Source organism: Garra rufa, chromosome 5 (assembly GCF_049309525.1).
Source record: "Garra rufa chromosome 5, GarRuf1.0, whole genome shotgun sequence".
In the NCBI taxonomy this organism is placed as follows: Eukaryota; Metazoa; Chordata; class Actinopteri; order Cypriniformes; family Cyprinidae; genus Garra; species Garra rufa.
Window position 1 is genome coordinate 39,817,388 of NC_133365.1, and position 115,730 is coordinate 39,933,117.

The 115,730-nt window shown below is 36.0% G+C and overlaps 9 protein-coding genes across 14 annotated transcripts in view; 5 read left to right on the forward strand and 4 right to left on the reverse strand.

Moving 5' to 3' along the window:
- Positions 1–431: 431 nt before the first annotated feature.
- LOC141335052 (uncharacterized) lies at positions 432–9,085 on the forward strand. Its single transcript, XM_073840330.1, has 11 exons — positions 432–566; positions 919–986; positions 1,058–1,188; positions 1,272–1,352; positions 4,975–5,091; positions 5,527–5,658; positions 5,762–5,890; positions 7,484–7,535; positions 7,681–7,707; positions 7,821–7,847; positions 7,941–9,085. The coding sequence occupies exons 2-11, from the start codon at positions 962–964 to the stop codon at positions 8,498–8,500; spliced, it is 1,281 nt and encodes a 426-aa protein (XP_073696431.1). The 5' UTR covers positions 432–566; positions 919–961; the 3' UTR covers positions 8,501–9,085.
- Positions 9,086–10,250: 1,165 nt separating this feature from the next.
- tp53 (tumor protein p53) lies at positions 10,251–22,930 on the reverse strand. Of its 3 annotated transcripts, none has more exons than XM_073840332.1 (11): positions 22,861–22,930; positions 21,953–22,021; positions 21,712–21,757; positions 21,450–21,623; positions 16,538–16,721; positions 16,308–16,420; positions 16,063–16,172; positions 15,830–15,969; positions 15,646–15,740; positions 12,344–12,447; positions 10,251–11,222 (listed from the first exon to the last, which is right to left on the reverse strand). In XM_073840332.1, the coding sequence occupies exons 2-11, from the start codon at positions 21,997–21,999 to the stop codon at positions 11,126–11,128; spliced, it is 1,110 nt and encodes a 369-aa protein (XP_073696433.1). In that variant the 5' UTR covers positions 22,000–22,021; positions 22,861–22,930; the 3' UTR covers positions 10,251–11,125. The 3 variants fall into 3 exon arrangements, with proteins under 3 accessions (XP_073696433.1, XP_073696432.1, XP_073696434.1); XM_073840331.1 differs by having other exon boundaries at positions 22,720–22,861; XM_073840333.1 differs by lacking the exons at positions 21,450–21,623; positions 21,712–21,757; positions 21,953–22,021; positions 22,861–22,930 and adding an exon at positions 19,279–19,472.
- Positions 22,931–30,468: 7,538 nt separating this feature from the next.
- On the reverse strand, positions 30,469–39,638 carry gps2 (G protein pathway suppressor 2). 2 transcript variants are annotated; one of them, XM_073840987.1, is made up of 12 exons: positions 39,500–39,638; positions 38,650–38,767; positions 38,400–38,509; positions 38,197–38,309; positions 34,460–34,539; positions 34,269–34,348; positions 33,925–34,099; positions 33,750–33,833; positions 32,290–32,366; positions 32,062–32,157; positions 31,803–31,886; positions 30,469–31,567 (listed from the first exon to the last, which is right to left on the reverse strand). In XM_073840987.1, exons 2-12 carry the CDS (start codon positions 38,741–38,743, stop codon positions 31,475–31,477), a joined length of 1,086 nt encoding a protein of 361 aa, XP_073697088.1. In that variant the 5' UTR covers positions 38,744–38,767; positions 39,500–39,638; the 3' UTR covers positions 30,469–31,474. The 2 variants fall into 2 exon arrangements, with proteins under 2 accessions (XP_073697088.1, XP_073697087.1); XM_073840986.1 differs by having other exon boundaries at positions 39,096–39,632.
- Positions 39,639–41,165: 1,527 nt separating this feature from the next.
- Positions 41,166–43,280, reverse strand: gabarapa (GABA(A) receptor-associated protein a). Its single transcript, XM_073839792.1, has 4 exons — positions 43,075–43,280; positions 42,322–42,400; positions 42,124–42,242; positions 41,166–42,017 (listed from the first exon to the last, which is right to left on the reverse strand). The coding sequence occupies exons 1-4, from the start codon at positions 43,162–43,164 to the stop codon at positions 41,937–41,939; spliced, it is 369 nt and encodes a 122-aa protein (XP_073695893.1). The 5' UTR covers positions 43,165–43,280; the 3' UTR covers positions 41,166–41,936.
- A 3,466-nt stretch (positions 43,281–46,746) lies between these two features.
- Positions 46,747–61,595, reverse strand: ctdnep1a (CTD nuclear envelope phosphatase 1a). Its single transcript, XM_073840996.1, has 8 exons — positions 60,874–61,595; positions 59,519–59,585; positions 57,508–57,626; positions 55,067–55,138; positions 54,800–54,916; positions 54,524–54,635; positions 54,260–54,344; positions 46,747–47,666 (listed from the first exon to the last, which is right to left on the reverse strand). Exons 1-8 carry the CDS (start codon positions 60,976–60,978, stop codon positions 47,606–47,608), a joined length of 738 nt encoding a protein of 245 aa, XP_073697097.1. The 5' UTR covers positions 60,979–61,595; the 3' UTR covers positions 46,747–47,605.
- A 2,116-nt stretch (positions 61,596–63,711) lies between these two features.
- pdha1a (pyruvate dehydrogenase E1 subunit alpha 1a) lies at positions 63,712–77,719 on the forward strand. 3 transcript variants are annotated; one of them, XM_073840337.1, is made up of 12 exons: positions 63,716–63,846; positions 65,428–65,448; positions 70,225–70,293; positions 70,730–70,903; positions 71,435–71,561; positions 71,666–71,757; positions 73,745–73,837; positions 74,025–74,180; positions 74,265–74,336; positions 74,551–74,618; positions 76,225–76,333; positions 76,450–77,719. In XM_073840337.1, exons 1-12 carry the CDS (start codon positions 63,790–63,792, stop codon positions 76,612–76,614), a joined length of 1,203 nt encoding a protein of 400 aa, XP_073696438.1. In that variant the 5' UTR covers positions 63,716–63,789; the 3' UTR covers positions 76,615–77,719. The 3 variants fall into 3 exon arrangements, with proteins under 3 accessions (XP_073696439.1, XP_073696438.1, XP_073696441.1); XM_073840338.1 differs by lacking the exon at positions 65,428–65,448 and having other exon boundaries at positions 63,712–63,846; XM_073840340.1 differs by lacking the exons at positions 63,716–63,846; positions 65,428–65,448 and adding an exon at positions 68,149–68,648.
- A 2,146-nt stretch (positions 77,720–79,865) lies between these two features.
- On the forward strand, positions 79,866–100,716 carry rps6ka3a (ribosomal protein S6 kinase a, polypeptide 3a). Its single transcript, XM_073840341.1, has 22 exons — positions 79,866–80,182; positions 82,602–82,637; positions 87,576–87,692; positions 87,801–87,882; positions 87,990–88,070; positions 88,220–88,299; positions 89,066–89,172; positions 89,376–89,413; positions 89,551–89,693; positions 89,780–89,850; positions 89,925–90,013; positions 90,120–90,184; positions 91,755–91,857; positions 91,948–92,078; positions 92,161–92,286; positions 92,414–92,503; positions 92,598–92,756; positions 96,926–97,087; positions 98,051–98,127; positions 98,264–98,381; positions 98,475–98,615; positions 99,539–100,716. The coding sequence occupies exons 1-22, from the start codon at positions 80,120–80,122 to the stop codon at positions 99,659–99,661; spliced, it is 2,202 nt and encodes a 733-aa protein (XP_073696442.1). The 5' UTR covers positions 79,866–80,119; the 3' UTR covers positions 99,662–100,716.
- Positions 100,717–103,909: 3,193 nt separating this feature from the next.
- Positions 103,910–113,715, forward strand: eif1axa (eukaryotic translation initiation factor 1A X-linked a). Its single transcript, XM_073840199.1, has 7 exons — positions 103,910–104,043; positions 109,291–109,374; positions 109,711–109,814; positions 112,687–112,737; positions 112,825–112,906; positions 113,073–113,164; positions 113,345–113,715. The coding sequence occupies exons 1-7, from the start codon at positions 104,028–104,030 to the stop codon at positions 113,348–113,350; spliced, it is 435 nt and encodes a 144-aa protein (XP_073696300.1). The 5' UTR covers positions 103,910–104,027; the 3' UTR covers positions 113,351–113,715.
- A 1,865-nt stretch (positions 113,716–115,580) lies between these two features.
- Positions 115,581–115,730, forward strand: part of map7d2a (MAP7 domain containing 2a) — a 28,109-nt gene continuing 27,959 nt past the window's right edge. The window contains exon 1 of the mRNA XM_073840076.1: positions 115,581–115,623. Within this exon, the coding sequence (XP_073696177.1) occupies positions 115,581–115,623 (43 nt within the window). The remainder of the gene's footprint in view (positions 115,624–115,730) is intronic.

The window sequence follows — 115,730 nt, forward strand, 5'->3', positions numbered from 1 at the left end:
GAGTGTTGTTAATAATAGAAATAAATATTCATGATGTATTTTTATCAGTTTACATCATTATTTCAAATGAAACTGCAATTGCCTACAGGATGTGAACTGTTTCACTTAATTCATTTCTGGTTGTGGCTTAAATTGAACGTCATACATTGACAGAGATACTGGTTTTAGTTTTATTAATTTCATTTTTAGTTTTGAAATAGATCTGAAACCAGGGAAAAGCTTTATAAAATCTTTTGCTTTGTTTATTTCTTATTAAGTCAGTTTGATGAAATATTGAACTTAACGATTAGACCTTACAAAAGCTTTTCGGCCCACATACATTGATTACATAAGCTGACAATGGCAATGCCCTTATCACTGTTCTTCCCGTAGTTAACATAAGCTTACACGTGTTAATAGGTGAGATATCATGTGTCATTGACTCGGGTGGATTGAGGAGACAAAGTTCATTGTGTAGCCCACAGGGATTGACATAATACTGCAGGAGTGTATCTGGGTCCTTGTGCTCAGGTTCTCCCAGTGTGCAACACAAATCTCTGAGCTGGCCTGCTCCCACAATAGAGAAGGTGAGGGCTGTGAACTTTGCCAAATTTTATTTGATTTAAACATAATGTTTTAGTATTAAAAAAATATATATTTTTTAAGTTCACCTATATTTGGGATATATTTGTGTAAAATTTGAAATACCTAATCTGCCTTATCCTTTGTAGAAGTAATTAGTATTTTAGAAATTGTATTTGTTTACTTTAATTTAATTAATATATTTAAATTATAGTATATATTTATTTAAATAAATGTATTTATAATATAGTGATGTTATTAAATTATATTATAAATTGAATATATTAAATACATAATTAATAAGTACTTGGACTGTTTTAAATGTTGGATGAGCTGACAGTTTGTGTTTCGTATAAGGCTGAGACACTCAAAACAAAACTGGACCTTCAAACCAGCCAACATGAAGAGTATTTTGAAGGGCAAAAGTAAGTTTAAAGACACCATAAGTGAGTTTGACTGTTTAAACAGTAATTATAGATGCTTGTTTATATCACAGAATTTGAGGCGCCTGAAACTGGTTTGAGTAACCCTAGCGGAGCTGTACGCTGGAATATTCCTGATGAAAGTCTTCAGGCTCACAGCGCAGCTCCTATTTTGAGCAGTCAGACTCCTAGACAAACGCAAACGGTAGACAGAAATACAGAAGTTTTTATGTTTTTCTTAATTGATATATTACAAATGCATTACACGTTATCTATCTGTTATACAAGGACGTGAAGGATCACCGAAGCCTGCAGGAATGCGTTAAGTTTATCACTCAGTGGAAACAGCAGGTGGAACATGTCTGCAAGGTAATATGTAATTCTTTTTATATCCTAAACTGTATAGGTTTTTAAAAACTACTATCACCGCCCATTGGCACAAGGCTGCACCTAATCACAGAGCCAACAGTACGCAAATGTGTTATTTCGTTTATACACTGCCAGATACTTTGTCTATTAAAGTTTCTAATAAATTCACAGCAGAATTGTGCTGTGTTCCAGACAACTCGAAATTCAGATTTTTTCCTCCTCCTACTTGGAAATAACATTTGTTACGCTGCTTGAAGTCGGACATCCGACCTTGAACTCAGGGCAGAGCGATCAGCTAGACGTTTCATTTGACGTCATTGCTTCCAAGGAGCATCCACCTTATTTTTCCCGTAAGAGTGGGCGCAGTAATTTGGAAATCTGGCTTCCGGTGTCATTCGTTTCCAGATATTTTTAGCTGTACAAAACAGCTTGTTTTGCTGCTTAATATTGGATTTGGATTGAATTTGGATTTTTCTCAACTCCTACTTGGAAATAACATTGAAGCGGACATCCTACCTTGAATTTGGGGCAAAACGATCAACCCAGACCTCAGCTAGATGTGTTATTTGACGTCACTGGTTCCAACGAGTATCCACCATATTTTTCCCACCATTTGGAAATGTAATGAGTCTGGCTTCCGGTGTCATTCATATCTAGATATTTTTAGCTGTACAAAACAACTCATTTTGCTGCTAAATATTGCAAACTAGTGTGTCTTACCACATTATTTTAATAAAATATATTAATTTTAATTATGAACACAGTGGCTTGTAGTGCAAACTGTTTTACTGTTTTAAGAGAATTATGCTGTGTTCTAGACATTGCAAAATTAGATTTTTTTTCCCACATCCTACTTGAAAATAATGCCTAGAATGCTACTTGAAGTTAGACATCCGACCATGATCTAGAGGCAGAGCAATCCCAACCCAACCCATCCCAAGCTCAGCTAGTTGTGTCATTTGACGTCACTGCTAAGGAGTATCCACCTTATATTTCTCGTAAGAGTGGGTGCGGTCATTTGGAAATTTAATGGGCTGGCTTCCGGTGTCATTTGCTTATAGCTGTTTTCAGCTGTAAAAAACAGCTCATTTTGCTGTTTGAAATTGCAAGCTGGTATGTCTTACCATATTATTTTAATGTATTATCTTAATTATGAATACACTGGTTTGTACAGCATTTTTTTATTCTTCCCGTTATTCCATACAGCGGCAAATGAACCAGAAGTCTTGCACATTGACAGAAAGCGGCTTACTTCCGTGTTTAAAAAAAGGTGGCTAGTTTATAAAACAATTCCCTAATTTATAGCTGTTTTCAAAATGATTGGAAGTACTTGATGTTATTTTTTTTCTGTTTTTGCCATAATTGACACAAAACAGGAATTGTTCTCGCTGTGTCATGGCGACATCATATGGTCAATACGTTAATGTGATATGTGATTGACTAGACTCACGATGTGTCAATCACGTTTACACACTGCCACCGAAACTTTTGTTCGTCATTAAAGAATTCAGATTGGGTTTTCACAGTTTGAGAGGTGTTTAAACTGAGCCACTGACATCCTGAAGTAAATTTTGAAAAGCTTGTGATAATACCACAGCTCCTTGAAAAAGATTTTTAGGATCATTGCACACCTAGCCTGAAATTTCTGTCCAAAATTTTTGCACGTAAAAAAAAAAAAAAATTATACGACCTCACGTTGTGTCAATCGATTTTACACACTGCCTCCGAAACATTCACCCGTCATAAAATTTTTTGGGATCAGGTTCAATTTTCTGCGTTTTTTTGCATCTGTAGCAAGCACTTTGATAGCAAAGGATGATGAATATGAAAAGAAAAAAAACGCATACAAAGATTTCAGACTCTTTTTCATATGTGTAAATGTTATTTCATAGTAAATGTTTCAAAAACTCATTGAATGATTCAATAACTCAATGATTCATAACGACTCATAAAGACTGATTTTGTTCTTGAATGAATTAGGGTGTTTAAATAATCGATGAATGAATGAATGATTTAATTATTTACTCAAAAAAAAAGTCATTTGTCATCATCAACTGAGCAACTATGAAACCTGTGAAACTATGAAAAACTATAAAAAATTCCCACCAAAAATTAGTCATAGAGATTTACAACATTTGTCAATGTTCTCTCAAAGTTATAAACAAATGTTCTTCCAGTCATAGATATATACGTAGATGCCTCATTAGCGACTGTTTCTATGGGCCGTTATACGTAAGCCATCCGCCATTTCACTGCGGTCTACTTGACGTCATTCACCCATAGATCTCATAGTAATCACTGAAAATTCGAAAAGCCACAGTCCTGCACAGCCGTTGGTCTGCGAACCTACAGTATGGTGAATGACGTCAAGTGGACCGTTCCAATATGGCGGACGCATCTACGTGCTTGGAGCGGTCCAATGCGGTATCTATGTATATATATCTATGCTTCCAGTAATATAAACATGATCTTTAGTCATGTTTTCAAAACTTTAGCACAAAAACATGATTTATAATTTTTTATTTTAACATTTTAATTTCTAAAATGTTTTAGTTATAGAATGTTCAAACATTCCCTAAAATAAAATGATCGTAATGTTTATATTACTTAATGGCAGCATTAACAGCATTTTTAGAGCATATTTTTTATCAGCTGGGAATGATGATAGCTTTTAATTTTTGGGAGAACTGTCCCTTTAATGTTATAAAGGTTGCCTGGCCATAGTCTTAAAGTGATAATAAAGTGATAGTAAATTTTAAAAATTTAAACAAAAATTAAAATGCAATTCATCGACTGGCCACTAGAGACTGGCAGCAAAAGGGAGTCAATTCCATAGACGCCCCATGTTGAAATGCCCAAATTTACAGCAGAAAAAAATATGTTTACAGCCTGGTACAAAAAGTGGTTTTGGTCTATATAGCTAATTTCGCCCTTCATGTCAGCTGTGAGGGGGGTGGATTTTTTTATAACTCATCCGTTTAAGTTATATTAAGCCTTAAAGTTCTGCATAATTAAGGGCGTGGCCACTTGAGTGACAGGGGGATTGCCGCTGCTGTCACCACTGCTGCGCTAGGCGGGTGTGGTTTCAGCAACCAGTTCCACCCACGTCCCGCCTCTTTGCCCATTTTCGATTATTCGTGAGTGACACGAGATGACATGATTCCAAGACGGCGACGGCAGAATCCCGCCCACTATGACCTTGAAATTTGCTCTTCAGAAACCTACGGGTGATGTCACGGATACTACGTCCATATTTTTTACAGTCTATGTGTGAGACACAGGCAGGGTTGCCAGTTTTATAACAAAACACGCACAATTGCTACTCAAAACTAGCCCAATAACATTTCAGTGGGGGCGGTAAAATTCACATTTTTTGGGGGGGGGGAAACAGTGAAGGGGACAAATTTCGCAGAAAAACAGCAGACTTGGCAACACTGGACACAGAGCCAATCTAGTATCCAGAATCTCAATGAGAAAGTGCATATGCAACATTGCTTAGGACTGTGGGATGCTGATACAGAGAGTAATGGATGTGTGTTTGTCTTCATATAATGTCTAAAATATCACTATAAATATTGTGTGTGTGTGTGTGTGTGTGTGTGTGTGTGTGTGTGTGTGTTAGCCTGGCTCCAGTGCAGATGAAGGCCAAAACATCGGTGTTCATGTAGATCCACGTAGTCTGGAGCAATGCCGCAAACTAATCCTTGAGTGGGCACAGGAGCTCAAGAGAGTTGACGATGTGAGTTGATGGATAAAAGATGCATATGTGTAAACAGACAACATTGGTTACAGCCTAACTATGTCTAACTGACAAGTTCATCATAAGATATTCAATAAAATATTTTGAATATAGAGAAAATATATAGTGCATGAAAGTGCATGAATGAGAACATATTAAATTTTAATATTTATATTTTATATTTATTTTTTAACATATTAAATTTTTTCAGATTCAACTGTTCCAAAGAATTTTTTAATTTGTGAATTCATTATTTTTGCATATAGTTATTATGCACACAAGAAAGATAAATGTTAAGATTTTGGAAATCTTATCTTGTTTTTTAACTATGAATTACTCATGGCACTGTAAAACTATTCACCAAACATTTGGAAGAAGAATAACATTATGCAATATTTTCATTAAGATCACCACTTTTTGTTTATCTTTTTGTAGTTGTATAGTGAGGGCACATGGCGACAAGAAAAAAATGTATCAGGAGACCAGAAAGAGAAGAAGCTGGATTCTGCCAAGCACATGGAGCAGAAGATCATGAAATGGGCTGAAGAGCTACAAACTGTGTCGGAGGTGAGGACATGGGGTTTGACTTGATGCATATATAATAATGTGCAAATTGTATGTACAGTATATTATGTGTGTATTTTTTTATTTTTTTTTTACCTGTGTACAGAGCTGTGGTGTGATGAGACAAGAATTAGCCCTTTTTCTGAAGCAGCTGGAACTGAAGAAGAAGAAAATCTTAACTCTGTTGCCTTTTTTGGAGTTTGTAACTTGGTCTCTATTGAAACAGGAAGGCCAGGTACATATTTTAGATAATAGGTCCACTTAAAAAAAAAGAAAAAAAAAAGATGGAGTCCATAGTTTACACCCATAAACTAAACAATCATTATCAAGAGATACTTTTATCACTGCTTATGTAAACAGTTTGGCACAGTTTACAGACAGGTACTATTATCTCCAAGTGTGTAATGTGTTTTTTAAGATAAAGATAAAGAGATTTAGTTTCAGCGTAATTAAAAATGCAGATTTTTATATATGTTTATTTATTTTTATTAAATTTGTTTTTTGAATACATTTAGCTAAACCATTTCTTATTACAGTTACAAATTAGAGATACAATTAGGGGTTTACAAAAAACTACAGTACAACAAATAAATAGAGGGTTTCACTTACATCACGGTTTGGTCAGTTACAGATACGTGGCCCTATTGGAAATACTCGGATGTAAGCAACAGCAAAGATTGCACTGTTAATTTACTATTGAATACATTGTTGTGCTAATTTATGTTAAACCATGGAAAAAAAGTGGAAGCTGCTAAATCATACATAGAGAAGGACTTAGTAATCAGGAAAGGGTGCATTATTTTGACAAACTCAGGGTGGTAAAGATACGTATGAGCAGTATTGAGTATTAACATATCAGCCTAGTATTTGACCTACCTGACCAGAAATTATAAAAACAAACAAGAATGTTGTCAAGATTCTTGCCCTGGAAATCGTGGTTCAATACATTTTGGCAGTCTGTAGTACCCCAAATGATTTTCCCGGTTCGAGCAATTGGTACAGCCCAAACATGACAATAATTGAACATTTTCAGCAGCAATAATCAGTGAAATATGCTGAGTTTCACTCGTTTCAGTGGCATTGTTTACATTCAGTGCCTCCAATAAGGGTGATTGATGACGCGTTGTAAAAATACTATATAAAAAATGCTACATACATTGTATATGTATATACAAGTAATCTAATGTATTAAAACACTGCACATTCCTCCCTGTGCAAATTAAATACATAAATCTTCTTTTAAACATCTTACTAAAAATGGATCTAGTCAAGAGCAGTGAGTGAGAGATTTGCTCATTTTAGTTGTTTGATTAACATGCTGCTGTCACTGTTCACTTCACATTCACTTCCAGAATAAACATTTCCGATAATTTACTCACCCCATGTAATCCAAGATGTCTTTCTTTCTAACGTTACAGTGTTAAATTACGTTTTTCGAGGTTTGAAACGGTTTGAAAGTCCAAACTGCAGTTTCAAATGGCTTTAAACGACCCCAGCCATGACTGCACGTGTGCGCGCCTCTCTGACAGCGCTCAGAAACAGTCTTTCAGGGAGCGCGCATTGATCTGATTGCGTTTTTGTTGGTATCATTTGAAAGCTAAGCTAACTTCAGCTTTCTCGTGCAAAATAACATAAAAACGGTCTAAATACCCCCCCCCCCCCCCTCCCACACACAAACAAGCCCCCCCTCGGAAGATGGCGTAATAATTTTCATAATTATATTTACAATAAGATACAATAAAAGCATATATTTTGTACAATATATAATTAAGTCATTAAATAATATAAGCAGTATACTTATGTCTATGTATTACATTTATTTTTCTAGGGTGATGTTCCTCAGCTATGGCTCCTCAGCAAACAACGTTCCTGGAAAATAGGTAAAACTTTTATTTGCATCCTTTAATGGACTAAAAAGGCGTTCTGGCAAATTAAAAATAAATTCCTTTTAGGAAAAAAAAGTGATAATTTAAACGATTTTCACAAGTTGTCATACAATTCAATGTGTACAATTTGCTTTGACAGAGACACCAAAGTACATTCCAAACTCAGGTACTGGTTTATGTATTTATCTTCTTCAGTGCACAGTTTAACGTGGAAAACAATAAAATGTAATTCCATTCATCATATCACTATGTAATAATGTTTATTACTGTTTTCCATAGTGTGGAGCTGGATCCTCAGTGCTTCAGGTATCACTGATTCAGCTGTTTATTGAAATTCATTTTGGCTTACGAAAGCTTTTAAATTTGACCTAAATTTGCACCTGTTTCGCACATGTTTAGTGGACATCACATTGGACCCCATGACAAACCACCCATGGCTGCTGCTCTCAGATGACAGGAGAAGGGTGCAGGAAGCTCTGAGTGAAACTGAAGTGTCGTTCAGTGAGCAGCGCTTTGACAGCTGGCCGTGCGTCTTGGGCTATGAAGGGCTCACTTCCGGTCGGTACTACTGGGAAGTTGATATTGCCAATGATGGCTACTGGCGTATCGGAGTGGCCACTGAATCCTCCCAAAGGCAAGGCCGGTGTCCCATGAACCCCTCTGAGGGCTTCTGGACAATATGGAGAAGCACACGGCAGTTTTTTGCATGCACCAAGCCAGAGACCGAGCTACCTCTGTCACTCATACCCAAAAAGCTGGGAATCTATGTGGACCATGAAGAAGGTCAAGTGTCTTTCTATAAAGTAGAGACACGCTCACATATCTTTACATTCACCGCAAATTTCCGTGAAAAGTTATATCCGCTTTTCGCACCTCTGGATGGGCGCACACTTATCACATTGTCTTCCACAGATGTCCAACCAGAAGAGCCCTTTCGTGGAAAAGTAGAATTCTTTTAACTTGACAAATAATAAGCTGACATTTTAAGGCTTAAATAAACAAATACAGCAGCAAATCTTTGAGACCTAAGCAGATTAGAAAGGTGAATAAAATAGTTGTCAGATCTAAAGGATGAGATCCAGTGGATACTGTGGAGATGTTTTGGCTCTGAGGATTCCCTCTTTATGGAAAATGATGAAATTTGGCACACATCCACCACTCTGGCATCAATGCGTACAAAGATTCAGAAATTTTAGTCCTTGCGGGCATGACTAACAACAGTTTGTGTAATTAATATTCTTTAAATCATTTTTGTGAGGTTTTCCTCTGTTCTGAATGATATTCTCCATTTCATCCAAATCAAAAATGCCTAAGAGGAGTACATTGAATGATTTTTAGTCAAAAGTTTACATACACCTTGCAGAATCTGCAAAATGTTCATTGTTTTACCAAAAAGAGAAAATGTGTTCTTTTGAATTTAGTACTGACCTGAATAAGATATTTCACATTAAAATATGTTTAAATATACTGTAGTCCACAAAAGAAAATAGCTGAATTTATAAAAAATGACCCCATTAAAAAGTTTACTTACTCTTGATTCCTAATACTGTGTTGTTACCTGAATGATCCACAGCTGTTTTTTTTTCATGATAAATTGTTTATTGTTCAGGGTAAATGTTTCCTTTTGAATCATCAGTGAGTCCATCAGTTGTCCACAGTGTGAAAAGATGGATCTCAAAATCATAGTCATTGTTTGAAAGGGTTCAAATTCATAAAATGGTAAAAAAAAAATAACCTGAAGGATTTGAACTGTTTAGGATAAACAAGGGACTCATTAACAGTGCTGGGGGTAACACATTACATAACCAGATTACTTTTCAATAACTAGTAAAGCAACACATTACTTTTTAATTTACAAGAAATATCTTTACTTTTCCATATAAATAATACCAGTTATTGATTGAAAGTTCTCCTGTCCCCATGTTCAGGAGTAAGATGTTACTTTAGTTCTAGAATAAATGTGAACATGCATTAATTAATCTCACTCACAAAAAAAAAAAAGAACAAAAACAAAAAACTGATTCAGTATTCCTAAAAATGAAAACAGTGAAACGCAACTCAGAATATGACACAAACCTGCAATAATTACATATGTTAATACAGATTTATTTTATTATAATCACATTTTATTAACCAGTGTCTTTACTTCTAACCTTTAATAATCCAATGCATCCATAGTAATAAGCAAAAATTACTCAAAATAAAACTAAAATGTGTTTTTCCTTTTTTATAATTGCTTCTTCATCTACTTTACAGACATGAATTTATTTTTCTTTTCAGACTGAGGCTTTTGGTGTGAAAGGGCTTTTACATTTGCCAAAAAAAGAATGTTTAATATTAAAAACAAACAACAATGTTAATTTGCTTAACATAGCACCATCTAGTGTGGAAAGAAAGTGTGTACACTTGGATGGGATTTGAAACCATCCTTTTAAATTTGTGGGTTTTGTGCATCCAGTATGCTTTTAGAAGCTTGGAGAGCCAAGTTTATGAAATTACTATACAAGGCAAACTGTGAAGTTACAGATTAATAGTTCTAACATTACACAATGTGGTTTTTTTATGTTAATGTTTATACAATGTAATTGTTTTATTATGAATCTTACTGTCCATGATGCAATTTATTATAACTTATCTTTATCACTGAAAACTGTAAAAAGTCACTGTGCCATAATGCTGGAACAATAAAAGAAATCAAGACACAATAAATGATTTTTAAAAAGAATGTATTTAAAAAAAATTCCTTAAACAAAAAACTTCCCCACCTACAAATAAATGCATGTGTATATATGTATAAAAGATAAATGTGTATACATTAACAAAACAGGAAAAAAACAGCATGAAAATATATATATATCAAGTTGGAACAGTAGAATAGTTTTATCAAGATTACCAGGAGAAACTCCAACATGCCCTGAGTTCTTGACATTTTCATTTGCTTAAGTATTTGAACGGAAATTAACCTAATGAAAGGGATTCCAAATACAGAGTGTTTTTTTTTGTTGTTGTTGTTGTTGTTATTTTTAATACAGTTATTTGGCTACTAACAATTCTGCAGTTTTTTTAAATCTGCAATGGACTTCTTTTATATTAAAATAAAAAACGGTGGTTACAAAACAGGTTACAAAATACTGGCATTAGTACATTTTCAACAAAGTGGCCAACCAGTAAGTCAGTGACGAATTTACAACTTTACCACAGTGTAGAAACTACATGTTGGGAGGCAAGTGGCCTGCACTGACCTACAACAGGAAAATCCCACACATAGATAAACCTCATTGCTGAACATTCATTTATCAGTTCTGCAAAATGGTAAGTCATCATTATTGCTCCAGTGCTGATAAAGCACTGCACACCTACAGCACCTAGCCGTCACTAGCCTCATTCATAAAGACTGCTTCTGAATCAGCTGACTTACAAAGGTCCCAGTGGAGTGAATAAGATGAAACATGACAAACAGGACTGAGGGATCATGGGTCTGCATATTACCAAATACTCCCTATGACGAGCCGATTTGGTCAAACAAAGGCAGTTAGAAAATATCCATTTCTTTTTTTTTTTTTTTTCTTCAGCGTCGCACCATCCTAATCAGAGTCGCTTTTTTCATCTTTAACCATTAGTTTTTTGCCTCTTTTGGGTTCAGGTGTTTGGCCTTCCTTCTCCTTCTTGCCCTTGGTAAGCCTAAAAAAACGAGTAAATAAATAAATGCAATGTAGTTCATATATACAGTCGAGCCCGAAATGATTAATACCCCCGGCAAATTCTGTGCTGGCCAGGAGAATAGTGAGGTAAAAAAGAATCCAAGGATCACCACCAAGGCCATCCTGATGAATCTGGGCTCTGCTGGTGGCAACATCTCAAGGCAGACAGTCCAGCGGACACTGCACACCGCTGGGTTCCACAGACACAGACCAAGGAGGACACCAATTCTCCAGATAAGGCACACAAAAGCCCGCTTGGCCTTTGCAAATGCTCATTTGGACTTCTAGTCTTCTGTTTTATGGTCAGATGAAACAAAAATTTAATTGTTTGGCCACAATGATGTAACCTTCATTTGGCGTAAAAAAGGAGAAGCTTTCAACCTTAAAAACACCGTCCCCACTACCAAACGTAGTGGTGGGAACCTAATGTTTTGGAGAGGGGGGGGGGGGGGGTTCAGCCGGTGGACCAGGGAAACTAATCACAGTAAACGGCACCATGAAAAAGGAGCAATACATCAAAATTCTCAACAACAACATCAGGGAGTCTGCAGAGAAACTTGGCCTTGGGCACCAGTGGACATTTCAGCATGACGACGACCCAAAACACACAGCAAAAATTGTGAAGAAATGGTTAGCAGACAAAAACATTAATGTTTTGCAGTGGCCCAGCCAGAGTCCTGACTTAAATCCAACTGAGAATCTGTGGAGGGAGCTAAAGATCAGGGTGATGGCAAGGAGACCCTCCAACGTGGAAGAGTTCGAGCTCATCACTAAAGATGAATGGGTAAAAATACCAGTGGAGACATGCAAAAAGCTAGTCATCAATTATAGGAAGCGTTTGATTGCTGTAATAGCCAAAAAAAGGCTTTTCTATTGATTATTGAGAAATATGATGAGTAAAAAAATGAGTAATATTTTTTCCACGCAATGATGCCTCTTGTACATCATCTTATTATCTTTTGGGAGAAGCCTGTGTCATTTCCAGTAAAATAAAAACTTGCTGGTTGAATAAAAGTAACTTTAAGTCAGAATTTGCCAGGAGTATGAATAATTTTGGCTTGACTGTAGGTATTATGTTACATATAGCATATCATTACTTACAATTTCTGCCGGTATCGGTCCACGTCAGATGGAGGCACCACGTCGCTCAATTCCAAACTGTCGTTAATCTTTTTCAACATTTCATATCTTTCCTTACCCCTCACCTTAAAAGAAAAAGCGAATCTTAAGTCATGCAAACACAAACTACACTTTTTGTTAAAGGTTTTCTTCAACCATATTTGTAGCACACATTACCTTTTAAAAAGCACAAGCTAGATTAGTGCACTAGGTAGGCATGGCACAGGACGTTTATTTTAGGGCTGTTAATTTAACGTGTTAATCTAGTTGATTAGTTATGAAAACAATAACACAATTAAGGCACCGCATTGACTCTATGCAACAGTTAAATAAATAGACGTTAACATTTTGTCATACTTTAGACACAATGTTGGCTGTTTTGTAAGTTTAAAGTTAGATAAGAATTCTGTGTCTCTCAAAGCAACATGTTTTGAACAAATCTGGTGAACCAATGATTCAATGGCCTATTCATGAAGCGAGCCATAGGCTCACTTCATGTGCACTTTTGGTCTTACGGACTTACAATGGTTGCCATGTAAATGTGTTTGTTAATTCCACAAGCCCGTAGCTACTTATTTAGACATTTATTGCCACTTAATGTCAGTTTTAGTTAATTTAGAGCATTATTTAATTACAAATTATTTAACTTTCCATGTTAATAAAAGAAAAAGATTACATTTTCATATGCAAATACATAAGAGGGATTTATTAATATTTCTAAAGCTACTTTTTGTAGCTACTAAAAAGCTACAAAGTCTGATTGACAATTTTCTCATTTAACACCATAATGGCATTAAATTATCTTTTGGGGTAATTTTAAGACAAATTTTGTGCGCGATTAATTTGCATTTAATAAGAATAATCGCCACATTGTGTAATTATGTATTATATTATGTATTATATATTTAAGAAATTTAATCGATTGACAGCCCTAGTTTGTTTATTTACAAAACACCTTTAGATTTAATTTAATTTATTTTATTAATTTTTAATTGTAGTTACAGTAACATTTTTTAACTAGTTAATTTGTCTCTCAGCGGCTTAATGCACAAATCCAATCTCTTGCCCATTTTAGATTTTCCGGTGTGCCCGTTTACATTCGCTTTAGACACGACTAGTATCTGCTATCTGTTTACATTAATTCTCACCCAAAATGGTTGTCAAAGACCGGAAAATAACGATTAATTACCCTTATTACAGGCTTGCTGCGATAGTCAGTGCTGACAGTGTTAAACCACAACACTGGTTCGACATTTGCCCACCACGGCATTGTTTTGAATTTTTTATAGTAAGTTCAGTTAGGGTGTACTCACACTAGGCAGTTTGAACCGTGCCCGAGTGCGTTTGACCACCAAAGTGTGGTTTGTTTGACTAGTGTGAGCACTAACCGTGCTGGAGCACGGAACAGGACACGTGACGTCACTCCATTGCGTTCAGCGAGAGCGCTGATCTTCCTGTTTATCCTGAAACCATCGCACCATAATGACGTAAGAGTGCTCCGGCACGAATGCTGAAACGCTATGTGAGGGCAGGCCAGAGGGGGAGTGGGAAGGGGGGACAATCATAATTGGGCCTGGTTCACGGCAACCGTGCCTAGTGTGAGTACACCCTTAGAAAACAAATACTATATTTAAAAACTAAACACGTGCTGAACAACCGTCACATTACAGACCAGCAGCGGGAGTCATATTTCACTTATCACGTGAGGAGAGGAAGTCAAGCTGACCAACAAGAGCAGGGTACTAAGCTTACATTTCTTTTTAGGAGCACTTGTGCTCCTAACTTAAATTTAGGAGCAGAGTCAAAATTTCAAGAACACCCAATCAATGACAAAAAAAATCTGGTCAAAAATTTGCCTTCCCATTATAAGGTGATATTTGACTCTTTAAAGTGATTTAATGGGGATTTTTTATTATTATATTTTTTTAAGGTTTTTAAAATTTCTAATTAAAACAACAGAATAACAGAAGAACAAGTAGAATAAGAATAAGTTATTAATCAAATGAAATCAGTATTAAAATTTATTTGTACAACAGAGGTGGCACAGAAGATCACAAAAGTGGCTTGTAAGGGTATTTTCATGTTCAATGAGGCTCAGATATGGCATGAGTGCAATTAAATTCATAAATTAATGTTTCCAATATAAAATTTTGAATACAGAAATAATACATGACTTAACTAAAAAGCTACTTTAAAAATTAAACTAAATCTGCCAGCAGGTGGCGGCAAGTGACTGATTTAATTACTGAATCATATGATTCATTTCATTTGTTCAAACAGCTCATTCATTTAGGAATAAAGCAAGTGATCGTCTTTATGAATGGGATATTAAATCGTTGACTCACTAGATTTGTTTAAAAATGCACGTTCATTCATAAATGAAACACTGTGTTTGAATGGAGATGCACAGCGGCTCAGTTGTGACTTGTTTCAGACCATTTTTTGACGAAATTGAGCAAAATCACAAGTCACAGCGCTATAGTCAGACAATGTTAGTCACATTTTATATTAACTTCATGTTTATTTAACTGTTGTATTAAATCAATATCTCATTTACAAACTCCCTTAAAAATCATTAAAAGCTGTCACTCATCTTAGTTCATTGCAATCTCACAAAGATTATATCATTATAATCCACAAAGTACTCTCTCTCTCTCTGCATATAGTTTTATGAAAGGATTTGTGAGATATGTCCGTGATACATTACTTAATATTGCAAAAACGCATAGAAACCTTTAAGGCTCCCCTTAGCGAATATGCAAATATGTTGATCAGGTCAGTCGCACATGGTGCTCCTAAATATTTCATAAACGCGTGCAGTTGTTTTCAGTCGCACTGTAGAGCCCTGAAGAGTGAGGTAAGATTTTAATCTTTATTTAGTGTTATTTACCATTTTGACAATTTTCCATTTTATGTTGATTCCTTTCTTAAATTCAAGCGCTCATGTTGTTATGAAACTATACGCATATTGAAATGTTTTGGGTAAGATCACATAACGTTAGAAACCTTTTGTGTGCCAGTGTAAACACAGCTAATAAAACCCACTATGACAGGGCTGGGCAACTTCGGTCCTTAAGGGCAACTGTGCTACAGAGTTTAGCTTTAACTCTGATCTAAAAGAGCCGCCTGTAGCTTTCTAGTGATCTTGAAGACCTTAATTAACTTGTTTAGGTGAGGTTGGATTAGGGCTGAAGCTAAACTCTGCAGGCCCTCCAGAACTGAATTATGATTTTTATTGAAATAATAGGAGGATGATAAAAAAGAACAAGATGGTGCATGATCACCTGCAGGGTATAGATCTCCTCATCACTGCCTGTGCCAAGTTTGGCCTTCTTACTCCCCTCAGGTCGAGGCGCAGATGAAGACTCTTTAGTCAAACCTGTCAGAACATAATCAAATTACTATGACACTTTGAAGTAATTAATGCTTTTATTCAGCAATTTATTTTGTGTATGCACACAAGCTTACTGCGTTTGGTGGTAGAGGGGGTCTTGCCCAAGGTTTTGGTCTCCTGCTCTTTCCTAAGGTTGCCTTCCTCAGATTTCCTGTCTCTGCCTGGGCACGCACACACACGCACCTCGAAAGACCTGCGGCCCAGCAACTGACCCCTGCAAGACAGAAATAAAAGCAGATTTGGTGATCCTTTGTGTTCACACACGAATGTGATTCATTAACGGAGGAATCAAACACGGACTACTTACTCTTGAGTCTCTAGAGTGATGATCGTCATGATGGGGCGGCGATTCATCCCGCCCATGCAACTACTGTTGCACATATAGTTATAGAGTACAGTAGTGCACTCAGCTCCGAGCTGCAAAAAAAAAAAAAAAAAAAAAAAACACACGAAATTGACATTACAAGCTGTGTTGCAGACAAACATGAGAATGAAAATGGTCAATTACTCTTGCTGTCTAATGTTATTACAGATCACAATACTGAGACTCACTTGAGGAGCTTCATAGGGAACCACCACACTGTGCCTGGCGGTCACATCATCCTGTCTGTAAAGAGCACGTGAGTTTCCTTCCACTCGGATCAGGTGAGCAGCAGGAGCCAATACTAAGAAGGACATATACAGACCTGTTAATTGCTTTCAGTGGAACTTGTACCTGTATAGTTATAATGTACATTCCTGTACAATGGTGCAAGACTGGATAAGAACGAGTGTGTCCATACCATCACCATCTGGGGTTCTCTCATGGTGAGGGCATCGACGAACAACCTCAGCCACATGCTCTGACTTCTTATAAATGGCTGTGGCTCTGATCACTGAGCCCTGGGGAGGGGCAACTTCCACCACCATTTGCACTGGACAAGTTTTCGCCAGTTGGCAAAAGAGCTTATTCAGGTCTGATGAGTACTAAAATCAGAGAAAAAGAAAAATTCTCTAAACTCAGTGTTTTAGGTTCATATAAATAAAAGCCACACATTGTTAAAAATAATATTACTACATCATAGTAATTAGTATTTGTAGTAATCACACAATTTAACAGAACATTTATAACATTTATTTTACAATCGCTGGGACTGCTACTAAAATAAGGAAAGGGTTAATCATTCTATTATGCTGATTTGCTGTTCAACAAACATATAACTAGGGTTGGGAATCGAAGATCGATTCCGATTCTGGAATAGGATACCTGAGATAAAGAATCGGATACTTGTTATAACATTCAAATTTCGATTCCTCGTTTCGATTCCTGGGTGCATTTTTTAATCTGGCAATCTGCCAGGACCTTACGTGGTAATGTAAACATCAGTCTACAAGATGGATCGCGGGAAGTGCTCAAAAGTGTGGCTACACTTCGTAAAAACCGAAGACAAAGCTACCGCTGCACGCAAACTTTATCTTAGAGATCTGCAAGGGACGGATTTTTTATTCCCACGCCCGCCTGCTCCAGCAGAAATGTATGTTATTTCGTCCCACTCTCGCTCGCATAAAAGTACCCTATAGCCCCACGGAAAGACAGGTATCTACTTCATCTCTATGCTATGGCTGCATGCATGAAACAAACTCTCGCTCTAATGTAAATGTAATGAAGACCAGAGAAATAGTAACGAACTCGCGCGAGCCTAATGTATTCATTCTTGTAAATCGAACTCGTACATTAGACACGCATAAGTCCGCTGTTGATTCACAAACTATTCATGATTTCGGGGCTCTGATCCATAGTATTTTTGCGTGAAATTTCTAAATATTTGCAGTGTTGTCAAAATAAATGTCTTGTGAGTGTCCTGCTCACCCATAGTGGTGGATCTGGTAAGAGTCAGTAGTGTTTATGCAAATATTAGCACCAGCATAAACAGATTTAGAATGTATTCACTGTATTTTTCATTTGTTTGTTTATTTATAATAAATACAAACAGTAGATATTCAGTCAGTCCAGTTAAAATGGACAGGTTTAGTGAGTGTTTTTTTGGCATCTCCCTGTTGAATGTTTGAGAGGTTCACTTACTTAAGAAAAAGTACTCTGAAGTTGTGAAGAATGTCTGAATTAAAGAATTCAGGAGTTTTAAATCTGTATGTGTGTATACACGTTAAAAAAGTTAGAACTGAGGAGAGAGTTTTCTTTTAAATTCAAAAGTATAGCTTTAATTTAAAGTTTGTTTGAATTTTGAGTTTTTTTATAACATGCAGTAGAAAAATAAAAAGGCAAAACAAATGTTTTGGTAATAAAGGTTTAAAAATAAACGCCTTTAGAGGAAATCTCTTTAGAGCAAAATTTACTCAAGAAGGAGGGGGGCACTGGTGTAAAAAAGGTTGAGAACCCCTGTAATAAACTAATATGTTGCAAGCAAGGCGTCACAAGCAACATATCCAAGCATCTGCAGTTGGTTCACCACATCAAAATAAAAGAAAATATTTTTTGTTTGTTATTTGAGCTAATGGCACTGAAAATAAACATGTTTGATATATTAATGTTTGACTATGTTGTTGTTGTTGTTTACTAATTGGAATTGAAACTGGGAATCGAAAAGAATCAGAATCAATAAGTGGAATCGGAATCGATAAAATTCAAATGATACCCAACCCTACATATAACATTTATTATGATTATTATCAATATTTAAAACAGTTGAGTATTTTTTTTTAGGATTATTTGATGGATAGAGATCCAAAGATCAGCATTTATGTGAAATAAAAAGCCTTTGTAACATTTTACACTATACCATTCTAAAGCCTGGATCAGTTTATTTTCTTTTACGGAAAGAACTTTCTATTCATCAATAAACCTGGAAAAAAAAAAAAAAAAAAAAACTCTACTCAGCTGTTTTCAGCATAATAATAATAATAATAAATGTTTTTTGAGCAGCAAATCAGAATATTAGAATAATTAATATGATTTGATTAATAATTAGTAACAATGCTAAAACTTGAGCTTTGCAATCACAGGAATAAATTACATTTTAAAATACATTCAAATAGAAAACAGTTGTTTTAAATAGTACAAATATTTCAAATTTGTACTGTTTTTGTTGTACTTTGGATCAAAAAAATGCAGGCTTGGTGAGCAGAAGAGACTTCTTAAAAAACATTAAAAATCTTACTGTTCAAAAACTTTTGACTGGTAGTGCATGTATTTGTACAATTGTAAAAAAACAAAACAAAACAAAAAAACATTTAATATGTGTTTGTCCTATTACACATAAAAAAAAATTATCCAGCTCAAAAAATAAAGGGAACACTTAACACAATGTACACAATAGTGTTCCCTTTATTTTTTTGAGCAGTATATAAGTATAATTAAACATGTTTTATCTAACCTACTACATAAAAAAAAAAATATTTCAAGCATTAAAAAGTCTCAAAAGCTTCACTACAAAAGCTCACGAATCATAGTTTTTAATTTGTATTTTAATTAGACCAATTATTATTATATAAATTTATCACATTTGAAATTGTATTTTCCTCTTACCATCAAAATCATGTGGAGTCCTGTCTGTAGTATTTCACACGATCTGAAACACACCTGCTTGACTATCCTGCACTACAACAACCTTAAACTCAATTCTCTTTTCTAAAACATTTTTTTTACAGGACACACTTCTCCCTCCAATGGTTAGACCAAAAATTTTTGGATGCTGAACGTCCCTGCTCTGAATCTTACAGACTGCAGTTTCTGTAGAACCGGACACTACCCATCCCCCCACTTCTCACTCTATCAGGACAAGTTCAGACATGTTCAACTGCACATACTGGCTTACTAATAAAGCACTGCTGCTCAATGAAATAATAACACAGGCCTAAAGACAAAAAAAAAAAAAAAAAACTAAAATTAACAAAGAGGTTTCACTGATTACAAGGCTAAATAAAATATAAGTATTTAGATGGCTAAACACAACATAGACTGACTAAACTAGATTTATGACTCACGACTAACATAAATGGCAATGTACACTGAGAGGTACGTGAAAGCTTATTTGACTGACAACACAGTCATCTTATCTTTTGTCAAGCAGCCATCTTAGAGTAATACCTCTTTCTACATACTGTATAGTCACAAGGTGTGTATTAAACTATGTTTACTAAAATACACAGACAAACTACATAAGCACATGAATACATGAATGTTAGCTGTGTGATCAATTATTTTCCTTTATTGTAAGTATCTACTAAATGCAGAAGTGTAAATGTAAGCCAGTCGCACAGCTATTTCTTTTTGCAACTACTCCAAACTAATATATGATAAATTTCTAGTAACTTTGAGTACTGTGAATCTACATACTTGGTTCTATCCATTCTCCTAACCGCTTATGTAGGGCTCTGACATTTAATAGTTTATAGACTAAATCTTATAGATGTTTTGCTAAAAAAAAAAAAAAAAGGATTTGAAAGGTCTGAACCCAAAACGTACAACAGATGAATGGGAGAAAGAGGTAGAGAGAAAAAAAAAGATTTGGTGAGGGGTGGGTGACAGTGGGGCGGCACTTTTTTTTTTTAACCCCAACGCTACCGGCAAGGTTTTTGGCGCTGCACATGAGAACATGCCCATTCATGTCTTCAGACAATGCAATAAGAAGCTGCCAAATTTTATTTCTTATTTGCCCACTACAGATGTTAGACTGATAAGCAGAATGATCACAACAGCTCCCTAAACTTGAGTAGCAATTACACGAAAGATGGGAATTTGGAAATATTATTCAGGAAAGGAACGAAGGAGGTGATGGAGAATGAATGAAGTCTTACGGTATCCTGGCAACATTCCGATTCAGCGCTCACCAGAAAGGAAAATGAGAGTCTCTACATGACCTCAGGTACTCGTGCTACTACATACTAATGTTAGTTCACTGTTCTCACTAACTTTTATCTATATGTTATTATTAACACTTACATATACACTTTTTTTTTTAACAGAATATGCGATAATCTAAAACTGCCTAACTGATTTTTCATTTATTTAGAATGCTACTGTATAGAGAGTTTTCACAATGCGTCATTAATCGGCCATATTGGCGACACTGAACGTAAACAATGCCACTGAACCATACAAAATGTAATATTTTGCTGATTATTGCTGCCGAAAATGGTACATTATTGTCATGTTTTGGGCTGTAGTAATCGGTCCGACCGAGAAAAACATTAGGATTACAATAGACTGCAAAAAGTTACAACAAATCAAGGAACTGTCTGAGGAACAAAACACGTTTGTGGTTGGCCAAACTGAACCAGGATTTCCAGGGCAAAAACCTTGACAAGATTTGTGTTTGTTCTTATCTTTTTTTGTTCAGGTAGGTGAAATATTAGGCCAATATCTTAATTAATACTGCTTGTTTACCACCTATTAACTTTAGTTTGTCAAAATATTGCGCCCTTTTAGGCTTACTAAGTCCTTCTCTATATGATTTAGCAGCTTCCACACGTGTAGACAGCAAAAACTAGCAGAACAATGCATTCAGTAGTACATTAACCATGCAATCCATGCTATTGTTCACATTTGAGTATCGCCAATATAGCTTTGCATCCGGGAAACCGAACTGCCCCTTTATAGTGCATGTATGTGAGATCGAGCACACTAAAACGTCACTTTTTATGCAAGTTGACTACTGTATGCATGGCTGCATGTGTGCGGATGTGTTTTTAACTTACAGTGCAGGTCACAGATTTGGCGGTGCCAGATTGCGGGAACCCAAGCTTGAAGCCATGATCTCCAGGATAATCAGTGGCAACAGGAACTGAGGCGGTCGGAGGAGAGGTGGACGGCTGAGGCTGTTCAGGCAGGACATTGTCGAAGATATTCGGGTCGAAGGAGCTTGGAAGATACTGCTCAAACACATAAGCGTCCAGCATTTAAAAACAATTATGAATATGAGTGGGTATGTGTGTATATGCACGTCTTTTTTTTAAATACCTCATCACTGATCAAGTCCCAGCAAGGGCCACCTTCTTGAGTAGATCTGAAACACAAATTGTGAGAGAGATCTAACTAATAAAGCACACACAATACACACAGCAGTTTACTGTTGCAGTTCAATGACCAACCAAAAATAAGTAAATTACAAAAATCTGACATAATATTGCTTGCACCCACACAAAAAAAAAAAAAAAGGATATGACCAACTCCGGGTCTCAGGAGAGTGTTGCAAACTTACATGAGGTTTCGCTCCCACAGGTCAGCGAATTCTTGACTTTCTGCCATGGTCTGTTTAAGATTCTCTAAACTACAGATATAACAAAACTTTCAGTCAGCTCAACACTTGAGGGAAAATATTAATGTAAATACAACACCTCACAATCGCTCGATATACATATTTTTGAACGGTTCAGCCGGCTCTTTGCAAAGTGCGATAAATTAAATTAAACATCCAAATCACGCGTGTACGTATTATCGCGAAGCGTTTTAAGTTCAGTTTTAATGAAGCTAAACAGCTCAGTGGAAACATTCACAAAAGCTATCTATGAAGTTTCGAAAACACCGCTTAGCTAACTAACGTTAGCTAAATTGCTTCACAAGCTAATCGCACATTTGTACATATCATAAAGTAAAGAAAAAGGATTTAGTAATTAAAGGCACATTTCTAAAAGTCACATAAACTTGTTATAGTAAAAACCTAGCTTTTTGAACATTTTCGACTGCTCGCTAGCTAGCTAGATAACTAGCCAGCTTCATTACGTTTCAACAACGTTTAAAGCGCCGTCGGGCCTCTGAGCATCCGCTCCTGTTAATTCATTAGTTTTATTCAAAATTTCAAACCAATTTTAATCGCATCGACATAAACTCGTAAAAATAACAGTGTCGGCACGCATAAAGTAATCTGGTACTGCAAATCTCGAATTCAATGCACGAAACTTTCGAACCAAACAAAATGATATTCTAACGTTAGCAAATTACGAATTAGCACAGTTGCCGCTCTGTTACCTTGCGATAATTTACTTCACCGACCTCCTCTCCCCAAACGCTTTTTTTTTTTTTTTTGTCGTTACTGAGTCTCGTCGAGATGAGCTCCGAGTGTGACTCACACAGGGGCCAAAACAACATAACAAAAATCGGTTTACAAACCCAAAGCAAAATCCACGCGTGGAGTTGAGGGGATTCCCCTACAGGAGGAGTCTGCTGACGTCAGGGTCACCTGACTGACTACCGGGTTCACATAGAGAATGAATTAAATGAAAATGATAAAAATAAATCAGGGGAAAATGAACAATTTTAATAGACAGCTAGACGTTCTGTTCTCATTTGCTTGAATTTTAAAATCTAATATGTTACCGAAAATCGGACGTTATTATAAAAGGAGCGAAATCTGCATAATAAGGAAGTTGCTTGAGATATACATAGTCCTTTTTCACACTGCGTTGAATTTAGTCGTACTAGCACAAAAAGAAAATCATTCCGAGCGCTTTTTTTATTTTTTATTTTTTTACATAATATTGGACTATAACATGACGTATTTTGCAAAGCGTATCTATCGATGCCAAAGAAATAAGATAAAGATAGAAAAGGCTATTGATTTTAATAGGTTTGAAACTGCGTGAGCTCGTCTCCAGGATATAGCATGGTAATCATCAAATCAAAACGATATAAATCTTACGGAGTTATAAATCACACAATTTTGCAGACATATATGTGTCTTGCAGGAACGTCACCAAATAATGAGCTCCAGAGGCCTACCAAAATAGTAACTGTTCATCCGCATCACAGCCACAGAATTTCAGTGATTGCTACTTTATGAATGATAAATTCACACTTGAAACTTCTGACCAGTCAGTTGAGTCCCCACATCACTTACGGTATGGAATATGAGGTATTTCATGATCGATACATCACTCAGACTGAAAGTGGTGTTATGATGAAAAAACATTTCAGAAATATTATTTAATGTCATATTCACTCACATTTATAATATTAAAATGTTCGGTTCACATTCTACAGTACGCATGAATTTGAGGGCATGTTATGAGAAACAAATGTTTGTACATATATAACGAAGTTAATGTTTAGAGGCAGTTTTTGGTCTACAACAGAAACATAAAGAATATGTCAACATTAACGCCAGTCTCTTGCATTTGCGATTTAATAACAGGAGGAAAAAATAAAAAATAAAACCATCAGAAGTTAAAAAGTTCGCTTAGACTTATACTTTCAAATGTATAATTGTTTCATATGAAACTACTAAATATACTCATGCACTTGGAGATAAAGCTGACAAATCAGTCGCAATGCAAATTACTATGTATTTGCTTAAAATAATCGAATATTTTCAATATTATGATTCATTCATAATGAATGTGATTTATTTCGAAATGTGTTAGTGGTATTAGTAATAATAATAATAAAAGGGTATAAAAGACAAAAGTAGAATCCAAACATATTTTTTATTGCATATTTAACATTTCCAAGTGCGGTGCAGTAGTATAAATCACATATTTCTATAACAACATTGTGTTTTAGAGAAATTAAGAAATTTAGTTTGTAGAATATGTAATAGACCCATTACAGTGTAAAAGACAATGAAACAGTATTGCTAACTGCACACTTAATAGCTGATACTTTATTATGAGCAATTAATTATAATGTCAAAGACTATTTTTGCCTTTACATGACCTGGAACGTCTTCCAAATGACATATCTAAGGTTTTACACAACATTGTGTTTTGTAATTATTTAAAATGTTTTCATAAAAAATTGAAAATTATGATAATCAATTTTATAAACCTAACTGTGGACAAACGCAGAAAAGAAAACACTAAAATTAGTGCCCTTTTTCAGATGATGTTTTAGAGAAAGGCAAACTATAGTGTGCACGTGTCTGTGAGTGTGAGAGAACATTCAAGAAACCCCCTAAAATCTTCGGCTAAAATTCGCCTACTTTTTGATGTTTTGGAATTTCTGTCTGTTAAGAGAAAATCGGATAATTATATAAAATTACTTTAATTAGTTTATAGTGTGTGCCCTTTAATTAAGAAAATATAAAATCGCCAGATTAACTCTTTACATTTATGTCATCTCAATAAGCACTTTGCACTTTTTCCAACCTTTCAACTCGATTTAATAGATAAAAGGTACTCATATATATATTTTTAAAGCAAATGAATTTTTTTCAGTGTAAATATGTTGTGTAATTTTATTTCTAGCATATATTCATTAACAGCTCTGACTTTGTTCAAAGTATATTTAGAAAAATTAATTCTAGCTTATCAGTATTATTACTTTAATAGAATCGATTTGTCCGAATTTTAAGTATTAAACATACAAAATCCGAAATCGGAATTCTTAATTTTCAGTGATGGTTACAATAAATTATAAACTCTACCCTTCACTAACAATTTCCCCAATTTTCTCTCCAAAAGTGTAATTCTGGCATGCAGTTAACATAATAGCACATCATTTACCAAAGAAAAGCGAGAATGAATTCATAATATAAGAAAGGAAGACTTAATCTCATAATATGTTTAAATCAAAAGAAAATAAGGAAATATCTAAAACAGCACTCTGCATATCTTCTGCAAACTCTCAAAATGGCTGACGGCAACATTGCACAACTCTAATTTTCTATAATGCATATAAAATCGTAAATGTAGTACAAGTCGAATAAACAATAGCTAAAAAGAATAATTCGGAGGCAATACTGAGATTCAACTTTGTTTTCCTTGTGCCTCATCACAGCTCCTATCAAGCACATGTCACTTAGCATGTAGCAACCAGGCACCTCTGGCCAAACCAAGAATAAAAATATAAAAAAAACACGACGAAATATCTCCGAAATCGTATAAATATCTGTAAAAGCGAACAATATTATATCAGATTTGCTGATAAATAAAGACAATTGTGCAGAGCTCAGGTCATCTACCTTGTACCCACCTGCTTGGAGCTTCAGTCCTATAACTCGGAATAAAGTTCTCAAATCCCGAATACGAAGTGGAAGGATACGCAGGGTCCATTTCGCAAATTAATCGCGATTAACGGAGCGCGAATATTGTTAATATTCATCAGTTGGAGACAGAAAGATGGCTACAGGACTTCAGGCAGTCAACTTGTCAAATAAGAAGCAAAAACGTCATGAAGGGGGGTCAAGGAACAACCAATAGTTTTTCGTACGCCGTTTTAAATGTATGGAAAGCGCGGATACCCTCGAAAATACCCGGGAATATATTTTGGCCCATAACATGAATGATACCAACTTGAAACATCCCCACAACTGAATCCAAACACTGACAAAATACGACATCGTGTAAAATGTAAAGACAAAAATGTATGTAACTCAGATACTGTCACTTACTTGATTTAAAGGAAGACAGAACTCGAAAAAAAACTCAAACAAACCAAAACCATCGGTACAGAGTGATGCAGTATGTTCCTGCCAGGAGTCAGTCCCATTCATTTGTTCCCACAGCACTTTCAGTTTGACGCATCTCGTTTAAAATAAAAAAACAGTTATTATAAGTAATACACCAAGAATTATACTTCTTGTGTTGTCGGTAAACGTATTTGTCTTGTTTTTCTAAAAAGAGCCCATCTTCATGACTCATGAGGGTTTCTCTGTCTCAGTCTCAGTCTCCCTCCCCTCTCTCTCTCTCTCTTGCTCTCATACCGGCTCGAACTGCATTGTCAACTTCCGCCCTGCTTTCTCACTAGTGGCTGGCTTGCATACAAAACTTCCCAACCATTTCAATGTCTTCTACATTCTGAATTTACATTTCCATTCGCAAAAAATGACGGCGAGCAAATGTGTTTTTCGTGTACGGTCTTGTTTTTACTCATTTCTCACATTTTAAAGCTCTGTCTCTGTCTTCCGATGAGCTGAATCTTCCCGCCTGTTTAGTCACATGTTGCCACTCACGTCACTGTCCTAATTTGACTAACTGACCCTGCACAAGATTAAACACACACAGAACAAACACAACATTCTGGGCAATGTGATGAACTACTGGCTTTCGTCTGATGCAACAGCTGAGGTGGTTGGTTTCGCTTTTGATTCATTTTTCTTCGTTGACTAATGTTTTGCTCTAAATGACATCTGAGGTTTGGTTTTTCAGGGGTGATTAAAAGGGAAACGTTGACTATTAACTTTCGGATTATCGCATACATATGAGCTCACTTATTTCACTGACGAATAGCTTTATTGTTATTCACTGAGCACACACTCAAAGATAACCCAAAGGAGTCAATGAGCACTTGAGGTGTTTTGTAGTCTTTTATTCCTTCGAGAAGCTTGATTTTGTCATCTTCAGTGTGAATCACTGATTGTCACTTTGGCTTGCTCTTTGACGGTTTGAGACAGAGAGCAGCTTGAAAAATAAAACAGCTGAGGCCAACAGTGGGCGGGCCGGAGGTGAATCAACAGCTAAATTTGTTCGCTCTTTTTCACACACATACACACACACAGATCTCTGATTCCCGCTCTTTTTCTACATGCACATACTGATGCATTTTCAACCAGATATTCACTTAATTCATACTTAATGAATTATTTTACATAAACTAAACTTGTTTTTTTCCTTAATCGTATCTTTGAGTTGCAACCACGAAAAGGTGTCTCTCAGACCCTTAAGAAAATGCAGTTCCTGTAAAAGGAGTGGTAGGGAAAGGGAGACGGAGGAGTTCCAACCTACACAACTTCCTCCATTGCTTCCTGCCAAGTTTAGCGGTTTTTGAGAGGACCATTTGGAGAGCTCTGATGGCTAACCGCACACTTCCGTGGCATTTTACTTAAAAGTACTGTTGTCAGGTGACCTCATAACTTGGTAAAGCTACAGTTGATCCAGAAATAAACATTCTGTCATTATTTACTTGCCCTCACATCATTCCAAACATTTTTCTTCTTCTATGAAACACAAAAGAAAGTCAAAGGTTTTTGAGAACATGATAGTAAATGAATAATATTTTCTCATAAGAGTACAAAACAAGTGATCTACTTATAATGGCTTTAGAATATGACACGTTTATGAGTTGTTTATGGGAAAGCTGTAAAGTTAATAAAGATTTGTTTAAAAAAAGTAGTTTTTTTAGCTTACAACAGTCTATTCCTGATGGCCTAAATTTGAGGGAAATGTCGGCTAGTATAGGCTACAAATAATGGCATGCTTTCACGATGAGGTGAAATGCTATGTGGTCAGTAGTACTGGGGATTTCCACAGTATTTAAGAGACACGGCCTACAAAGAAAAACCACAGGTCTACATTAATCTAAAAAGAAATAAGTTGTTGAGACACTGCTAAATGGCTTTCATCATCATCATCAAGGTATTTGCATAAGCCAATATCGAAACACGCTCCTACCCAATCTCATAATACAGTGTGACTAAAAACAGGGCATCTGCAGTATTTTTAAGCTCAAATTTAAGACCTGCACATATAAAGTTAATGCCATATGAGTGGGGTAGGGTAATGTCTATGGCTCTAACATATTAAACTCTGAAATTACTGTAAAAAAAACATGATTTACAGTAAAGGTAAAAGAGTCAAAAGTATCAATTATAATATTAATTTAAGAATTTCTATAATTCAATTATTATATTAATGACATATTTTTTACTCTCTTAATTGTTTAGATTTTTATCATGCATTATCTTTTTGTCGATCCACCAGTTCAGAGTTTACACCTTGTGTGTTTGCAGCGTAAATACATGGTTGGATTTTCACATTGGTCTGAACAAAAACAGCAGACAAATATAGAAGCCTGTTTTTGCCACTGAATAAAATATAAAAAAGGTAATTGCAACTTTTTATCTCGCAATTCTGACTATTTCTCGCAATTGCAAGTTTATATCACGCAATTCTAAAGGGAAAAGTCAGAGTTGAAAGAGTTTATTTAACACAATTCTGACTTTATTACTTGCAATCGTGAGCTTATCTTTAACAACTCTGAGAAAAAAGTAAGAATGACATGTTTGTAACACGCAATTCTGAGAAAAAAAAGTCTGAATTGTGAGACTGTAATAACAACAACAGTTGCAATACATTTTTTTTAATTCAGTGGCAGAAAGATGCTTCCATAGATGCGCTTATTGAAAATGCAAATTCATTCTCTGCCAGCATGTGGCGCTTTTAGAACGGCAGAAATACACATTTCAGCCTTTAAACCATTTTTACAAGTCACAATTATCAATTATAATATTAATTAAAAAAGTATTATTTAATTATTATATCAATTAAATACATTTTACTGTGTTAATTGTTTAGATTTTTATACTGCATTATTTTTTTGTCGATCCACCAGTTCAGTTTACAACTCTGCATGTTTGCAGCATAAAAACATGAGTGAATGTTTTTACATTGGTCTGAACAAAAACAACAGACAGGTATAGAAGCCTGTTTTTGCCTCTCATTAAAAGATAAAAAAGGTAATTGCAACTTTAAAAATCTTGCAATTCTGACTATTTCTCGCAATTGCAAGTTTATATCATGAAATTCTAAAAGAAAAATTCAGAATTGAAAGAGTTTATATAACACAATTCTGACTTTATAACTTGCAATCGTGAGCGTATCTCTCACAACTCTGAGAAAAAAGAATTACATGTTTGTATCTTGCAATTCTGAGAAAAAAGTGAATTGTGAGATTGCAACAACAACAGTTGCAATATTTTTTTAATTCAGTGGCAGAAACATGCTTCCATAGATGCGCTTATTGAAAATGCTAATTCATTCTCTGCCAGCAGGTGGCGCTTTTAGAACGGCAGAAATACACATTTCAGCCTTTAAACTATTTTTACAAGTCAAAAGTATAATTTATAATATTAATTTTAAAAAGAATTATCATTCAATCATTTTAATATCAATTAAATATATTTTACTGTCTTAATTGTTTATACTGCATTATTTTTTGTCAATCCACCAGTTTACAGTTTACAACTCTGCGTGTTTGCAGCGTAAAAACATGAGTAGATTTTTTTACATTGGCCTGAACAAAAAAAGCAGACAGGTATAAAAGCCAGTTTTTGCCATTCAATAAAAGAAAAAGGTAATTACAACTTTTTCTCTCGCAATTCTAAAGGAAAAAGTCAGAATTGCGAGTTTATATAACACAATTCTGACTTTACAATTCGCAATTGCAAGCTTATATCTCACAATTCTCAGAAAAAAGTAAGACTTACATGTTTGTATCACGCAATTCTGTGAAAAAACAGTCAGAATTGTAAGATCGCAATAACGATAACAGTCACAATAATATTTTTTTTAATCATTGGCAGAAACATGCTTCCATAGACGGGCTTATTGAAAATGCTAATTCATTCTCTGCCAGCAGGTGGCGCTTTCAGAACAGCAGAAATATAATATAAAAATATTCCCCGGTAACTGCAGTACACAAAGCAGCGTAGTCTGACATTGAAAGTGCTGCACTCATATTTATTCTACCTGATCTCATGACGAAAATGTACCTTTTGGAATTTTTTTTGCAAGACGCAAAATGCATACTAATAAGTATGCATCACTGCAGTTTCCAACATAAATGGACACTAGGGGCAGTAAAATAGTGAGCACTTGTAATCGTTTTCGTACTTAGTTATGATTACAGCTCCATTTGTTTCACTTTACGGATTTAACAAGTTTGTTTGCTACCTTAGCTGGCACAGAATTTGACTAAGGATGCGGAGTCCTTGGGTACGAATCCAGTGAAAAACATGACTCACAATGAAAGAGCTGAAAGATGACAACAAGCTAAAACAGCATGCTTGTGACTGCGTTTTTACGTCACATTTATTTTTGTTCATACTATCAGGTTTAGGTGTAGTGCAGACGCTATGTCATTTTAAAACTTCACAGAGCATTAGAGTTATAGCACCACTCAACAGACATTTTAATACAGAATTTAAGTTTTGTGTGGTGACACAAGCATTTTCAAGTTTAATCATCACATTTAGCCATATTGCAATTCTGGTCTTTCCTTCCCCAAATTTAAGACATCTTGAAATCATGATTAGGACTTTCTTGTACAATTTAAAACTGTTTATGGCCTTAAATTTGATATAACTAAAGGAGCATCAGAAACCCTTAAAAAAAAGAATAATACAGACCAAGGAAAATCTCAATAAAAAGGTGACAAGTCAAAAGTTTTTTTCTACACAACTATTTATTACTATTTTAACAAGCTCTTTAAACAGATTATTAATAAAATTCATATTTTTAAGTGCAATTTTGTGAAATTCAGTTGGCTGGCTAAAAACATTACATTTACAATTTAAAATCATATGAAAATATTATTTCCCTGTTCTTTGAAATAGGGAAAAGGTGCATTCATCAGTGTTAATGCAAGTTATAGATGGCCCTGAGTGGGAGGTCTGTTACAGAACATGGAAATATAGTCTTCTAATCTGTTTCTACATTGTTTAGTTTAAAAACCAGATTTAACTCTAGTTGTGTCATTTAATTGTAGTATTATAACGTTGCTAATGTTGGCACAGATGTTGCCGATGTCTTCAAATGCATAAAAGAAACTCAGACACGTCCCACTGTAATATTGAAAAAAAAATGACATACCCTGTAGCAAAGGTCTAACAGCTGAAAAATAACAGAAAAAATGACTTGCATGTGACAGTAATAAAGTCATGTGTTCTACGTCATAACACTATGATGCCAAGCGTTGTGTGCTATGTAGCTGTAATCCAAAAGCCTTCAAAGTGTAAGTGGTGAATGTTATCTTCAAACCCTAACATTCTGCATTAGACTGAAATGAATAGCTATTTGCCATGGTGGTAAAACCTCTGCCCTGGTTGGCTGTGAGAAAGGTAGGTGTGGCGGGGGGTTGGTTGAGAAGAGCTTTGAAATGTGGCCTGTACAACAAAAGAAAAAAAAAAGTCACTTGGATGTCAAAGATCCCAATCAGATACTACTGAATTTTCTTGGTTAAAAAACTTGATCAATTAAAATACTTGATCATAGTAAAATATTTTATTATATATCTATATATAATAAAAATATAAGTCATACTGACTCAACATTTGACCAATAGTAAATAAATGTACATTTATGTTATAAATAAGTTTATTTCAATTGGACACAACTTACTGCATGCGCTTGTTGTGAGGGCGTTCCATGTGTGAATGCGCCTGGGGAAGCGGGCCTTGGTGGATGTGCATATGGTAAGCCAGACTGTTCAAAGAAAAGAAGCAAGACATTTATACCCAAAACATAACAAGTGAATTGATTGCTAGTATTTAAAGCTAAAAATCAATTCATTCCCTTTATCCTAATCAACAGAATCTCTGCAATAACGTAGCAGGAAGACTATGTTAATATAGATTTCATTAACTGGCGTGTCTCTGACCTTGCCAGGAGGGATCTGGACAGCAATAGAGGGCGTAGGCAGCAAACCTGCAGCACTCACATGCAGAGCCTGCGGATGCATGGGCCTCAACGGACTCTGAAAACACAAATGAGTAATGTTTACACAGACAAAGGCATCCAGTGAACCTCTGCACGCAGCTGTTTAAAGCAGCTGACCTTCCTTTGTTCCCGGTGTATCAGAGTTTACATCCTGAACAGCCCTACTTACCGAATCTGTGAAGCCAGACTGCTGGTTAGCATGTTCCAACTGTTTCTGCAGGGGAATCCCAGCACTGGGGATGTAACCTGGAATAAAAGAAGGAATAAAGAAGGACTGCCAAAAAGACGATGGAGAAAACTGTAACACTTATGTGGGACAGATCCTGTTCAAATACCTACTGAGCTACCTTGCTGTGTGAACGCGCATTGAAGACTGACATTTTTTAATAAATTCAAATGGTTGAATAAAGTCATTATTTTTGTTTTCATTGCACACAAAAATGTTCTCATAGCTTTATAAAATTAAGGTTGAACTACTGTTTTACTACTATTTTAACAATGTCCTTACTACTTTTCTGGGCCTTGAACGTATCAGTTGTGTTGCTGTCTATTGAGGGTCAGAAAGCTCTTGGGTTTCATCAAAAATATCTTAAAGGGGTCCAATGCAGTTTCATACATGTTAAGTTATTTACACTGTTAAAGAGTTGGATTCTCATGCTAAACATGGCCAAAGTTAAAAATAAAAACGATTGGACGTATAACAGTATTTCTATGCTGAATACACACTTCTGGGTTTCTTACAAGTTTTGGAAAGTTTTTTTTTTGATCATGGCTCTTCATGACGTCCTGAAGGGTCGAACTCCTTGTCTTGGGCATTTCTTCCAAAATAGTGCACCCGCGCACATATCGACCAGAGCAAGAGCAAGAGCACGCCCATCAACATGCTTCATTCGGCTGCACTGCTGCACGGGACTTACTCAGGAAGAATGTCTCTAAAGAAGTGTGGTTTTGGTTGTAAGGCAAAGATAACCTTGCTCAGCTTCCCGAAAAACCCAGCGTTACGTGAACAGTGGATGATGCGGTTTGTTTTTCCAGGGCAGAAACTGAGTTTTGCAAGTGTGTTTGTTGACAGACGTTGTATAATCCAGTTCGACGCTGGATTTGCACATCATTTGATACTGAAAGATGGAGCGGTCCCAGCTATAAAAGATCCCGGTCATGATTCAGAACTGCAGATGGTGAGTGAAACGGCATCAAATATCTGTGTTTTGTTGGCAATCGGCGCATGAGTTCTCGTCAATCTTTAGCTCAACCCACGGCGCGCATCCAGGAGCTCGGCTGTTTTCGGAGAGAATCGTAAAGCTGTATCTTTCTTTTGTAAAAATTATAAAACTAAAGACTTTTTGGAGATATGAAGGATGCAGTACTACTCCATAGGTACTCAAGATTAACAAAGGATTGGGTGAAACTGTGTGTGTTATGCCCCCTTTAACATGTGTTCTGAAGATGAACAAAGGTCTTGTTTTGTAACGACATGAGGGTGAGTAATTAATAACAGAATTTTGAGGTTGGCTGACTTGAAACACTATTTATGCACCACATTAGTGATCATTTATTGCTATACATATTTACAAGAATGCTACAGTATAACAATATGAACACATATACACACAGACACATTACACGCACCTGGCTGAGAGGTGAAGTGACTGTGGACCGCATAGCCCTGCTGTTGATGGGGCAGGTACTGCATGGCCTGGAATGCTGATGCACCTGGAAACAGAAAATGATAACATCTTACAAAAAAAACATATATCCAGATCTAAACACATGAACTCACTGAAGGAAAATACAAACAAGGTACCTCTAAGCTGTGAACCACTGGCATAGTTGGCTGGCACCGGTTGACTGGAGGCAAAAGGTGATGTATGCTGCGGCTGGCTGACTCCATACGGGCTGTGACTCGGCTGGGCTCCGGAGTACTGGCCATGCTCTGCTCCACCTGCACTGAAACCCGGCTGAGACTGGAAATGGCGTGTCTGAGGAGGTGGCATGCAGCCAATAATGTTTTAATGAACAAAAGCACACACCAAAAAAATGCAATCTGTAACTGACAGCTGAACCAGGTGTTTCTTCTTATTATTATTTTTAAAAAGTTGTATTTTTTAGGTACAAATAGATTGATTTAAATTAAAATATCTCACTTACAGGAATGACTGGAGACTGGAAGAGCTGTTTACTGCGTTCCCCAAGAAGAGCACCTGGACGCCCATGACTAACTTGACCCGCTGCGTGAAAACAAGTGGTGAAACAAAAATTAAGTCATTGTTGAAGTCTAGATGGCAGTTACAGCTTTATTTGTCTTTGACAGATCACTAAAGATACCAAATAGGGGTCACCTTGCATGCTGAGAAGGTGCTGTCCAGTGTGGATGGCCATGTTTGGCTGGTATGCTGCCGAAGTCAGAGTTGTCATGTCACTGTAAACATATTAAATATGTTATTAAATATTCAATATATATATATATATATATATTTAAATATGAAATATTAAATATATATATGCACATTTTAAATTACAATCATGTGTGAAAAAAAAAGGATTCTGTGTAGCATTTTGGGATACTGTGTGTCTTATTTTAGGGCCCTATGATATTCATTAAATTTTTTTCAGGGCTCTTCGAGGACTTTCCAGGTCCAATACCTTCAAGGACTTAATGAGGGGAAATATTTCAAGTGAGAGCAAGGTTACATCATGTTTCCTTGTAAGATACATTGTTACAGTTTTCATGTGTCACACACTGCAAAACAACACATTTTTGTTTTTATTGTTTGCATTTATTTTTGGCCATTTCACAGAGATCTGATATTCTATTTGTCAATTCATAAATCAAGCAAGCTAGTATGCATAGGCCACAAAGTGTTGGCAAAATAACACATCAGCGGACCGGAGAAAATAATACCGAACTTTTTCCAGAAAACGTCTTGCACAAAATAAAGTCAAGCACTTTCAAGGACCTGTCTTTATGTATGTTCATTTTCAAAAACTTTCCAGGGCCTTGAATTTGATTTCAAGGACCTGTGGAAATCCTGTTTTTTCCTAAATTCAGTTTTATTATTTTTTTCTCCATTCATATTTTTCTGGATTCCATTTTAAAATTTTCTAGACTCTGTTTTAATGGTTAAAGCAAAAATATTTAATTAACATGTCAAATTAACTGATATCATGAAATTAACACAATTTACAAGAAATCTATTAAAAGTTTAACAAAAATCCGTTTTTTAAATTTTTAAATTTTAAGGCCTTATGAAATGTTTTTTTTCCCCTCTCAAATTCAGTTTTATTTTTATCAGAGTCTGTTTTTTCCATTAATTTTCTGGATTCCATTGTGTTTTAATAGTCAAAAGCATCTCTGATGAAAAAATCTTATAAAACAAAACTTATTTTATTTATTTGTACTATTATTTTATTTATAAATAAATACTGTGTTGTGTATTTACTGCTGCAACTAACGATTATTTTGATAATCGATTAGTTGGTCGATTATTTTTTCGATTAATCGATTAGTTGACTTAAAAATTAAAAAAAATTTTTTGTCAAAATTACACTGTTCCATATTCTGAATGCTATGAAAACACGCTGCTTAAAAATGTATTAGACCACCTGTCGTAATAAAAAGAAAAGACAAATATCTGAAGAAAAACACACTATAACAAGCATAAAATACAGTGTTTCTGCTATTTATTCTGCCGTGGCGGTGTTTAGTGTCCCGCCAACAGCAGCAGCAGCGAGCGCAGATGCCTTCAGCAGAGTTCCGCGTTCAAATGCACACAGTAAGCTTAAGCTGGCCACAAAGCCTCAGCTAAAGCAATTACCATGAATGTGCCGGGGGAAAAGTAAGGAGATATTCGAATAATTTATTAATAAACTAGTATTTTCTGAGTCAGTGTCGCAAAGATGAAGTTGACGATCCTGACTCACCATCTGCTCACTGGACGCGCTTTTAATGCCTAAATCCATCTTTATGGATTAGGCCTGTAGCAGTGGCGATTTCTTTAAGACTGCAAGGTAAGCTCAGCTTCCCCTATAATGTCACAAAATTAATGGTCAAATTACGTACTATTGTATTAACATTTTACTGACTAAAAATGCGTTAGAAAACGTTCATCTCAAAGACGAGTTCGTTCAGAATCAGTTTGATATAGCAGGTCGGCTGACTTGATTTTCTTCTCATACATTCCAGTAGCGTCACAGTGCATTTCCCCGTTGAAGCCCAGCGTCCATTGACTTCAATGCGGCTGCTTTGAACGTTTTTCTTCAGTGCTTTGAAACTAGACGGTCATTGGATAAACGCTGCGATTATGTCCTGCCCACGGACGCTCAGCGTCTCTGGGGGTGAATGAGGAGTGGGCTGGCCTGGACTCCGAGCTTCTGCGTGATGATTGGAGGGTCTGTCGAAAGATTGCATCTCCTTTTGACTGACAGCGATTTTGTACTATAAGGAATCGCTGAAGCTATTCGTGCCCAGTCCCATCGTGGATTTCTCAAGTTCAGTCGAAATAAAAACTGCTGCAACCTATTTCTTTATATTTGCTTGGCGAAATTGCTTGATTTTCATCATACATTTCACACAATTATACACCACATTCCTTGTTTCACTTTTACAGAGTTTAATATTTTTTTAGATCGTTCATTCATTCATTCATATAGTAGGCTAGGCTAGCGTCATGGGTGAAACTGCACACGATGGCAGACAGTGCTAATATTGTCGACCTGATTTTACTTTTAAATAAATAGACAATTTTATGATGTAGGCCAAAAATGAGCTTCCCCTATTTGACAGACCAGTAGCCGCCACTGGCCTATAGCTAATGAAAGTGTGTTTTTTTTTTTTTGAATTATTTCGTTTTATAGTAATGAAGTAATAATTTAAAGTAAATTTATTATTCTTACCTTTATGAGCAAAAATGAAGTTTCACATGGCGCTGGCGCCTCCATGTCCTGCAAAGCTTTCACTCTCCGCACAAACGATTGGATATGCGCCTAATAGCACACATTTATCTAGGTTAAACGATTAAACTAATATTGTGATATGCTGTAAATCTATGGATTTTAATTTAAATCGTGATGACTTGAGTAGGCTAAATTGATCTGTCTGCCGCTGGCTGCTTGGTTGTTACTTTAAAAGACAAAAACTTGAATTTCACAAACAAAACGTGTTCCAAATATATTTCTAAATTAACTTTATAAACTAAAGAAACGAAAATAAATGTAATCACGTTGCTATTAAAAACAGCAGCTGTGCAATGGGGAAGAGAAAGAGAAAAAGACAGGTTCCAGTCAGACTCGGGCCAGTAATTCTGATGAGCTGTCGAGGTTGTTAGGAATTTTTCAGAACGAATTTGTTTAATAGCCTATTCAACACTTATTTGGGCTACTTTCTGTTATTTAAATGTATTATTTCTGTGATTTATTTTAGCGTTTTGAAAGCTGCTTGTTCAGTGACGGAATTGCTAAAATAAACACGCACGTTTGTTAACAGTGTTTGAGCCTAATTTATTTTGATACATAAAAAACACCGCGCAACCGGCGGTAGTTGGTCCATTACCACCGTCACTGCCCTACTTTACAGTTCCTACCTTCCATAAATACGTGCACTACATGTTGTATTTCAAATCTAAATTTAACATTCAACGACAGATGTTTCATGTTTATGCGCTGAGTATTAATTATCTCCCTGTCTGTGTTCCAGTCTGTAAAGATTTAAACTTAACACAGACTGTCAGAATGGACTTTTATGCATAAATGGAAATGCTTGTGTGAATTTGTGACATTTACATATAAAATAAGGAATTCTCATGTTTTGGGATCACGTAACTCTCCTGCAGCATCTCATTCTGTTTCCTACACTATTTTTAGATCCATTGTGTCTATAGAAATGCGTCATTCAGTGCTGTAATTTGATGTGATTCTCTAAAGTTGTACGTGTACTGTGGGCGGACCCGATTAATCGATAATGAGAATCGTTGACGACGATTTTCATTTTCGAAAATAATCTATTTTATCGATTATTGTTGCAGCCCTAGTATTTACATTTTTCTGGTAAACAGATTCTGGTAAATATTCTTTTCCGTACCTTTGTTCTTTCCGACGTCTTTTCTCCTCCTCATGTAGGACTTTCTTCAGCTGCAGAAAAAGCTGGTGCTTTTCCTCTTGAAGACCCTGCAGCTTCACTTCCATCTTCATAATCTAATGAGAGAGAAAGAGAAATAAAACATTGGTCAGGAGTCCTACATCACTTGTAAGTAATCCAAGTATGCAGCAATCATACAGATGCACCTGCTCTTTTGTTTCCTCCAAAGACATTCTCTCCTCCATCTCCTTCTTCCTCTTTCTCTCTTCCTCTTCTTTTAGTTTCTGCTCCATCATTTTATCAACCTCTTCCTCCTCTGAGATAAACAATAGATAACTGATCACAAACTGCACATCATCAACAACCCTAGAATTCACATAAAGCACCAGAGAAACAACATGGAAATAATTGCATTTTCTGTCGTAAAAATAATATACAGAGGATTCCTGGGCTCACCTTGCCTCTTCCGCTCTCTCTCCCTCATAATGTGTTTGTGCAAGGCACGAGCCATGGCATTAGACAGTTTGGGCCTCTCCAGAAGAGCCGGCATGATGGTAGGGATCGGTGGTGCCAGCTAAAGTGGAGATATTAAGAAAATACGTTACAACATAAATATCAGCATCTGCATGTTTAGTCACTAATGAATCCACTAAGACTGAATTCAGCCCTACCACAACTAGAATAGTCAGAATGAGAAACAATTCAAGAACTGATAGTCTGGAAATTATTTAACCTCGTTAAATGACAACGTTAAAAACATAACAGAATCAAGAACATTCTTAGTATTGTTGTACAGCACAATTTAGACATCTGACAGGTTCAGGATGACACATCACAAACACAAACTAAGGCAGCTGTCAAAAAGTTGACAAGCCTCGCTAACGTTGTTTAAACCAACTTACCATATCAATTCTAAAACCAAAGACTACGAGTTAGAGCAAAATATAAATTAGAAGAAAGAGATGTGGTAATCTGAGAAGCAATACAAGGCAGTAAGTTAAATGAGCAAACTCCCTGCACTGGGTTAGCTCTATAACGACTTTACAAGCTAGCTGGCTATGCTTGCAGTAGCCTGGACGTTTTGACAGCCGAATCAGTTAATCTGCCCAATCAAATCATCTTTCACACGCTCGATCTTATAGACGAAAGTGATTTCAGTATTATCTTTAAGCAGTAAATTGCATTAACCTGACCATTAGGCTAGCAGGCTAACGGCTAAAGTGACAGCTTAGTCAGCTAGTTTGCAAAATCAGCGAACTAAATTAAACTCTTGCAGTGACAATCGTGGAATCTTCAGGTAACGCACTTTTGTCCGTTTCTGAGATTAAAAGTATGCTGAGCTTGTCTGAAGGCTTTCCTTAAAGAAAAATAAACAAGTGTATCAGTAATTAACCAAAATAAAAATGACAGGAAACCCAGGTTGGCGCACTTCCGCTGTGGGCGTGCCTTGATGGCGACACATGTGACGTGTCTGAGCAGAAATAAAACGCACATTTCATCAGCCAAGGTTTCGCTTTTTTATTTTATTCGTTTTTTCCCCACATATGACAACTCTTATAAAAAAAAAAACATATTTTACGTAATCTGATATTATCTAAATAAAATCATTTTATTCATTTATTTTTTTAAATAAACATTTTGCAAGTAACATTGAAATGAGAAAACAGACTGTTTAGGTAAAATGACAAATTGAATTTTAACAGTGAGCTAAATTTAGTATACATAAATGTAAATACACTACCTGTCAAAGTTTTTGAACAGTAAGATTTTTAATGTTTTTTTTTTTTTTAAAGAAGTCTCTTATGCTCACCAAGCCTGTATTTATTTGATCCAAAGTACAGCAAAAACTGTTAAAAAAAATACTATTTAAAATAACTGTTTTCTATTTGAATATGTTTTTGAATGTAATTTATTCCTGTGATTTTAAAGCTGAATTTTAGCATCATTAGTCCAGTCACATGATCCTTTATAAATATAATATTCTGATTTGCTGCTCAAAAACATTTATTATTATGTTGAAAACAGCAGAGTAGAATTTTTCAGGTTTCTTTGATGAATAGAAAGTAAGGTCATAAGTAATATTATGATTTAAAAGTAATATTATGAATGTCTGTATCAACACTTCTGATCAATTTAAAGCATCCTTGCTAAATAAAAACATTCATTTCTATAATTTATTTTCCCAAGAAAAAATATATATAGCCTACTGACTCCAAGTCTTTGAATGGTATAGTGTATAATGTTACAAAGGCTTTTTATTTTTAGATAAATGCTGCTATTTGGATCTTTCTGTTTATCAAAGAATCCTGATAAATGTACTTAATTGTTTTAAATATTGATAATAATAATAATAATGTTTCATGAACAGCAAATCAACATATTTATAATGATTGCTGAAGGATCAAGTGACAATGAAGACTGGAGTAATGATGCTGAAAATGTAGATTTGATCACAGGAATAAATTACATATTAAAATGTATACAAATAGAAAGCAGTTATTTAAAAAAGTAGAAATATTTTAAAATGTTTGTGTTTTTGCTGTAAATATAATGCAGCCTTGGTGACCCGAAGAGACTTCTTTAAAAAACATTAAAAATCTTACCGTTCAAAAACTTTTGACTGGTAGTGTATGTGGGAAATAAGCTTTTTTTTTTTTTTTTTAAAGAACAGACATTTAGCAATACCTAACATATAAGGTTTGAAAAATAACAAAGATGTTTAATGTGTTAATATTTGATTGTAACATTTATTTTAATGTTTTATTTCGCTTATTTCTATCTTTTGATTTCATTTTTCTCTTTCTGTATGTACCCTATGACTGCACAAGTCTATTAAGTTTAACTTTTAAATTATTTTAAAATCATATGCCTAATGTATTATGAAACCTATCTATCCATCTGTACAACAGATATTTTCAGATCTGTGAGAAAAGCATTACTCAGTCAAAACTCATTAAAGACTGACACGGGCAGCTTTTTACATCAGGTTTATAATGCCAGCAAGCTTAAGATTGGTGACCATGACAATTAAAGCTTTTAGGGAAAAAACAAAACACACCAATCCATAATACAAACATGCCAAAAAAAAAAAAAAAAACTCAGGTCATGAATCTCAACCTAACAATAATGATTATAATAAAACTGAAACATAAACAAGCAATCTCCTACAACATCTCAACTAAAGAGAAACTTTTTTTCCTTAAACATTTTAACCAGTTTATTCAAATAAACAGCAATCCCAACCCATTTAAAAATAATTATTGGCAATGGTACACAAACACACTCACACTCACACACATTACATGGTATGATAGTCCAGTATTATCAGTGATTTTGGTCTGTGCAAATGTGGTGGCTAAAAAAAAAAAAACTAACAAAAATGAATCAAACATTAAAGACCGACAGAATAGCAAAGTGACTGCAGGATGCATGTCGGTGCTAAAGGGAAAGTGAGAAAAGGTGAAAGGAGAAGTGCAGAACATTGAAAAGGCTTTTACGGATATGAGTAGCACTAATTTACTGAAACAGACCAGGACATTGGTATCCGGTCTGCCTAAAAGCAAGACTGAGGAAGGAACTCTTAAGTAGGTAGGAACAATATGCAGGCAGCATAGAGTACAAACAATATTTTATAAACAGACTAGGAGGAGGATATGAAAGTGCATTCAACATGTACACTTCATGTGGCCTAACATATTGATCATTTTATTTTAAGGAAAGGTAGTGTGGGGCAGGTCAATTGGTTACACATCTCTCAAATCGTCCCCATAGACGCTTTCATCACTGTAGGCAATGTAAAGGAAAAAGTCTTCTTCATGGTGCTCCTACAACACAGAAACAGAGATGAAGAGTTTAGAGATGCTCATTAATAGATTTTATGAACATCATTCTACACAAATAATTATGTTCGGATATATTTAAAAGACATACCTGGTAAAGCAGCCCCATTGTGGCTGATGTGGGAGGAATGACGTTGTTGACAAAGAAGAAGAGGGCATCTTCGGCCCTCAAGTGGATCCTTTTTCGAATCAGGAAGTAGAACTGCCCCACTTTAAAAATAAGAAACAAATGTTATTACATATCCTTCGTATTTTTTTTATTATTCCAGATTTTTCAAGTAAAATTAACCTGTGAGGTCAGACGGGACGAGATATTTCTTCTTGTCCAGATCTCCTATTCTGGCTTTGGGAGCTTTCTCGACGATCACCTGTGGAAAATCAAAATACTGCTTTTAATATTGAAAACTATTAGTAATACGAGAACAACTGCGTCTTTTAGTAGTATAATAACAATATTGTGTCCCTTCGTGTTAAGGGAAATCCCCAAAAAGGGCACATTGCCATTCTAACAAATTTCTCTGCTGATATTTGACAAACGACACATAATGCAACTGAAAATAAACCTGCGTACAACATGGTAATGTGTCAGAAAATGTCATATTTTAGTCATTTTGTTCTTTACTCTGTCAAAACAACAAGGTTCATTTGAATGATTCACAGACACAAAGCTGTTTACCGTCTCTCGCTTGTTATTATATGATATTTAACTCCTTAATGTGTATTACATGTAAACTTATATACCGTTATAAAAAAGATATTGGTTATTCTATTACTTGTACTGTAAACGATTCCACAATATTGTCTTAACACAGAAGCTAACTGACGCTAAAGCTAGCCCTTTTTATATTTGAAGGACAGCTTACAAACGACGATGACAATTCATACATTAACTACATATAAGCATAATTTCGCCATTTTTTAAGAGAAATTATTATTTTTACACGGTTTCCCCTTTTAATTAGCGTTGCATTGTGTAATGCCTCGGTTTATGTTCTCTGTGAGAGCAGGGCCCTGACAAAAACAACTCATTTGTCTGACTCACAGGCACTCTGTCCGGGTACTTCTTTCTGATTTTCTCCCCTTCGGACCGTCGCTTCTCAAATGGATGTTCTTCTTTGTACATAAACTTCATTGTCACGGGCTGGGAGATCTTAAAAACCTCCAAGAAAATCTGCAGTCGATGGTGTTTATAAACTTAGCTTAGGTTTTTTTTTTTTTGACAACTGCGTCGGAGGGCGGAGGGATATCCAATAACAAGGAACAAGGGAGGCGGCGCACGTCACATCACGTCAGCTGCGTAATGACGTCGACAGCAGCCAGGGGCCTACGTGGCATTACCTGAAACAACAAATTAGAACTAAACGCTAAAATGGTATAAAATGGCGGGTTAATTAGACAAATTAGTAATAATAATGTTTTCACATAAAAGGTGTGGTATTTTCACTGGAAAGCCTGCTTGCTAACAGTCTGTTTTCTCTTATAAGAGAACATGGTAGAGGGTTGTTTAGGTAAAACAAAGACAGAATGTCAAACCCATGCCATGAGGCAAAGTAAGCAGAGATGACTTGAATACATTTTTAGGTTATAGTGGGGTACCCAAAGGTATAGAGGGTTTGCAATTTGGTCAGTTACCCGGATGCGCGGCCATATTGGAGATACTCGGATGTAAACAACAGCATGGATTGCAAGGTTAAGGTACTACTGAATATGTTGTTCTGCTAATTTATGCTCTGTCTAAACCACAAAAAAGCTGCTAAATCATATGAGCAAAGGGCACAATATTTTGACAAACTAAAGATAATAGGTGGTAAAGATTCATAAAGCTGAAGCAGTATTAATTATATTAGCCTAATGTTTTACCTACCTGACTGGAAATGATATGGTGTTATCAAGATTCTTTCCCTGGAAATCCTGCTTTCCAGGGAAAGTTTGGCCAACCACAACTGCCTTTTGTTCCTTACAGTACAGGTTTTTGCACTCTTCTGCTTGATTTGTTATAACTTTTGTCAGTCTACAGTGCCTTGCGAAATTATTCATACCCCTTCATTTTTTTTCACATTTTGTTACGTTGCTGCCTTATGTTAAACTACTTTAAATGACTTTTTTCCCCACATCAATCTACACTCCCTACTCCATAATGGCAAAGCAAAAACTAGGTTTTTAACATTTGTGCAAATTTATTAAAAATAAAAAACTGAAAAGATCCCGTTGCAGTATTCATACCCTTTTCTGGGACACTCGAAATTTAGCTCTGGTGCATTCATATTGCTCCTAGATGTTACTACACTTCGTGTGGAGTTAAACTGTGGCAAATTCATTTGAATGAGTATGAGTTAGAAAGGCACACACCTCTCAGAAAAGGTCTAACAGCTGAAAATGCATATCAGAGCAAAAGTCCTGAGGTCAAGATAACTGCCTGTAGAGCTCAGTGACAGACTTGCGTTAAGGCAATGATCTAGGGAAGAGTTCAGAAAAAAATCTGCTGCATTGAAGGTTCACAGAAGCATGTAGCCTACATTATCCATAATGGAAGATGATTGGAACAACTAAGACTCTAGAAAATGTCTGCCAGCCCCCATCCAAGCTGACAGAGCTTGAGAGGTGAAAAGGTGAGTTAAAGAATGGCCGATAATTGCCAAATGCAGATGTGCAAAGCTTGTCACATCGTACCCAAAAAGACTTGAGGCTGTAAAGGTGCTTCAACTATGTACTGAGTTAAGGGTATGAATACTTATGCAATGTACTTATTTCAGTGTTTTTTTAAAATAAATTTTTAACATTTGCAAATCTGTTTTTTGCTTTGTCATTATTATGGTGTATGGAGTGTAAATTGATGTGGGAAAAAACTAATTTAAAGCAGTTTAACAATATTGCTGCAACAAAACAAATGTAAAAAAAGATGAAGGGGTATGAATACTTTTGCAAGGCAATGTATAGTAACGTTACTCATTACCCATTCTGACTGATTAGTACAGCCCAAAACATGACAATGATTGTCCATTTTTAGCAGCAATAATCAGCTAAATATGCAAGATTATTTCAGTTTAGTTGCGCTGTTTACGTTCAGTGCCGCCAATATGGCTGATTAATGATGCGTTGTGAAAACACTTTAAAATCCAACAGTAAAATTTTGTTGAACAAATGCCTAAATAATAAAAAAGTAGAAAAACTATGACTAACATGACTATTAAGTCACCCAGTCAGTTCCTAGATGAAGTCATCCTTCAAAATGGTTTGAAAGACAAGCCACAGCAAAGCCAACAATTTCTTTGACAATGTAAGTGAAGGAATGATGCATCAGTTTATCATCTGAATAACACTAATTGTAGGGTGGCACAAAAGAAGTAACCATAAAACAAGTCGCACATTTAGAGATAAAGATGATGCCAAAGGCATTATAACCCTGTTGTCTATGGGTCAGATTTTGTGGCCAGAGTTGAGCAAATTCAAAGTGTGGCACAAATCCAACATTGTCCACACTTTAAACACTGGGCCTTATTCATGAAACCCAAGCAGAATGTTTTTTTCATTTAATCATTCATAAAGCCATTCTCACATAATACAATTTTATAAGAATTGTTTTTATAAATGATGTACATAGAAATATTTTCTGCTTGTGCGTCATGTAAAATGGTACACTACCAGTCAAGTGTTTTTGGACAGTAAATATTTTTAAGAAGTCTCTTTTTTTCACCAAGCCTGCATTTATTTGATCCAGAATACAGCAAAAGCAGCAATTTTGTGAAATATTTTTACTATTTAAAATAACTGCTTTCTATTTGAATATATTTTAAAATGTAATTTATTCCTGTGATCAAAGCTACATTTTTTTTAGCATTATTACTCCAGTCTTCAGTGTAACATGATCCTTCAGAAATCATTCTAACATGATGATTTGCTTTTGTAACATTACACACTATATTATAAAAGCTTGGAGTCAGTAAATTTTTCTTTTCTTTTTTGGAAAGAAATTATAGAAATTAACACTTTTATTTAGCAAGGATGCTTAAAATTGGTCAAATGTGGTAATAAAGACATTTATAATGTTTCTATTTCAGATAATTGCTGTTCTTCTGAACTTCCTATTCATCAAAGAAGCCTGAAAAAAATATACTCAGCTGTTTTCAACAATAACTATAAATGTTTTTTTGTTTTTTTTAAAGCAAATCAGAATATTAGAATGATTTCTAAAGGATTGTGTGACTGGAGTAATGATTCTATAAATACAGCTGATTTCTATTAATATCGCAGGAATAAATTACATTTTTAAAATATATTCAAATAAAAAAACAGTTATTTTAAATAGTAAAATATTTCAAAATTTTACAGTTTTTGCTGTACTTTGGATCAAATAAATGCAGGCTTCATGAGCAGAAAAGACTTCTTTAACAAACATTCAAAAATATTACTGTTCAAAACCTTTTGACTGGTAGAGTTTATATGGTATTGGGTTGATTTTCTTTATAAGTAACAGAGCAGAACCATAAACGGGCAAGTCTATTGTACAAAAATTGCTCACAATAAGATGCATTTAGATAATAGAGTTGGTGAATACTATGCATATTATGACTTTAAAGTTTTATAGTTTTAGTGCTTTGAAATCAAAATAACACAGAGAACAAAATAGAATCCAAGATCTATAATTCAGTAAAATGAGTCTGAATACCTCACATCTAAAATGTAAAATACCCTCAAAAAGTAGAAGAGACTGTCATTTCAGTTGTTGACAAAAGGCTCTATTTTATTTTTCTGTTATAGAAGAGTCCTTGTTGCTCAGTGTCTCTCTCTCAGTGGCCGATGTATCCATATCGAAGAGCATCTAAAAATGTGTCCTCGAAAACCTCACATATGAGCTATTAAAAAATACACAGAAAATTAATACCATAAGCTGTAATAATGGACTGTAGTTTTCTCTCCTGCTGATCGTACGGTTATCTCTACCACAGTATACTATTAGTACAACGGTATTAACAGCTCTCAGCTCTTAACATAGAGAAGAGGCTCAGATACCTGAGATGGCAGACAGAAGAAAAAAAACAAAAGGAGAGAGGAAGGACAGAATCTTAGAGAGAGAATGAGAGGATAAGACCATGTGACCATTTGTGCTAAGGTCATATGAAACTAAAAAGACAAACACAGACATTGAGGAAAGGGGGAATAAGTGCTTATAAAGTGACGGGCAGTTACAACCCATTCACTGATTCATTTGCCCCCAAAAAAATGAAAGGTAAAATTGGAATCAGAAGCTTTCTCCCCCATTCACTCAGAAACACTCTATCATGCACATGTTGAATCCAACAACTGTAAGGCAGAGTTTCCATTTTTTAAAGAGAAAAAAAAACAAGAAAAAAAATGCTGGCCTCTCCATTTGTTTTGAGTTTTTTTGTAGCTTCTTCATCATGTATGTCTCCTGTTCCTCCCATGTCTGCTCGCAGCATTTCCTCAGAGGAGTCCATATGACTAATGGGAGCTTACGATAACAAGAGGCTGACAATTCCAGCGCAGGAGAGGCTAACACTTAGCGGGCAGAGCCATGTAAAAACCAGAGGAGAGACTGGCCCTGACAGATACGATCACCAAAGCCGATGCTGGTGGAGATTTCGACTGAGGACGGAACGTACATCTGAGGTAAACCTAGAAAGAGAGTAAAAACACAGTAAGGTCAACTAACTGAAACAGCAACATAAAACGTGACAAAAGTTCTTTAAACATCAGAACATGATATTTGTGAATGTGCATCAAAGACAGAAGAGAATAAATTGTTGAATAAAGTTGTTGTTTTTGTTTTCTTTGCACATAAAAGGTATTCTCGTAGCTTCATAAAATTACGGGACTATTTTATCGATGTCCTTACTACCTTTCTGGGTCTATACAAGGTCAGAAATATCTTAATTTGTGTTCTGAAGATGAATGAACGTCTTACAGGGTGAGTAGTTAATGACAGAATTTTAATTTTTGGGTGAACTATCCCTTTAAGATCCTGCATCAAGTTGTAAAAATGCCTTGAGAACCCTGAATCTACCTGCATTTGAATACAAAAACATGCTTCTTGGTAAGGGTGGTTTGGCGAGGCACGCAGACAACAATTGGGCTGCGCTGACTGCAGACATGTAACAACATGAGGGTAGTAAGGAGTGATCTAAAATCCCAAGCATACTTGTTCAAAACTGCTAAAGCAGACAGGCTTATCACAGTGGTGAAACAACAATCTGGCATCTGTTAAAACAACTTCTGCTAAATAATGCCAGAGAGAAAATCTTTCAGATGTCTGGAATTACATTTCATGGCAGTTGGCCTACACATTTTGTCTGCTGATCATTTAAAGGTCACATTATTTACACCTTTCTGGAGGTTTACTAGTTGTTGATGTCCTTAAGAATATATATTTGCGGTATAAGTATATTACATAAGTATGTATGTACAATATATTTTTACAGCTCCTCCTTAATAGCGATGTCAAGAACAGGTAGATTTTAGCCTGTCTAATTAATATTCATGAGCCTCTCTTCTGATTGGCCTCTTGTTTTCTGAGTGACGCACGACCAGGCCAACCACAGGTAATTAGGGTCATGTATGCTGTAGCCTGTTGTGGCTTGGTGATACTCAGAGCCATATAGAAAGAGAGTTGCGACACGCTTTGATCTCGCCGCCGCGCGGTCACGTGGTTCATGGAGCTCTCAATAGTTCCAAACAACTCCGCGCTGTCAATGTGTTTGAATGGGTTTAAGTAGGATAGACAACAGTTTTACTATATTTGCAGCAATTTCGATTAATTATTAACACATAATGTGATATTGATAACTTCTCTAAATACGCTTTACAATCACATTTTATTCTGGGGGTGATAAAGAGACATAATTAATATGTTCTCATACATTTTGGCAGTCAAATGTGACCAAACACCTTAAGTGTAACTTTTATTCAATTAAATAATTGTAATATATATAGTTCAGTTCTATTTAGTTAATGTTTTGAGGAGTTTTTTTGTACTAAATAATACAGTATGTGCAATAATGATCCTGACCATTTAAAAGATAACATTTTGTAATATAGTATTTATATTATAGTTAGTGTGATATTTAAGGTAAAATACATTTGAATGTGTATTTGGACATGATCAAACACACTTTTTTTTTTTTATATGTTTCGATTTAACGATTTAATGTTAAATAAAAAAAAAGTAATTTACTCGTGTTATTTTATGATATTCAAATATACAGCATAAGTGAATATTATAAAAGGCAAGCAAAAATGGCATTTAACACAATAGAAAAGATGAAAACAGTGTTTAAAAAAACAAGGCAACCAATTGCATTCAGCATACATTTTCATCGTATTTCTTGAATGCAGTCTTTACTGAAACTCATTCAACCTCATACAGTGAGAGAAAGATTGCAGAAAGACTAAAAACGTAAAAATATGACAACTAGTATTTGGTTATGGTCGCTATTGCGGTGTTTTTCTCGTTATCTAACTGCATTTACAGTATAACTGTTTATTTTTTAACGATAAACATTAACTATAACACGCTTCTTAAAATACCACTACTGGTCAGTTTTCCGAGAGGTCAACTGATGCGTTAATGTAAAAAAAAAATGCAATAATTTCTTCAATTTACCGGCGACTGTGCTTGAAAAACGCTGAAATGAATGGGCTTCTATGGAGGAGCTATTGGTTGTTTGGAACTATTGGCCTCTCCATGGAAGCCTATGGGAGTGTCGTAACTCTGTTTCTCTATGGCTCTGGTGATACTCAACAGGATGTTTCAGAATGGTCACTAATGTTTTTTTTTAAACACCAAATGCAGTAAGCTACAAGACTCTTTTACTAGCAGATAAACAATCACGACGAAAAAATATGTACAAACTGGAATTAAGCAGCGATCAGGGAGCTCCTCACTAGCCGTGCTGAAGTGCATTCGCCAGCTTAGTTTCAGTTTAGTGGAATGGTACGCGTGGTGTTATACATCACATTTTCCGGAATCGCTGTGTGAAAGAGGCTGAAGTTGACAAGCCACTGGTCTCTTATATTAATGTTGTTTAGAAGCCTGTGCAATGTAGTTTTCCTGACATTCATCGACTGAACAGCGTTTTCTTGACTTGTTTCCGTGTTGTTGCTCAGCAACAACAGCAATGCGTGTTGTTGTCTGTGGGTTTGGCAAAAGGAGGGTGGTTGGTGCTCGAGGTGGTGACTAAAGGCGGTGACTGAGTAGTTCGGACGTCACATTTTTACGGAAGTCACAGTGTCTTGTGAAAAGACACAGCTACTTTATGCAGGCTGTGTGCATTTCTCTGTGGATTGACTGTATTCAAACTTATATGGTGGTAGTTACATAGCTCCTAGACCTCCGTTATCATGGGAAAAAAGTCAGAAAATGTTAGTTTTGAAAATATGGGACCTTTAAGAAAATCGGTGGAATGAATTTAAAGGGATAGTTCGCCCAAAAATGAAACTTCTGTAATTAATTACTCACCCTCATATCATTCCAAACCTGGAAGACCTTTGTTCATCTTTGGAACACAAATTAAGATATTTTTGATAAAATCCGAGAGCTTTCTGACCCTGCATAGACAGTGACGCAACTACCAGGTTCAAGCCCCAGAAGGTAAAATAGTCCATGTGACACGGATGAGAAGAAATTGTCGAATAAAGTTGTTATTTTTGTTTTCTTTTGAGCACAAAAAGTATTCTCGTAGCTTCATAAAATTATGGTTAAACTACAGATGTCACATGGACTATTTTAATGATGTCCTTACTACCTTTCAGGTCCTTGAACGTGTCAGTTGCGCTGCTGACTATGCAGGGTTAGAAAGCTCTCAGATTTCATCAAAAATATCTTAATTTGTGTTTTGAAGATAAACAAAGGACTTACAGGTTTGGAACGACGTGAGGGTGAGTAATTAATTACATAATTTTCATTTTGAAAATTATGAACTAATCCCTGTCATTGTTTCTCACCTTCATGTAATTCCAAATCCATATGACTTTATTTTTTGGGTGGAATACAAAAGAATATACTTTGAAGAATGTTGGTGACCAATAGTTTCAACACCCTTAGACTTCCATTGTGTAGGAAAAACAATGCTGAGACATTTCTCAAAAAAAAAAAAAAAAAAAGCTAAAAACGAAAAAGGACAAAATTATAATAAACATGCAAGGGTTATGTGAAGAATTATACAAATTAAGTGTGCAGATTTTATTGGGCATAAATCTGTGTAGGCCTAGTGATGATTAAGAGGTTACTATGACCATAGTCTCAGTCTCAGCCTCAGACGTCACGCCCATGCAGGGGCGCCGCTAAGGGGGGGAAAGTTAGGACAATTCTAAGGGCCCACGCCATTTACAGGCCTGATAGTGGAAAAAATTCCTGAGCCTGAACTTTTTTTTTCCCTTGCCCCCGAGGTGAGTGGGGTGGATGTACTATGTATGCGACGCACTTTTAACACATAACTTGTTGGTTCAGTTCAGTCAGATAAAGGTTTTTCACAAAAAAAGCTTATAGATTGACATTTCAGCCTTTATCCCATTAAAATGAATAAATCAAGTATATAATGCATAACATTTATTTAAAACAATGTCCTAATTGTTTAGATTTTTAGAAAGCACATTAACTTCTTTCACATAACTCTGTGTTTGCATAAAAAACATTGGTCAAGATTTGCAATAATCTGACCAAAAACAGCTAAAAATTTGGACGTGCAAATTAATTCGATGTCACGAGGGGGCGCTTTAGGAGCGCTGAAATATTACGGTTTCCCTAAGAATGGCTGAAAGCAAAGCAGCATTAACGCTGTTTTATCAGTCATGAAATGAAAATGCCAACGACACGTTTCTGAGGACAGTCGGTTCCCTTCAGATTAGGGCTGCAACGATTCGTCGACGTTGTCGACAAAAATCGATAATAGAAATAGTCGACAATGAATTTCATTGTCGATGTTGTCGCCAGACAACCGAGTGAGGCATCTTTCTGCCGAGAGTCGCACATACGCAGCTTCTATGCTGAGCGATAACATACAGAAATGGCGGCGTCCAACGCAGCAGCTGCGCATACCAAAACACACCCGTTTCACACATACTCCGTCTGCAGTGCGTTTTTTTTTCCACACCCATGTTAACGGATTAGAACGTTCACAATGTATGGACTGCAAACGCGTTCTGTGTGAAAGCAAAACGAGTCTGTGCTTCTTCTGCACCGCATACGTAACGCACACGGACTGTAGACGCACTGCAGACTGAGTATGTATGAAACAGGCGTAAAGTTTGGGAGCATTTTAGCCTGCTACGGCGAATTAAAATATTACCTGCATGGTTTGTAAAGCAGTCCTTGCGCATCACGGCAGCACCTCTGTGATGCACGAACTTTTAAAGAGAAAGCACATCGGACAGTTGAATGAAACGGAGTTTGGCTGGCCTCGGTAAGATTTAAATAACATGATGGAAGCCAATACGTTTTGTTTTGGATATACATTTTTGTTTACTGTTTTATTGCTGCTGATGGTTTACAGGAAGAAAATGTTTACTTGATTTTAATTTATTTTTTCTTATAAAACAAATGTGCCTGTCCATTAAAAAAATTATAGAGTTTCTTAATTTATGCATTTATGTCTGTACTGACCGAGCACTCTGCCTAATTGGTTTTAGACAGGGCATTTTTATTTACTTTTAGTATGAATTGGCCTATCAGCAGCAAAATATGCATTTTTCATTGAAGTACCCCCTTCTTTCTTGTGTTTACTATAATTTTCCACATAATTAAAGGAATCTCATGCTAAATTTGAGAAAAATTGAATAATTATCCGATTAGTCGACTAATCGTTTCAATAGTCGGTGACTAGTCGACTATTAAAATAGTCGTTAGTTGCAGCCCTACTTCAGATACATTCATATAAAGACAACAGTGCCGCGTTTTGACTTTGAAACGTGCAGTGAGCATATTTATTCAATGAAATCATTGCCTCTTAAAAGTTTAACCCAGCTCTATCGCGATTCTCGTCTTTCCGTCCTCAACTGTAAGACCTCTTAAAATAATTAATCCTCTTCTTTTACTATTTAAAATATTTACCACTTTTTATGGCCTTAAATTTGATACAACTAAATTGAGGAGTTTTAAGGACCCCATGAGCCCTCTACTTCAGGATAGCCCGTCGGGCAGCCGGTCAAATAATGTTGGTAGCCCGACTGGAAAACCCAATAGCTCCGGGACGTCGGGCTAGCGATTTTGCGAGCCCTGTAAATATGCCTTTATCGAAATCCTTAATGTCTTCCCCTGGCTTCATAAACATAGCCATGACTTACGGTTTGAGCTGCCAGTAGGAGACAATTGTACAGTATGGGAGCTTAAAACACCTTCGCGCATGGAGCATTGCCTTATTTAACCTGTATCAATCTATTTGACAAAGACACAAGGCCCGCCCCTTCCCTACTTCTGATTGGCTCATCGGCTAGAATGTGACTTGTTTGAGTCGTTGAGCGTTAAAGCTGCTCTCTGACCTGCACATCTCAGATTTAGAGAAATGACAGAGCAATATCCGCGAACCTGATTTTTTTTTCCGCAGCCACAGCACGCCGGAAATCCGGCGTGGTGCCGGAACGCTATCACCCCTGCATTTAGGGGCCCCCAGAGGTCTGCTTTTGTGTGGTGGGGGGCCCAACCTCATATTTTGTCATAGGGCCCAAAATTGCGAGTGGCGCCCCTGCGCCCACGGAACGTTGGCTAAACGTCTGATGCATATGGTACACTTAACTGGAAACACTTCAGGAATGTCGAAGTCGTCATCTGATTAGTTGAATTTGATCGAATTTCCAGGAGACGCGAGTGTCGCGTTTATTTTCGGTCCGCCGGGAAACAAAGCGCAGACTGATTTACTCTGCGTTTTGCTAAAAGGTGCTTATGCAGACGCCATTGTTGTTATACACATTTGCGACGTTCGTGAATAAATTACTGACTTACTGCTTGTTCTCCCTCTTCTTCGTTAACTTTCAATGCTGGTTATTTCAATGACTGACTTGTTGCACGCTAGTCTGTTGTTGTGAGGGCATTTCCACGCACCGAAACGTGACGCTGAACGAAGCAAACTGTGATTGGTTGTTTGACATGTCGGTCAAACGGCCTTATGGGCGGGCCTTGGCCAATGAAAGCTGCCTTGAATTCCAGACCTTCAGCCGTCAGTCTGAAGGTCTGGCTACACGAGACTACTATGACCATGACTTAAAAAAAATGTTTTTACCTCAATGCATCCAACATTGGGAGCAGGTTAAGAAGTGCTGTGTCGCTTGGGTCACTGAACCACGACTTTATAGGTATTGCATTGTCTGGGGGTGAAAACAAATTAAAATGACATTCATAAAACAATTTATTACACTATTTATTTTACAGATGCACAGAATTTTAATTTTAACCATTATCACATCTTGACAATCTGAGTGTACTGCTACTAAATGATCCTGTGAAATGTGCTCTCTCAATAGATGTACAGATGTAGATCGCTAACCTGGGTGACTTCGATAAGCTCCAGGCGAGTTGTCCAGAATGACTATACTGGAGAGATCACTGTGTACTACAGACAGATCTTTTATGTAGCTCCCTAAATCCAAAGTACAGTGCTACAACAAACAGAAAAGCGAGAGATGCATAGGTTCAGTAATTGAATAAACAGACATGAAAAACTACTTCCTACGCAGGACCGATCAAAAAAAATCTGTGCAGAGAGTAAGAATTGGTCCTAAGATATCTTATAAGCAGCAAATGTGAAGGTAGTGGGTTTTACCTGTCTGTAGTATCTTCTTTTGAGGATATCCCTGTTGTTATCCAGCTTATCTGCTACAGCCGATCCATATATCTCCATACTAGCTGTAAATACTACCAGCTCATACCACTGACTAACCTGACATATACCAAAAGGACATACACAAACATAGAATATACTCATTAGAATATTGATGAATTTTGTCAAAAGAAAATTAGTGCATTAAGCAAATAAGCAAAAAAAAGACTAATTGTTTGCTAATCTGCTCAAATGACAGACTTCACTCACCACTTCTAAAAAGAAGTCGACATGTGGCCTTTTATGGACAAAAAACCTGACTGGGTGTTTGTCTATTACCACCTGAATGAGAGAGAGAAAAAAAAATTTGTTTTTATTTTAATACATTTTAAAATGTAATTTATTCCTGTGATGGCAAAGCAGATTTTTAGCAGCCATTACTCCAGTCTTCAGTGTCACATGATCATTCAAAAATCTTTCTAATATGCTGTTTTTGGTGCTTGAGTAACATTTCCTATTATAGGGTGACCATACGTCCTCTTTTACCCGGACATGTCCTCCTTTTTGGCTGTAAAATTATGTCCGGGGGGATTTTGTAAAATATCATAAAATGTCCGGGTTTTTTTTATACCTCATTTCACTGACCGTCATTAATTCAACACTTTAAATGCAGCCACTGCCCACCGGCATTATTCTGAGGTAGCCTACCTGCAGGTATGAACTGGCGATCGGGAGCACCGGGACATTACCAGTGGGCCGATCACCGAAGCGAGGGAGACCTCCCCATATTAGGCGCTATTTTAAATTATAGCGCATTCAAAACCGCAAAAAGCCGAAAAGTGTGAAGCGGTGGGATCAATCACCCGCACAGTGCTGACGAACGCGCGCTGCGCTTCTGCCACGATGTACAATGATAGACAGTGTAAGTTGCTTGATCCATTCAGATAACACACAGAATTGTCTTATACAGTCATGTGATATGAGAACATTAAAGGTTCTGTAAGTTCTGCTGGGCTGGCTGAAAACAGCCACGACACTGGATACTGCATGATGAAGTAAAGTGGAAAATGCCAATAAATAATTACTGTCAAAACAAAATTATTACAAATTTCATAGTTTATAATTACTATTTAATTTTAAAAACCATATAACTAATGTTTTCTTGTGACCACCGTCTTACTACTAATATTCTAATAAATAATTTCTTTTAATTTTTAGTTGTAATTCGTTTTAATTGGAGTAAAATGTTAATTCAATAAGAGCCTGATTAAAGAATTAAATATGGGTCTTATATAAATTAGGTGTTTACTATACATAATAAAGTTCTTAAAGGGACAGTTTACCCAAAAATAAAAATTGTCATCATTTACTCAACATCATGTAATTTCAATAATTTCAATCCTGTATGAACTTTTTTCTTCTGTGTAACAAAGGAAGATACTTTGAGAAATTCAAAACTTTTTTGTCTATAGAGTAGAAATCAAGGGTAACCAAATATGTTTGGTTACATTATACAAAATATCTTTTGTGTTCCACAGAAGAAAGTAAGCCATACAGTTTTGGAACGACATGAGGGTGATGATTTTTATTAATGAATGTTTTTTTATTACATAATTTATTAGCAACAAATTTCCTGCATTCTAGCTCAAAATCAATGCTTTACTGCATGCATTTCTCTGTGACAAAAATGTAATTAAGTTTGTTGCATTTGAATTCAGCAGTATTTATCATTATTTGTTTAAATCCTGTTTTATTCATTCATGTACTCCAATTAAAGACCCTATAACCCTGCTGAAATAAACAGCTTAAACCAGCCTTGGTTGGTTGGCCAGTTTAGGCTGGAAGTAGCTGGTTTTAGCTGGTCTTTTAGTTGGTGGTTTCCGAGCCTGACCAGCTAAGACCAGCCTGGCCAAGCTGGAAAAGTGGTCAAAACCCTTCTAAAACCAGCCTGCTGACCAGCTAAAACCACCCAACTAGCACAGGCTGGTTTTAGCTGGGGTTTTTTTCACCAGGAAACCCAAGAAAACTTTCATGTGGAACTTGTGGGCCGGATGGGCTGAATTTGTCCAGGGCCGAATTTTAACCCCAGTCCAGCCCTGGGTACCTGTCTGATGATGTGAAAGACCCAATTGTCAAAACAATACAAAGAGGAACTGCGCTGCAAGAGCTGTGTGTCACTAACATGCCGAAACGCAAATGTAGTTTCACAGACAAATTGGGAAAAAAAAAGTTTTACAAGGCAATTCTTATTTAAGCATTTTATGTATTATTTATTTATGTTTGCATTAGGCCTGTATAAAGAAAAGACTAAGAGAGATTATATTTTTTACAGGGCAATACGGTTTTGATATAAGATGTAGTTCAAACAGAAAGAAAATTTAAATAAATGTGTGATTTCTAAAAGCGCCTTGGGGGGGGGGGGGTCCTCTTTTTGGATTCTCAGAATATGGTCACCCTACTATTATTATCAATGTTGAAAACAGTTGGGCTGCTTATTAGTTTTGTGGAGACCATGATACATTTTCCCAAATTCTTTGATGAATAGAACTTTCAGAAGACTGCATTTATTGAAAAACAAAAATAGAAATCATTTGTAACATTATAAATCTATATTTTTTAAATGCATACTTGCTGAATAAAAATATAAAATTTTAATTAAAAAAAAGGTTTTTAATAGCTAAGGAAATAAATTATTACATTTCATTTCATACCTTGAGGATAAAGTCTGGCGGTGTACCAGGCCTCACTGTAGGTCTAAGGACGCCATCATGGTGAGAGTGAATCAAAGTCTCATCCAGATCCAACACCAATATCTTCCTCTTCACCGTATCTAAGCAGCAAACAGTCAATATGCATCACACACAGTGGTGATTCAACATTTAGAAATCCAGTAAACATTAAAATCTCATCTCCATCGGCCTCTCCCAATCCTGTGCCATCATGATCTCATGTCCACAAGAATTTCATCTATGAAAAAGATTAAGGTCCCTTTCTATTTAAAACCTCTAGTCCTAATATGCAGTTGAAGTCAAAAAATTTACATACACCATGCAGAATCTGCAAAATGTAAATTATCTGACCAAAATAAGAGGGATCATACAAAATGCATGTTATTATTTATTTAGTACTGACCTGAACAAGGTATTTTACATAAAAGATGTTTACATATAGTCCGCTAGAGAAAATAAGTTTAATTTATACAAATTACCCTGCTCAAAATTTTACATATACTTTATTCTTAATACTGTGTTGTTTCCTGAATGATTCACAGCTGTTTTTTTTGTTTAGTGATAGTTGTTCATGAGTCCCTTATTTGTTCTGTAATAGTTGTGTATGAGTCTCTCAGTTGTCATCAGTCCTCAGACAGTCATTGTTGAAAAGGGTTCAAATACACAAAAATGCGGAAAAAAACAAATAATTTATGAGACCTAGAGGATATTTCTGAAGAATAGCAGGCAGTTAAACTGTTCAGGACAAACAATGGACTCATGAACATTACTTTAAAAAAAAAAAAACACAGCTGTAAATAATTCAGGTAACAACAAACACAGTATTAAGAATCAAGTGTATGTAAACTTTTGAACAGGATTTTTTTTTTTTTTTATAAATTCAACTATTATTTTGTCTTGTGGACTATATGCACACATCTTTTATGTGAAATATCTTATTCAGGTCAGTACTAAATAAAAAATAACTTGCATTTTGTATAATCTCTCTTATTTTGGCCAAATAATTATCATTTTGCAGATTCTGCAAGGTGTATATAAACTTTCGACTTCAACTGTATACTCTTAGTTCAATTCAGACACCCACCCCCAAAAAGTATTTTCCCAAAGATGTCTATTAATATTTTACAGAATGGTTTATAGGGAAATCAGCTCTACCCAAAGTATACTGTACTCACTTCTTAAAAAACAAAAGAAATCTTTGCCGACAGTGATTATATTATGACCGATTCTAGGTCACAAATGAGTCCTCAAAAAAAATCAAGTACTGCTCACTGCAGAGCCAAATAGCCTCCAGCTCCCCCTCTCTGAATGTCCAGCTCCACCTCTGTGTTAAAAAAATTGTGAAATTATGTTTAAGGACAGGGTAAGGGTCTATCTACACCCATTACCTCCAGCGAGGGAGAGCTGGAGCTCCAGCTACTCCCATATGTGACCCTGGACCACAAAACCAGTCTTAAGTCGCTGGGGTATATTTGTAGCAATAGCCAAAAATACATAGTATGGGTCAAAATTATTGATTTTTCTTTTATGCCAAAAATCATTAGGAAATTAAGTAAAGATCATGTTCCATGAAGATTTTTTGTAAAATTCCTACTGCAAACATTTCAAAATGTAATTTTTGATTAGTAATATGCATTGTTAAGAACTCAATTTGGACAACTTTAAAGGTGATTTTCTCAGTATTTTGATTTTTTTGCACCCTTAGATTCCAGATTTTCAAATAGTTGTATCTCGGCCAAATATCGTCCTATCCTAACAAACCATACATCAATAGAAAGCTTATTTATTGAGCTTTCATACGATGTATACATCTCAGTTTTGTAAAATTTAACCTTATGACTTATGGTTTTGTGGTCCAGGGTCACATATGGCTCTGCAGCAAGCACCCTCTCCGAAAAAAAATTGCAACATTGCATCCAGCTGTGTGATTAGAAGCTCCCCTAGTGGACAAAACTGCAAATAACAGTGGGGTGAAATGGGTGAGCGAACTTACTGAGTCTGTTTCTGGAAATAGGGGAGAGAGGTAATATGTCATAACGCACTGTTTGGTACTGGATTATCTGTGGAAGACAGAACAGCAGACAAAGATAGAGTCAGTGATGTACATGAAACAAACCATGCACACAGTCAGATATTCAGACAGATCATACAGAGGTCCTATGGAGTTCTGGCTCTTTTCATTAAAAATTTTACTTCCTAATATTTTCTCTTCTTTGGGCCTTTCATCACGCTGGTGCAAAGCTCAGATGATGGCATTGTATAGCAGACATCTATATAGTCGTGCACCCAGAATGGCCCCATACTGCCACTACTGGACTATTAATATACCCTAAAACAGCTGCCAAAAGATGTCACATAGAAGTGTAAGGCCAGTAGAAAAATCTGTGTACTTTGTGTATGCACTTATGTAATGTGACTTACAAATCATTTTGTGTGATTAAAATAAAACATCTGTATAAAAAATAATTTAAAAAAAAATCGTAATAAATGTTAGTGAAAAAACTGAACGGCAGTAGCAGTAAAAGCACTAAATCACAACTTAAGGCTTAATCTAACAATAAACACACCAATGGTGTTGGCTCAGGTAGTTATGTAAAACAACTCAAGGTCATTTTGAGTTGTTTTTGCAGAGAAGCCCCCAAACATTATAGTCTCGGAAGCATCGATTAGAACGGTTTGAAAAAATATCAAATCTTACTTATTGTCAAGATGTGGTTTGCCAATACTTTATACCTTTCTCAGTGAGTGTTTTGTACTTAGTTTTGGGTCTGTAACTCCTTTGTGGCAGGCTAAACATATAGAGGTTCATAGTCCAAAGTAATTAGGACATACAGCATCATAAATACGCTCCCGGGGTTAGAGAGGTACAGCTGAAACAGTTTCATCAAACTTTTTTAATACAATGTGAGCAACATTAACACAAATCAACAGTTAAAGCAGCATATAACATCTACAAAATGTTTATTTTCCCACATACAGTTATTTTTATTATTACAGATCATACAGTTGCCCAGCTGAATAGTGCATGTTTGTTTGCACTGAGAGCCATAAAATTTTGCATAAGTGACAACTAAATACAGACTATATAAAGATTGCAAAAATCTGAATAAGTTAAATGACTAAAATAAACAATTAGGAGTTGCATATAAACAATATTACTCAAGTAAAATATGGGTTAGAAAGTTTCTAACATATCACATATATACTAGTAGCTGTTTTTTTTAAGATTATTTGAAGACAGGCGCTCTTAAATGAAGAAAATCATATTATTTACAGATGACAGGTTGGAAAACATTATATAGAGAACCGATAAACATGTATTGACATGACATATGTTGACTTGCTCACCGTTCGTAGATGCTTCCTGAGGATGTATAAAATGAAACTCCATAATCTAGACGTCACTCCAAGGAAGGTACGAATCCCGAGTAAACACTGACGTGTCTTCAACATGCTGACAGTCGATGAACGGCGAATCGGTCAATCATAGAAGAGATTCACACTATCCGCTAGAGACCAATGACTTGAGAAGAGCTGGAACTACGGCTACAGCTAATCAGGTCGGCTAACCACTTCCCGCTGCTTCTTTGCTTTTAAAGTAACGCAAGCGAGGCTTGCCAAACTACAGAAACCAGAGCCTCTGCTGCACTTGGAGCAGCCAGTGTTACAAAACTGCTAAAATGTCAAACGTCTTAAAGCGTGTAGCCACGCACGCAAACAAACCTCTGCGTTCACAGGCTAACTGGACTTGAATTTCATTGGCAAGCAGCTAGCTCTGGATCTAGCCGGCTCTACAACAAATTATCCCTCCTCGGATCGGCGACTCTTGTGCTCGACAGGTTCGATGGTAATCTCAAGACTTCATACAAACGGCCAAGTGTGCAAAAAGTCCAATCAGACGCCATCAAATTCGTTTCAGTACATATCCGGGAGCAAACTGTGAGCCGCCATCGGTACTTTGGTTTCGTCACTTCCGAGAAACAACAAACGCGTCCTCAGTGAAGCTGGGTCAGGAGAAGAGTGAAGAGAACAGTGCTTCTGGAGATGGAGCCACATAGGAGACACAAACTGTCAAAACTATACTCTCACAGATATATATTTACAAATATATTGTTAATAAGACATGACGCAATTACTTTCACCTTACATAATAAAAGGCCAATAGGGCGAGCTATGCAATATATAAATGATTATAAATAGGGAGAAATCTAATTGTTATCAGTTTGATTTTATATTGATTTTTGATTTATAAAGATGATTATGAAGATTATGGTTACATGACACATTAGAAAGGTATATGGTCATATTAAGTGACGATGATGGATGATAAATCTCCATATTTATGATGTACAGTCATAAGGGAAAACAGATTCAAAATTCTTCAGATTGAGAATATCTCTCTACCTTTCATTGGCCTGCATGTGAAATCATGGTTTGTCAATTTAACAATATAAATATACTGTCAGTCAAAAGTTTAAATTTGTAATGTTTTTTGAAGAAGTCTCTTCTGCTCAAGTCTGCATTTATCTGATCCAAAGTACAGCAAAGTCCAAACAGTTACATTTTGAAATATTTTTACTATTTAAAATAACTGTTTTCTATTTAAATATATTTTAAGATGTAATTTATTCCTGTGGTTTCAAAGCTGAACTTTTAGCATCATTACTCCAGTCACACGATCCTCCAGAATTCATTCTAATATTATGATTTGCTGCTAAAAAACAACATTATTATTATTATGTTAAAAACAGCTGTGTAGATATTCTCAGGTTTCTTTGATGAATAGAATGTTCATAAGGTTCATTTATCTGAAATAGAAATCTTTTGTAACATTATAAACATCTTTATCATCACTTTTGATCCATTTAAAAATTATACTGACTCCAAGCTTTTGATTGGTATAATGTATAATGTCACAAAAGCTTTTTATTTCAGATAAATGCAGATCTTTGGATCTTTCTATTCAAATAATCCTGAAAAACAAATTTCTCATCTGTTTTAAATATTGATGATAATAATAATTAAAAATGCAGCAAATCAGCATATTAGAATGATTTCTTAAGGATCATGTGACACTTAAGCCTGGAGTAATGGCACTGAAAATTGATCTTTGATCACATTAATAAATTACATTTTAAAATATATTTGAATGGAAAACTGTTATTTTAAAATAGTAAAAATATTTGCAATTTTACTGTTTTTGCTGTACTTTGGATCAAATAAATGCAGGCTTGGTGAGCAGAAAAGACTAATTTAAAAACATTAAAATCTTACTGTTAAAAAACTTTTGACTGGTAGTGTACATATTTTTCAATTGGTATATATGTGACCCTGGACCACAAAACCAGTCAGAAGGGTCATTTTTTTCAAAGTGAGATATATAAGTCATCTGAAATAAATTAGTTTCCATTGATGTATTGTTTGTTAGGATAGGACAGCATTTGGCCGAGATACAACTATTTGAATGCCAAAAAATTTAAATATTGAGACAATCTCCTTGAAAGTTGTCCAAATGAAGTTCTTAGCAATGCATATTACTAATCAATAATTAAGTTTTGATATATTTATGGCAGGCAATTTACAAAATATCTTCATGGAACATGATCTTTACTTAATATCCTAATGATTTTTGGCATAAATGAAAAATCAATAATTTTGACCCATGCAATGTATTGTTGGCTATTGCTACAAATATACCTGTGCTAAATAAGATTGGTTTTGTCGTCCAGGGTCACATTTATATAATCAATATTAAAATACACACACACACACAAAAGGGAAAACGTTGGTTAAAAAACACAGAATAGACCTTCAACGTTGGGTAAAAAAAAGAAAAGAAAAAAAAATAGACCTTAATCACTTAATACTTTTCCACATTACCTAAACAATACTTTACAAAACAAAACTATACACCTTGCAATTCTACAATAAAACAAAAAAGACCTCGTTTTTGGCACTTGCTTTCCACAGCTTAATGCTTTGGTTAGAAGAAACAAAACGAGCAAGCATATTTTTTGACGCATGAGGTTGTGTATTTATATATGACTGAAAACAGAATACTACATTTGACATCCTAGTGATGCAGGAATCCCGCAAACAGGATTAAGAAACCCCGGTGTAGTGTGGGCTCGGTCCAGCAGGAGGCAGTATTTCCAACAGAATTTGCAGCGAATCTGCAGAGGGTGTAAATCTCGTTTGCAGGGCTGGCTTGTGTGAGAGAAGGATTGAAGGAGATCTGTTTCTGGTTAGCTGTGGGTTAATAGTATGCGAAAGATGCTAACCATAATTTCCAACGTTCTGAGGGGCAGCGCCAGCAGGAACGTAAGTATTTTATCCCTTGGTTCATAAAGTTTGCTGCTTTGTTTGGTAAAGCACATTTACGAATATTTTGACGGCTAGCGAAGCTCAGTCATGCTATGTTGACCTTGCAGGGTTCGCAAGGCCCAACTGACACCCTGCTAGAGACACATTGCTGTCAAGTTCTCATGTTGGTGCTAGTTATTTCACGTTAACGCATTTCTTTTTATTATTGATGTAAATATAATCACACATTTTACTATTTGTTCAAAGTGATTTAGCTTTACTAGCTAGCTAAAATGCACTGGGAGGGTGACGTCTATAACTGGTTCTTCAACAAGCTGTCATTGAACTAAGTTAACCTATAATAAAACACTGTAATGACAGAAAACAATAAAACGGTTGGTTTAAATAGTGCTGTAATTCTCTGTCAGAAATAAAAGGTGACCTCAGAGAGAGACACTATGTCTTTCATCATATTTACTGAGCAGTGGCAAATGTCCAGATGCTTGATGATCTGTTTTATGCAACATTTAGTGGACAGCAACGTTTTAGTCTGTTTCTAATAGTTCAATGCCACTCATAATAGTTGAATTTATAAAAAAGACCCCATTCAAAAGTTTACATACACTTTATTCTTAATGCTGTGTTGTTACCCGAATGATCCACTGTTTTTTTTTTTTTTTGTGATAGTTGATCATGAGTCCTTTGTTTGTTCTGAACAATTAAACTGCTCACTGTTCTTCAAAAAAAATCCTTCAGGTCCCACAAATTATGTGGTTTTTCAACATTTTTGTGTATTTGAACCCTTTCCAACAATGACTGTATGATTATGAGATCCATCTTTTCACACTGAGGACATCTGAGAGACTCATATGCAACTATTACAGATGGTTCAAACACTCACTGATGCTTCAGAAGAAAACACAATGCATTAAGAGCCAGGGGTGTAAACTTTTTGAATGTGAAGATTAGGGTAAATTTCACTTATTTTGTCTTCTGGGAAACATGTAAGTATCTTCTGTAGCTTCTGAAGGGCAATACTAAATGAAAAATATATATATATATTTAGGCAAAATAAGAAAAATACACACATCCTCACTCCATTCAAAAGTTTACACCCCTGGCTCTTAATAAAAAAATAATAAGTATTTTGTATGATCCCTCTTATTTAGGTAAAATAATGAACATTTTATCAGCTTTTTTCAAAGCTGATTGACCTTTCTTGTGAAAAATACATTCATGCTTAGACATGATAAACTCCTTATTAATTCCATAACTACATTGGCCTAAAAATATAACAAAACGAGAGGCATTCAAAACATTTTTTTTAATGTCTTACCCTAGATGAAATCAAAAATTGCGGTGCATATCTCTAATCAGAGAGTCATTTTTTTCCTGTCCAACTGTGACCTTAAGTCTAATAATAAAACATTTGTTGGCACAATAAAATGAATGGAATTTTGCAAAACAAGCCAAGCATCTCTGTTTTCGTGGTAATAATTCAGCTCTCATCTTCTATCTCTTCTCTTTACTAATTCTCTCTCTCTCCTTCTCTCAAAATGACATTTGCTCCTTTTTACTGATGCATGGGCTGCCTTTAAGGGAGCCGAACTGGTATCAGAGGTAAGAGATGGTAGTTAGAAATGGGCTTATTGACATGACGTCTGTGCCATCTGCGCTTTTCTTCAGTTTCTATTCTATCTGTTGTTATGAACGTTATGGTCTTTATTTTTGCTTGAAATTATTTCATTACAAAGCCTTTTTTTTCCTCACTTATGATTTTAAGCTCATCCTCTCTTCCTCACTGAGTTTCCAGTCACTGGTTTTGACATATTAAACACGCTTCTGCTACATGCTTTTTACTTTTTACTCATATTGTGGCTGTCTTTTTTAGTTTGCTGTGTTGTGGGTTTGAGGGGAATAATTCTGCTCTATTTACCCAAGCCAACCACTATAGTTCACATCTTACCTTTAAAACACACACGCACACACACGCACACGCACACGCACACACAGACACACACACACACACACACACACACACACACACACACACAGACACAGACATGTGTACGTTAAAAGCACTCACAGTTTTGTCATGGAAAGTACCCTTTTTTCCTCTGGTGGATTTAGAGTTTTTTATAGGAAGAGAGACATCAGTTCAAACGTGTTTGAGATATATTGTGGCTTTCTGGTATTTGAAGTTGTGATATAATTTGGCCAACATTCAGTGTGTGATGAACAACAATATCAGTGTCGGTTCTGAAGGTTGACAACCGCTTTGACAATACATACTTTTTTTAGTACTTTTTTTGAGTAAATATTAGGGCTGGGCGATAAAACGATAACGATATATATCGCGATAGACAAGAGATCGATATCAATATAAAATGTGTTCGATATTTTGTATTCTTCGTCGGCCCGCCCAGCCTCCCTTTAACGCTCAGTTCATAGCGCCAGACCACAATAGAAGTTAAGGTTATCTTTCCTACAGAACGGGTCCATGTTGTTGTATTAAACAAACTAAATAGCCTTATGTTATTTATCTTATTTACACGACAGCATTTGATTTCTGTCTCTACATGATCGCGCGTTTACAATGTCTCCTCACAGACGGGATCGCGGACTCCATTCATAAAAACGGACTTTACTATAGGGCGGAATTCGTCGATTTTTGGACCAATAAATCAAAAGTTGGTCTGTTAATTAATTCAGATCGCGATATGGACTAGTGTCTGTGAAAACTGAAATGCAAAAAGACCGTTTCAATATGAATCCTGCATGTTCCCGTTTGCCTCTATATCTCTATGCTCTATATGAATGGAGGAGACGCGTTTTATTTTCACTACACGCATACTGCACACGTGACGCTCCCGCTAATTTTTGGCCTTTACATCTCACATGAACAGACAAAAATCTCCAAAGCTGCTGTGAGTGTCACTTTTTATCAATTTTACCGTTTCATTAGTGAAACTAGCATCATTCATTCTGTATTACACACTGAAACTTCAAGGCAACCTGTCAAAATAAAAGTACGGTTTAAAATGTGACAGAACCATATTAGTCTTGTATAACTGTACAGTATAATGTAGGTGTTTATATGTTGTTCACATTTAAATAATTTACATAAAACAATATATATGATAAAAAATAAAATAAAGAGTCACCACTTAATTGTTGAAAAAATACTATTATTATTAAACCTTTTTTAACTGAATATAATTTTTCTTCTATGTATTAATTTTAACAGTAAAGCTCTGTTTATTTTTATTTTTAAAAATAAATCTGTGATTTTGCTTTCATTTGATTATCAGAAAAATTAAAACAAGAATTTCTGAAAAAAAAAAAATATATATATATATATGTATTGTAAGGCCCTATTGTTCAAAATGTTGAAAGTTTTGGACTTATTTTTTCAACAAATATTTTTGTTATTACACAAAGTATAGGCTAAAGTACCGGGAAAGAAGTAATGTTGGCTACTGGCAACCAGCAATCTCTGCAGAAATAAATATTATCAGCCAAGTACTTTGCAACAACCTCTGACCTGTGGTCAAGCCGTACTTCTGGGCCACACATTACCTAAACCATTCACTTTATCGACAATGAATGGGGTTTGAATTGAGGATTAAGAGATAATTAAGTGTATATTGTGACTTTAGACTTATGTTTACATTTTAATTATTTGAGTTTTCCATGGTTGTTGACATGTCTGTCTTAATAACTGAGGGGATTATGATCAGAGGCAGGTTAAGTTTAAAATAAAAATGCTTGAGTGTAATATATTTTTCTCCTGGTCCTTATTTTAAATGGGTCATAAAAATATCAATAATTATCGATATCGACCGATATGAAACACTGATATCGTGATATAGTTTTCAGCCATATCGCCCAGCCCTAGTAAATATTCAACAAGTTATGTTCAGTGTACATCTCAATTCTCATAATAAAATTGTAAATGTGGATATCACCGTTGTATTAATTATTGGGCACCCTGCTGTCTAGAAATCAGTGTTAACGTCAGCCATTTTGACCATTTGAATGTTATCTGACTGGTAGCCATCAACAGTTGTTTATTGTCTGTGAGTAGCTTAGTGTAGGTTAGCATAGATTAGATTTTGGGTTTAGTGCAGTAAAATGTCATCTTTGTGGTCTCTAAACTTTTAAAAATCTCATCTTGCTCCTTTAAATGTACCCCTTCTGAGTCTGACCGTCTGGAGTGACCTGTGTCCTTCTTTTTACAGTCCTCCTCTTTCCGGTTCGTTCTGCAGCTCCTGGCGGTCCAGAGCGAATATGCAAATTTGACCGCTCCACATGACCACGATCCTGACCTCTCTTCATGCTTAAAAGATTCACAACCCCACAACCCTTCAGTTTCCTCTCCTTTAACACAAACACCTTCAAACACTCATGTAGAATACAAAGCTGTAGGACACACAGATGTGGTTTCCTCAGAGGCTGTAGCTCAGAAAGAAAGTTCTGTGATGAGCAGTGGTTCATCCACCTCAGAAGAATCAAGCGTGGTTCCTCTGCTTACAGAAAGAATATCAGAAAGACAAAAACCTATATTTGAAAAAATCATCAGTCCCATTATAGATGTTCCCCCATTGCCTGCCCTAATTAAGTCGCCTATACACCAAGCCACCAGTCTAGTACAGTTAACCCCGGTGGTAGCTAACAGCAGTTCCAATGTAACCAGCTCACACCCCCTCACATCCAATTGGCCCTCACCAGCCGGGAGCGTCCTGGGCCTTGATAATTCCTTCCCAGAGAACACCCACAGCCTGGCTGCAGAGACTCCCTTACCAGAGCCACAGCTTGCTGTGAGTACTGGCAGCCCCTATGTTAAAACTATATACTGTCTCTTTCACAGTTGAGGTTAAAAGTGTACATGCACCTTGCAGAATGTTTATCATTTTACCAAAATAAGTGGGATCACACAAAATGCATTTTTTTTAAATTTCATTCAAAAGTTTACATACACTTGATTCCAACAGTGACTGTATGATTTTGAGACAATGACTCATATGCAACTATTTCAGAAGCTCAAATGCTCATTGATGCTCCAGAAGGAAACACTGTGTATTAAAAGCCAGGGGTATAAACCTTTGAACAGAATGAAGATGTGTACATTTTTCAAAATTTTTGCCTAATTATATAATATCATTTTTTTTTATTTAGTACTGCCCTTCAGAAGCTACTGAAGATACTTACATGTTTCCCAGAAGACAAAATAAGTTAAATTGACCCTAATCTATAATCTTAACGCATTGTGTTTCCTTCTGAATCATCAGTGAGCGTTTAAAACTTCTGTAATGGTTGCATATGAGTCCCTTAGTTGTCCTCAGTGTGAAAAGATGGATCTCAAAATCATTCAGTCAAAGGGATTAAATACACAAAAATGCAGAAAAAAAACAAAAAATTTGTGGGACCTAAACGATTTTTTTTGAAGAACAGCGTGCAGTTTAACTGTTCAGGGTAAACAAGGGACTCGCAGCTGTGAAGTAGTATTAAGAATCAAGGATATGTAAACATTTGAATAGTGTCATTTTTCATAAATTCAACAATTATTTTCTCTTGTTGACTGTATGTAAATGTATTTCATGTGAAATATCTTAATCGGGTCAGTACTAAATGAATGTATTTTGTATGATCCCTTTTATTTTAGTAAAATAATGAACATTTTGCAGATTCTGCAGGTGTATGTAAACTTTTGACCTTCAACTGTATTTATATACACAGATTTTCATAACTTTTAACCCTCCACATGGAGTATTGCATGCCCCTTCCACTTTACCCAGAGCACTTGCGTACTCCAACTCACAATGCTTCGGCCGATGACTCTTTAATCACTAAACAGATTTTTCTTCCCCAGTCTTTATTTGTTCTTTCTTTGTCACGGTTTGATACCTGATGCAAAAGATCTGTGAAAGTGCTCAGTATGTTGGTCCCGCATCTAATAGTGGATGGATTCCTTGTGATGTTTCAGTTTTCTACATCCAAACCTATAATCAAAGAGATGTGCAAAGTCAGTGTAGATGATACCATGCATTGTCAGTTTTTCACATTTAGGCCTGTGTGTTGATTTATTGGTATTAAATAGCAGGTTTGTTGATGTAGTTTTTGAGTGAAATGATATGGTTATGTAGGTCGGATTGTTACAGATATATTTCATTTTTTACTTCCTGCTTTAGACAGAGCACTTTGACCGGGATTTGTTAACATTTCAGTTCCTGTCAGATATGTGTGTGTGTGTGTGTGTGTGTGTGTGTGTGTGTGTGTGTGTGTGTGTGTATGTGTTTCCATGTGACTGCTTATTTTTAACACCATCTTCACTCATTTTCTTAGTTTAAAAAAAAATGTATTTTCTATTTATTTATTTATTTTTATGTTTTATAGGGCGCAAGAGTGGTTGTGTCTGCCAGGACCTATGCAGACTTTACCCCTCAGGCCACCTTTGATATTAAGGTGAGTTTAACAGATCAGCAGTTGCTTAATTCATGATGTAAAATATATTTTAGTGCATATACGCCACTTTTCAAAAGTTTTAAGCAATTCATATTTTAAAAGAAATTAAAACATCACAGTTTCTATAAAGATATTAAGTAGCACAACTGCTTTCAACATTGATAATAGGAAATGTTTTTGAGCACCAAATCAGCATATTAGAATGATTTCTGTGACACTGAAAACTGGTGTAATGCCTTCTAAAAATTCAGCTTTTCCATCACACAAAAAAATGTTCTACTGCATTTTTATCAAATATATGCAGCCTTAGTAAACAGATTTATTACATAATTTATTTTGACCTTTTACCAACTTCAAATTTGTTAACATTTTTTACTGTGCGTTTTAGTATATCTTAATCCATTTGTAAGCATAAACATTTTTTGTCTTTTGGCAGAAATGTGACTTACACAAGCTGGAGGAGGGCCCACCACTGCAGTCCGTGCTTACAAGAGAGGAGGGTCTTCAGTACTACCGCACAATGCAGACCATAAGACGTATGGAGCTCAAAGCCGATCAGCTCTACAAGCAGAAGATCATCAGGGGCTTCTGTCACCTTTATGATGGACAGGTGAACCATACATTGCAAACACAGACACAATCTATATAAGCAGAACATTATCAGAGACTCTTTCAGTTCTAAGCACTCACTTTTTTCAGTGTAAAATATGTATTTTATGTTTTGATTCACATGGTTGCAAAATTAATTTGGGACCCTGGACCACAAAACCAGTCTTAAGTAGCATGGCTATATTTGTAGCAATACCCAAAAATACATTCTATGGGTCTTTTTGTAAATGTCATACTGCACATATATCAAAACTTATTTTTTGATTAGTAATATGCATTGCTAAGAACTTCATTTGGACAACTTTAAATCTGATTTTCTCAGTATTTAGATATATTTTTTTACACCCCCATATTCCAGATTTTCAATTAGTTGTATCTCGTCCAAATATTGTCCTAGTCTAAGAAACTATATATCAATGGAAAGCTTATTTATGACAGGTTTTGTGGTCTAGGGTCACATTTGTTATTGATTCAGATGTTGACAACTTGGTGGAGACAGAAATACTTACAAATGCATTGTGTCCTCTGACAGGAAGCTTGTGCAATGGGTATTGAGGCAGGTATTAATCTGTCAGATCATCTGATCACAGCGTATCGTGCCCACGGGTACACTCTCACTAGAGGGGGCACTGTTCGTGAGATCATGGCAGAGCTCACTGGTGAGAACAACAGAAACAGATTAACAGTTAAAAGTTGTGATCTCTTTATCATTTATCTCTTTTATTTAGTTAGTTGTTTATCTTGTGCCTCTATTTCTCATCAGGTCGTAGAGGAGGTATTGCCAAAGGAAAAGGAGGGTCTATGCACATGTACACTAAACATTTTTATGGTGGAAATGGAATTGTTGGAGCTCAGGTATTTTAAATAAATAATTTGGAGTTTTTTTTTTTTTTTAGACAGCTGATATCAATACTGTATTAAAAGGTTAGCGGTTAGTTCTCCCGAAAATGAAAATTAGCCCATTATTTACTTTCCCTCAAAGCATCCTAGGTGTATATGAATTTCTTCTTTCAGACGAATGCAATTGGAGTTATATTAAAAATTGTTCTGGCTCCTCCAAGCTTTAGAAATGACAATGGGCTTCTCTTCAAAAGTCCAATGAAGTAAATCCTTTCATAATAAAAAGTGCCTCACACAGCTTCGGGGGGGGGGGGGGGGGGGCACAATTTAAACAAACACAAGGTTTCCAAAGTGCTGCACAAGATACAACAATAATAAATAACACAACAGAAGAACAATAGGACAATGGACACAATGAGGTAAAATACAATAAAACAAACAAGATAACAGATAAAACACGGTAGAATCAAGTAAAATCAACTTCCTACTAGGTGTTAAAAGCCAAATAGAAGAGGTGGGTCTTTAGGTGGGATTTAAAAACAGACAGAGAGGAAGCCTGTCTGATGTGCAGAGGCAGATTGTTCCAAAGTTTTGGAGCTGCCACAGCGAAGGCACGATCCCCTCTGAGCTTCCGCTTTGTTTTAGGCTCTCTCAGGAGCAGCCGATCAGCTGACCTGAGAGACCGGGAAGGAGTGTAAAAGTGTACAAGTTCAGAGAGGTATGGCGGGCAAGACCATTGAGGGATTTAAAGGCAAATAAAAGAATTTTAAAATGAACTCTAAAATGTATGGGCAGCCAGTGGAGTGAGGCTAAAATGGGGGTAATGTGCTCATGTTTTCTTGTGCCGGTTAAAAAACGAGCTGCAGCGTTCTGTACCATCTGGAGCCGAGAGATGGCCGACACACTGACCCCCACATACAGTGCGTTGCAGTAATCCAGCCGAGTGGTTATAAAAGCGTGGACCACTGTCTCAAAGTGCTGCCTGGAAAAAATCGGTTTTATTTTGGCCAGCCGCCTCAGGTGAAAGAAACTTGATTTCACGACAGACCTGATCTGGCTCTCAAGTTTAAGATCAGGGTCCATCTTCACCCCCAGGTTTGTAATGGTGGGTTTCATGTACTGGGTTAGGGGGCCAGGATCTGGCGGGGGGGTTCCAGTGGTTCCACTAAAAACCATCACCTCTGTTTTTTTCATGATTAAAATTTAAAAAGTTAAGAGACATCCAGGCCTTGATGTCATCCAGACATTTCAGCAGTGCAGCGACAGAGCTAGTGTCATTTTTCTTAAGAGGTATATAAATTTGGCTGTCATCCGCATAACAGTGGAAAAGAATACCATGCTTCCTAATTATGGAACCGGGAGCAAATAAAGAGAAAAAAGGAGGGGGCCAAGCACTGAGCCCTGTGGGACCCCACATGAGAGGGGAGCTGAGGATGACACAGAGTCGCCAAGTCTAACACAAAACGTTCTATCAGCCAAGTACGACCTGAACCAATCCAATCCAAATCATTTAAATCTAGTATGCGCTAACAGTTGTACACGGATGCTGCTCTGGGCAGATGTCTTGGACATCCTCTGCTTACAGCTGCTTACGTGTTGTGCGAAAAAAAAAGTTTGTTTACAGGAGCAAAGAAGCAAAGTTTCCTTACTTTAAGAAAGGAAAACCAGTCTCCTCTTGACTTATATGGCAATCATCTGACATTCCTCTTTACTAATTCTTGTTTTGTACTAATTCATGACAATTCACTACAAGAGGCCTTTATTAACTCCCTGAAACATGTGAGCCACTTTTTATTATGGATGGATGCACTTTATTGGACTTATTTTGGACTGTTGAAGAGAAACACTCACCCATGCCATTCTAAAGCTTGGAGGAGCCAAAACAATTTTTAATATAACTCCAATTGCATTTGTGAGTAAAGGTGAGTAAATAATGGGCTAAGTTTCATTTTTGAGCGAACAACTAGTGAATAACTATTCTTATTTCACCTGTGTATCTCAGGTGCCTCTTGGGGCAGGTGTAGCGTTGGCCTGCCAATACCTGGGCAAGAATGAGCTGTGCGTTTGTCTCTATGGTGATGGAGCTGCAAATCAGGTAAGTCACTTTCACACAACTCCAAACAATTATGTGTTCACATACTGCTAGTCCTAATTCATCTGCTAATTCATACAGATCTGTCTTGACTTTCCATGTACTGCTTTACTTTACTTTATAACCATTTGAACAACTGAGTGTATAGCGGTGGTTGTACAGCGAGATTTCACGCATGCTTTTTCTGCAGGGTCAGATCTTTGAAACATATAATATGGCATCCCTGTGGAAGCTGCCATGCATCTTCATTTGCGAGAATAACAAATACGGCATGGGTACTTCTGTGGAGAGAGCGGCTGCTAGTACCGACTACTACAAGAGAGGCGATTTCATCCCTGGATTAAGGGTATGATGCAGGATTGACACTTCTCTGTATCTGAATTTACTCTTCATGGTAGAATATGTCCTCACCCTATCTCTGGCATTGTAGGTGGATGGCATGGACGTTCTTTGTGTAAAGGAGGCCACCAAATTTGCTGCTGATCACTGCAGATCAGGAAAGGTGAGCTGTTGTTATGTGATATGAAATCGTAGATGATTAATAGCTCTGTTAAGAAAATTATATTTGACATTGTGTGTTATGCACCGTAATTATATGGACAATTCTACAGTGGCAACTTTAGGATAATTGTTAAAATGTTTCTGTTTGCAGATATGCTCATGGGATATAAGCAGTTATGTGGCAATAATAAAACACCTGAAATTTATATTCATAGGGTCCAATTCTGATGGAGCTGCAGACTTATCGTTACCATGGACATAGTATGAGTGACCCAGGAGTCAGGTAATATTTTTCATAATCTCAACCAAAGGTCACTGATGCTTTAAAGGGGTAGTTCATTCAAAAATGAAAATTCTGTCATTAATTACTCACCCTAATGTCATTCCAAACCCGTAAGACCTTTATGTATCTTCAGAACACAAATTATAAAGAGATTTCTGACCCTGCATAGACATCAACACAACTGACACATTCAAGGCCTAGAAAGGTAGTAAGGACATGTTGTGGTACTCGCATAAAGGCGCTGACACAGACTGACACAGAAGAGCAGAAAATTGTTGAAAAAAGCTGTTATTTTTATTTTCTTTGCACACAAAGAATATTCTTATAGCTTTATAAAATTACGGTTGAACCACTTATGTCACATTGACTTTTTAACGATGTTACTAACTGCTTTTCTACATTTAGACAGGAGATTAGATTGAAGAAGTCATCAGTTTAGTAACTGAAATGCATGTGATTTTATATCTAAAATGCTTTACCATTTGAACTAGGTATATTATCATTCAAATGTTTGGGATCAGTAATATTTTTATGTTTCTGAAAGAATTATATTAAGGTCACCAAGACTGCATTTGATTGATTAAAATACAGTGATATTGTGAAATATTATTGAAATTTAAAATAATAGTTGTCTATTTGAATATATTTTAAAATGTAATGTATTCCTGTGATGCAAAATCAGATTTTTTATCAGTCATTACTCCAGTCTTAAATCACACTTAAAAAAACATTCTAATATGCTGATTCGGTGCTCAAGAAACATTTATTTCTTAAAATACAGTTCAAAAGTTATCATCCCCCTTTCAGAATCTGCAAAATGTTCATTATTTTACCAAAATAAGAGGGATCATACAAAAGGCATGTTTATTTAGTACCGACTTGAAGATATTTCACATAAAAGATGTTTACATATAGTCCACTCCACAAGAGAAAATAATAGTTACAATTATAAAAATGACCCTGTTCAAAAGTTTATATACACTTGGTTGTTAATACGAATTATCCACAGCTGTCCCTTGTTTGTCCTAAACTGTCTGCTGTTCTTTAGAAAAGTACTTTAGGTTTTCCAGCATTTTTGTGTATTTGAACCCTTTGCAACAATGACTGTATGATTTTGAGATCCATCTTTTCACACTGAGGACAACTGAGCGACTCCTATGCAACTATTAGAAGGTTCAAATGATGCTCCAGAAGGAAAACCCCTGATTCAAAAAGTTTTCACTAAAAAACCAAAGATTTTTCTTTTTTTAGGAAAATAATTAACATTTTTCAGATTCTGAAAGGGGGATGTCAACTTTTGACCTCAGAACTGTAGTTGAATTGCTAAGTAATAATTTGTGAAAATTTTAAAAGATTTGGAACAGAAATCTTACGTTCCACTACAAATAACTTTACTGTAACTTTTGATACATTTTCTATGTCCTTGCTGAATAAAAGTATCAATTTCTTTATAAAATAAAAGGTAGTGTAATTCACACAGCTCAGCTTAGTATCACTAAACCTCAGTAAAACTCTTCTTGATTGTATTTCTATATATCTAATATAGATAATACTGCTCCTCCCCATATGTGACAACCTTTGCTCTCCTTATCCACTGTTCTCATAGTTACCGCACACGTGAGGAGATCCAGGAGGTGCGCAGTAAGAGCGACCCCATCTCGATGCTGAAGGATCGCATGCTGAGCAACAACATGGCCAGCGTGGAGGAGCTTAAGGTGAGACTGCACAAACTTACAAGATTCAGACTGAATTACTCAGTTTTACTAAAGAATGTGAAAATGAAGAATTTTTTGTGCAGGAAGGTTTCACTAAACACTGACAACTTTTACAGGAGATTGATGTCGAAGTAAGGAAGGAGATTGAAGATGCCGCTCAGTTTGCCACCACAGATCCTGAGCCTCCACTGGATGATCTTTGCAACCACATCTTCTCCAATAACCCTCCTCTGGAAGTGCGTGGCACCAACCCCTGGACTAAGCTCAAGTCCGTCAGCTAAATCGTCCCATGTCCCCTCTTCCTACCAGTTGTCCCTCATGTTGAAGCGCACAGCAAAATATGATCACTTTTAATGTGGCTATTGGTTTCATAGACAGTTATTGGGAAATCTTTAAGCCACATTGAGATAAGTTGCCTCATTTCACATTTTATAATTGCCTTGTTTTCTTGTTGTCTTCATTAATTACAATATGACCCTCAATATAAATTTTAAAATCTTTTTTTTCCATATTGGTAATAGTATGTAATATATGAATAAACAAGGCAGGAATTATTGTGACTTTCCAAATGTCTCCAGTGCCCCTATCGCTTATTACCCAGTGTCCACGCAGTGGCAGCTTATTTAGCTCATGACCATACATCACAAACACCTACCATTAATGCTCCGTGTCAAAGTGCAGTCATTAGAGACGTGCACACACACACGCACACCTGTCACATTATATATCAATAGGAGTGTGTGTTTTGGCTGAGGTGTCTATGAAATGCAAACATTTTGCAACCTAATTTGATTAAATATTTAAAGGGAAATTGACATTTATAATAAATCTTTATAATATAAATCTGTGTGGCCGTATTACAAAAAGTTTGTGTGATATTTATGGGATTTAAAATGGGATATTTCATTTTGATTATCTTAACATTGTGCCTACTCAATCAAGGGTTTGGTTGTTTAAACAAAAAACACATCTGAAAACCCAGATGAATATGATTTAAAATAAATTATTTCAAAATAGCTTTAGAATGGGAAAAGGTTAATAGATTCTTACCCTTTCACTCTCGACCTTTTATTTAAGCAGGGTTTTTGTTGTCATGTATTAATGAAAAATAGCTTTTGTTACAAACAGCGTTACTGGGGGTGTAACTTCACATTTGGCAATTCCAATGTATTTATGGTTGTTTTAATAGAATGTTTAAAATCGCTGAGAATTGGAAAACAGTTGCAATATATGTTAGGATGCTGTTAAGATGTTAAAGGGGGCATCAAGGTCACAGGTTAAAACTTTGTCGTATTGACCAGGATGAGGCAGCAAGATCAGGCAATGTATGTGTCATCCAATATGGCCGTCTTACCATACAACTACAAATAAATATTTGAAATACAATCTTTTGTTGTGACTAGCTGCCTTTGTTCTTCTACCATTTGTTAAAGATATAGTAGTTCAATGAAAACCGATACATTCCTTAAACCTATAAATCCTATTATATTTGTAAGCATGGTCAAAACATGGTGAAAAACCAATCTACAACATACCTTCTCACATTTGATTGAGTAGTTTATGCTTCCTAGCAAGTAAAAGGCCTTTTTAAAAAAAGCTAATCCATCATTAGTAATATTTCAAGCTGAGTGCTTACTGGACTGAATCAGCTTGGGTTTACCTAATTATCTATACATTTAAAAAAAAATGTTTTAACTTGCATCATGTAAAAATGTTTTACACATGATATATATATATATATATATATATATATATATATATTTATTAGATACATTTCACTTAGCATATTACATATTTTCACTTAGTTTGAGCCTCTGATTTTTTTTTTGTTGCTTCTTCAAGTGTGAGCTACATTTTCTTACTGTCACACTATAGGTTCCATGTATTTATCAAACATGACACAAGAAATATATGAAAGCTTTATTTTTTCTTGAATATACTAACAGTAAGATTTTTTAGCAAGAAAGTATCTTCTGCTCACCACGCCTGCAATTATTTAATCCACAGTACAGCCCCCAAAAAAACCCCAGTAAAATGTTGAAATATTTGTACAATTTAAAATAACTTTTCTTTTTTAATACATTTTAAAATGTACTTTATTCCTGTGATTTCAAAGCTAAATTTTTAGCATTATTATTCATATGATCCTTTAGAAATCATTATACTATTCTGATTTGGTACTCACAAACATTTATTATTATTATTATTATTATTTTAAAAACAGCTGAGTATTTTTTTTCAGGCTTTCCCTCTTTGATGAATATAAAATTCAGAAGAACAGCATTTATCTGAAATAGAAATCTTTTGTAACATTATAAATGTGTTTATTATCATGTTTGATCAATTTAAAGCATGCTTGCTAAGTATTAATTTCTATAAATCAAAGTAGTATAATATCAAAGTATTAATATTTATAATTCTTAATAATATATATATATATATATATATGTATATGTATATGTATATGTATGTATGTATATATATATATATATATATATATATATATATATATATATATATATATATATATATATATATGATAATTATTTAAAATATTTCTTGCACAGAAAATCAGCATATTAGAATGATTTCTGAATAATCATATGACACTGAAGCCTGGAGTTATGATGCTGAAAATTTTGCTTTGATCACAGGAATAAATTACTTTTTAAAATATATATAAATAAAATAGAAAACGGTTATTTTAAATTGTAAAAATATTATTATAATGTTTTTGCTGTACTTTGGATCAAATAAATGCAAGCTTGGTGAGCAGAAGAGACTTCTTTAAAAACATTACATTACATCTTACTGTTCAAAAACTTGACCGGTAGTGTATGTCTAAAGGTTCATTACACTGTTAATTTTTGAAATATATATAATTTTATTTAATATGCCAGGCTTTACAGGGCTAAATACAGCATAAATTATTAACCTTTAAGGTGGCATTTAAATAAAAAAAAAATGAGCTTGTTATTTGTAGGATTATGCTGCTTTTGCCTTTTTCCTGGTGCATGATCATCACAAATTGAAGTGGTTTGGAGAAATGGGTCACATATAAACTGGGTCTCATCAAAAGTAAGTCTCAGAGAGTGAGAATAGAGCACAATCCTCAAATCAGCTTTAATCTAAGCCCTCTCCTACTGCTGAATGAGTATTTATCTGCTGTAGTGTCGTGATTCCCCACCATCTGCAGTGGTTTTGATTGTGCACTTTATTTATAAAAAAAAAAGTGTGTGTTTTTCTTATGAAGGACTGAAAACATGTGGATGCTACACAGGCAAAAGAGATTTAAACAGATTTGATAATAAGGATTTAGAGACAGAAATAGAGCACTGCGTTGTTCAAATTTTATGAAACAGCGATATGAAAAATACATTTAATATCGCAAGATATCATTCCTTGACCTAAAGAAACTACCTGAGCACTAGTGTACAGGGTGGGTACCAGTGGGTGTCCACAGTGGCCCTCTCGCTATGACGCATGATGACGTTTCCTCCAGCCTCGTTCTGACAGACAGGTGAACGGGGCGACGACGCCATGTTGAGCGAAAACGGAAGTGTATTACTCTACTGTTAAAAACATCTTTTGAATTTTTCTGAAGAGGAGCCGCACACTTTAGAAGTGAAGAGCTACCCAGAAGGCAACTGAAGTGAATTCTTCTTTTATTTACGCGTCAGTTTGGGACCATCCTCTTTGTGGGACTCTTTTAGTGCAACTTTACAGTGACTGACAGCGTCAAATCACTACACGGGCTGATCGCAAGTTACGGATCGGGACTTGAAGATGCCGCTGGCGCAGTTTGCAGACCCCTGGCAGAAGTTGCCCGTCGGGCATATGGAGAATGAGGTGGGTTATATCACGTTTAATCGAGGAGTGTTGTTACGCGGTGATTGTACTAGGAGATCACATTTTAATCCGATACTTCGTGCCACAGAGGAATGTCGGTGTGTACAGTCTTGAAGTGCATACTTGGACTGCTAGTTTACAGTTTGCAAACACTGTATTCAAACAGAAGGTTTGCGTTTTTGAATTTGGCTACTTTTCAGACTCTAAAATAGTCTACGAAGAAGTGCTTCGTAGTAATAAGACTAACAGTTAACGTTACATTAAAAATGCAACGAAGTATTAAAAGCGATATGACGTGTTTCTTTTAAATGTTAACTATTACATGTTTCATTGGACCAAAGTGCGTGTTAACTTAGTTACTTGGTAAAGCTAACGTTAGAGAATGTGTAAGCCGTCGAAGAAAGGCTTGACCAGACAAGCCCAGTACGAATGTGTGTGTGTGTCTGTCGAACCAAGTTTACTTCATTGTAACTTAAAATGGACACTTGCTTGCTTTTTGCAGCTGGTTGAAGTTTGACTTAGCTTAAGTACGTATTGTGTAATAAGCAAAGGGTGGGGAACTTACTTATTATAGACTGACTGACAGGCATTTTCTCAACCAAGTGAGCTCCCAACATACCTAGACAGCATTTTTGGGCGTCACAGGCGTGCCAAAAATGCCATAATGTGCAAAATACAAAAGTTTATGATACCCCCAATACTGTCTATGTAAGTAGAGGGCCCATTAGGTTTTGAGACTTGGCCAGTGTGTTACTTAGATTATGAAACAACTGCATTTTTGCATTCTGGACCTGGACTGGCTGTTATCCTCTAATCAGAATCTGATCAAATTATACTTTCACTGTTTTCCCTGCAGGCTTGTATGTTTCAGTCTGTGTGCAGAATTAGTCTGTGGATTACACTTAGATCCCCATCATCACACACTTTTTTAAAATGCTTTTATTAAATTAAATGCGTGAGATATTAAATGTACCATGTCATTAAATGTCCGAAATAATCCTACATTAAAATACATAAAAATGTGCATATTAGACTGATTTTTGAACCATCATGTGACACTGAAGACTTGAGTAATAGCTGCTGAAAATTCAACTTTGCCATCACAGGACTGAATTGCATTTTACAGTGTATTCAAATAGAAAACAGTCATTGTAATAATATTTTACAATATTACTGTTTTTACTGTACTTTTGATTAAATAAATGCAGCCTTGATAAGCGTAAGATGTTTCAAAAATCGTACCAATCCTAAACTTTTGAGCATTAGTTTATGATTATTCAGTGTACTGAAAAAAACAGCAGAGTTCAGCATTATTCAACTTTAAACAGAGAATATAATAAACTAACATATGTCATGGAAACAGATGCAATTTGTGTAGTAAGTATATCAAAACCAAATTATTTAATGGTTTTCAAACCACACTAGTGATGATCCATAAACTATTTAAAGTATATATGTATGACCCTGAACCACAAAAGGGTCATAAGGGTAAATGTTTTAAAACTAAGATGAATGAATAAGCTTTCCATTGGTGTATTGTTAGGATAGAATAATAAATCTTTAAAGTTTCCAAATAAAGATCTTAGCAATGCATATTTCTAATCAAAAATGAAGTTTTGATACATTTACACAAAACACAAAATATCTTTATGGAACATGATCTTTTCTTAATATCCTAATGATTTTTGGCATGAAAGAAAAATCAATCATTTTGACCCGTACAATGTATTTTTGCCTATTGCTACAAATATTCCTGTGCTGCTTAATTAAGAGTGGTTTTGTGGTTCAGGGTGACACATATTATTACGATTATATAACTTTCAGTAGGGCACCAAACCCTGCTTACTCCAGGGGATGATTATACGTGCTGTTGCCTTAAGGATGAATATGTCATCTAATTTGCTAAATAGTAACTGGTATTGTCTCTCTCAGACTGTTAGCACTCTGTGCTATCGTACTCTTTACCTAATTAACTTCCTTTTGATCCAGGCTAATCCAGTGGCCTGAAAATAGCCGTCCTACGTTGCTTGCTTTTAGTCTCCTGTTTATGCGTGGACCTATAAATAATCACTTGGTCTGTGACTGTATGTAAACAACAGTCTTCCACACTGCTGTATACTCTCATGTCAACATGTGGTCAGATGATTTGAAGTTGTACATAGTCATTATCCCTCATGGAGCCATAATATTTACAAATTACAGTACTAGAGGTTTGCAACAGTCATTAAAAAAAAAAAAACCTTTCCTTAATAGACTATATTTGTGATTTCTTGTACATCTTTCCTTTTCCTGAAGACTACTTTGTTTTTTGGGTTGTTATTGAAGTGTTGTGATCAGCAGCCCTTGTGAATGCTGTTGTAATAGTAACATGATGTAATCTGTTTTGTGGTAATAACATCATATTTTTCCTGTTTTGTAGGATGACTCCATGGTGGATGATGATTCTCCTATTCAAGTAAGTTTAAAACTCTGTATATATGTATTTTGGGTGTGTGTCTGCATATTAGACAGTATATGTCTGTCAAACTGAATCAAATTATGTTGACAGGTTCAAGTTAATATGGGTTCCTCGCAGTTAATCAGACAAGCTCTTCGTTCACTGCTTTAGGGGAATTTGATCTACTGCAATGCCCCTCTGTCTTTCAATTGAAAGATGTGTTTCCTATGTAAGCAAGTCAGCTTTTAACATCACATTTCCTGTCTCAGAGTACTGGTTTTATTGGTTTCCTGTTGGATGAGTGACATGGCAAGTCGCCAATAGGAGAAGAGGATGTTCAGCGTTCACTTCAAGCAGAGCTTTATTTTCCACCAGCCCAGCAGAAATTTTTCTAAAAGCTGTTAGAGATCATTTAATGGGGCTGTTTGTGACCCTATTTTGTTTACTTACTATATATGAAAATAAATCTGCATCGTTTATCCTTTTGATCTTTCATTCAAGAAATTCTCAAAACTCTAACCTGTCATTGAAGTAAAACAATGAAAAGTGAAGTGAAACTCACGTTATAATTTTTTTTTTCCTAATTCACGGTGGCCACAATTATTGGCACACAATTATTGCAATGTCCTTTTTTCAAAATAACAGCTCAAATTCTGCTCCTATTAAACCTGATGAGTTTGGAGAACATCTGGCAGGAGATACATACAGAATCTCTACAGATCCTTCAGATTCCCAGCTCTGTGTTGGTGCTTCTTCTCTTCAGTTCACCCAAACTCATTTTCTACAGGGTTCAGGTCAGGGAACTGCAGCTGTGATCCTTGGAGTTTTATTAGTCACTTAAACTCTCCTCCTCGCTATGCATTAGGACAATATAGACACATGTTCTCTTCCAGGCAGATTTGTAACACATTTATTGGAACTTCTTAATTATTGTCCTGATGGTGGAAAGGGTGATTTTCAATGCTTTAGCTATATCAGAAACTATATTCTTTGGTTTTACTATTTATGATGGATGATTAAGGCAATTTGGCCTTTGCGTTCCTCATATTTATAATCCTCTGGAACAGAAAGTCATGGCTGGACAATTTCATGCTTCTAGTCACCCTGGTGTGTTAAACAAATGTGAATATGAATATGAATAGACTTCAGAGAAATTTTACTCATAAGGATTTCTAGGGGTACCAGTAATTGTGGCCAACATGCTTTTGCTTAACTTAATGAAAGTTAAAATTTTGTGATGTTTTTTCTTTTTTAATGAAAGATCAAAAAGATAAACAATGCAGATTTATTTCCACAGCCGGCTTTGCTCATATTTACCAAGGGTGCCAATGTTAGTGGTGGCATTGTGTGTGTATATATATATTATGTATACACACAATGTTATATATATATATAGTTTTAGAAAACAAAAATATTCTTAAATATTATTATCATTAAAAAGAATTATTTAATTTCTATTATATAGATATTTTAAAATGTTATATATTCCTGTAAAAAGCTAAATTCTCAGCAGCCATTACTCCAGTCTTTAATGTCACAGTCTAATATGCTGATTTGGTCCTCCAAAACCATTTTTTTTAAATGATCAATGTTAAAAACAGTTTGTGGAAACCATGTTACATTTTTTTTCAAGATTCTTTGAGATATAAGAAGTTCAAAGAAGTTCAAAATGGAAAACTACTTTCTAACCCCAGATTTTGAACAATAGTGTATATTTAGGCTTGTCCCACTGTATGTGGGTTTATGTGGGAGGGAGGGTTATTAAGAGTAAAGATCTCGACAGTGTGTGTAACACCCACGCTCACTTCCTGTTCCTGTTGTGAGGTGTCCCTCAGTCATCATCCTTGGTCACGCTTCAGTTAAAATCTCCCCTGAGGTCAGCCAGCACCCTCTCAGGCTCCTCTTTCTCATGCCAGACCTATTCAGTCATCTCATCTGCTCTTAAACGTCTAGAATTTAAATCCAGAATTCATCAATTCAGTTTTAGATTCATTTGCAGAGATCTGCACTATTATATTCAACCCCTTTTGTTGTGGTTATAACATAATTATTAGACACATAAGTTGTAATAATTAATACTGCATGTAATATGTGAGATAAATGTACAACTAATGTCCATTACAGAGCACAAAAAATAATTAAGTTAAATACAATGACACATTCCATATAAATCTCCATCTAATAATAATTAATGTATCTCACAGGCAAGGTTGCTCTGTTCCTGCTCTGATTCATTGTAAAAACACGATTAAAGGGTTAGTTCACCCAAAAATTAAAATTTTATGTTTATATTCATACCCTCCATCCAAGATATAGGTGACTTTGTCTCTTCAGTAGAACATTAACAAAGATTTTTAATTAAAACCGTTGCAGTCTGTTAGTCATATAATGGCAGTCAATGGGACCCACGGCTTTGAGAGTCAGTTGGACAGTTGGACACGTGTATACATCACTCATTGTTTACATTTACTCATTGTTTAGAGATTGTGGGTACAACAGATACTCAAAATGGTAATCACTTGTGCTTTTCTTGATTGTTGCAACCGATTAAAAACTAAAAGATTATGTTTGCTTGTGCAAACTCATCCGGGTGTGTTAACTTTTCACCAACTCCCAACTTTTGAGCATGATCAACTAAAGTTTGCTTGCTTTTCGATACACACCAGCTGTTGTGAACGCACTCAGGACAGTTGGACATTGAGGTGGATCAGAGGTAAAAAATGGTATAAACACTGTTCAGTTTCTTGCACGGACTGATTGTTTCGTGTGTTAAAACCTCAATGTATCGTCACGAGCCGCGGGGTTTAATTTGGTTTTGTCTGTTTTTTTTGACTCTCAAAGCCGTGGGTTCCATTGATTACCATTATATGACTGACAGACTGCAACGGTTTAAGTGAAAAATCTTTATTTGTGTTCTACTGAAGAGACAAAGTCACCTACATCTTGGATGCTCTGGGGGTAAGCAGATAAACATCAAATTTTAATTTTTGGATTTTTTAAAGCCAGACTGAAATATTCCTGCTCTTACCTACCTACCTCTTACCAGCCCTTAGTATCAAAATATACAGTTGTATATAGCTCTGTAAATACATTTATGCAACCTCTGAGCAGCATTACACAACCTGTTCTGGTCCTGGATGCTGATTATAGTGCATTAACCGCTATTAAAGAGATAGTTCACCCAAAAATTGCTTTCTGACCCTGCATAGACAGCAACACAACTACCATATTCAAGACCCAGAAAGGTAGTAATGACATTGTAAAAATAGTCCATGTGACATTAGTGGTTTGGAACAACATGAGGGTGAATAATTAATGACAGTGTTCATTTTTGGGTGAATTATCCCTTTAATACATTCTGCTATTGTCTACATATCAGTGAGTTTTATTATTTATCCTCATACTCTCAATAAAACCACCTTGTTTGACTTATTAAAACATCTGTGTTTATGAAACAAATGTCACTGTCTGTCATTAAATGATCTTCTAACTATTTTGCCTGCTAGAACAGGAGAGAAGCTTTGATTTATTAATGTTATTATATTATTATATCCTTTATTTAACCAGGAGAAGCCCATTGAGATTAAAAATCTCTTTTGCAAGGGAGACATGGCCAAGATAGGCAGTGAAGTTACATCACAACAGTACATACATACAAAGACAAAATAAAAACAAATAAAGAAAGAAAGAAACAGTTTGAAGGCCAATTTTTACAATGAAATCTCAGTTAAAAACATTGACATGTGAGTGAGTCCAACTCGAAACATCTAATTTTTGACTTAAAAACACTCAAGGGAATCAATTTACTAAGTTTTAAGTTGTTCTGCAGCAAATTCCATGTGAAGGGTGCAGAATAAACAAAGGCCCTTTTACCCAACTCAGTTCTGACATGTGGGACAGAAAGCAAGACAACAGCCTGAGAACGGAGAGAATAATGACCAGTAATTTTTTTCATAAGAAGTGAACATAAATAGGATGGAAGCACACCAAGAATAGCCTTATATATAAAGGTGTACCAATGACAGAGCCTCCGTGTGGCCAGAGCAGACCATCCTACACGAGAGTACAGCTCACAGTGTAGAGTTTTTCCAAAAAAAACATGATAAAGCCAATAGCATGGATATGCAGAATATAATGGCTTGTTTTTTGTATTTATTGTGTACCATTACACACATGCACACACACTTCTGACTTGCTGACTTCATGCTGACTTGTATGCTGTGTTACACGTGCACAAACACAATTATACTGTTCCCCTCTTGTCCTGTCATTCTCTTTCTGTCATTTTTGTCCTCTGTGGTGGATATTGACATCTGTGGTCTTTTTCCACCATCAATAGAATATCAGATATCATCCAACATACAGTCCCATTTATATTGGCACACTGGTGTGTGCCATTTATTGATCAAACTGTGTATTAGATGTACTAGATTATAAGTCACTACCACCATGTTTTCCACTCAAGTGTATTAAGAGTAAGAGAGAGAGAGCTCTATCTAATATACATCATTATTATTATACAGCACTCTTACTCTCATCTTCTGCTCAGTTGTGGGTATTCGGTCAGTTCTTTATTCAGTTAAGTCAGATGGGCCTGGTTTATATACTCTCTGCTGCTTGTTTGTGGTGTTTATTCTCTCTCTCCTCCTGCAGGCTTTGGCACGCTGCTCCTCTGCAGAGACACCAGCTATCCAGGCTTCTCTTTAACATCCTCTCTCATTGTGTGTGTTTGCTTGACTTTCAGACCTTTTTTGGGCATGAGTTTGTATTGATGTGTTGAAGTGATTCTGTGTTTTGACAATTGTTTTTAGCATTGATTTTTTTTTTTTTTTTTATGTTACACTGTTTTTAAAAGAGCAGAAGGAGAGACGTGTTCTGTGAATGCTGATTTGGTGTTGTATTGCAAGTTTTGTTGTTGACAAAAGCATCCTCATAAATCATTTGTCTCCTTTACAGGATGAGGGCTTGGTCAAGGAAATCAGCATCACTCACCACGTCAAGGAAGGGTCGGAAAAAGCAGACACACGACAGTTTGAGCTCCGTAAGGTGCTGGGCCAGGGCTCTTTTGGCAAGGTGAACTGCTCAGATATGAGAAAATAATTGAAAATGACTTGTTTTTGTTATTGTGTTTATATCCAGAATTATCATTCTGTTGTTTTTAATTGATAATGGTTTCTGCAGGTGTTCCTTGTCAGGAAGATAACTGGGACTGATGCAGGACAGCTCTATGCTATGAAAGTGCTAAAAAAAGCTACACTGAAAGGTGTGTTTTGTATGTTGTATTATGTGTTGCTATTTTTTGCTGTCAAAACAAAAAAAGGAAGTTTAAGGGGATTTATTTTTGATTTATTTGGGTGTGTGTGGTTTTAGTACGAGATCGAATGCGTACAAAGATGGAGAGAGACATCCTAGTTGAGGTCAACCATCCTTTTATTGTAAAACTGCACTATGGTAAGATATTGACATTCTGTTACCAATCAGATTCTTATGCTTTGTGGTTGTGCACTTCTGTTGAACTTTAATTGAACTTACAGTACTACTAATTAAATTAAAAGATTACCCTTGTTACAGATCTTAAATCTTTCGTTTTAATTCCTCAGCATTTCAGACAGAAGGCAAACTCTATCTGATTCTGGACTTTCTCAGAGGAGGAGATCTCTTCACTCGCCTGTCCAAAGAGGTGAATTGTCTAGGGTTGGAAAAATCCAACATGTTTTTTTTCTACTGTTTTTGAAAGAAGTCTCTTATGCTCACCAAAGCTTTTTATTTAATCAAAACTACAGTAAAACAGTCATATTATAAAATATTATTACAGTTTAAAGTAACTGTTTTCTAATTTAAAAATGTGAATTATCCTGTGATGGCAAAGCTGAATTTTCAGCAGCCTTTGCGTCAGTCATTAGTGTCATATGATCCTTCAGAAATCATTCTTATAAACTGATTAGCTACTAAAAATGATCAGTATTATCAGTCAAAATGGCTGCTTAAAAGGATAGTTCACCCAAAAATTTAAATTACCCTCAAGCCATGTATATGACTTTCTTTCAGACGAATACAATCAGAGTTATGTTATAAAATGTCCTGGCTCTTCCATGCCCTATAATAGCAGTGAATGGCTATTGATTTTTTTGAAGTCCAGTAAAGTGCAAAAATCTATCATAAAAAGTGCTCCCCATATTTAAAACTTCATAAACGGTAATCTCTAGCTTTCACTAACTAACGTACACACGAGAGTAACAATGTAAAAATCTGTACTGTCACTTTTGATTGATTTAGTCTATCCTTGCTGAATAATTTCTTGCAAAAAAATCTTACTGACTTTAAACATTTGAACAGTGGTGTTCTTGTTAATCTGAGTATGAATCAACAATTTAAAATAATGGGCTAATGTAAGAATAGATGAAGTTTAGCTAATTATTCTACCTCTCTTTCATGTCTTTATGTAGGTGATGTTTACAGAGGAAGATGTAAAGTTCTACCTTGCAGAGCTGGCTTTGGCCTTGGACCATTTACATGGACTGGGAATCATCTACAGAGACCTCAAACCAGAAAAGTATGTTTCTCACCCACATAGTAAGTAAAATGTGAGGTGTCTCCATTCAAAGTACAACAGCAAGGTGCATAGTAGCTACATGTTTGAGAACACATTATTTGCTAGTAAAATATTTTAATAATTGTCTACATATTAGGATGTTTATAATCACACTTTGACTAACACACATTTTCATAAATTAACTAAATGTGCATCTCTTTCAGTATTCTTTTGGATAATGATGGACACATCAAACTTACAGGTATGTGTGTTTTATCACTAATAATGATAACATTGTATATAACAATCTTGAATAAAGATTTGTTCTCAAAGATAGGACTGTCTTCATGTTAGCATGTGTTGGATTTGTCTAGATTTGTCTGTTTTTGTGTCTCATAGACTTTGGGTTGAGTAAAGAGTCCATTGACCATGAGAACAAGGCATATTCATTCTGTGGCACAGTGGAATACATGGCTCCAGAGGTCGTCAACCGCAGAGGTCACACTCACAGTGCTGATTGGTGGTCCTACGGTGTGCTAATGGTAAGAGGGTTAACGTAATATTTGTATATTTTAATATAATATTTGTATCACAGTGCAGGGATTAATGTGTATTTCTACCTCTTCAGTTTGAAATGCTGACCGGAACGCTTCCATTCCAAGGGAAAGATCGAAAGGAGACCATGACAATGATTTTAAAGTGAGTCTTGTTTACTCAAAATACCGATTCTCATAACTAAGCCTTTACACTGATGTTGGATTCTCTGTCTCAAGGGCGAAACTGGGCATGCCTCAGTTTCTTAGCACAGAGGCCCAATCTCTGCTCCGCAATCTGTTCAAGAGGAATCCTGGCAACCGCTTAGGTGAGGAAAGATCAGTTTCAACTAGTTTTCCAAGAACAGGTTGTTCATGCTGAGTGAATTTGGTGAATTTCAGTCTGTTCAATAAATGTTGGGGTTGGAATTTCAGGAGCCGGGCCTGATGGAGTAGAAGAGATCAAAAGACATTCATTCTTCAGCACAATTGACTGGAATGTAAGTTTCTAAGAAAAATTTATGAATCACAGATATAATGAGTCGTAAAATAATTTTTAAAAATCATCTAATCATCTTCATGTTGCCCCTGTGATCAGAGGCTTTTATCTATCCACCTTTTTTCTTTAACGCAGAAGTAAGCCTATGGGTGAGATTTCTGGCTTATTATCCGTTATAGGGAAATAACGAGAAGAATAACAACGTGCAGTAAATGGTAAAACTGTTTGCATTACAAACCAGTGTGCTCATAATTAAGATAATGCATTCAAATAATATGGTGAGACCATAGACTGTAAAAAAAGATGGACGACGCATCTCCGCTTCATTCCATATAGAAAAGTGAAGCCAATACATCTCAATATGGCCGCTGCCATCTTGGGGGAAATGACGTAATTTGGAGTCAGATTCTGCGCAGTAGAGCTTCGTTTGGAGCCAGAGTCTGCGCAGTAGAGTCGTGAGGCGGAGCCGCAGTATCAAAATCCCGCCCAAACTCCCGCAAACCCAATCGCAAGATCACAATCATGACACCACACCCCGTTTTTATAGCATTAAATAACTACATAAAAGCGAACTTATTAGGAAAACGAACACCTGAACGTGAATCAGCATTATAAGAACTACCTCACATGATGGAAACCATCTTTGGAAAAAAATTATTTGAAGTGTAATTGGATTATTTAGTTTGGCTCACGTCCCATTAGATTACATGAGAGGGCGGGGTTTATGACCTATACTGCAGCCGGCCACCGGGGGGCGATCGAAATGTTTTGGCTTCACTTTTCAGGACACCTATGGAACACTTGGGTGAGACACATCAATTTACAATATCAGGCAACAAAACAAGCTGTTTTATACAGCTAAAAATAGGTGGACGTGGATAAGACCGGAAGCAAGACCCATAAAATTTACAAATGGCCGTGCCCACTCTTACAGGAATAAAAGGGTAGATTGGTATCAGTCATTACATTTGTTGTCATCAGCTGTTCACAAAGTTAATCTTTAAAGCATTAACAATTAAATAAAATCATAATATCTGTTTTTCAGACTGTATGTTATAATGCTGTGATGCCTAAATTCACGTGTAGCAATTATAAAATGATTTTAATGTTGTACTTTTGATTTATTTAAACAAAATATTATGGAATTTCAATATTGACTTCAACAGCTAAAACATCAGTATCAGCCATAATTGTAATTAGGGATGCACCGAAAATAAAAATTCTTAGCCGAAGCCGAACAAAATGAAACACTGGGCTGATTACACAGTAACCAGCAGCAACCACCCCTTTCTTTTATTATCGATGACATGCGATGCGGTTCTAAACAGTCTCTCGCTGTTGGTGCTTGTAATGATTTTTGCGTCTTATAGTTGTAAATGCTTCCACATTGCTGACATGTTTGCTGCATTAGTGCATGCATTGTTCGGTATAACTTATTCTGCCTTTTTGCTTACTTTTCGAACACCAAAAGAACTGTTTTTGCTATTTTCGGCCAAATAATTTCAGCTGCCGAACATTCAGTGTGTCCCTAATTTTTATGCCTTTAGTTTTGAATAATTTTTTTCTTCTAGAAATTATACAGAAAGGAGCTGAATCCTCCCTTCAAACCAGTCATCCAGAGGCCAGACGACACATTCTACTTCGACTCAGAGTTCACTGCCAAAACCCCACGAGGTGCGTAATGCAAACCTTCACTTTCCCTAACAGTAGATGCATTTCTAATCACAACAAACTATTGTTAGTTTACTGTGTCTTTTGTCCTAGACTCTCCTGGTGTCCCTCCAAGTGCCAATGCCCATCAGCTCTTCAGAGGATTTAGCTTTGTTGCCTCTGGAGTCGAAGAGGAGACCCAGCCGCCCATTCAGAGCAACCTCAACATGAGCGGCATACTGCAGGTATTCTTGCGGCACTCACACACTTTTCCTCTCTTACACCTGCAACATCAGTACACATAAAGTGTATGCGTATGTTATACAGCAACCCCACCGGAGCACACTTCAGTTCACGGATGTATATGATGTTAAAGAAGACATTGGTGTGGGCTCCTATTCCATCTGCAAGCGCTGTGTGCACAAGACTGCAGGCATAGACTATGCAGTCAAGGTAAATATATCTCTACATCTGTTTTGTTGCTGTGGTTCTTATAGTTTTATAGAGAGGTGTGTTAGCAGTTGGCATTAAAAGTTTAGAGTTGTCTGGTTTGGTTTTATTGGTTGTGATTGGATTGCAGATTATCAGTAAGGAAAGAAGAGATCCAACAGAGGAGGTTGAGATTCTGCTGCGTTATGGACAACATCCCAACATCATCACTTTGAAAGACGTGAGTGATGTTTGTTTATGTGTCTGTAAGACATTTACATCTAGAACACCCCAGGTGTTGTCTCCTGTTTTTCTGAGTCTGTATGGGTTTATAGGTATTTGATGATGGGAGATCGGTTTACCTGGTCACAGAGTTGATGAAAGGTGGAGAACTACTGGATAAAATCCTCAGACAGAAGTTTTTCTCTGAGAGAGAGGCCAGTGCTGTCCTGCACACCATTACAAAGACTGTTGAATATCTGCACGCACAAGGGGTAAGAGCATTCTCACACACACAGAGCAAACATTACTGATTAATATTTAATTTAGCCAGGATAAATAAACACACCGTTTAAAAATCTTTTTGGTGTGTTTTCATTTTTGTTTGCCTAAAAATGAAAATTCTGTCATTAATTACTCACAATTACTTACTGAAAAATTACTTTCCAAACCTGCAAGACCTATGTTCATCTTTGGAACACAAATTAAGATAATTTGAATGAGCTTTCTGATCCTGCATAGACAGCAACACAACTACTATGTTCAAGGCCCAGAAAGGAAGTAAGGACATAGATTAAAAAAAATCCACGTGACATCAGTGATTCAACCATAATTTTATGAAGCTACAAGAATACTTTTTTTGGACTAGGGTTGTGACGATGAGGAAATTTCCCCACCGGTTAATTGACATGTGACAACACCGGTAATACCGGTATCACCGTGGGGGTGGGGCTTTCCTAGGAACGAAGACGAGAGCATGCACTATAATTAAAAACTATGCTACAATGCGTCATATTTCATTTATCACGTGAGGAGAACGAGAGGAGTCGAATTTACAGAAAGAGAATGGCGGACGATTTAGTGTCAAAACGCAATGCAAAAGCGCCTGTTTGGCAATATTTTGGGTTCAAAGTTTTTTTTTGTAGTTTCGTTGTCGTCCATTCAAACAATTGACGCCGAATTTCCAATACCGGCAAAACTGAAAGTGAAAGCATAATATGCACGCATTTATAAGCTATTTAAAAGCAGAAAAAAACGAGGAAAAGAGCTCTTTATTGCCAAACAGGCGTTTTGCATTGCGTTTTGACTAAATCATCCGCCATTCTCTTTCTGTAAATTCGACTCATCTCGTTCTCCTCACGTAATAAAAAAAAATGAAATATGACGCATTGTAGCTATGTTCAGTTTTTAATTATAGTGCATGCTCTCGTCTTAAGTAAATTATTTATAATTATATTTTCCATTTAATTCAAATAAATATTTAATAAAAAAACGAATAGGCATACTTTAAAAAAAATAAAGAAAATGTGGGGACGGTGTCACGGTGGAAAAGTGATGTCACCGGTGTTGCGTCTTAAAACCGTTAACACCGTCAACACCGTCTATCGTGGCAAGCCTATTGTGGACAAAGAAAACAAAAACAACAACTTTATTCAACAATTTATTTTCTTCCGTGTTGCCGTCTCTGCAGTGTCAGAAAGCTCTTGTAATTCATCAAAAATATATTAATTTGTGTGCAGAAGATGAACAAAGGTTTTACGAGAATTACATGAGGGGGTGTAATAAATGACAGAATTTTCATTTTTGGGTAAAATATCCCTTTAGATCAAACAAAATTATATTTAGTTTATTGTGTTTTTGTGTGTGATGATATTCATTATGAGGTTTTATGGTTCATACTAGAGATCGACCGATATGGGTTTCTATAACCGATGCCGATGTTTAGAGGTCAGGGTCAGCCGATGGCCGATAATGTGCTGCCGATTTTTAGGGCCGATATCTTGAAGTTCTCCCCTTTATTTGCATGCTAAAATGTCACACTAATAGTAAGTGGATGTAGCCTGGAAAAATCCAGACCCTAATCTATTAAGATTAAGGGTCTGGGATCGAGCAATGAAAACTGCCTAACTCGAGGGGCGGCACCAAGCATGCATTTGAAACTCTAACTGCACGCAATTGGATAACGCCACGACCAATCACAACAATACACGCTTAGCTACCAGCAGAGCTAAATGATGTTTCATTAACAAAGTTCGGGAGAAGCGCGTCAGATGCTTAGCGTAAACATCACAAGTCAATCAGCGCCATAGGTTTAAATACAGCTGACTCACCTCAATTCATTCGATGGTTTATCAGTAAACCTCCACCACCCCATCTCATCACTCCGAGTTCTCACTACTCCTATTGGGGGGTAACGTACTCTGGGTTCGGGCCACTCCCGAGCTCGGAGCCCTTCACCGGACAGCACGCCAAACATGCACTACTATTCTCCGGCTAATTATATGTAAGCGTGAACTCTTGAACTGATAGATTAAACTCTTGCCATATCCAGTCGGCAAAACAGCAAAAACGTCCTTCTTGCAAAGGAACGATTCGAGTTTTCGGTTTTCTGTTCCTCTTTTATATGGAAAGCCAAGTCTAACTCAAAGTTCATTGTAGCGGCCAAAGCCGTTTCAAACAACTTGTTGTTCATCTGTAGCGACAGCGATCTTTCAAAGTTTACTATATGATTCGGACGTCGCAGTGCTGTCATCATCAGCTTAGCTCGCCTCTGGCCCGCCTACATCAGATACACCGATTTGATTGGTTCCCACAATTGCTTACGTATTGCAGTAACCTGCATCATTGCTTGATGTCAGAGTGTCTTGCAGAGACAATTCAAATTGTGCTCTCGCGAGACCTCTGGATTTCCAGGGTAAAGTGGATGCACATAATTTCTAAACTTATCATGAACAATGAACACAATGAGCCATCTGTTGGATCTTGATTTTGTGCACTGCACAGTATTATTATAAAAGATTTAACCAAAGTTAACCAAACAAATCAAACTGACCAAGTATTAAATATATAAAACAGATAATATAAAAACTGTCAATCATTTACATAAAAGTTTAAGAGCTGAGATTAATGTTAAGATTAATGTTTTAAATATAAAATTTTGAATACAGAAATATTAAATGATTTATATAACTGAAAGGACCTGCCAGGAGGTGGCGGCAAGACACTGATTTAATTACTGAATCATATCATTCATTTGATTCGTTCAAACAGCTGATTCATTCCTGAATAAAGCAAGTGACTCTCTTTATGAATGGAGAATTGAATCATTTCAATAGATTAGTTTAAAAACGCACGTTCATTCATAAACTAAACAACACTGTTTAAATGGAGATGCACAGCGGCTCAGTTGTGACTTGTTTCAGACTAATTTTGACGACAAAAGAGAGCAAAATCTTACTTTTGACGACGAAATAAAGCAAAATCAGGCAATAGTGTAATCCGCCTGCCATCCACCCGCACCTATATTTTTCTCTGATTTAGCTAACCGCACACGATCTTCCTATTACAGTTATTCTAATTCTTAGTTGTGCATGCTGATTTGATGAATGGATGGTTCATTTTAACAGCTGATCTTCACATCGCTGCACACTTATATAGGCTTAATCACTCGTGCTTTTAAGCCAAATCCATGCCGAAAAAAATAACGTTTACTGACATTTGACCTGACGTGACCATAGTTATAAACTCGCAGTATCTGGGGTGACGGAGAGGACGGTGCGGACGCAGGCGCATCAGGTGTAATCATCAAAATATAATTAAAAGGAAGCTGTCGCCACGGTCGTGACCATATAACTCAGGTTCAGATTTTAGAAAATGTAGTTAATGTTTACATCATTATTGATTTATCTCATCCACCCGCGACCCACCCACAAGTAATTAGAATGCATTTTTTATTACACGACCCGCGTATATAGCCACCATCCGTGCATCACTGTCTCAGAGCGAGGACGGAGTAATCACAACGCTACATTGTTTGTGAGAGCTGCCGCCTTCTTCACCCCACGCACACAGTGAAATTCTCCGTCTCGGATACAGGAAAAATAAAACAGAACTTATAACACCGAGGCTAATATGTTAGCAAGCAAGCAAGCTGCTGATCGTTTTCGACTACAGTCCTTAAACGTAACTGCAAGTAACCAAACCTTTAACCAGCTGTAGCATTATGCCAGTTCCCGGCCGTTCTATGCTTTTCTTTCACTAAGTGAAAGCAACACTTCATAGTTTACTAGTAATATACAGTAAATATATGGCCATGGGACTTTGAAATATCAGAATTTAAGCCTTACCTTTATCTCTCAGAACTGTTATTGAATCTTACAAAAGTTTTGGCTTGGGGTCCTTCACAGCAGCGAGTTCCACCGCACCAATAACACGGGGCTGCCCGCAGACGTGCCGATGCCAAAATATATATTTAAAAAATGGCAAATATCGGCCCGATATATTGGCCGAACGATATATGGGTCGACCACTAGTTCATAGTTCATATGCACTTATGAAATGTTTTTTTATATATATATATATATATATATATATATTTATATAAATAAATATATACTGTATATATATTTTTTGCATGGTCAATAGATTGTCACTTTGGTTGCAGGTAGTACACAGAGACCTAAAGCCAAGTAATATACTGTATGTGGATGAATCAGGCAACCCAGAATCAATTAGGATCTGTGATTTTGGTTTTGCCAAACAACTCAGAGCAGAAAATGGACTGCTGATGACACCATGCTACACTGCAAACTTTGTTGCTCCAGAGGTACCTTTTCATATATATTATATTATATTTGTAAGTTCTTTTCAAAAATCTGTTATTATTAGGGCTGCCCTCAACTAAAGATTCTGATCGACTAGTAGTCGTTCATTTTAAGCAATAGTCAACTATTAGTCACACATTTATTAATAAAGCATATAAATCATAATAATGAGCCTTTAATTGCCTACATAGCCTAATAGGTGCTTAAGCGCACACAAAAAAAGCTTGCCACAGCGCAGCGGCAGATATAATAATTATGAATGTGTTCGGGAGACCAGTAAGGAGACTGCATTAACGTTTTAATAATTTATTGATGAAATAGTGCTTTCTTTGTTTTAGTTTTTTTTTTTGAAGTAGACATGTTACTCTCTATAGATACATTTTTCATGTCTGTAAGGCAAGTATACAAAAAGTTTCGAAGTTTCGCTCTCACGTTCTCAGAGACCAAGATGGCAGAGAGTGCATCCTGTTTGCTTTAATTATTTTACAAAAGTACAATGTTTTGTTGTTATTGTGAATGTGTCTTTACAGGTTCGAAAGATGTATTACTTTTATGCACACTCTAACTTAACATTAACTTGCACATTAACATGCAACTTGCACATTAATGTGCACATTAACTTTAATGGTGCACATTTTTGTAGGATAACATTAGTTTTAGCTGCCATGTAAAGTTGCTACTATATACATCTTTCAGATGAAAAGCTGTATTTGAGGTTGATGAATGATAGGTGAGCATTTGGATATCCTGCCTGATGTACTATATTACCACATAGACCAGCTGTTAATGATCTGTCCGTCATGGACTGTGTGACCTCGCCACTTCCTGTGTTATTGTTTTTTTTTTTTTCTATGACTAAGCGGCTAATACAATTTTGGCAACCAAACCTCTTCTCATTGACCTAAGTTTAGTCTACTATTAAGGGGAAGCCCTAGTTATTATTTATGTTTGTGTTTTCCCCTCAGGTTCTAAAGAAGCAAGGCTATGATGCAGCTTGTGATATCTGGAGTCTTGGAGTTCTCCTCTATACCATGCTTACAGGGTACATTAACTCACTAGACTTCCTGCCTGCATTTTTCTTAATACTATAAATGTTGCATATAGATGATGCATCATGATTTATTTAAAAAAAAAAAAATTGTCATTTTCAAAACTCAGCACTCTTATCTGTCTTTCAGGTTTACTCCATTTGCTAATGGCCCGGAAGACACGCCGGAAGAGATTCTGGCCCGGATTGGCAGTGGGAAATTCTCTCTGTCTGGAGGATATTGGAATTCTGTGTCACTTGAGGCTAAGGTTAAAGGCTCTCTTTTGTTAATCACACTTCCTTAGCCTAATCTATATGTTTTATGTATTTCATGTACAAACTTGAAACCTCAATGTTGACAGGACCTGGTATCAAAGATGCTTCATGTTGACCCTCATAAGAGATTGACCGCTGCTCAAGTTCTTCGTCACCCATGGATAGTCAACAAGGACCAGCTACCAAAATACCAACTCAACCGCCAGGACGCCCCTCACCTAGTGAAGGTTTGCTTTGCAATAAGTTTCAAATGTAAAACTAACAAATGGTTGCGATTATGTAGGGCCCTATGATTTCTGCAATGCAAAAAACATGGACTGAATCGTGAGAATTTAGTAATTTATTACTGCGTAACACAGAATATCACAGAATTTGCCCAGTTTTGGATGAATAAATCAAAAGTAGGTCATTACACTTAAATCCAAACACGATATGGACTAGTTTATGTGAATATTAAGCCACAAAAATACTATTTAAATAAAAATCCTGCATGTTTTGCGTGTCTCAGTGTGAATTAATTTTTTTTCTCTTTATTTTTTTTGGAAAAACTACCGTCATATCATATAAAAACAGAAGCGTAAAGCTCCTTACAGCGACCCGTTAAAATAAAAGTTTGGTTGAACATGAAGAAATTGTGACAATAAATTATTTTTTATTAAATCAATTAATTAGACATGCTTTTGATTATTAAAATCAATAACAGAGAATCAAAAGTGATGATAAAGACATTTATAATATTACAAAAGATTTCTATCTCAGATAAATGCTGTTCTTCTAAATTTTTCTATTCATCAAAGAAACCTGAAAAAGTTCTACTTAACTGCTTCAACATCATAATAATATTAAATGTTTTTTGAGCAGCAGATCTTAAGGATCCTGTGACTGGGGTAATGATGCTAAAAATTCAGCTTTGAAATCACAGAAATAAATTACATTTTAAAATATATTCAAATAGAAAACATTTATTTTAAATGGCAAAAAATATTTCAAAATTGTACTATTTTTGCTGTACTATGGATCAAATAAATGCAGGCTTGGTGAGCAGAAGGGACTTCTTTAAAAAAAAAAAAACATTATTAATCTTACTGTTCAAAAACTTTTGACTGTATTACTTAATGTTTATGTTTTAATATTTTCCATTTTATCTCAGGGAGCAATGGCAGCCACCTATTCAGCCCTGAACAGAAATGTTTCTCCCGTACTGGATCCAGTGGGTTGCTCCACACTCGCTCAGCGCCGTGGTATCAAAAAGCTGACCTCGACCGCCCTGTGACCATTCAGCCTAACCCCAAACTACAAACGGCACATAAATTTGTGAGATGTATGGTGCTTCTACTGTCGTCATGGAATGGGAGCCCAAACCAAAAAAAAAAAACACTTTTTATTTTTAGTTCTTGTCATTCATCATTGATGCATCATCATATGCAATATTAAACAAAGTTCTTAGGAGAATATTAAATCCATGTACAATCATTTTATGAAAATACTCTAGAAATTTACTTCATATGGAATTATATATAAATATATAAAAGTATTTCCGTCAGTCTGTGTCGAGATAATGTGTGATGTTAAGAGACTCTGAGTTTGTTTTCTTTATTGTGGTGGTGGTTGTGGTGATAATGATGTCATGTCTGGCAACTGCATGGAACCGTACTATTGCTAGCGTCATTGTGATCATAGCTGTGCCCACCCATTTCAAGACAGACCTCACTTGCTGAAATGGCTTATACAAGCTTTTCCTTTTAAGAGATAGAGCTAGCCGTCAGTAATGCCACTATATGCAACTTCAGATGGTGTTGAAACCATTTGTGAAATCAAAGAGAACTATGCAAGTTAACTTACAATCCTCATTGTATGTCCCTAGAGATGTAGTGTGTATGTCACAAACCAAGTATTGCGTGTTGATATAGTGTTTTAACTGGGCAAAGTGGGCCAAAAACCCTTTGTCATGCACATGTGTCTTAAAGGGCATTTGATTTGCAAAAAAGGCAATCCAAATAGTGACCTCATTCTTCAAATCTTCTTTCTCTCCAGCAGCCCAATACTCTTCATATAAGAGCTACTCATCAGAACTTATATGAGAAAACTTGCATGCTGTATCTTTTATGATGGATATGATAACATTATGTAGGAGCTGATGGTTGATGGATATATAAGGGCAGTTTTTGTTTGATAGTTTACTGGGAATGACCAATATACTGCTGTCTTACTCTAAGTGATTCCTAACACTCCTCTTTTTGTATTTCTTTGTGTTCATTCTCTTCATGAAATTTAAGGGAAATATGCAGGCTATGTTAACTAAGATTGTTCCAATTTCCTCAATCATAATTTTAAAGAGTTCAGAATGTATTATTTTTATACCTGGCAATGAACTGTTTTCTATGTTAAAGTTTATGTATGTCTGTATGTGAGGTCACTTCTCTTGTTCTGGAATTAATTTACATCAATTAGTAATACTGTTCTTTTTTTTATTGTTGCTGCTGTATTTTAATCATCACAGTGCAAGTGAGAAATATGTCTTAGTGATCTCTCCTGGCCTTTATTGTGTAACACTGGCCATGTATTTGCGCTTAAGAGAATTCCTGTTTTAAATAACAAAACAAACAATCTGATTAAGTTTAGGTAAATCTTGCAATACAGTTTTATGCTCTTCTTCGAAATTACTTGTCAGCATTGAAACCTTGAAAATGTATTGTTGTCAATGCTTTGTATTTCTCTAGCCCAGGGGTCCCCAAACTAAGGCCCGGGGGCCGGATGCGGCCCGCCCCCACATTTGGACTGGCCCTCTGAACAATGCCAGAGACATATTTTGAAAATGTAATTTTAAATATGTTTTACTTATATCATGTCGGTATTTGATAATAAAGGTTGGCTTTCAAACTAAAATTTCCCTTAGTTATTAACATAGCCTAATTATTTGTTAAATTCACTAACAGAATGGTACATTCAACGTAATGTGTCATCACAATCGAAGAGGTGATGCAAGAGGCAGCTAGAAAATACAGTGGTGACAAAATGACTCAATAGCATTTGAGGAATTTGACGTGTGATTCAAAAAACACAGTGGACCAACACCAGCAGATGACATTGCTCCCCAAATTATCACAGACTGTGGAAACGTAACACTGGACTTCAGTGTTTTTGATTTCCAAATAAAATACAAAACTTGTTTTCATCTGAAAAGAGGACTTTGGACCACTGGGCAACAGTCCATTTATTATTTTCCTTAGCCCAGGTAAGATGCCTCTGATGTTGTCTGTGGTTCAGGAGTGGCTTAACCCTTTATAGGGCACTCATTGAAATACTTGGAAATTCTAAAATTCAACCCCAGAGTGTTATTGGAGGTTATTACAAGACCTTTAAACTTTTGTGACTTAAATTTTTTTTTTATGTTTTTATGTTGAAAATTAGGTTAAATGAAGTGATTATATATAGTCACTTGCCGGTCTATGGTAACTTTTTCCCCCCCAAAAAATGTGTATACATTTTAAATATAAGGCATAAATAAATACATAAAACATATATAATATTCATAGAATATTTATTTAGAAACAATTTACACACACAATTTTATATATATATATATATATATATATATATATGAACACAAAAACTTAACAGAATATTTATTTAGGAAATTAAAAATCTTGCTGTCTTCCTCGTCAGAACCCTAGATGGGGTCAGCTGGCACAACAAAACTGACTTCTATCCATAGAATTGTTGAGTAGACAGCTGCGAAAGAAAAGGTTTCTGAGTCAGTATCAAGCCCATGTTGATTTGTTTGTGAAAGAAAAGTGCAGATCTACTGAAAACATATAATATTCACATAAATAGTAAATTTATAATAAGAACTGAAAAAAATAGCATTAAGTACTGGTGGTACCACCTATTTTAGCAGAAATAATAAACACCAATCTATTGGTACTAAAACCAAAATTACAAATTTTTCACTGTTTATTTCTTGATCATTTAAATAAATGGTTTAAGTTTGACACTGGATTACTGATTCATGGTTTACAAGCCTTTGCAATATTCAGTGGACAAAAAACAGGCATAAAAACAGCCAAACTATCACTTGCCTTACTTTTACCTGAACCGGGCGTATGTCTAAAAATGGACATTCTGTTGTGTTACCACAAACGGGCGTATGATCAAATATGATCACACCATTTTTTTTTACCACATCGTTCACTAATTTCTAGAAATCAAACGCAAACAACGTCTATATCACCATATAGCACAACTATTCAGCTATATAATGTGTGAGTTTTATTGACTTACCATTGTGCATTTCGATGCTTTCTCCATTTTTGTGGGACAAAGTAGGAGCGTAAATCAGCATTTTCTCATTCCAGAAGCACGCTGAAGTTTGAAACGCCCCAGACAACTTCCGATTGGTCAGATGCCATTGTGTCGCTATCAGTGACGTAGACTAACATCCGTTGATTGGCTGGGACAAATCCATGTGCTTACACGATCTCATACAAGGGAGGCAGACGCTATTGAAAATGTTCGATTAAGTGATCAAATATGGTGCCTTGCCCTATAAAGGGTTAACAAGAGGAATACGACAACTCTAGCCAAATTCCTTGATATGTCTGTGTGTGGTGGCTCTTGATGCCTTGACCCCAGCCTCAGTCCATTCCTTGTGAAGTTCACCCGAATTCTTGAATCTATTTTGCTTGACAAGCCTCTCAAGGCTGCGGTTCTCTTGGTTGGTGTTTTTCTTCTACACTTTTACCTTACACTCAACTTTCTGTTAACATGCTTGGATACAGCACTCTGTGAACAGCCAGCTTCTTTGGCAATGAATGTTTGTGGCTTACCCTCCTTGTGAAAATTGTCAATGATTGTCTTCTGGACAACTGTCAGATCAGCAGTCTTCCCCATGATTGCATAGCCTAGTGAACCAAACTGTGAAACCATTTTGACAGCTTGACGGAAACCTTTGCAGTTGTTTTGAGTTGACTAGCTGATTAAAATGTCACCATATTCAGATTTGTTGAGATAGCGAATTGGTGGGTTTTACTTGGAGGTTTTTGTAAAATGTGAGCCAAATAATCAAAATTAAAAGAACCAAAGACTTAAACTACTTCAGTCTGTGTGCATTAAATTTATTTAATACACAAGTATTAATTTAATACACAAGTTTCACAATTTGAGTTGAATTACTGAAATAAATGAACTTTTCCATGACATTCTACTTTGAGATGCACCTGTATATCTTTTGAAAAAAAAAAAAATCATTTGTTTGTGTGGTGCATAACAAAATAAACTATTCTAGCATTAAAATGTATAAAAAATACAGGTAAAATCATAATAAAATAATAATAATAGTAGTCAGTCCGGCCCATGGAATTTTCTTTTATAAACCGACCGGCCCCCCATTAAAGAAATGAAAATTATGTGTTAGTTTGGGGACCCCTGCTCTAGCCCAATGAAATTGTCTTTGAGAGTATAAATAAAGTTTTTATGTAAAACCACATTTTGCGCAGGCGTGGTTTATAGCTTAAGCGGAAGTCTTCCGAGAACGGAGAGGGGAAGTATTTGACATCCTTCTTGAAATTTATAATTTCTTTATTCAGATACTTTGTTACACGACATCACTGAACGAAGACAGCAGTGTTTGTAATCCGAACATGCCAAAGAATAAAGGTAAGGGAAATACAACAGCCTTTATTGTTTAAACTAATGTTAACGGAACTGAATTCAACCTAGCTTTCGCGCTAACCACCCGGCCTTTGCGAGCAATGCGGCGGCAACGTGACCAGCACAAGCGCTATTTTCAGGCAGGGCTCTCACGTGTGCTAAACTTGTTGCTTTCGTAGGTGTAGTCGCTAGTTGCGATGTAGCATATTTTTATGATGCTGACCATGTTGAATATAAACAAAAAGTTTGTCTCATTGTAAAGATTTGTTCAGTTGCCATTTCTGTGGGTTGCATCATTACACCAGCGAGTGGCGACAACTGCCTTTTGTGTGTAATGCCTGAATAATTGAGTGTTTCAGTTAACTGGTTCGTTAAAAACTAAGTATTTATTTTATCGTGTACGACAGGCGAATTTACGGTATATTAACCAGGTTAAAGCCTGACATGAAGTGAGAGAAATACTTTTTTCCCGTCAAAAAACAAACAAACAAGTAACGTTAAAAACATGAAAACCGTTAAGGTCAAAAGTTTATGTACACCTCGAAAAATGTGCAAAATGTTAATTACTTAACCCTTATGCGACCTTATGGACATTTTTGTCCATTTCAGTTTTGTTTTTTTGTTATAAGTGTGTGTGTTAATGCCAACTGCATCTTGGCTCAGGTGTGTATTTTTATGGAAATTTTAATATTTCACCCTCATTTCCATCGAAAAAATATTTTTACCCTCCGTACAAAAAATACTCACACTCAGGACCTTAAGGACAAAAATGTCCACATTGAAACCCATTAAAACTGCAATTTTTTTTAACCCAGGGCCATTTGACTATAAAATGATGTAATATTTGCTAATAGGCATTCATTCTATTGGCAAGGCTTCAAATTTTTAATTTTTACCATTTTTTACTAGATTGTGCCATTTTTTTCAAATTTGGCATATAAAAGAAATACTCGCTTTTTCGTGTTTTCTCCTTATGCATAATTATAGTCTATTATAGAGTCAATTGGAAAAATAATGCAGCTATAATTGTGTGGGTATGTTGGTAAGGATGTCAGAGTGTGGTTTGCATGTTTACTGAAAATGTTATGGGTGTAATTAGTTTGAAAGAAATTATATTGTACTGGCAATCAAAAATCCCACTCCATGTATTTGAGTCACACCCTTGGCAGGGTCATAGAGCCATGTCAAAACTAGGAATAAGGTCAAAGAAGGTTAATGAGCTTTGAGGATTTTTCTTTTTCACCCAAACACACATCTTATTCCTTGATTGCACTTTATTATTTGTTATTGTTTTTGTACAGAGATAAAAGGTGAGCTTGAATTTGATGTAGAAGTTCAGAAGCCTCTAAACACATTGTTTTTGTTTTCACCACAAGAAAATGCTGACTGTTTAGTCTGGTAGATTTTGTACAAAGTTTGAGTGTTCGCACAGCCAAACAGGTGTTCCCACAGCCAAAACTATACATATTTGGTGCTTGAGGGCTTGGTCATTTCATTGCTTGCAAGATGAAGAGATGTTACTCAGCAGAGGAAGCTCTGGAGCTGGTGTTGCCCACTGACAGTGAGCATTATGTAAAGAAACCAGCTTTTAAAGCATTACAATTCTGAAAATGAATGAATGTTTGGTAATTATGAATAGAAGAGATGCTGATGAAAAAAAAAAAAAAAAAAACAGTCAGTGAAAGTAGAAAAAAATATTGATATAACATTTCTATGACAGATTTTTGACATGGACATTTTTGTCCATTATGGGCCTAAGTGTTAGTTTCTTTAAAAAAAATCTGACACTACATAAATATAAATGCCTCAAAATTAATGTTGTTGTTCTTCATTGACCCACCCAAGAAGCTAATAAGCAAAGAAAAAAAAAATCTGCTTATCATTTAGTATATGGAAATTAACTACTATTTTTAATTTTTTCATAAAAAAAAAAAAAACACCTGTGGCATTATGTAAACAAACCAGCATTTATAGGGTTAAAATTCTGAAAATTAATGGGGGGGGGGGGGGGTTTGAAAATCAGGGTAAATTTAACTTCTTTTTTTTTCTGGGGAACATATATGTATCCTCTGTAGCTTCTGAAGGGCAGTACTAAATGGGGAAAAAATGATATTGAGGCAAAATAAGAAAAATGTACACACCTTCGTTTTGTTCAGAAGTTTACACCCCTGACTCTTAATGCAGCATTTCTGGAGCATCAGTGAGCATTTGAACCATCTGTAATAGTTGCATATGAGTCCCTCAGTTGTCATCAGTGTGGAAAGATGGATCTCAAAATCATACAGTCATTGTTGGAAAGGGTTCAAATACACAAAAATGCTGGAAAACCAAAGAATTTGTGGGATTTTTCTGAAGAACAGCGGGCAGTTTAACTGTTCAGGACAAACAAGGGACTCATGAACAACTATCACTACACAACAAAACACACACAGCTGTGGATCATTCAGGTAACAACACAGTATTAGGAATCAAGCGTATGTAAACTTTTGAATGGGGTCATTTTTATAAATTCAGTACTCAGATACTGGTAACTTGTGCTATAATGGCTGACTACTTGCATAAAATGCATATAAATATCAATTGTCACCCCATATCTCTTAAAGTTGAGAAAAGGGGATATTTGATGCTTAATTTTATGATCAAAGCTCTGTAGTTTTTATTGTGGGGCAAAACATAAAGCAACACAGCCTTGAACCTTGGAAAGGTGCTATCAAAGTAAAAAAAATATTATTATTATTATTATTATTATTCAAAAGTTAATAAATAGAGGTTCTACTTTGCACTTATGTCACTGTTTGGTCAGGTACCTGGATGCGCAGCCATATATTTTGGACATACTCGGATGTAAACAACAGCATGGATTGCACAGTTAACGTACTACTGAATACGTTGTTTTGCTGATTTATGCTTTCTAAACCGCAGAAAAAATGTGTGGAACATGCTAAATCATATAGAGAAGGACCTGGTAAGCAGGAAAAGGCGCAATATTTTGACAAACTTAAGTTAATAGGTGGTAAAGATACGTACGAGTATTAAGAATACGTACGGAAATAAGAATAAACGTGAATGTTGTAAGAATATTGAACGATTTTTGCCCTGTAAATCCTGGTCCAACCGATTAGTACAGTCCAAAACTTGACAATAATTGAAATCAGCAGCAATAATCTGTAGAATCTGTGAGTTCCATTCTGTTCAGTGACATTGTTTGTGTTCAGTGCCTCCAATATGGCCGATTGATGACATGGCGTGAAAACACTCTGTAATACCGTTTTTTTTTTTTTATATATATATTTTTTTAAGTTGCTTCAGTAAATGTTCATTTTGAAATGTTACTAAATGTAAAGTTATTTATGTTTAAGATTCATAACAAAATGACACATGAACCACAACCTGGAGGGGAATTTTTTTTAATTTATAATAAAAGGCCTTTTACTTACTAAAAAAGTATAAACTATCAATCAGAGGGTGAAGGGAATGTACAAATTTGAAACAATAGGCTTTTTTAGCAGGGTTTCTCAAATCTGGCTCGTGAGATTCACTTTCCTGCAGAGTTTAGCTCTAACCCTAATCAAACACACCTGAGCGTGCTAATCAATGTCTTCAGGATCATTAAAAAAATCACAGGTAGGTGAGTTTAGTCAAGATTGGAGCTGAACTCTGCAGGAAAGTGGATCTCGCAAACCAAATTTGAGGATCCCTGCTTTTTCGGGTTGACCTTATCAGCCCTATTTATACATATACAGTGTGTCACATGTATGTAAATATTTGTACTAGTGCCTTTACTAGTGATTTTAATTGAATCTAATATTTTGGATTGTAGCTTTTGGAAAAGGTGATATCATGGATAAGAGGGGAAACTGAAATGTAGGGAAAGATCTAATTAGGGCTGGGTATCGAGTTCGATACTTTTTAAGCACCGACCGAATTGTCTCGAAACTATCGAGTATCGAAAAAATAATTTTTGTTCGGTACCAAATTTCGATACCCAAGGATATAATCTTGTCAACGTCAGTGAGCTAGAAAACGTGCGGTATCTTTAACGTGCCCGGATCAAATGCTGGTGATTAGCTGCGGCGAGGCTGCCTTGAAAATCAATAGTTTACGGCGGTTACGCCCACTCGCCCAGAGCTTGTCAAATGTGAGGCTGTAATGTACACTATACTTTAAAGCATAGCATAAATTTAACGCAAACGATGTTTAAGCGATCAAAAGTATTGCTACATTATGCCAATATTGACAGCAACAGCGTGCGATACAATATTTGTAAAAAGGTTATGCGTCCAAGACTGGCAACACGTCAAATATGAGAAAACACCAGACACATTCTGTCGGATACAATTCTGGCGCCTCAGTCTCAATATAGTCTCAGTATAGGTACAACGCGACATACATTCACATCAAACGATAACTCGGCGGCAGAGTTGCACTCACGCAGGGGCATGATTTTCACTGGGGACACGCTTTTCAAAATCCCGTTTGTGTACTCCTACTTTCAAAAGGTTTTGTTGAAGTAATCTCTTGTATTGTAGAATGCGCGCTCATCACCGCCGAGTTTCACGGGATCGTTGAAACGAAACCAAAAGTACAAATGAACACAAGTGAAGATCAATGAAGATCATTTGGATTTAATCAAAGAACTTTCTGATCCTCCTATATTTACTGGATATGTATTTTCAATGGCCAGAAAGGAACCAAAAACATAGTCAAAATAAGTCAATATTTTCGAACCAAAGTGGTTCAATCATAATTATATGAAGCAGCGAGAATACTTCTGTGTGCAAAGTAAACAAAAATAACTTTATTCAAAGATTTATCTATGGGAGGATCAGAAAGCTCTTGGATTAAATCCAAAATATCTTCATTTGTAGATAATTAATGACAGAATTTAAATTTTTGGGTGAACTAAACCTTTAAGCAGCAGTGAGCCTCACAAATACTTAAATCTGTTTGAACTTTATTAAAAAAACATTCACTGATATATTGTGTTAACTACACTTTGTTCATTTTGTGCTTTTGTTCCTTTGTTTATTGGTCTTAGAGATAAGCTTGATGTGAAAGTGTCACAAACATCCTGAAAAAGTAATCTTGTTAAAATGCATTTCTTAAAATAAAAGTATCGAAAAAAGTATCGTTGGGAACCGGTATCGAATTCAGGGTATCGGTATCGAACATTTTGGAACGATACCCAGCCCTAGATCTAATATCTGCTTATTACATACAAGATAATTCAGAGTCCTTATTTCATTTCTTTAGGTAAGGGAGGTAAGAATCGGCGGCGTGGTAAGAACGAGAATGAGTCGGAGAAGAGAGAGCTGGTTTTCAAGGAGGATGGCCAGGGTAAGTAAACATCATTGTGTGAGTTAGAATTCAAATCTATGAATAATTTGGCACTTGTATATGTGCAAAAAAAAAATCACAATTTTCACCACATCACTCCTATTTAAAGGTTTGGGGTCAATAATATATTTTATTTTAATTAATTTATTTATTAATGTTTATTTGGCAAGGATGCATTAAAACCGTAGTCCTCAATTCTAGTCATATGTCTGTCTTACCTAAAACTGTTAGAGATTCCAAGAAAATTACCCCAAAGGTTTTAGGTGTGTGTATGTGTGTGTGGAAGGGAAAAAAAACTGTTTGTTTACCCAAGAATTACCCCCTGTCTTGTGCTAGAATATGCTCAGGTGATAAAAATGCTGGGAAATGGACGCTTGGAGGCCATGTGCTTTGATGGGATCAAGCGGCTCTGCCACATTCGAGGAAAACTCAGGAAAAAGGTATGGTATTGTTAAAGGAACACTCCACTTTTTTTGGAAATAGGCTCATTCTCCAACTCCCCCCGAGTTAATAAGTTGATTTTTACCGTTTTGAAATCCATTCAGCCGTTCTCCTGTTCTGGCGATATCACTTTTAGCATAGCTTAGCATAGATCATTGAATCCTATTAGACCAATAGCATCACGTTCAAAAATGACCAACGAGTTTCCATATTTGTCCTATTTAAAACTTGACTCTTCTGTAGTTATATCGTGTACTAAGACCGGTGGAAATGCAAAGCTTCAATTTTCTAGGCCGATAAGATTAGGAACTACACTCCCATTCCGGCGTAATAGTCAAGGAAGTTTGCTGCCGTAATAAGGCTGAAGCAGGAGCAGTAATACCACGCAGAACATGTGCAAATGCTAAACTAGCTGGGAACTCATTTCTGATAATACTCCGCCTGCTTCGGCCATATTACGGCAGCAAACTTCCTTGACTATTGCGCCGGAATGGGAGTGTAGTTCCTAATCTTATCAGCCTAGAAACTCGCAGCTTTGCATTTCCACCGGTCTTAGTACACGATATAACTACAGAAGAGTCAAGTTTTAAATACAACAAATATGGAAACTCGTTGGTCATTTTTGAACGCGATGCTATTGGTCTAATAGGATTCAATGATCTATGCTAAGCTATGCTAAAAGTGATATCGCCAGAACAGGAGAACAGCTGAATGGATTTCAAAACGGTAAAAATCAACTTATTAACTCAGGGGGAGTTGGAGAATGAGCCTATTTCCAAAAAAAGTGGAGTGTTCCTTTAAAAGAGAAGTTCACTTCAAGAACAAAAATGTACAGATAATTTAGTCACCCACTTGTCTTTCTTTGGGCGTAAAGAAATTGTTTTTTTGAGGAAAACGTTTCAGGAATGTTCTCCATATAGTGGACTTCTATGGTGCCCGCCAGTTTGAACTTCCAAAATGGAGTTAAAATGCAGCTTCAGAGGGCTCTAAATGATCCCAGCCGAGAAATACGGGTCTTATTTAGAGAAACAATTGGTTATTTTCTAAAAAATTCTACAACTTGTATACTTTTTAACTTCAAATGTTCGTCTTATCTAGCTCTGCGGTGCGTACTCTGTGCACTCCGGTTCAATACAGTAGGGATATGTTGAAAAACTCCTGTCTCATTTTCTACTCCAACTTCAAAATCGTCCTACATCGCTGTAGAAGTACCGACCCAGTGTTTACAAAGTGAACATGCAACGAAGGTCTAATGACCTTTACCAAAAGTGATAAAACGGCCATGTAGGACGATTTTGAAGTTGGAGGATACCCTTACTGTATTAAACTGGAATACACTGAGAATGCATGCACATCGCAGAGCTAGACAAGTGAACTTTAATGATAACCTTCATCTGTAGGTTCATGGATCTGAATGACTGTCATATTTTTATGGCTGTATGCTATAGATAATTTTATATAATTTTACCTCTCATATTATTGTTTGCTTAGACAACCTCAAAGTAGAGATGTTCCGATACCCTTTTTTCCTTCCCGATACCGATTCCGATACCTGGGCTCGGTGTATCGGCCGATACCGAGTACTAATCCGATACCTGGGTGTGTAATTGTATATACAGCTGTAGATAATACTAATAAATTATTTTATTGTGTGCTTCAGACTTATTCCTTAATAAAACAAATATACAGTGATATATACAGTGAACTAGAGTATTTTTATTATATGACATACATTGAACTTTTATTATATGACATATACAGTGAACTAGAGTATTTTTATTATATGACATACATTTGACAGTAATATTTTTTCATATAGTTAGTATTACTAATCTGGTTTTCTGACGTACATCAGCCCTGTTTATAACAGAGAATTTTGGCCAGAATTTGAAAGATTCTCACTAGATCTCGCAGCAACCTTATTCATTGTGCAGCATTTTCAAATGCTCCTCACTGCATCTCGCAGCAGTAACAGTGTTGCAAAATCAACGTTGGCTCCTGAATAAAGCTGTTCGGGGTTTGTGCAAGTTTGTTTGCATTGCGGTCCAAGCTGATAAACGGTCAGCGCTGAGCAGCTCAAACGTGTCGTGTTAGTTTCACTTTCGTTTTGCGTGCCATTTTATGTTTCTCATCTGAGACAGAAATGGCAGAGTTTATGAGTTGAACAACGCGGTGGTCGCGCCAGTGTGACCGCTCACGAAAATTAGTAACACTGGCAGAAAAATTGGTCACAGTCTGGAGCCCTTTAATATTACCGCAAGTGTCCCGCGCGCTTCAGTACAAGGAGTAAACAAACCACGCGCCTGTACAATTCATTAACACAGAACCACGCATTAATTCATATTTAAACAGTCGGTTTTGGCTTAATATTAGTCCATATCACGATTTGATTTAAGTGTAATGAACTACCTTTGATTAATGCATCAAACTTTGACAAATTCCGTGACGTTCCGCGTTAAACTGTAAGTTCCATTTTGACTGGATTCCGCGATTCCGTCCGTGTTTTCCGCATCGCAGAAATCATAAAGCCCTACATATGAGACATGCCGCCGTTTTAGCGGACAAACTGCTAGCACATTTGTATTTCTTCTTCGCTGCTCTAAACAGTGGTTGCTTGTAGCAACACTGTTTGCATTCTGAGCCGCGAAGAAGAACTGGCTTCTGATTTGCTAGCGGGAATAACTTATATCTTAAGAAAATGGTATCGGATCGGTACGTGGGTTCAAGTACTCGCCGATTCCGATGCTAGATTTTTTTGTGGTATCGGCGGCATTTCCGATACTATGTCGGAATCGGAACAACCCTACCTCAAAGGGTCACTTTTTTTTTTTCCTAGCCCAAGTATTAAACAGATTGTCTCATCTCCTTTAGGTTTGGATCAACACATCTGACATAATTCTTGTTGGCCTTAGAGATTACCAGGTAGGTTTTTTTTTTCTTTTTGCAATTTATTAATTGTTTTATTATGAAATGAAAAGGTTTTTATATTCTTGAATATGTATTTCACAGGACACCAAAGCTGATGTAATTTTAAAGTACAATGCAGATGAGGCCCGCAGTCTTAAAGCCTACGGAGAGCTTCCAGAACATGGTAAATCTCAAATTGGCCTTGCCCAGGTTTTCTGCTTTCTGTTTACTGGAGATGTTTTACGGAAATGTCATGGTACTAAAACAAATCGCCCACAATTCTAAGTGTCAGATGATGTATATATACGCAAGTAAGGACTTTTGGCTGATCTCTTGTTTCTTTCCTGCAGCTAAAATCAATGAAACTGACACATTTGGACCTGGAGACGATGATGAGATTCAGTTTGATGATATTGGGAGCGACGATGATGACATTGATGACGTAAGTGTTTGATTCGTTTTTATCTTGAGTTTTCTTTTTTTATAAGTGACATCGAAATGCTGGAATTTTTCTATTCAGTAAGGACATGTTAAATGTTACAGTAATGTATAGTGTTACAACATACTTAAATGTTTGGGAAAACCTGTACCTTGATGTGTTTGTTTCTGCCCTCTCCCACAGATCTGAGTCAGGACTGCTGGTGGGTTATATTGTTTACACTGAGAGGAGAGAGAACTTCCTTGCTGGGGAAAAATTGCAACTTGGGCATTACTGATGCCCCACATTCTGCTGCAGCCTCCCTCAGAGAAACACTTGGAGGCTTGTTGCATATCTCTGTCTCTGTCTCTCTCTCCACTGCGTAATCTCACTACAAGTCTTCATCGAGCATTCAGACTGCCACATAAATCACTCTTTCACATTTAACAACAACCACACAACAAAGACTGCATAGTTTTGTTATGATTTTAAAGTATTTATATTGTATTCCACTGTACGTGGTGGAATGTAAAATGCAAAGAAATCCAGAGTTTACAATAAAAAGTCGAGCCTTTTATCTGTTTGGACTGAATTTTATTTCTTGTATGTTTGCTTTCTTTTTTCTGTATTTTATTTTCTCCATTTACACTGTCTCTTCCTTATGGCATTTGCATGCATTTCTGCTGTGCCTATAATAAAAATATATATTTTTAGTTTTTCCGTTGTTTGTTGTCCCCAGTTTGTACGAAATGGAAGTAATGTGTCCTATTTTGTCCACTAGTTGGCAGTAGGGGCGAAAACTACTAATATCTTCTACTTTCTTTGTTTCCTAATAAAATGAATACAAACCATACAGTCATAACTGTAGGTAGACATTTCTTACCTTGAGGTTTACAGATTCTGGTTACAAATGGTAATAGCTTCGAGTTTTCGAATTCTGTGTAGACTAATTTATTTTAGACCTTAGTTTGGTCAGGTAGTTGTAGGTTGTTTGGATGTCGTCTGGGGTTGATCTCATGTACTATTGGAGTCCCCTGTCTGAGCAAATCGCTTTGTAAGAGAAGTCGTACTGACCCATTTCATTTGGACTCATTACTGCCAGTCCTGCTGCCCCTCTGGCTGTATTGGACTGCCACGTTTCATCCATATCACATGGCCCTTCTCCACAGAGCAACCGGTTATTCAGTAGCCTCCGAGACCCAGCATTAACCTCAACGTCGCTTCTAGATAACCGTGATACAGTGTTTGGGTCTGTTGATTGCTCCTGAATGGTTTTTTTTTTTACCCCTTTTTTGAGCAATTTCAAAGTGTAAATTAGGCTTTTCACACAAGTGTTCATGTTTTACACTGTTCATCAAGAATCCACGTGTTACAATTAAAGTCCCAATGTCAGCGTTCTTATTTGCATATTTGTGAGTGTGATTGATGGGACAAAAATAGCTAGCGAATGCACACTACCTGTCGAATAGTAAGTCTGCTTTGGATGTTTTAAGTCACTTAAAATGTATGCAAGTAAAAAGTTTGGCTGTTACTCATTTTCCGTTTTCTCCAAAGACAGAAACAGCGCTCGAAAGTTTCTGAGACTGATTAGGTCTATGTAATGAGGTAAGCACTGAGACATTTTTTTTTACTTTAAACGTCACGTTTAACGTTTAACACGTAATATTAAAAAAAAAAAAATATATATATATATATATATATATATATATATATATATTTTTTTTTAAGCAGCAAATCAGAATATTAGAATGATTTCTGAAGGATCATGTGTGAGTAATGTTGCTAAAAATTCAGCTTTGAAATCACATAAATAAATTACATTTTAAAATGTATTCAAATAGAAAACAGTTATTTCAAATAGTATAAATATTTTAAAATGTTACTATTTTTGCTGTACTTTGGATCAAATGAATGCAGGCGTGGTGAGCAGAATAGACTAAAAAACATAAAAATCTTACTGTTGAAAGTCTTTTCTTAAATATTTGTTTCGCCTAAACGTGGAATTCGAAAAGTTTTGCTTGTAAACATGTGGACGTTTGTTTCTCGTAGACCTAAATCAGTTTAGCTGTCATCGTTTCCACCGCTGTGGATGACGTCACTCCGCGTTTCAGCACTACTGCGCTGTCCAGCCCCTCTATCTGGACTCTCATCAACCTCCAGTATTCTCTTTCCGGACAGCTGCTAAGAATAGTCCTGACTGCCGTGCGAGACTAACTTTCCTCCCACTAGATTTGTCACTGCAGACCTAACAATCTGCGATAGCGCCACAAAGCGCATTCTGCTGAGATTGTGGAAAGCGGATCGGGTCCCGGTAGCGCAGTTGCAGTCCAGGAAGGAGCTGGTTATGCTGTTTCTCTTGGCTTGAATTTTGGGGGGTAGCGTTTTGCTGCGGCGCTGTCTGTGACATTGCGGTTGGAAGAGCCGCCGGTGGACCACGAAGATGGCGGAAAACGCTGTCAACACCGCTGTCAGTACAACGACAGGTGAGCGACTTGTGCAAAGGTAACATTCTGTTAATAATTCAGTAAACGTACCTGCGTTGTTTTGTTAGCTTGAGTATTGGACGAGTAGGACAATGACTTGCTTACAC

What these genes read in the sequence shown, in the direction of transcription:
- LOC141335052 (XM_073840330.1), top strand. Translation starts at nt 962, where the DNA reads ATGAAGAGTATTTTGAAGGGCAAAA. An exon ending in CTCCTAGACAAACGCAAACG is followed by an intron (nt 1,189 to 1,271) that starts GTAGACAGAAAT and finishes CTGTTATACAAG; the next exon opens with GACGTGAAGGATCACCGAAG. An exon ending in AGCTACAAACTGTGTCGGAG is followed by an intron (nt 5,659 to 5,761) that starts GTGAGGACATGG and finishes ACCTGTGTACAG; the next exon opens with AGCTGTGGTGTGATGAGACA.
- tp53 (XM_073840332.1), bottom strand. Translation starts at nt 21,999, where the DNA reads ATGGCAGAAAGTCAAGAATTCGCTGACCTGTGGGAGCGAAACCTCAT. An exon ending in CCAAATCTGTGACCTGCACT is followed by an intron (nt 16,722 to 21,449) that starts GTAAGTTAAAAA and finishes CTCTGATTTTAG; the next exon opens with TACTCATCAGACCTGAATAA. An exon ending in AGGAGATCTATACCCTGCAG is followed by an intron (nt 12,448 to 15,645) that starts GTGATCATGCAC and finishes TTTTCTTTTAAG; the next exon opens with GTGAGGGGTAAGGAAAGATA.
- gps2 (XM_073840986.1), bottom strand. An exon ending in GAGAGAGCGGAAGAGGCAAG is followed by an intron (nt 38,510 to 38,649) that starts GTGAGCCCAGGA and finishes TGTTTATCTCAG; the next exon opens with AGGAGGAAGAGGTTGATAAA. An exon ending in AGACGTCGGAAAGAACAAAG is followed by an intron (nt 34,540 to 38,196) that starts GTACGGAAAAGA and finishes ATATGTTTACAG; the next exon opens with TGACATGACAACTCTGACTT.
- gabarapa (XM_073839792.1), bottom strand. Translation starts at nt 43,164, where the DNA reads ATGAAGTTTATGTACAAAGAAGAACATCCATTTGAGAAGCGACGGTCC. An exon ending in AGTACCCGGACAGAGTGCCT is followed by an intron (nt 42,401 to 43,074) that starts GTGAGTCAGACA and finishes GATTTTCCACAG; the next exon opens with GTGATCGTCGAGAAAGCTCC. An exon ending in CAATGGGGCTGCTTTACCAG is followed by an intron (nt 42,018 to 42,123) that starts GTATGTCTTTTA and finishes TCTGTGTTGTAG; the next exon opens with GAGCACCATGAAGAAGACTT.
- ctdnep1a (XM_073840996.1), bottom strand. Translation starts at nt 60,978, where the DNA reads ATGTTGAAGACACGTCAGTGTTTACTCGGGATTCGTACCTTCCTTGGA. An exon ending in TATTTCCAGAAACAGACTCA is followed by an intron (nt 57,627 to 59,518) that starts GTAAGTTCGCTC and finishes TTTGCTGCTTAG; the next exon opens with ATACGGTGAAGAGGAAGATA. An exon ending in TCGACTTCTTTTTAGAAGTG is followed by an intron (nt 54,917 to 55,066) that starts GTGAGTGAAGTC and finishes GGTATATGTCAG; the next exon opens with GTTAGTCAGTGGTATGAGCT.
- pdha1a (XM_073840340.1), top strand. Translation starts at nt 68,310, where the DNA reads ATGAGCAGTGGTTCATCCACCTCAGAAGAATCAAGCGTGGTTCCTCTG. An exon ending in GTGATGGAGCTGCAAATCAG is followed by an intron (nt 73,838 to 74,024) that starts GTAAGTCACTTT and finishes CTTTTTCTGCAG; the next exon opens with GGTCAGATCTTTGAAACATA. An exon ending in CCAGCGTGGAGGAGCTTAAG is followed by an intron (nt 76,334 to 76,449) that starts GTGAGACTGCAC and finishes CAACTTTTACAG; the next exon opens with GAGATTGATGTCGAAGTAAG.
- rps6ka3a (XM_073840341.1), top strand. Translation starts at nt 80,120, where the DNA reads ATGCCGCTGGCGCAGTTTGCAGACCCCTGGCAGAAGTTGCCCGTCGGG. An exon ending in ACATCATCACTTTGAAAGAC is followed by an intron (nt 92,504 to 92,597) that starts GTGAGTGATGTT and finishes ATGGGTTTATAG; the next exon opens with GTATTTGATGATGGGAGATC. An exon ending in CTGTGTCACTTGAGGCTAAG is followed by an intron (nt 98,382 to 98,474) that starts GTTAAAGGCTCT and finishes CAATGTTGACAG; the next exon opens with GACCTGGTATCAAAGATGCT.
- eif1axa (XM_073840199.1), top strand. An exon ending in GAGGAAAACTCAGGAAAAAG is followed by an intron (nt 109,815 to 112,686) that starts GTATGGTATTGT and finishes CATCTCCTTTAG; the next exon opens with GTTTGGATCAACACATCTGA. An exon ending in TTGGCCTTAGAGATTACCAG is followed by an intron (nt 112,738 to 112,824) that starts GTAGGTTTTTTT and finishes TGTATTTCACAG; the next exon opens with GACACCAAAGCTGATGTAAT.